Source organism: Carassius carassius, chromosome 18, assembly GCF_963082965.1.
Source record: "Carassius carassius chromosome 18, fCarCar2.1, whole genome shotgun sequence".
Lineage (NCBI taxonomy): Eukaryota > Metazoa > Chordata > Actinopteri > Cypriniformes > Cyprinidae > Carassius > Carassius carassius.
This window is the reverse complement of record NC_081772.1, coordinates 19,199,025-19,343,203: the sequence shown is the minus strand read 5'-3', so window position 1 is coordinate 19,343,203 and position 144,179 is coordinate 19,199,025. Positions and strand designations below refer to the sequence as shown.

General features: G+C 38.0%; 3 protein-coding genes, 1 long non-coding RNA gene and 1 pseudogene across 5 annotated transcripts; 2 read left to right on the top strand and 3 right to left on the bottom strand.

Annotated features, from left to right (window-relative positions):
• Positions 1-50,883: 50,883 nt before the first annotated feature.
• Positions 50,884-53,284, bottom strand: LOC132092625 (biogenesis of lysosome-related organelles complex-1 subunit 2-like). Its single transcript, XM_059498931.1, has 5 exons — positions 53,077-53,284; positions 52,612-52,728; positions 52,400-52,519; positions 52,089-52,193; positions 50,884-51,290 (listed from the first exon to the last, which is right to left on the bottom strand). Exons 1-5 carry the CDS (start codon positions 53,234-53,236, stop codon positions 51,259-51,261), a joined length of 534 nt encoding a protein of 177 aa, XP_059354914.1. The 5' UTR covers positions 53,237-53,284; the 3' UTR covers positions 50,884-51,258.
• A 781-nt stretch (positions 53,285-54,065) lies between these two features.
• usp24 (ubiquitin specific peptidase 24) lies at positions 54,066-116,079 on the top strand. The gene is made up of 66 exons (XM_059498930.1): positions 54,066-54,553; positions 69,746-69,914; positions 70,007-70,074; positions 70,186-70,329; positions 71,249-71,371; positions 71,793-71,828; positions 71,948-72,013; positions 76,849-76,914; positions 77,489-77,563; positions 77,912-78,070; positions 78,164-78,278; positions 80,587-80,690; positions 84,923-85,030; positions 85,104-85,199; positions 85,958-86,119; positions 88,107-88,214; positions 88,353-88,502; positions 89,027-89,158; positions 89,504-89,615; positions 89,835-89,911; positions 89,995-90,135; positions 90,233-90,286; positions 90,370-90,485; positions 91,008-91,074; positions 92,379-92,489; positions 92,731-92,829; positions 94,572-94,745; positions 95,315-95,400; positions 95,874-95,982; positions 97,248-97,406; positions 97,571-97,668; positions 97,797-97,892; positions 99,612-99,840; positions 99,917-100,079; positions 100,166-100,321; positions 100,416-100,486; positions 100,561-100,721; positions 100,923-100,984; positions 101,715-101,906; positions 102,000-102,114; positions 102,195-102,339; positions 103,231-103,350; positions 103,758-103,883; positions 104,212-104,310; positions 104,399-104,481; positions 104,573-104,714; positions 104,798-104,917; positions 106,890-107,110; positions 108,278-108,402; positions 108,742-108,883; positions 108,961-109,111; positions 109,299-109,394; positions 109,474-109,577; positions 109,782-109,895; positions 111,390-111,597; positions 111,760-111,849; positions 112,196-112,298; positions 113,527-113,648; positions 113,719-113,832; positions 114,113-114,178; positions 114,261-114,327; positions 114,417-114,495; positions 114,919-114,994; positions 115,119-115,205; positions 115,381-115,491; positions 115,630-116,079. The coding sequence occupies exons 1-66, from the start codon at positions 54,272-54,274 to the stop codon at positions 115,690-115,692; spliced, it is 7,785 nt and encodes a 2,594-aa protein (XP_059354913.1). The 5' UTR covers positions 54,066-54,271; the 3' UTR covers positions 115,693-116,079.
• Positions 116,080-119,240: 3,161 nt separating this feature from the next.
• Positions 119,241-132,781, bottom strand: pcsk9 (proprotein convertase subtilisin/kexin type 9). 2 transcript variants are annotated; one of them, XM_059498928.1, is made up of 12 exons: positions 132,388-132,780; positions 131,524-131,715; positions 131,238-131,361; positions 130,937-131,070; positions 130,707-130,848; positions 129,196-129,392; positions 128,932-129,115; positions 128,660-128,836; positions 124,070-124,218; positions 123,819-123,981; positions 119,750-119,922; positions 119,241-119,634 (listed from the first exon to the last, which is right to left on the bottom strand). In XM_059498928.1, exons 1-12 carry the CDS (start codon positions 132,562-132,564, stop codon positions 119,446-119,448), a joined length of 2,001 nt encoding a protein of 666 aa, XP_059354911.1. In that variant the 5' UTR covers positions 132,565-132,780; the 3' UTR covers positions 119,241-119,445. The 2 variants fall into 2 exon arrangements, with proteins under 2 accessions (XP_059354911.1, XP_059354912.1); XM_059498929.1 differs by having other exon boundaries at positions 119,497-119,634; positions 119,750-119,960; positions 132,388-132,781.
• LOC132092622 (uncharacterized) lies at positions 120,866-122,553 on the top strand. The gene is made up of 3 exons (XR_009422238.1): positions 120,866-121,377; positions 121,409-121,946; positions 122,053-122,553. It is a non-coding gene; the product is annotated as an uncharacterized LOC132092622 (long non-coding RNA).
• A 10,022-nt stretch (positions 132,782-142,803) lies between the features above and the next one.
• LOC132091914 (barttin-like) overlaps positions 142,804-144,179 on the bottom strand; it is a 3,082-nt pseudogene continuing 1,706 nt past the window's right edge.

The following is a 144,179-nucleotide window of genomic DNA, read 5'->3' as shown; positions in this document are numbered from 1 at the left end:
TTGTAACCTTTACATTTCCAATAATTATGCATCTTATGCCATGTGTCAGTTTGAATGGTCATGATCTTAAATTTGGTGGAATGTCATTTTGGTGAAAGAAAGAAAGAAAGAAAAATAAATGTAACAGTCTAACTAAAGGAGTTAAAGGTGTACTAAGTGAATTTTACCAAACAATGCTGATATTTGAAAGCACCTACACAAGGACAACCATACTCCAACAGGACCTCGCCCCTATTTTGATAACTCTGCACCACACATACATACACAACCCTGGCAGCGAAAAAAAAATGGCAAATTCTGCTATGCCTGTCGGCTGACCAATGTGTCTTACTATGGTAATTCAACATAAAAATAAGTGTAACACTCAGAGCCATTCTCAATGGCTCTGAACTCACCTATCAAGACGAAACAAAGCAACCTTGGTGTCTGATACCAGATCTTCCCGCTCCTTGAGTTCTCTCCACCGCTGGAAAGTTGCTGCAAAATTTTTGTCTGTTCATATCCCTTCATTTTAATATGTTTAATACATCTTTTAATGTGCCATACTTTGCTATGTAGTTGATCTGCTAATAATTGTCCTGTGCACTTGCTGAGTGCTCAAGCCCAGGGCTTCATTATCCTAATGGGCAACATGGGCTGCAGCCCAGGGCCCCAAACACTAGTGCCCCCCCCCCCCCCCCCCCCCGAGTCAATTCAGTTTTGCATTTTATATAGGGTTGCCAACCTTTCCATATAATATGGAATCATCCCATATTTAAGGCATCAGTTTGTCCCGTATTTGCAGGCATGTGCTGCATGACCACCTAGACCATACTAATAACAAACAAATTGTTATTTTTCCAAAGCATTGTTTGCATTGTGAATGCAACCGCTCAAGAAGGCTTTAAGACCAAGCGTAATCTACTATCTTTTCCTTAAAACAAGAACATTTCATCATATCCTTAGACAAACATAAGAATAGTGTTTTCCTTTGTTGAAACATCCCACAAAAGTCAATATAATCTTCAAAGGAAGAGGTTTCTGGGGAAGTGTGTGTGTGGTGCCATATTGACTGTGGCACTTTCCAAAACTGCTATCAGTGAACATTCCCAGCATCACTAACACACTCTCAGACATGCGCTTGCGCACTTCGGGTCATCTTTAAATAGTATGTGATAGACTCTGATGCCACTTTCTTTAGGAGCAGGGTGGAGGCTCTGGACGTCTGGAAAATAAACTTCCTGTTGTTCCCTGCTTTCTCCCTACCCGGATCTGCTTAAGAAACAGTCAGATCATGCCAGGGAGCGGATGGACTGGGAGTAAGCAGGAAATCTCTGGAAGCAAGGGGTTCGGATGGAGTGCCAATACTGGGACCACTCCTGAGAAAACTGGAAGTCAGGAAAACTGGAATTTGTTTAACAGTTTTCCAAACTTTTGTTCTTCCTCTTCACCCCTCCAGTCACTGCAGAGTCACTCTCCCTCTGTTCCACTGGGTCTACATGTACACGAGTGCTTCTGGAAAAAAGAATGTGTGCCTAAACATTTTTATTTTATTTTATTTTATACTTATTTAAGGGATATAAAGCCTTCCACCAAGATACACACTATGGGTCAAAAGTTATAATTGAGTTTTAAGTTTTTTCCTAACCAAGGCTTTAGTTATTCGATTAAAATACAGTAAAAACTATAATATTGCAAAATATCACTGCAATTTAAAATAAATGTTTTCTATTTTAATATATTTTAAAATGCAATTTTTCTGTATTGGAAAAGTAAAATTTTCAGCATCATTACTCCAGTCTTCCCATCTTCAATGTCACATAATCCTTAAGAAACCATTCTAATATATATTCAAATAGAATTTGAAATTGTAATAATATTTCACTATATTACTGTCACGCTGTCTAGTCTCTGTTTCCCTGGGTGTCCACTAGTGGGCTCACTTCCCCTTAGGCACTTCACCGTAGGCACTAGAATTCCTCTAGTCTGGTCCTGTCTTCACAGTACTTGCACTCCTTTTAATTGCACCATGTGCAGTCACTTGATTGTCATTAGCCTCCTTATAAATACCTGTCTTTCCCTGTTGTTCTTACCCATCGTGTATCCAGCCTTCTTGTCCCCCGAGATTCTTCCTTGCCTTCTCGTCCTCCGAGTTCCCGTTCTGTTCCCTTTCCTGTTCTCTCTTTTGTTTATTTATTTATTGGTTTTGGACTGATTCTTTGGTTTTGACCTTGGCTGTTTTGACCTCGATTTGGATTACCCTTTAATAAACATACTTGCGATTGGATCTCACTATCTCCCTGTGTCTCTCTGGTGCACGATCGTCACAGAAGGACTCCATCAATACAGAGATCCAGCGGTATGTCTTGTCATATTTCCTCCCCAGTCACCAAGCGGGTGAGGAACGGTTTCGAGGGTACTCGCCTGGTGGTGTTTCGTGGGACCAGGGGAGGTTGCTCAAGAGTGAGTGGTCGAGAGGAGGTGCGGCATCACTCTCCAATATGGCCCCCCGTTGACCCTGAGTTCGGATGGGAGCCGCCGTCTCACCATTGTGGACGGAGAGGGGAAAGGAGGCGCAAGTCTGCCGTGCCAGCGCCGCTGCACAAGATGGCCAACAGCCCAGCGCCGCTGCGCAGAATGACCACCGACCCAGCACCATTGCACAGGATGCCCGCCAACCCAGCACCACGAGGCAAGATGGAAGCCAGCCCAACACCACAGCACAAGATGGCCGCCAGCTCAGTGCCACGAGGCAAGATGGACGCTGGCCCAGCGCTACAGCACAGAAAGGCCGCCGGCCCAGCACCACTGCCCATGATGGCCGCATGTCCAGCGACACTGCACTAGATGGCCGTCAACCCAGCGCAACGAGGCAAGATGGATGCCAGCACAGCACCACAGCACAAAGTGGTCACCAGTCCAGTGCCAAGGTGCAAGATGGTCGCCAGCTCAGCGCCAATGCCCAAGATGGCCACTGAGACGTTTTTGGATTATTTCTCCATGCTGTCAAAGATCCTAGAGATTCCCAGGAGTGTTCACGTCGCGTCTGCCGATCCAGAGACTGTTCACGTAACATCTGCTGAGCCAGCACCACAGTACAAGATGCCCACTACAGTAGGCTTTCCTGAGTTGAGTCATGTTCCCGTTGTCTCTCCAGAGTTGAGTCAGGTTCCGGTTGACCTTCCAGAGTCGAGTCATATTCCCGTTGACCCTCCAGAGTTGAGTCATATTCCCGTTGACCCTCCAGAGTTGAGTCAGGTTCCAGTTGACCCTCCAGAGTCGAGTCGGGTTCCAGTTGACCCTCCAAAGTCGAGTCAGGTGCTCGTGGACCCTCCTGAGTCGAGTCAGGTGCTCATGGACCCTCCAGAGTCAGGGTTAGTCACCGTTGACCTTCCAGAGTCAGGGTTAATCACCGTCGACCTTCTGGAGTCAGGGTTAGACACCGTTGACCTTCCAGAGTCAGGGCTAGTTCCTTTTGACCTTCCAGAGTCGAGTCAGGTGCCCATTGACTTTCCAGAGTTGAGTCAGGTTCCGGTTGACCCTCCTAAGTCGAGTCAGGTGATCGTGGACCCTCCAGAGTCAGGGTTAGTCACCATCGACCTTCCAGAGTCAGGGCTAGTCACCATCGACTTTCCAGAGTCAGGGTCAGTCACTGTTGACCTTTCAGAGTCAGGGTTAGTTCCTGTTGACCTTCCTGAGTTGAGTCAGGAACTCGTGGACCCTCCAGAGTCGAGTCAGGTGCTCGTGGACCCTTCAGAGTCAGGGTTACTCACCGTCGACCTTCTGGAGTCAGGGTTAGTCACCGTTGACCTTCCAGAGTCAGGGCTAGTTCCTGTTGACCTTCCAGAGTCGAGTCAGGTGCCCATTGACTTTCCAGAGTTGACTCAGGTTCCGGTTGACCCTCCTAAGTCGAGTCAGGTGATCGTGGACCCTCCAGAGTCAGGGTTAGTCCCCATCGACCTTCCAGAGTCAGGGCTAGTCACCATCGACTTTCCAGAGTCAGGGTCAGTCACTGTTGACCTTTCAGAGTCAGGGTTAGTTCCTGTTGACCTTCCTGAGTTGAGTCAGGGACTCGTGGACCCTCCAGAGTCGAGTCAGGTGCTCGTGGACCCTTCAGAGTCAGGGTTACTCACCATTGACCTTCCAGAGTCAGGGTTAGTCACCTTTGATCTTTAAGGACAGAGTCAAGTCACTGGTGATCTTCAAGGACAGAGTCTAGTCACTGGTGATCTTCAAGGAAAGAGTCAAGTCACTGGTGATCTTCAAGGACCGAGCCAAGTCACTGGTGATCTTCAAGGACAGAGTCAAGTCACCGGGGTTCTTCATGGGAGAGTTCAAGTCACCAGTGATCTTCATGAACAAAGGCAAGTCACCACTGATCTTCATGAACAAAGGCAAGTCACCACTGATCTTCATGAACAAATACAAGTCACCAATGATCTTCATGAACAAAGGCAAGTCACCAATAATCTTCATGAGCAGAGTCAAGTCAGCACCGATCTACTGGAATCCAGTATAAACACCATGGGATTACCAGAGTCTCGCCACTTCTCTCTGGGACTACCAGAGATTCTCCTCGCCTCTGTGGAACTTCCAGAGACTTGACATGTCTCAGTCGAACTCTCTGAGCACCCGACTGTTCCTGTTGTGGCCACGGAGGCTACCCTTAACATGTTCATGTTCTATGTTTCAGACTTGCCCAACCAGACTTGTCCTCTTGTTGGTCCGGCAGCACGGATGTGGTGGTCTTCTGCTCCGCCCTGGGGGCCTTCTACCTCGACCACAAGTATGTGGTGGTCTTCTGCTCCGCCCTGACCACATGGTTGTGGTGGTCTTCTGCTCCGCCCTGGGGGGGCTTCCGCCCTGACCACATGGTTGTGGTGGTCTTCTGTTCCGCCCTGGGGGGCATCCGTCCCGACCACACGGTTGTGGTGGTCTTCTGCTCCGCCCCGGGGGGCGTCCGCCCTGACCACACGGTTTTGGTGGTCTTCTACTCCGCCCTGGGGGGCTTCCGCCCTGACCACACGGTTGTGGTGGTCTTCTGCTCCGCCCTGGTGGGCGTCACGTGATGTCCTTCTTGGACTTGTGTTTTTGTATTTATTTTTTGTTGTTCTTCTGTCTGTGTCTTTCTTTCTGTTTCCTCCTATGGACCTGGCCCTCCATCCATCCCCCTGATCCTCCGCCGGTCCACCTCCCTCCTGGGTTTCTTGTCTGTGTCTTTCATTATGTTTACCTCTAAGGACCTGGCCCTCCGTCCCTCCGTCCCTCCCCCTGATCCTCCGCCAGTCCACCACCCTCCTGGACTCCTTGTTTTGTGTTCCACTTCTCTTGTCTCTGTTTTCCCATTCTACCTGGTCGTCTTGTCTCTGTTTCCCCATTCTACATGGTCCTCTTGTCTCTGTTTTCCCCATTTTACCTGGCCCTCCGTCCCTCCCCCTGGTCCTCCGCCGCTCCACCTCCCTCCTGGTCTCTTTGTGTTTTGGTTTTTCCTTGGGTTCGGGTGGAGCATCTGGCAGCTGCTCCGTGGAGGAGGGGGTAATGTCACGCTGTCTAGTCTCTGTTTCCCTGGGTGTCCACTAGTGGGCTCACTTCCCCTTAGGCACTTTACCGTAGGCACTAGAATTCCTCTAGTCTGGTCCTGTCTTCACAGTAATTGCACTCCTATTAATTGCACCAGGTGCAGTCACTTGATTGTCATTAGCCTCCTTATAAATACCTGTCTTTCCCTGTTGTTTGTATGGAGTCCTTACCCTTCGTGTATCCAGCCTTCTCGTCCCCCGAGATTCTTCCATGCCTTCTCATCCTCCGAGTTCCCGTTCCGTTCCCTTTCCTGTTCTCTCTTTTGTTTATTTATTTATTGGTTTTGGGCTGATTTTTTGGTTTTGACCTTGGCTGTTTTGACCTCGATTTGGATTACCCTTTAATAAACATACTTGCAATTGGATCTCACTATTTCTCTGTGTCTCTCTGGTGCACGATCGTCACAATTACTACTTTTACTCTAATTTTAATCAAACAAATGCAGCCTTGGAGAGCATAAGAGACATATTTTAGCAACATTTAAAAATGTAAAAAATTATTTCAAAATTTGGACCATTATTTAACTCTATTAACTCAATTTGTTAATTAATTTATATTCACAGATGTGAATGTAATGTCAATATCATTTTAATATATATAGAATAATATCTATAATATTATAATATTTTTACTTTTGTAATTTTTCCTTTAAACATTTTAAAATAGCTGCTTATTCAAAATAACTATTAATATTATAAATTATTTATTAATTAAATAAACTATGGTTACCATGGTAAAATTTTGTAAGAGATTACACATTCTCACTTTACACTGTGTGGGATCTATTTACTTTGAGTGTGTCTCCATGTCTTCATGCCAGTAAAACTTGTATAACATCATCTTTTGTAAAAGACCTGAAACATGCTGGAGGCTTTATCCAACAAGCCATCAATTTACAGGACCTTGACTTTACTGAACAAGACCTTAAAAGACATGAGGAGAGATTTAAAATCAAAGATGATTTTTTTATTTTTTTCCCCACTACCCCCTTTCATCAAAGACCAAGCATAGAGGCTTGGAGTAGGTCTGGCCTGACACAAACCTGGATGTCAATGCTGCTCCAACTTCTAAGAGTCACCGCAAGTTGTGTTGTTCTGCTTTTACTTTCTGGAAACTTCTAATCCACCTGGAAATCACCAACATCATCGCAGCTAAGCTTAAATCCATCTGGCACCACCTCATTGCCAGATAAGAGTAACTGTAAAGCTGTTATTAAAAAAGAAATCAAAAACTTCAGCGAGTTCATTATGCATTATGCAAACATTACATAATGTTGCATATGAGGAGTCCGAGCGTGAGCATTTCCCAAGGGAGTCGTTAGAGGGTATTAAGTGCAAAGGTCATGTTACACAAGGAATAGGCCTACGTCGTCCATGATTTCCAAATTCCCAGATAACAACTTAAATATGAAACAGAATCCTTCACGGTGTAAAAATAAAGCAGAGGAGGAAGATCTCCACCCACTCCGAGCATCCCAATTTTCATCTGCACAGGTTCCTGTTTGGTTGACTAATTTTAAAGATGTTTCATTAAGTGTGGAATTGCACGGGCAATGAAAGGAAACCGTGCTGTTGAGTAAACTCTCAAACAAAAAGCCAATTTTAGAACGTTCCTCCTCAACAAAGATACAATGGCAGGAAAACTAAAAACGTCACACAAGGGGATTGACAGGGTCAGCTCAAGGCAAAGACCCACCCTCTGTCTGTATGTACATGGCCCTGAATCTCCTGTCTCCAAGGGCACGGAGTACATTCATTAGATGATGCTATAGTATCCAGTCCTGTGAATACAGCTGACTGAGCGTGTTTATGAATGAAATGGATTGTTTTTAAGATTTATTTATAGAGGCACATGTCTTGCAGCTGTGTAATCAGAATTGGATCTGTCTTGTGAAGTGAGGGGCTTCCGAAACTCACTTCTCAACAGAAACAGTCTATTATTTAAAGGGATAGTTCCATTAAAAAAATGAAAATTCTGTAATTATTTATTCATGCTAATTTCATTCCCCCCTCTTCTATACAAGAACAGTTCAACGTGATTATGGGCAGACAAGTCCAATAAAAAAGGCTATAAAATCACAATAAACGTGATTCAGACTAATTCATTCCAAGTCATTTTTTTAAGTTATGACAACTCTATATAAATTGAAATTAATTATAAATTAAGCTATTTACTCTCAGATCTCTATAATTATGCTGGTTTCTAATTAAATATGCCATATGTTGGATGTAATTACCAATACACATGACTGGTTCCTGTCTGTCTTGTGTCTGAAAAATAATACACAGATATTAAATAACATTAGTGTGAGTAAATTAATACAGAATTTAAATTTTTTTGGGTGAACTTTTCCTATAATTGTGCTTCTCTTGTGAAAAAGTACACTTTAGTGTTTACACGTTGTTAAAAACAAAATAGTACTAATTGGAGAAATAATACATTTTAAATAATAATAATAATAAACTTAAGTATTGTAAATGTAAATTGCAGGTAAATGATTGTGTATTATAGTTAACATTTAAATTAAATGCGAAAGCTGAACTTTAGAGTGCTTTTTTGTTTAAGTACAAATTATAATCAAGTACTTTACATGTGATTTAATATGTTAGTCATTAGATCATAATAAGTGTACTTCTTTAAAGCACAACAAAAGATTGATGTTGCTTTCATCAAAAACGTAAAGTACAAGTGCAAATTTAATAAAGTTAAGCATACTTCTTATTTCACAAGGATTTGCTACAGACATTATGTAATTCTAGACATTTGAAATACAGTCTTACTCACTGTTTGTGTGTCATAAAAGTGATTTGTGTGTGTGCGTGACCTCAGATTGCATGTTTTTCAAGTGTTTGACTGCAGGATGTACCTGATTTTTTTTTCTTTTCATGACTATACTTAACCTTGGGTCTAGTGGGGTCAAAGATCTCTATCTTTTGTTTTCTTTGGCACATCCTGATCTGATACCGTAGTGTTTACTATAAAATTACAATTTCATTGTTTGTTTTTTCCACAACAAAACTCACACACTGTCAAAATGTGCTATTATAAACAATGAATTCATCTGTAGAAAGTTCAGTTTGTGTGACTTCCTTTCTTGAACTTGAAAACACATGCCAATCACATGTCAGAAGTATGTTTACGTAGGCCTCATGGAGAGTTTTGTTTAATGGTTCCTGTGTCCAAGCCAAGCTGTGGTTTGTAACAATGTAAATGCAATTTAAGTTGCAATTTAATTTTCTGGAATCTGATATCTGGTATCTGATACATTTTGCAGGATTCTTTGATGAGTAAAAAGTTAAAAAGAAAAGCATTTATTTAAAATTGAAATCTTTTGAAACAATATACACTGTCGTTCAAAACTTTTTTGTTGTTGTTTTTCTTTCTTTTTTTGAAAGAAAATAGTCTTAATGAGCATAAGAGACTTCTTACTGATTTTACTGAAAATCTGTCTCAGGTTACGAATGTAACCATAGTTCCCTGAGTAGGGAATGAGACACTACGTCCTCTAGGGGTCGCTTTGGGGAACACCTCGTCGTGACCCGTGTCTGAAGCATACATTGAAAAAACACCAACTTGTTGGCCAGCAACAGCCTCCGACGTCACTACCGGCAAGACTATAAATAAGCACCGGGAGAGCACGTCATTATCTTCTTCGTCTGAAGCTTGCATCCGAAGCATGGCAGGGAGCTAGAGGATGCAGTGTCTCGATCCCTACTCAGGGAACTATGGTTACATTCATAACCTGAGACATTTCCCTTTCGAGGGAACTTCGAACTGCGTCCTCTAGGGGTCGCTTTGGGGAACAGTATACCTACGCCGCCATGCTGAGGGGAGTGCAAGCCAGAATCATGGCGAGCACTAAGTACCAACTCTACCATTTCCATGGGAGTTGCCCCTGGGATGTTTAGACGGCTGTCTATGACAGTACCCCTTACGGCCAAAAGGCCTAAGCTACATACCCAACTTGATTGTTAGGGCCTTGGCCCAGGGTAGAGCTGAAGGCTTGGAATCAGGAAAGATTCCTTTAAAGGGATACGGCTAAGAACCTAGCATTTCTACCAAGTCTTGCCTGTCACACAGGGGCTACCATTAGCTTATGCAAAAGCTTGCTAAAAGAGCTGTCTCAACGGTTCTCTAGTAGCAACACCCTGTTTAGATAGGTATCTGAGGATACATAGGTGGAGTGACGCCCAAGATGAACGGGGCTTTTACCAACTCAAGAAAGGGCACGAAGCAACCACGCGAAAGCCCTCACCATATAGGATTTTAGAAAGAACACCGAATACTAGCGTGCGAACTTACCACAGTGTGGATTTCAGAAAGTCTGCAAAGACTTCACGTGCACACTTACCATAGCATGGATTTTCAAATACTGTTCTAAGGAGGGGCTCTCATGGCACTCTGAGAGAGCAGCTCATAGATGGAATGTGGCATCTCAAAACAGTATGATTGAGAGTCATCAACTCAATCTATGGAAACAATACTGGAGTGCTCTGGGGAAAAAAACAGAGAACTCAGTCTCATATGAGAGGAGAACTCCGAGCTCAGAGTAGCGCACTCATAGGCGACCCTTTTTTTTTTGGAAAAAAGGGGAGCGCTGCTAAATTACCACGAGAATCACCCAAATAGCCCCTCATGTTGAGGGAAGTGATGCTTGAGGTGTATAAACAAATACACACTGGCTGAATGGAGCCCAAGGAACCAAGGTCTAATCATCTCAAGAAAGGGAACGAGGCGGAGCGCGTAACCCTGATCGTACAGGATTTCAGAAAGTTTGCAGAGTCTTGCGTGCAAACTTATCACTTGTGGATTTTAGAAAGTGCGCAAAGTGTTCACGTGCACACTGACCACCATGTGGTTTTGAGAAAGTACACAAAGCTTAGCGTGTGTACTTAAAGGTTCCTAAGCATCGCAGAGGCGTTGAATCTCACGGGAGAGGCAAGCTCAATTTTACAAACCTCGGGTGAGGGGAGCATCACCTGAGGCAACATATACAAGAAGACTTCTGTTACTGCCACCTCCACTTCCCGCTAGATGCGACAGCACTACTAATCGGCCAGGAGACCCCTCGGGGTGACCTAGCTGGAAATCCATGAAATGTAACTGAGCACTGCAAAGAAAAAAGGAAGAGTTTATTAGTAGACACGTAACCACCAACAATTTGATACACATAAGTATATACAGAGAGGGTTACATTTACTCACCCAGCCTCCTGCGCTGGAGCCCCGCTCAAGGGGCGCCTCCTTTTAGTCTAGACCATCAGTCAGGTGGTTGCTATGAACATAGAACCATAAAAACATTATAGGTCCAGCATAGGAGACTGTTATGCGAGACTATTCCACCTTACCTCGATCAGGTGGAGAGCTGGTGGTTACAGGGGAATTAGGGATGGGAGGATAAAAGCAGAAGTTAACCCTCTGAAGTCGATTAACGCATATACGCGTTATGAGGCTATTTTCTCCTGATAACCTCTTAGACTCCAGAGGGTTAAAAATCCCCAAAGGGAATGAGTCGATACCTCGGTATCACTCCGATTCGGACGAGAACGCTGCCTCGTCTAGATCACACCCCTTAGGTTCTGCTCAAAGTGAGCTGAGATGATTTTCTGAAGGGGCTTAGATGGCAAGGAGGGAGATTAAGAGAGGATGTTTCCCCTGCAGAAAGAAAAAATGTTCACAGATAAAAATTATTTATAAATTATTTATACAAATTTTAGCTTTTTCTACAGGGGGCATTCCCTCATAGCCGCTTTCGCGCATCACCTCGTTGTTGACAGATTACTTTCATGCCGAAACCGATGGATGTGAGAAGAAAATGGCATCTTTCATTTCTTTTTAATATCTGTATGGAGATCATGCAGAAATGAAAGGCTCATCTGAGATGGAGGGCTATGGTCAAAAGGTCATTTTCGCTCAATAACCTCCAACAGCTCTACATACGCAGGGCAGGAGAATTGAGAAGGCTCAGCCTCAGCTTCTTCACCATTCTCGAATAACTCCTGCTTTTCCTGGGTAAAAACCCAGAAGAGCACTAACTTCAGTATCAGAAAGTGTTAAAGATATAACATCATCCTCCCGAGGGTCTCTCTCTCGCCTATTTTTATTTATTTTTTTATTATTACGAGCGCCAAAGAGAAAGTCCCTCTTTAAACCATTCAGACAGATCCACCTGTATTCTCACGAGCTCATTCTCTTCTGTGCCTCGGCATGAACAGGTCCTGAAGCAGATGGCTGCCTTTTTTTCCCTTTTCTTTCAGAAGAGAGACGAACGAGAGTGGAGCATTTTCTATTGAAAAAACGCTCACAATGCACGCAGATTGCCTCCTCAAAGACATCGCGAACGTGCTCTTCACCCAAACAAATGACGCAAAGATTGCGTGTGTCATCAGGTGTCAAATAGTTGTCGCCATGATAAACAGAGAAAGATCGCCCTTACCGGTTCTTTCAGATGCACGCTTCAAACAAAACAGTCAGTGAAGATGAAGAAGATAATGACGTGCTCTCCCGGTGCTAATTAATAGTCGCGCTTATTTATAGTGACGTCGGAGGCTGTCGCCAGCCAACAAGTTGATGTTATTCCAATGTATGCTTCAGACATGGGTCACGACGAGGTGTTCCCCAAAGTGACCCCTAGAGGACGCAGTTCGAAGTTCCCTCGAAAGGGAACTTACTGATCCCAAACTTTAGAATTTTTTTTTTTTTTTCTTCTTCTTTTTTTGTACTGACCTGAGTAAGATATTTCACATAAAAGATGTTTACATATACAGTAGTCCACAAGAGAAAATAATAGTTGAATTTATAAAAAATAAATTCTTAATTGTGTGTGTATATATAAATATATATATATATATATATATATATATAGTATATATAATTTTTACTCAAACTAAGATAAATGTACACATCTTCATTTTGTTCAAAAGTTTGTACCCCTATTTATCTAATGTAGTAATGTTGCTGTTAAAATGAAAGTTTACATTTGTATACAGAATCACAGCTTAAAGTCCCCGTGAAACGGAAGTTGCAAACGACTTTTCTCCAGTGTTGTGACGTATTTCTGAGAGAAACGGAATAATAAATGAGGAAAATAGTGGGCGTGGCTTATTTTCTAACTAGCACCTTGATTGGATCTAGATAAGTAGGTGTTTAATTAAAAAAATGGAGGCAGATCTAAATGCAAGTTTACAATCGGTTGTTCACACGGCGCGTGAAGTGCTTCGAGCACATCCGTGACCACTCTGTTATCCCTCCTTCCTCGAAATGTAAAAAATCGAGCCATCTGGACCGTAACGAGGGAATTTTAGGGAAAGGGAAAAGTGTTCCATGAGTTCCACAACAAAAAATGCACCTCCTCGCCATCTCTCCTTTCACGCGCTGTCAATGCTCGCAAACACACAGGCAGCCTGTCTACTGTCAGTTGGAGGGGCGTGGTTACGGATTAAGCAGACACCTTATTCCTCAATCCTACGTCATCAGTGAAGGTCCTCCAATGCAGAGGGGAGGGGCATTTTCAGATTTTGATTAAAGATTATGAAGCCAAAAATTTTTTTTGTGTGGATTGACTCGCATGGATGAATTGTTCAGCACAAAACGATCAATTTAGGCGAACAAAGTAAATATAGTAAATTTTGATTTCATGTGGACTTTAATCTATGCTTCAAATGCAGGTGTGTTAACAAAATTTGACATTACAGCACATATTTAATGAATGAATTAGTGACTTTTACAGTTTTGGCCCACCAAATTATGATGTTTCTGAAGGTTAAAACTCCTTAGAAATTTTCTTCCCTGAATTTCTCAATGTTCAGACACTTTCTTATTAAGCAAAACTTTGATTTATATAGATTTCTTTCAAAATGACTTAAGTCGCTACCTCATATTACATCAGGGCTGACTTGGACCATGGCCTCTTTGTGTATCTCTGTTAAACAACTTCCTAAAAGCACCAGAGTCGAGTGGAAATCAGACCCAGCAGCTTTATGGGCCATGTATGGCATTTTTATGAGTGCATATTTCTGTGTATCTGTATGTTTCACTGTATTTCTACAGAATGAAAGCATACCTTACCAAAAAGAAGTTTTGAAAAAGCCATTGAACCAATAAGAAGTATTTTTGTCCATACAGTAAAAATCAATGTGGTCTAAAACAACACATTCACTTCGCAAATATAATTTTCAAAATATCTCCTTTTATATTGCACTGAAGAAATTAAGTCATTCAGGTCTGAAACAACATGAGGGTAAGTAATGACAGAATTTTCTTTTTTGGGTGATCTACTGTATCAAATAGAACTATGTCAATACAGATATAACATATTTTTTTCCTTTATATTCCTTGGAGTATTAAATAAATATTAGCATACATACATTAGAAACCCAATCCGTCAAGTGTTGACATAAAATAAAAACATACAGTTCCGCATCTTGTGCGGACCATTCATTTGCTTAATCTTATTTAAACTGTGGCCTAAATATGTCAAGTTCATCTTTAAACCCAAGAAGATATGTTCAGTGTCTCAAAATGATCCGTATTTCTCTCACTCCTCTTGTTTCTGAACTCCAGAAAGTCCCTAGACAAGCAGAGCAGTCAAAGACGTCTGTTTAGTGTTTTGAGCAGGATCTTCCACAATCAGGAAAGACAGTCAAAACAGCAGCCCAGACCAACACAAACAGGTCAATCCCAATGACGCAGTGTGAACGCAATGCCTCGCTCTCTGGGCTGACTGTCGTTATATAAGAAAATCCTGACCTTTTTTTGATTTTGATAGATTACAAATGTTTAAAGCAACTTGTGCAACATATGTCTACACTCTCAACTGAATGTAGAGTTAGATGTTTAGTGCATAGGTCATTTATAAAACAGGAAATTGCTGTAATGAAATTGGCCAATGACATGATGCTAGTCCCAAAGCATAAGAGACTTTTTCCAAAAATGAAATCTTAAATTATTACAAACTTCTGAGTAATCTTACACTAACATGACTGATATGAGTGATAGATGTTTAGTGCGTAAATAGTCCTTTATAAAACAGGAAATTACTGAAAGGAAATTGGCCAATGACATGATGCTTGTTGTTTTTTTCCCCCACTTGCATCTTTTACGTTATTTAAAATTTCTTTAAAAATGTAATCCATCAAAAAAGAGTAAGTTGTTCAGAGTAATAAAAAAACATTATTATTTTTCCAAGCTATCAACCAGTTCAAATTTATTGCAGAATGTGCAGTGAATCCGCTTTGTCTTTAAATGTTAATTATGTTTGATTATTATTAACATTTATTCATCTGTTCAAAGTGTCACGTGACCACCAAGCAAGAAGCCATTTTGTTGTCATTTGATGAAAAAATTAATAAATAAAAGAGGAACTTACTATGCATTTATGTCATGTTGGGATTACCACAATTACAGAATTTGTAAACAATGCTCAAAACCTCATAAACTTTGTTCTTACAACTTGCAAAATTGGAATTTTACAGAATTACAGTAATACTGGCATGTTGTGAACACACATTACCTTAGTTGTGTTTTTTTTTAACATTCCAGAGATCACCATCCTTATTTGTCATCCCATCAGTTATTAATTTTTCAACATTTCTGTTTGCATCTACTTCTGTTTGTGTGTGTGTGATCAAATCAATAATAATAATAAAAAAAGGTCGAGCTGGTCCCTGATTATGAGTGATAGTGTTTCATTTCTGCTTAATATCATGACTAATGATGGTTTCAGTTTATCTGGAGAAGGCTCTAGTATTATGTGCATCAACACAATCTGTTTGTATGGCCAGAAAAATTTTGAAACTGTATCTAATAGTATAAAAGTATAAACAGGAATGTTGCTAATGTTAGTTATGTTACTATTTAGGATTATTGAGATACTGTGATTCTGAAGATTTGTAAATTATTATATGTGTGGTAATTTTATCTGATTTTCCCCCTTCTCTAAGCATCCCTCAGCAGTTCACCTCAATCAAATATCAGTTACACTTCGTGCCATTGGGCTGGCATTTAGTCTCTAGATAGATCATCCCTTTGATTTCCGTGCCAAAGGTTTCAGGTCTCGTCTCAGGCATCACATTGGCTTCAGAAGACTTCACGTAACATTTCATTCCCCAGATGGAGAAATGTGCATGTGTTGAAATATTTGCTCCTCTCAGTAAGTCATGCAACTTATTTCTGTGGCTTTTCACTCAAAGTGCTTGCTTACACATATTTGTGGAGAGGCTTTATTCACCCCAAATTCATCCGGACTTTGCATGACCTTTGCTCATGTTCTCAAGTATTCAAACCGCTGCTCATAAAACTTTAATTGGATGTAATTTAGTTGTAGTACCCTGATGTTTTTCCTGAGGATTTGTTAGCATTTCAGAGAATTTTTCCTTCAAGGATTTAGTTTTCTGCTAGTTCAGTGTCAACATTGTGGTGAACTGAAGATGAGATGTAAACTTCAGTAATCCACTGTTCACTTTGTCATGTCTTAGTATTTAGTATGTCAAGAAAAACAATACAGCAATACAACAGTTTATGCAATAAAGGCATTGTCCTACATTTCAGTAAACATTAAGAGCTGTTGCAAAAACCTGGGACACTAAATCTGTGTATTTGTATACAAGCTCTTCATGATGTACAGCAGTGGTTCAACTGGTGGGTCATAACCCAAAAATGTCACACACGTCTGTTTTGATAGGGTCTCATACAACAGACGAAAGGTGTGGTCACATTAGCTTAATTAAATAAAATTCATATTGGAATGACTGGATTTTTTGCATTAATTTTTCTCAGAGCAACGGTAAATGTAACTGCACATTAAATCAATAATAAATGCAGGAATTAAAAAGCATATATCTGATTGCTACTATTTACAATAATATAACTTTTTATCATAAATATTTCCATATATTTTGTAATGTTAAAACATCTAGTGTCTATAGTGCTTTGGTGTAAATGAATCTGTTACTTAGTAAAAGCAAGTCAAAATAGAAAATTCCAAGATGGATATTTAGTTACGTGATACCCCACACCATGAAAACAATAATAATAATAATAATAATAATAATAATAATAATAATAATAATAATAATAATAATAATAATAATAATAATTTATTTCAGCTTTATTTAAATAAAGCTCAAATGAAATAAAATATAATTATTAAATGAAAAATGTAAACTTGAATGTAGAAATTTGAAATGTTGCATTAGTAACTGACTGAAAATAAGTTTATGTAAGGCAAGGCAAGGCAAGGCAAGTTTATTTATATAGCACATTTCGTATACAATGGTAATCCAAAGTGCTTTACATAAAAGAAAGTAAAAATCATGAAGAAAAATAATTTCAAAAATAAAACAAGCAATATAAAAACTTTGAAAATGATTTAAAAAAATACTTATTTAAAATGAATTTAAAACATTTCAAAATATAAAATGATTTGGCATAAAATACAGTGAATATGTAAAATACAGTGCAATCGTTTCGGACATTGCACAGTGCTCATTCAATAAATGCTAAACAGCTAAACAGATGGGTTTTGAGTCTAGATTTAAATGTGACTAGTGTTTTAGCACATCTGATCTCTTCTGGAAGCTGATTCCAGCTGCAGGCGGCATAGTAACTAAAGGCGGACTCCCCTTGTTTTGTGTGAACCCTTGGTTTTTCCAACTGACTCGATCCTAATGATCTGAGTGGTCTGTTAGGCTTATATTCAGTGAGCATGTGTGATATATCTATATGTACTAAAATTACTCAAACTAAAACTGAAAATGAAAAGTAGAAATAAAAATAAATATAGAAAAAAGCTAAATAAAAATCTAAAAATTTATAAAAATGACAAAAGCACATAATAAAAAATACTGAAAATATAAAAAGAAAGCTAATTCAAAATGTATAAATATGGGATCTCTTGCAGGTTTTTTATTTTTTCCTGTGTAATTTAAAATTAAATTAAATTATGGTATTATTAATAATTTCAGTGGTATTTAAATTAAATCATTAAATATCAGTTTACCAAAAAATGAAACTTTTTTTTGCCATTTTAAATATATATATATATATATATATATATATATATATATATATATATATATATATATATATATATATATATATATATATATATATATATATATATACAGATTTTATTTTACCATCACATTTTAAAAATAAGTCTTTCAAAGTAAGTCATGCATGATTGAAATGACATGATGGTGAGTAAATAACAGGATTAGCTTTTTTAGGTCAGCCTTTAATGCCTTTAAGGCATTGTAAAAAGATCTAAAGAGTAGAGCAAGAATATGCCTGAGATTTGTCCAATAACATACTCTTTCCTCCTCCTTGAAAAGAACGAGCTGAACATGAACTGATTTTTCCTTTGTTAACTTTCATTCTGCATGGGGCCTGCTCAGGGTTTTCAGCTAGCTCTGGGACAGCTCCAAGGGAAACACCGATCAAAAGTATAGGGGCATGAACATCACTTAAAAAAAAAACTGATTTTTAACTTTCTTAAAACAAAAGCAGCCTCACTTGGTTAGAAAGGTCTTCAGGAACAGCCTCTCCATTATAATGTCACTAGCACCGAACTTATTGGTGTCCTGCAAGAGACATGTGTTATCAGATGTATTCATTGTTCCCTTACAGATTCATTGTCTGAAAACACAACAACTAACATGTGCGTGACTACAAATGCCACTCACCCTACACATATATAATTAGTGAGATGTGGGTCCATTTACAAACAGGCTGCTTAAAAAACAATAGGGCAAGCAGTCTTACCTCAGGTCGGGGTTTTTTGGGGGTTTATGACTGGAAATGATGGCATGCATCTGGTTCAGGTTATTTTTGTTGTATTTATGACTGATATGACACCTGTAGGTAGAAAGAATTGGGTCGTCCATTAGGAGCAGGAGGCCTCACATTAAACCCGAATCCCTCTGTAACCTCACAGGTAGTTTGGACTGCATGTTAGCCAGGAAACCTTTTAATTGCATAAAGATGCCCTCATCTGTTTCATTTAGTTTGAGACTAGCTGGAGAACAAAATTGTTAAGGGAAAGGAGCTTGATCCTGTGACCTCTCTCCTGAAAACGAGTCTGACAAACTTAAATTGACTTCTTCAGAATCAAATACTAGTTTAGAACAAAATCTTAATTCTGATATTCTGACACAATTAATCCTGATTGCAGGACTGTTAAATTAATAAAGAATTGATGTTCATATGAAATGCTTAATTACTTTTTTAGTTATTAATGCATTAATGTGTTAACAAATTCAATTTCTTATAAAAAAAAAAAAAGATTATTGGCAAAAAAATAAATTAAAATAATAATAATAATAATAATAACAATAATAATAATAAAATAATAAATAATAATAATTAGGTCCTCATTGACTTCCATCGTTTTTTTTTTTTTCTATGGAAGTCAAAGGGCGCCTACAATTATTTGGTCACCTTGATAAAATGTGACAGTAAAGACATCTCTAATGTTACAATAAATTATATTTCAAGTAAATCAAGTTTCCACACAAACATGAAACTGTTTTCAACATGAATAATAAGAAATGTTTCTTGAGCATCAAATTATCATATTAGCATGATTTCTGAAGGATAATGTGACACTGAAGACTGGAGTAATGATGCTGAAAATCCAGCTTTACAGTCACAGGAATAAATGACATTTTTAAATATTTTCAAACAGAAAACAGTTCAGTTCATCACCAACAGACCCATCCATTATAATGTCTGATGTGTGACATCAGAAAACCGCAAGAGCTTAGAGAGCAGGCGACTCCTTGTGCTTTTGAATCGCTCTCGCGGTACTTTGATGTCATACACCGATCGGTCTGTGCAGCGCCACTTCAAAGCCAACGCGCATATGGCCAATGGTTCAACGCACCAAATCGTTCACCAAATTTGTTCAAAATGTGGATTAAGAAATGAAATGCAGCTGTGGGTTGCTCAGAACTGAACAGTTCTGCTTTGTCTTTATCTTCTGGTTGGCAAAATTGAGTAAAACAGACAACTTTGTTTAAAAAATAACACAATATTAACTTCTTAATGAACTATTGTATAAGATGAGTATCACATTTGCACTAGTGTGATATTGCACTTAGCCTACTTCTCGTGTGATATTTCTTAACTATGTGATGTAAATATGAGACAAAATTTCAAACGGGCATTTTGCCCTATATCTTGAATTTTAGGGAAATTCTCTAGGTGCCATCACGCAGTAAGTTGTCGCCCTGCCTCATTTTAGTCATCAATCGACTGTATGAAATGGCAGATGATCCACATAGGTCTGGGGCGGGTGTCACCGGGTGACTATTCCGAGCGGAATTTTTTTTCTGGGTGGAACTGGAGTGTGGGAAATATTTCCGCCCGGACTAATTTAAGTGAAACACGAGTTCTGTTCCGGTTGGCCAAGGCGGGGAAATTATCCCAGATACACGTCAGGTGTGGGAAGAGGACGTGTCGGATACCGATTGGAGGATCGGGAAGGAAGCAGAGATATAAAACGGGCAGGTTTATGAACAGGAAGGGTAGTTTTTAGTTCCGCTGTTGTTCCACACGATACGGAAGTGGCTGGTGTGGCGTGGATGTTGTGATTTACGTGCTGCAACGGAGAATCCAAGGAAAGTGGATATTGGAAGTGCGGAGGAAGATAAGTGATCAACCTTTTTGTATGTTGTGTTTACATCTTATTGTGGATTGGGTTGAAGGAGCGATCCTATGTTTGGAAGGCCCCTGGGTGAAGGAGATCATTGAATTCCTATTGGGAGAGGACAACACTGTGTACTGGCGGGTGAAAACTTTATGAGCATTCCTTGTATATTGTGGAGAGTGGATGACAGATGTGGAGGGAGACTAACTGCCTTTAAGAAAGAGTTCCGACTGCATATTTCCCCGTAGCAGTGGGTAATCCCCCCCCCTCTCTTGTGTTGATCTAATAATCCTCAGTGCTCGTGTGTTTGCTCAGGGTTGATAGTAGTGCCTTGTGTTGGAGATCGCTGGGAAAGACGGAGAGACTCCGGTGTACGATATATACGCCTGCCGTGGTCTGCCCCCTGCCTTCGTCCATCTGACACGCCCCGCCAGGACTCTGAGCCCGAAACGGGAATACACCACGGATCTTCTTTCACTGAGTGTGTGGAGTGCAGTGAGTGCTGCTATATTGAAGTGTACACACGAGAAGAATTGTAGTGCCTTTGTGGTGTGTGGTGTTTGTCCGTGGCTGTGTCCCCGGGCGTAGGAAGGGATCTGACGGAGAGGAGCAGTGTATTGGTGGCGACCACAGTCTTTACCTTAAGTAAGCTGGAGCTTGGACGTGTTGGAGGCGCCTCTGGAGGAGGTTGGATGACGTCGCCCACGCAGCGATCTCTGTAAGCTTTTAAATCAAAGCCTTACCTTGCATCCACGTGACGTTGTGTCATTTGCCTTGTCAGCAACCACCGGCCATGTGCGTGTCGTCTGTGCTGTCTCTTCGACGAGGGAAGCGAAGGACAACAGCCGATCCTCCCCCGTGTGCCCTCCTGCCAAGCTGGGCGGGAAGCCCAGTATTGTTTGCAGTCTCACATGTAAGGCCCACCAGCCGTCAGTCATCGACCAAACCCGTATCTGCTTGGAATATCGACCTCTGAATATCTTCAGTGGTGAGTAGCCAACTGGAACAGCCCAGCCCTGTGAATACTCACCTGTGTATTGAACTCTGTACTTACCTGAGAGCTAGAACCCCTGCACGCCAGCAGCTCAGCCCTGTGAATACCCACCTGTATTGAACTCTGTACTTACCTTGGAGCTAGAAACCCCTGCATGCTAACAGCTTAGCCCTGTGAATACCCACCTGTATTGAACTCTGTACTTACCTGAGAGCTAGAACCCCTGCACGCCAACAGCTCAGCCCTGTGAATACCCACCTGTATTGAACTCTGTACTTACCTGGGAGCTAGAACCCCTGCAGGCTAACAGCCCAGCCCTGTGAATACTCACCTGTGTATTGAACTCTGTACTTACCTGTGAGCTAGAACCCCTGCACGCTAACAGCCCAGCCCTGTGAATACTCACCTGTGTATTGAACTTTCAACTTACCTGGAGTGGAGTCAGCTGGAAATTAAGGGCTGAAGTGGAGTGTTGTCGAGGAAGGACTGAAGAATAGTGCTATCGAGGACTGGAATCCGTATCTGTGGACAAAAATAGTTTCGAGTCATCAGTAGTTTTAAAGTTTCCTCTCCCCTTTTCCCCAAACTTTTAAATAAATACAATTGTTAAATTTTAATCTTGGTTGTCTGTCCGTTCATTGGGGTGTTGTGGGACCTCCTCGAGGTGGAAGTTAGAGGGAGGAGCGAGACCCGTTAAATTGGTGGTCCGCTCTGACCTGCGACACGGGGCAAGTGCGTTAAATGCATTATAATGCAGTGTTATTTTTCTCCATAATTAATTAATGTAATTAACGCTTTAAATTACCAGCTCTACTTTAAACAGGTTTAAAAATATTGCCAAGCCCAGACTTTTAAAATAAATGTTAAACAAATAAGCTCTAGAAAAACATCATTGCACATATATTTGGCTTATTGTCACAACTAAAGTCAAGAGAGGTAAGAACAATGAAAAGTGGTAAACCAACATCTCCATTCACCCATTTATTGAGTAATAATTCGATCCCAGCTGAACATGCTTCAACACATACAGTACACAATAGAAGCAGTACGCCAAGTGTTTACACTGATTTCACCCCTTTCCCCATTAAACCTTGTACCTCTCATCACTCTCATAATTAAACCCCAGCCAACTGAATCTTATTCAACATAATGGCTTATTATTTTCCCAGCTGAATCATTTAAAGATCAATGTCAAACATTTTAACAAAACTTTTATTTGTTTGCTTTATTGTGTTAGAAATTAAATTTATGCTCGCTTTGGCATGCGATTCAGAATTCAGTTTCATGGTAGTTCTGCCAAAGCTTGGCCTCCAAAATGGATGCATTTGGCTTAGTCATCTCACAGATTTCCTAATCTTACCAAAACCTCCCCACTAACCTCTTGCAAAATCTTACATGTGTATCATGGCTCGGTTCCTTTAGCCTCACTGGCTGTTTGAAAGCCAAGAATTAGCATATCCCAGAGTTCCTGTGCCAGTGTGAAGCAAAAGGCTGTTGTGCAGAGAGACTAGATGCAGCTCTGTTCATTATGACAAATATTATTCCAGTCCGTCTTCCACGTCTCTTCTGCAACCTTCTCCAGCTGTCTCTCCAGGAAGAGAGCAAGAGTGTGTGTGTGTGTGTGTGTGTGTGTGTGTTACAGGGCACTCACAGGTAATTAAGTTAACTGTAGACCAGCAGGATGTACAGGTATCAGTCTTGTTATTGCTCAGAATGGGTCGAGAGTTTGAAAGATTGAGGCATATTAACTTATATGTAATTAAACTTTTATGCTTTGCTTATTGGGATAAAATAATTGATTGGTTGGTTTAGTTTAGTTTTATTTGCTTCATAATTGATCGCCTTTGCAATACTGGCACTGTTTTTGGACTTAACTGAATCAACTTCAAACTAAACTTGTCAGTGAATTTTATTAGGCTAACACTAAAGGTATTACTTTAAAGTGACACTTGGCTGTAGGTTTAAAGAAAAGAAATGAAAACCTTTCACCATGCTGGTACTGGAAGTACATGTCATTGTGGGCGTATATTTAATGCCTGTGAGGTGTTGAAATATTCTGGGCTTGGGTAACAGTATGAGTAATAGCGGCCCTGCCGTTTGACACTTTCATGCCAATATGTTGGCGTTTGGATTAGGGTTTGGGGGAGGAGACCCTCGGGCATCTGGATATTCATATATCCAATGGCGTTCTGAAGGGATATATTTATGCACTTGAGATTGGAGAATGGACAAGTAAAAGTTATTTAGATGAAGTGCATATGCAACTTGAAATAAACTCCCTTGGGTTGCGATAAGATGTCTATTGATGGAACACTATTGAATGAATAATTATAGCATAATTAGCATAGTTTTGTTTTGACGTGAATAGACCCCACAGGGAGTAGAACTGGAATTTGAGAGACCAGAATATAATTTACTGGGCTGTTATTTAGCTGTTATCTATCTATCTTTCTGTCTGTCTGCTTGTCTGTTTGTAGATCTGTCTGTCCATCTGTCTGTTATATCGTCTCTCTCTCTCTCTCTCTCTCTCTCTCTCTCTCTCTCTCTCTCTGTCTGTCTGTCTGTCTTTCAGTCGATTTGTCTGTCAGTCTTTTTGTCTGTTGCTCTGTCTCCCTCTGTCCATTTATCTGCCTGCCATTCTGTCTGTCTGTTGTTTTATCTGTCTTTTTTTCTGTCTGTCTTTCCATCTGCCTGTCTGTGATTCTATCTGTCTGTCTGTCTTTCCTTCTGTCTGTTGTTTTATCTGTCTCTCTTTTTATCTGTTGATCTGTCCATCTGCCTGTCTATCATTCTATCTGTCTGTCTGTCTTTCCATCTATCTGTCTGTGTCATTTTATCTGTCTGTTGTTCTGTCCATCTGTCTGTCATTCTATCTGCCTGTCTTTCCATACATATTTCTGTGTAATTGTCCATCTGATCTATCTGACCTATCTGATGTCTGTCTGTCTGTCTGTCTGTCCAGATCAAGGCAATTCTGCATCTTTTTTGCCACCTCAGTTTAAATTAAATAACTGATTTCTTTATATCAAACTTTGTCGGCACAGATATTTTTGTATATAAAAATAATAAAATTATTTTTTAAATCCATCTTACCCTTTTTCATTTATATAGATGCCCTGAGGACCATAACTATAAAGCTGTATTGAGTGTCTTTGGCTGAGAGAGCTGCATTGCGTAATTGGTTGTGTAACAATGGGTTTGATGTTGATTGATTGTTTGTGATTGATATGAGGTGGCTGTAAATGTGTTTTCACATGCAGAAAAGCTCTGATGCTGTTTTAAGAATGTCTGAACAGTTTCACTTTTTATTTGAACACATTGTTCCACACTAAACTTCCACACTATTTTATTTATTTATTTGCCTGTTCCATGCAGAATGAGTTTGCTTTTCATTATGTCTGAATATGAGCTAATGATCTAAATATTCCAAGGAAAATTACCTTAGTCTTTGTGCTTTAGCCAGTCTTTTTTTATTTTATTATCAATAATAAACTGCAGGTAACACATAATATTTGGCTTTCTATGGTTTCCTTTGGCAGTCTTTGTCCTGTAGTGCAGACATCCCTTGATGCTTAATTTTGTAGCCCATGGAGTGTATTTGTCTGTATGAGTTTGTCCCGGGGCATTTTGGATTCACCCAGTGGTTGGAGATTTGTGGACCTCTTTAAACAGGATGTGAAGACAACAGAGACAACATACATCAAAGATGATTTCTCAGTGTGTGTTTGAGTGTATATCATACCAAACATCCTCGGCTATCAGCAGCCTTGGGTCTGAACCAAGATGAATACTAACAATAAGCGGAGCCTTCACAAGAGATCATATGGATTTAGGCTTGTCAGGGCTGTGTGAAAGTGACCCTTCACTGCAGAGGTGTCAAGTAACGAAGTACAAATACTTCGTTACATTACTTAAGTATATATTTTGGGTATCTATACTTTACTTGAGTAATTATTTTTCAGCCGACTTTTTACTTCTACTCCTTACATTTTCACGCAAGTATCTGTACTTTCTACTCCTTACATTTTAAAAACAGGTTCATTACTGCTATTTCATTTCGGCTTGTTTTCATTCCGGCTTGTCATCATTCCAAAAAAATGTTTGATTGTGGTTGGTTGAGAAGTATAAACATATACCATTCCGACACCCTATTGGTTTGTACGTGATCCATCGCACCTCCACATGACACAAATCACATCACACTCCAACAAGGACATAGCCAGTTTTGGGTTCGTTTATCAAAAAATATATTTCTTAAAAAAGAAGGGTTAGGTATGGAACCGATATCCGATCGCCCCCTAAAATTTCATCTGAAACCGGCGTCAGACCGGTCTCTTCTCCGTCTTTCAGTGCGCTCTTCAACCCGCAGACCGCAAGCGGAGCAGCACACGCGCACTTAAACACAAACAGAGGACACAAGGTATGTGTTCATCGATAGATTGTTAGAATATCTGTATCTGTGCAGTTCTTTATCATAAATACAGTTTACAAAAGGTCACGGGACCAGTCGGTTTCTCATCTACTGTAGAGTTTTCGCTCATCACTAAACAGCTGTTTCCTCCAGCGAAAATCTAGCCCTTAACACATATGAACGAACACATACTTTAATTACACTTATTTAAATATACTTAATTTAATCATACGCACTTTATACATACACTACTGTGCAAAAGTCTTAGGCATGTTAGTACTTTCACTTAAAAGAATGGTGTTCGTCCAGTTATTTATATATTTTGCTGTAGTGTGTCAGTTTAAAATATCAGTTTACATTTCCAAACATGCATTTTGCCGTTGTCAAAATCTCACTAGATTATTATTCAAATTAATGGCAAACTGATATTTCCTACTGACACACTACAGCAAAAGATATAAATAACTGGCTTAAAACCCTTTTTGGGGGTGAAAATACTAATGTGCCTAAGACTTTTGCACAGTACTGTATTTTAAAAACGATATTGTTGCTACTTTATAAAGAATGAGCATACAGTAATTCACAGAACTTATTAAAGACAGTGACAGACAGCACTCATTTTAAATAAATATCAGAGAGATTGACAGAGATACAGTAGAAACATTATGTGTGGTTTTGTATTAAATAATGACCCAGATTGTGAAATACATTTATTAGCCTTAGATTAAGGGAAGCACAACTTGGGAAATGAGAGCATCCAAGGTGAAAGCTATGGATTTATTTTAAATATTTGTAATGTTTTTAATGTTATCCATAGTTTTTTTGTGGTTATTTTTTTTTTTTAAGTATCGGTTCAGGTACCGTTTAGGTGCCGGTACTGTTTTAAAAGTATCGAAAAGGCACTGGACCCTACTTAAAAGTTATTATTTCTCTCTGGCTCATTTACCAAATGGATGCTTTCTCTTCGTCCTCCACAAATTAAGCTGCTGTAGGTAGTTCGGTAACGAGACGTTTTGATAAATTATCGTTTGCAATTGACGACGCGATTGACAATGTTGTGATAAGTAGGCTATGCCAACTTTGTAACTCGTTCCCCCCGAACACTGGACATAGCAGACGTATGTACCGAATACAGGAAGCTATCAATCAAGAAGGTATCAGGATTATGAGTTATTTTTCATTTTTAGTTTTTGATTAATCACTTGGATTAATCATTCATTTTGACAGCACTATAATGTTTATTGTAAATAGACAACCATACAAGGGTAATTGTTACTAAGCCTGCACCAATGTTCTTGTCCATTGCCCTCGCAGATTCCTGCAGCTAAACTTGGATGTACATTTACATTCCATTAAATGTTATTGATGACATGCCTCTGAAGTTTGACTTTTTGCACCATAACAATACTTATAGGCAACTAGTCATCATATCTAGTTCTTCAATGTATCTGCATTGTACTAAATTTTCAATGGGCATATATGCAGCTGAAAGGGTAGCCTAGTGCATCCCAAATTTTTCAACATGAACATTTTAATATAACATTATAGTCATTATGGCCTATGGCCTTTAGAAAAAAATTTTTTTTGAGGAGGGGTAGTGCACAATAGGCCCCTGTGGTGCGGCCTAAGCTTTTGTTCTTAATGGCATTTTTTAATGTCAATATGTTGTGTATCGCAGATATAAATTAGTACATAAAGTGTCCACAAATAAACATGCTGCATAACATGCTTTTTTACAAATCTTATGATGTTTGTAAATATATTTTAACATCCAAAGTGATATATTTCAGCATTTTTATATTTTGTAAACTGCTTTAATGCAACGAGCTAGAGTTTTTGTAAATATAATTCATAGAAATCAATTGACAAGTTTTATTTTTGTTTCAACGAGATACATCTATAGCTTTTTATACATATTTTAATCAGTTTTTATTTTTAGTTTATGTTTGAGTTTAGTTTCAGTTTGAGTTTTAGTTAACTATAATAAACCTACAATTCATATAAAATATATCTGTAAATACTATCAAATTATTGTAGTTATTAAAATAAAATAGCTAAACTTTTAGCATTTTTTAACATTTAATAACTATGCATCACAAGTTGCTTTTGATGCAACAGTCAGATGAATTGAAGGAATTAATCTATTTAATTTATTTTTGTAATTTTTATCATTTTATTTTTCATTACATTTGAAAAGAATAAACGTATTTAATGAATGGATCATTTATGATTTAAACATCCACAATCATTTAATTCAGCATCTCTGATATCTCAAAATGCTTTTATGGAAATCAGTTTTGTTTTAGGAGAATAGTGAAAGTAGCTTGCGTTTGCAAATCTTCCAAGTTTTGAGAAAATGTTTAATCAATTTTATCAATTTAAAAAAGAAAAATATTTATAACATTTATATATATTTTTACATTAAACAATCTTTATGCCATCACAAGTTACTTTTGATGCAACTCTAAATTTTTATTTAAATACATTACCAATAAAATGTATAGCAATTAATCAGTTTACATAGAGTATTTGATTATTTTGAATCATTTTATTTTGGATTAACAGAAGGATTTGGTGCCTGAACGACTGATTGTTTAGTAGAGAATAAAAATTTATTGAATTCATACATTATACACCATGTGATGACTTAATTGCAAAAAGCTGGTTAATCAAATGACTACATCAGTTCTGAATACAAAGTGACCCATGACTGAAACACTGCTGATAAAACAGCAATGCAGAAAAATGTAATTAGTCCTCATTAACAGACAAACAGTGTTCCAGCAAAGTTTGTCGAACGTTATAAGGAATTAAACAATGTATGATGCATTTTAGTGAACTTAATTTTACTGTAGACCAGTGAATAGCTTCAGGAAGTTCTCCAAACATATAAGGCACTTTTATGTTTATTCTAAAAATGTTCATGCTGATTTTCTAAATGTCATATGTATGCAAACCATGCAAATCATTTTCAATACTGAACTTAAAACCATATGTTTGAATTTAAGTGTAACAACTGATGTAAAACATGAGGTTGTTATTTAAATGACTGATTATGGCAGAGGATGTGGGGAGGGGTGAGTTATGTGTTTAATCTATTAATTCAGTGGATATACATGGAGAAGACTGGCTGCTCAATGTTACAGCATGAAAATCTGACAAAAGCTGTTGTCTTTTCCTAGTCACACATGCATGTGCATTTTGCAGTTTCAGCGCGGATAGTAAAATGTGGTATGGCTTTGTGCCTTTGAAAATACAATAGAGATGATTGATGAGCTAGAAACTCTTTAAATTTAACTCTCAGTTAGAAGTGGAAGCAGAAGAGGTATTATTCACAATGTTTCCCTTTCTAAAAATCAGGCTATTGTTTCTATATATGAGCCCATCAAGCAAACAAGAGCTTTAAAAATTGTCATCCACAACAATTATTGGCAGGTTTACAAAGTCTTTAAAAATTGGCAATTGTGGCTTTGACAATACAGAAATCTCTGTGGCATTCATGGTCTACAGTGTGCCAATGTTGACTCCTGTGTGGTATTTTGTGATGGTTACAAAACATGCAATTGTATTGAGTTGCTGTTCTGTGTCCCAGCATCCCTGAGGCGTGAGTGTGGACAGCTCGTGGTCCATTGTCTCTGTGGGCTTGCTGAGGGGAACTTTTTGGCACAGTGATCCATGTAGGGTCGAAGCAGAGGAACCAAAATCAGACTTTCAGGTTGGCATTGTATCTCCCTGTACTACTCTCCGCTTACATATCTATAAAAGTTTCATCCCTGAACTTTTTGCTTTTCTGGGTCATTGCTAATGGGGTGAGAGGTGGGATTGAGTCTCAAGGCCCACAGCTCAAGGGAGGCCCACAACAATTCTAGTAGGATTGAAGTAGAAAAAAAAATCTTTAGAAAAACACTGGCACTGGTCATTTTCGGCCAGGACATGCAGCCATTTTCTTAAACCCCAAATCCAACACAGTCCAATTCATAATTCAAAGTACAAGTAAAAACACCTTTAAAAAATATATGGAAAGTTACTTTGAACACATTGGATCCTATTTTTACAGACCTATTTACTAGAGTATATAATTAATCCATTGTTTTTATGTCACAATAAAACATACAGTAAAAATAAAACTCATTTTATATTAATTTAATTGAACGTTTATTTTTATTTTAATATTAGAATATACTATTACTTCTACTACTATTTCTTCATTAATACCCATTTGTTGGTATCAATAAGAACAGTCAATGTAAAAACTGAATGAATACAGTATTGTAATGGCATTTGATTGAACCTGCTGTGATAGAAATGTGATGACTGAAAACTTTTGTTTTGTAATATTGTTGTCAGCAAACCGAAGGAGGCAACACATGTAAATGATGGTCTCACAGAGCTTTATTACAGGCCTCGGGAGAGGAACAAGCAATGATCACAGGTAATATAACATAGCTGATAATCTTGAGCAAAGTGCAGTCACTGAGGCTTCTTGCAAGGTGAGGGTGAGATAGAGCAGGCAAATAGCATCCAGTTATGTTGATGCACACTAGTGAACAATAAGACCAGGCACTGAGGTGGTGTTGGGAAGGTGGCTTCATGCTGTGACCTGATTAGTGTTGACAGGTGAAGTGCATCAGAATTCAGGTGTTTGTGATCAGTGGTGGAGCTGGAGGATCTGGTGCTGCTGGTGACTCCGTGACAATTGTTGTATTAATGGAGTTGTAAAATGACTTAAAGGGATCATTTACTTATATTCAATTTGTTCCAAAACTTGAGAACTATGAGTTTCTTTCTTCTGTTGAACATAAAAGAAGATATTTTGAAGAATATTATGAAGAATATCAAACAGTTGATGGTCCCTATTGACTTCCACAGTAAGACTATTTAGTTATAAACATTCTTCAAAATATCTTCTTTTGTGTTCAGCAGAATAAATAAGTTCATACAGTTTTGGGAAAACATTTAGAGTGATTAAATGATGAGAATATTTTCATGTTTGGGTGAACTATGCCTGTAAGGTTGATTCGAACTTGGGTTGCTGGCAGAAAAATGCAACTGTATATTATGTCATGTACTCGACCAGACCAGACTCCCATCTTGCTTTTTTTTTTTTAATTGTCTTAAAACAACATTTACTGACAAGCAGCTTCTGAGAATTTAATCAAAGAACAGTCAACCATTAAACCTCAAAATCTGTTGTGATATGATGTGCATTAACATCGGATATTGGAAATCTTTTATTCTTTTAGGAGACTTGACATACAGTTGAATAACAGTTTGATGTTAGCATGTTGATAAGATAACTACACCAAATTGAATAAGCATAAAACATATATAGCACAATTAAACATTGGGTATAAAAAGTACTAAATGAAAAATAAATGTGCTTATTTATAATAAGCAATTCTCTTTTCTCAATGGCCATTTTGAATGTATTTTTCAAAGCATGCTGGGATTGCTTTCTTCATGAAGGAAAGTTGACATGGAATCCTGCCTTATAATTATTATAAATCAAGGTATCTTAGGAAGCTGAATAATTGTTGAAAATGTACTGACCCTCGGGCCATCCAAGATGTAGATGAGTTTGTTTCATCAACAAAACAGATATGAAAAAAATGAAGCATTACATCAATTTTTCACAAGATGGAATGTTAAAGAATGCAACACATCTACCAGAAATCCTGTATAATTCAATCAATCTGATGACGACTTCGAAACTCCTGAAGTGTTTCCACCTTTGTGTCCCATATGCATCAGATGTTCAGCCAACGGTCCGTGGGCATGACGTCTGAGGCTGAGACTAGAGAGATATTTATGTGGTTACATTATAATTTGTCCATAGTAGGAAGCATTGGAGCAGCGGTTTATTTGATAAGCCAATACATCACCACCATCTGGTTCCAAATGAATAAATGTAACCATAAAAGAGCTTGTTTATTGTAATCTCCAGCTAAGCAATCTTCCAGTGAACTTATTGTGTGTTGTATAACAGAGCTTGATACTCTTGTGAGAGCAGCTCTGGGGATTGAGGTTTGTTCAGGTTTCACAGAATAGAAGAAAATGGCAAGAAGCCTGGAGATAAATGCAAAAAAAGAAAAGTATGACCTTAATTACATTCAAGTTTTCATTCAATTCATTCAAGTTTATTTGTATAGCGCTTTTTACAATACAAATCGTTAAAAAAGCAACTTTACAGAAAATTATGTTTCTACAATATTTAGTAGTAGCTAGTAGTTTGTGCACGTTTGACAGGATTTTAGAAAAAATAAAAAATAATAATAATAATACAAGACGTAGTCAGCTAGACGATGAACTATCAATATTATTAATTAATAGTAATTATAGGATGCAGTCACACATGTAGCAATAATTGTTAGTTCTGTTTGTTGATTCAAGGTTAGCATCATCTGGGGTCCTCTGAGGGTCAGCATCATCTCTTCTCAGGTGTTCTGGATCCAGACTGGAGCTTGTGTAAATCCTAGTTACATCCCGTGGCAAAACATAGAAACAAAATAGAGACATCATTAGCATAGCTGCTGATCCAACAAAGTAAAATTAGTTTAACCCAAGCTAAAGAATAAAAATGCAGATGCAACTACACTCACAATTTAAGAGATACATTATTCGAATGCTTGGCGAAAGAGATGCGTTTTTAATCTAGATTTAAACAGAGAGAGTGTGTCTGAACCCCGAACATTATCAGGAAGGCTATTCCAGAGTTTGGGAGCCAAATGTGAAAAAGCTCTACCTCCTTTAGTGGACTTTGCTACCAACTACCAAAACTACCAACTACCAAAAGTCCAGCGTTTTGTGACCATAGGGTGCGTGATGGGTTGTAGCGTGGTAGAAGGCTAGTTAGGTACGCAGGAGCTAAACCATTTAGGGCCTTATAGGTAAGTAATGATAATTTGTAACTGATACGGAACTTAATAGGTAGCCAGTGCAGAGACTGTAAAATTGGGGTAATATGATCATATTTTCTTGACCTCGTAAGGACTCTAGCTGCTGCATTTTGGACTACCTGTAGCTTGTTTATTGATGAAGCAGGACAACCACCTAGAAGTGCATTACAATAGTCCAGTCTAGAGGTCATAAATGCATGAACTAGCTTTTCTGCATCAGAAACAGATAACATGTTTCGTAGCTTGACAATGTTTCTAAGATGGAAGAATGCAGTTTTTGTAACATTGGAAATATGATTTTCAAAAGACAATTTGCTGTCCAATATAACACCCAGATTTCTGACTGTAGAGGAAGTAACAGTACATCCGTCTAGCTGCAGATTGTAATCTACAAGATTCTGTGTGGTGTTTTTTGGTCCAATAATTAATATCTCTGTCTTATCCGAATTTAATTGGAGAAAATTATTTGTCATCCAATCTTTTACATTTTTAACACACTCTGTTAGCTTAGATAATTGGGAAGTTTCATCTGGTCTCGTTGAGATATATAGCTGAGTATCATCAGCATAACAGTGGAAGCTAATTCCGTATTTTCTAATAATATTACCAAGGGGCAACATGTATATTGAAAATAGAAGGCGACCTAGGACGGATCCTTGTGGCACTCCATATTTTACTGATGATAAATGAGATGACACCCCATTTAAATAAACAAAATGGTAACGATCGGACAGGTAGGATCTAAACCATCTTAGAGCCTGCCCTTGAATACCTGTATAGTTTTGTAATCGATCTATGAGTATGTCATGATCTATGGTGTCGAACGCTGCACTAAGATCAAGTAAGACTAGAAATGAGATGCAGCCTTGATCTGACGCAAGGAGCAGGTCATTTGTAATTTTAACTCAAATTATCAATCAAATTACATATGATTAAAAAAAACAGACATTCATATTGGGAACACAAATACAATGTAGATGGTTGTAGTTTATGGTTGAGATACCGTTACACATGAACAGATTTTGGCTTTTTTTATTGAGAACTTTTTTTTGTGTTCAAATAAATTTTCACCATCTGTGTTAGTCTGGATCTGGATTAGTGTATTTCCAGTTTTGGTTAATAAAAAGCTATAAAATAGTTCATAAAATCCTAATATAAATGGATCAAGTAAACTAAGAATTGAACTTGGCTGCACACTAGGAAATCAATGCAGCAATACAAAATATTCAGGAATTGTGTTGCATTAGCTCATCTTTATTAAGCAAAGGGACCAAGCAGTTTCATTGTCTGTATCAAAAAAAAAAAAAATTAAATATATATATATATATATATATATTAAGAAATTTCTACTTTTATTAAGCAAAATGCATACATTTTACCAAAAGTGACAGTTAAAAGACTTTTACATTGTTTCAATAGATTTCTATTTCAAATAAATGCTGATCTTTTAAAACAGCACTGGACTGCTGTGTTTGCGTGGGAAAGCACAGCTGTGCAGGCAATACTAGGTCAGCTGGACCTCTCTGAGCCCTGTTTTGGGTTGTTTTTGGATGTATATTTTCTCTGGTGTTTTCCTGCTTTGATGCTTGATGGAAAACTCTTTATAACATCAATAATCTCACTGATCACCAATTCAGCTTCCCTGTTCTGTTGAACAAGACCGTGAATCCACAAAAATTTAATTTTCCTGCAACTGTTTCATGACATTTGCAGTTTCCACCAAAGGTCTGTTCCTGCACATGACTAAGTGTGCAGTCAACAAGGTTAAGAAGAAGAAACAGAATCTCTTGTGAGCACGGCCAACAATTTGTTTCTAATGGAAACCACATGTATGAAATTTCGATTTAAGTGGTAATAGATGAGAAAACTAAAGCTTCATCTTTTCCTGCAAGTCCTGTGAAACTCTACCTCTTCACAGCTGCTCTTCAGGCAGGAGGGGAGGAGATATGAGGGATGTGATGAGGTCAATCCCCTAGTGCCTGATAATGAAACTGAAAAATAATGGAGAAAACATAGACACATGGCATGTGCTATATTTCCTGTACAGAATCTGGACTGTGGAGGTAAATCTCAGTGATAAATATTACAAATTAAGGTTAATCTGCACATAATTGGTTTAAAACTAGCGTTTCAAATTCTTAAATGCCTGACGTTTATTTAAGGGGAGCGAAGAATCTCTGAAAATAACTGAATAAATAATTCTGCCTTTAAAGTGTAGTAAAAGGTATAATTTTATGCTAAATGAATAACAGTGTAAGATTGGAGTCTATAATACTGAATATGACAGAATGTTCTTAAAGGGGTCATGTGATGTTGCTAAAATGAAAATTATTTTGTGTATTTGGTGTAACGCAATGTGTTTATGCGGTTTAAGGTTAAAAAACACATTATTTTTCACTGTACATTATTGTTGCTCCTCTATGCCCTGCCTTTCTGAAACGAGTCGCACACAGTGACATAGATATGTGGGGTGTGTTTAAACAAGGCATTCAGTCTTTGCAACTTTAGGGATCTTATATTCACGAAAAGCTTGTAACACTCCAAAGAGAAAGGAAAACTTTAAATCACATCATATGACCCCTTTAAATGTTAATTTAAAAGTAATCCCATGACCTTTTGTCTTTTCCACAAAAGTACATAGTATTAGCATAGGATAGCACATATATAAGAGTGCTATTTCAATGCAATTATAAGTAATTGTTGCAAAACACTAATGTAATGATCCTAAGCGAGTATTTGTCATCATAACTCTATACCTTATAAAACATCTTGCCACAAGATAATTGTGTTTAGACACATTTGACTGTTGGTTTGTGGCCTCTGGCCTTGTACATAAACATTTGATCAGAACAGCTAGTTACTGCAGGCTTTTGATGGCTGCTTAATGCTCTGGGATGTGACTCTGAATATGAGGGCAGTATACTGGCTTTCTCTTTGGTTCACAGAGAGCGTATTTCAGCGGGAGCCAATAAACCTACACCACAGTCTATTACTCAACATTAGTATAATAATAATGTTGTAATTCTCAGAATACTCCCTGATGACATCTGTCTTAAGGCCGGGTGCTCTTTAGTCTGAACGAATCTAAACAGCTGCAGAGAATTTTATTTTTGAGAGAACCATCAAATCTGCCCCACAAAGGTGGCACAGACGTGCTTCTGAAGTGGTTTTTAGGTGTCTTTAATGCTGCTTGGAGGTGGCATGGATGCATTTACATACTAAATGCAACTCTATGATGAGTCAGAGCAGCTTTAATTTAGTTGGCCTTTTTATGCAGCATTTTGTCTTTAAACTTAAAGGGATACTCCAACCCAAAATGAAAATGTTGTTATTAATCACTTACACCCATGTCGTTCCGAACCTATAAAAGCTTTGTTCATCCTTAGAACACAATTTAAGATATTTTAGATGAAATGCGGAACCTTTCTGACTGCCTCATTGACTGGCAAGTAAATAACAGTGTCAAGGTCCATAAAAGGTACGAAAGTCATAGTCAGAACAGACTGCCATCAGACGTGCATTCTGGGTTATATGAAGTGACAGGAACACTTTTTGTTTGAAAGAAAAAAAACAACAAAATATTGACGTTATTCAACTTTTTTTCTTTGTCAACAGTCTCCTCTGTGTCTCTCCATATCACCATATGCTGTGTATGCTCTTCTGTATCAGCCGTGCCACAAGGATGCGCTGTTTTCTTTCAAATCAAAGCTAAATACAGGTAGAAACAGCACTTAATATTCTCTTCGCTTCATATCTTTACGGTTGAACCACTGATGGCAGATGACATTCTGATGATGTCTTTCATACTGACTTTGACAGTGTAACGTACTTGGCAGTCTATGGGACAGTCTCTAGCCACCCGTTTTTCATCCAAAATTAAATTGTGTTCCGAAGAAGAATGAAGCTTTTTGCGGGTTTGGAACGACATGAGGTAAGTGATCAATGACAAAATGTAAATTTTAGTTAATTTTAGCTTAACTTGGCTGTGTAAAGATAACTAAATGCTTAACTCCTGCAAATGAAGTTCAGTGTTTGTGTTTGGTACAACAGCTCTGTATAAAAGAGAGAAAGAGTTTTTACCCTAATAGGCCTCATTTCATTTGTCTGCATGGCCTATGATTACAGTGACGATTGAGGGACTGTTGTAATCCAGCACATATTGCAGTTTAATGATTGTTTGCGGAGCTGATACTATGGGTTGGAGGGGTACAGTATAATGCCAACATGTAGGCTTTGCTGTTCTTTTACATAGAAAATTGCTATTTAGGTCAAGAAGGTTGTGGGCAGGAGCCCATTTTCTTGGAAGAGAAAAGCATAAGCACAGCGCAACAGAATGCCATCCTTTGGGATTTTGGGAAACAGCACAACATAGCCATGTCTGGGAATGCTGTAAAAGTACCATAGATGGGTCTCATAAAGTATATGGAAATTTTGTGACTTTGAAAATCTCTTGAAAGTCCTTTTGGAATATATATGATTTTGTTTAAAGGTGATTTATATTTGCGTTTGGGTCAGTATGTGTTTATGCTGTGCGGGATATTACTTTTGTTTGTTGCAGCATTCCCCCTCATGAGAAACTGACTTTATTCAATCTTAAAGTCCATGATGCAGATTTTCACGGAGTCCCCAGCAACGCCAGATCCTTCAACCCCACTCGTTCACAATCACCAGAGTTCTGATAGTTCTCCCATGTCTGCAATAATCAACCACAGTATAAAGCCACCTTCCCATCACCACCTCCGAGTCTGCTCTTCTTCTTACTTCTTGCATCAGCTTACCTGACTAGTTACCTGATCTTCTCTATGATCCATTCATCTTCAGTCATCTGCACAGTATTCTGGATTCCCCATGAACCTGCAAATCAAGGACAGTGTTACTGCTCAGCTAAGTTTCAGCTAGAATTACTGAACTATTATGACTTACTCTTTCTCCTCTGAAACCTGTCTGTTGTGGATATTTACATGTATTGTCTCCTTCTGTGTGCTGACACCCTCCTCCTGTTTGCCCATGTTACTGGAGCCCTCTTTTCCAATATCGGTATGTATTTGGCACAGAAATTCTTAAGTATTTGATTCTTCTGCCATTGCATTACTTACACACATGCTTTAGTGAACACACACACTGCACCAGGGTGTGGACTGGCTGTGAGTGACATATTATTGTCTTTGATCTTAGGACTCTCATCACTTAATCAAGCGAAGAGCGAGCGAGAAAGAGAGATGGGAGGAGATGTGAAGAGAGAGAGAGACAGTCTGCTTAACATCAGGTTAGATCACCCCCATATGTGCACCCTACTTTACTTAAAACTGGTTGATCTTTCTAAACATCTTTCAAGGATTTGATTTAAGTATACAAATATATTTACTATTAGAAATAAACAATTCTTTATGTTTCTAAAGCAGTGTGTAAATTTTACATTTTGCTTGCTTGCTGTTGATGCAGACTTGTTTAGCATTCATACATCCAGATGTAGTTGTGGAGATGCGTTCCTGCATGTTGTTGTGAGGTCTGGGACACAGGCTTCTGGCGCCGCATGTACTTCATTAACATGTACATGATTAATACTCTAGGGCAAGTTGTATGTGTGTGTGTGTGCTTATGTGTGCCACTTTGCTCCTTACTGTTTCATGTTACCTAAATCAGCAAATAAAACCTTGTCTTGACAGAGGCACACAAATCATCAAATTGTAAGATAAAGTCATCCAATCCAGTTCTGGTGAGCGGCCCCTTCTAACACTGAGTTTTCCTCGGAAACCTTCATTCAGCCAGGCACAATAGAACTGAGCCGTGCGCTGGCACTGAGACAGAAACCAGATACTCTTCAAACCTCCTGAGCACCTCACGCTTTCTCACCACTCTCAGCTACATGCCTATAGTTACACAGTGTATTTTAACACGAACACATTTGACAGAATGTATATTGGCCCTTATATAAAATAGGGGGTATGAACATTATCAATTTATGTATAATGTATATTTGATTTTTAACTTTAAATGTTTTATATATTTATTTAAATTATAATTGTGTTTTTTTTTTCTTTCTTTTTTTTTGTGGAGCCAATGCTGTGGGTTGGAGGGGTACAGAATAATGCCAATATGTTAGTGTATAAATGTTTAAATGTGAATTTGAACATTTGAACAATTTTCCCATTAGGGAAAAAAATGGTCTGAGCATCAAATTATATACTTATTTATGAATTTATTGATAGAAAAGATGTCATAAATTAAAAAAAAAGCTTGTAAATATTTAATTCGTTGTTTAGTTATTAGGCTACATTTTTATAATTGTGAGCACATTAGAGGCAGAATGAATCAAGGCCCTTGTTGTCACATGGGGGATATTTAAATATCTTCAAATTATGTATTTATCCGTAGAAATGGTATCATAATTTGGATAAAGTGGAGCGGAGCTTGGACCAAGACAGATAATGTTCACATCAGGTTGCATTCAGTGGTAAATATTAATTTAAATAATATATTTTACATTTTTACTTAGAATGTGTATATTAATTTAAATTGTAAATATGTTTTTATTTATGCGAGCACATTAGAAACAAAATTCATTCCCCCTTGTCGTCAAAAGTAAAAAAAAAAAATGGTCTGAACATTATATATTATATTTATGTATTCATCTGTAGAAATAGTTTCATAAATTGAAAAAAGCTTAATTTAAACCATTTTTTTTTTATGTGTATATATATATCAGTGATGCGCGGGTTGATGCAAAATGAGCGGGTGCCTGCGGTCGCCCGCGGTTGCCCGCGGTTGCCCGCGGTTGCCCGCGGTTATGAGTCATTCAAAAATATTTTTAATAATATTCGGGTCGCGGTCGGTCGGGTCCTAGTAAGTTTAAGTTTAGTTTATTACAAGGACAATGCATATTAACATGACAAGTCAAAATATGCCAGAGTTAGCCAAGAGGCTAGTTTTCATCTGCAGTCCTAGGCCAGATGTACAACAGGCAACCTAAAAATACAATGCAAATACAACAATTTAATCAATTTATCAAACAATTAATCAATTTGAACAATTAATAAAAAACAATTTAATGTGTCCTAGACACATTTTTTAAATACATAGGCCTACTCTTTATTGGCTGAATAACTGGCATGAAGATGACGCACGAGCTCAGTCTGCACGTAGAGATGGAGGCGGCAAAGAATACTGCATGGGGAGCAACGTCGCTGTTTTTGGTAAAACATGATTTTGACGACTTCATTAAGTTTTGTTTTATAGAAATCTCTTTTTAAAAGATTTTCGTTTTGTATAAATTGTAGGCCTATCTTAATTTTTATCAATGTTTTATCAATCAGTTGCCCGTATTTAATAAATAAGAAGCAAATATATAGCCTAGCAGACAATGTAATAAGGCGCCGGCACGATCACTTGCATTGCATGTGAACAGTGTTGGGAAGGTTACTTTGGAAATGTAATAGGTTACAGATTACAAGTTACCCTATTTAAAATGTAATAGTAGTGTAACTTTTTTAATTACTTTATTAAAGTAATGTAACTAATTACTTTTGAGTACATTTTGATTACTTTTATAAATTTCTTTTATAAATTAACATTCATTAAATGAATGTTAATTTGCAACTGTAAATCATCTTCAACCATTTTACACCATGCAGGTTTAACCTTACAGCAGTGCTCAATACTGTCAGACTTTCACCATCCTTCATCACTTAAATTAAGATGATCACATTTGAACACATCCACCACACAATCAGACTTTACTTAGAGATTGATCTGAAGTTCAAAGCAGATTTAAAATCAAAAGAAATAGTTTATAGATACTGTTTTTGAAACCAAATCTTTGCATAACTACAGGCATCTAACTGCATCTAACAATGGTTTGGGGAAAAATAGTTAATAAAAAAATAAAAGCATATACATCAACTCAAATACGGTTATCTAATAAGCATGTGTCCTATTTTGTGTACTAAACTCCTGAAACATTGGTGTCTTTTTGAAACACTGCTGTCTCTTTGTATATGATATGATGATAGTTTCTCAAAATAAGTAAAAAATGCTCATGAAGTGACTGTTCTAGAGATTAATTTCCATGAGGGGCGGACTGGGGAAAAAATAGGCTGGGAAATCTCACACTCATACACCCACAACCCATTCTGAAACATGGACAACCCTATTTTTTTTTTGGACCTGACATGAAAAAGATTTGAATCCTTAGGTTGGGGGACTTGCAACGTAATTAAGAGTTCTCTCCTGAACTGCACCTTCACTTCCATTATCCACCCATCTCTCTCATGACTTTAATACTGAAGATTTTTATTTGACTTTTACCATGTTTTGTGACTTTTACCATGTTTGTAAGTGCAATTTTGTTTTTTTGGCAAATTAATTACCACTTGTATTTATTTTTACTACAAATTCCATAATTAAACCACGGTTAGTGCCATACCATAGGCTATATTAATTTTCCTAAGGGTTGTGTTTTTGTATCCACTAGCTCCCCCTAAACCTATGATAAAATATGATGATTTGTCTGCTAACTTACTACTGTAACATTACAAAAGATAATAATGACGTCGTTTATACAGTATTTTGAGTGATTGCGAGCAATGTGCTGCTGCTGCTTGACTAAGTAAACAAATTCCGCGTTATAGGCTGAATTCCATTTTTATGACTAGATTATACGAATGTGTTTTCCGCGTCTCGGAGATTATGGGCCATATGTCTTAGTGCAATTTGGGAAAGAAATAAGCTGTACGTGGATGTGTGTAAATATTCAAATGTAATCCTCTTTGTAATCGTTACAATTTTCATAAGTAACTGAAATTTAATTACTCATTTTTTCTTAGTACAACCCGAATTCCGGAAAAGTTGGGACGTTTTTTAAATTTTAATAAAATGAAAACTAAAGGAATTTCAGATCACATGAGCCAATATTTTATTCACAATAGAACATAGATAACGTAGCAAATGTTTAAACTGAGAAATTTTACACTTTTATCCACTTAATTAGCTCATTTAAAATTTAATGCCTGCTACAGGTCTCAAAAAAGCTGGCACGGGGGCAACAAATGGCTAAAAAAGCAAGCAGTTTTGAAAAGATTCAGCTGGGAGAACATCTAGTGATTAATTAAGTTAATTGATATCAGGTCTGTAACATGATTAGCTATAAAAGCTTTGTCTTAGAGAAGCAGAGTCTCTCAGAAGTAAAGATGGGCAGAGGCTCTCCAATCTGTGAAAGACTGCGTAAAAAAATTGTGGAAAACTTTAAAAACAATGTTCCTCAACGTCAAATTGCAAAGGCTTTGCAAATCTCATCATCTACAGTGCATAACATCATCAAAAGATTCAGAGAAACTGGAGAAATCTCTGTGCGTAAGGGACAAGGCCGGAGACCTTTATTGGATGCCCGTGGTCTTCGGGCTCTCAGACGACACTGCATCACTCATCGGCATGATTGTGTCAATGACATTACTAAATGGGCCCAGGAATACTTTCAGAAACCACTGTCGGTAAACACAATCCGCCGTGCCATCAGCAGATGCCAACTAAAGCTCTATCATGCAAAAAGGAAGCCATATGTGAACATGGTCCAGAAGCGCCGTCGTGTCCTGTGGGCCAAGGCTCATTTAAAATGGACTATTTCAAAGTGGAATAGTGTTTTATGGTCAGACGAGTCCAAATTTGACATTCTTGTTGGAAATCATGGACGCCGTGTCCTCCGGGCTAAAGAGGAGGGAGACCTTCCAGCATGTTATCAGCGTTCAGTTCAAAAGCCAGCATCTCTGATGGTATGGGGGTGCATAAGTGCATACGGTATGGGCAGCTTGCATGTTTTGGAAGGCTCTGTGAATGCTGAAAGGTATATAAAGGTTTTAGAGCAACATATGCTTCCCTCCGAACAACGTCTATTTCAGGGAAGGCCTTGTTTATTTCAGCAGGACAATGCAAAACCACATACTGCAGCTATAACAACAGCATGGCTTCGTCGTAGAAGAGTCCGGGTGCTAACCTGGCCTGCCTGCAGTCCAGATCGTTCACCTATAGAGAACATTTGGCGCATCATTAAACGAAAAATACGTGAAAGACGACCACGAACTCTTCAGCAGCTGGAAATCTATATAAGGCAAGAATGGGACCAAATTCCAACAGCACAACTCCAGCAACTCATAGCCTCAATGCCCAGACGTCTTCAAACTGTTTTGAAAAGAAAAGGAGATGCTACACCATGGTAAACATGCCCCGTCCCAACTATTTTGAGACCTGTAGCAGAAATAAAAATTGAAATGAGCTCATTTTGTGCATAAAATTGTAAACTTTCTCAGTTTAAACATTTGCTACGTTATCTATGTTCTATTGTGAATAAAATATTGGCTCATGTGATCTGAAAGTCTTTTAGTTTTAATTTTATTAAAATTTAAAAAACGTCCCAACTTTTCCGGAATTCGGGTTGTAACTCTAACTGATTACTGTTACATTTATTTTGTAATTAAATTACGTAACGCCGTTACATGTAACTAGTTACTCCCCAACACTGCATGTGAACTAAACTCAGCGTGTGCCTCACAGATTTGAGAAATATAGGATATATATTACAGAAAGCTTGAAATGTCTTCTTTTAAACTAAAATATTCAAACCAAAATAAACGAGCTACTCTCTGATGATGTAATCCATATGAAATGTGAATTCTTTCTGGCGTTCATGGCGAGTCTGCATCGTAAACTTCATCTTTGCAGCAACAAAGAAAACACCAGTTTATTACTAAACAATAAAATGACTCCTTGCATATTTTCGAACCAGCAGGCCATTCTGGGTTGAGCGAGACCCCACGGAATGAGCGAGCGGAGCAGGATATTCAGAACTGTGCTCTCCGCTCACGAGCTCTGATCGGAACAAACCCGAGCCATATGTCTGCTGACCTTGCAGAAACATACAAATAGACATAGCCAGACTAGACTATTTTAGTACAAATTATGAGCTTACTGACGATTTTTTATAATTCCTGACAAAATGATAATATATTAAGGTTTGTTGGATTTTTTACGTTCCTATGGCCCAATGACGCTACGATGAGCATTTACTGCTTTTTAAAAATGCGGGTCAGGAAGCGGGTTGGGTACAATATATATATTTTTTTTTTCGGTCCGAGTTGCGGGCGGGTTAGTTGAAAACGTCGGTCGGGTGCGGGTTATTATAATAAATTGACTTCACTGATATCACTGACATCACTGATATATATAAAATAAAGTTTATTGTAGGATCACGTTACGTATATCATATATGATTACACCCCATGCCCTGCATTATATCAACATAACAGTTTGCTTGACTTGCCAAGGTTTGCAGCAACAGGTTCTGTGTAAACCATCCGTTGCCTGGTTAGAGAAATGACTACCAGATGTCTTCACTGCAGAGATAAAGAACCTGCATGACAGTCAAATCAGACAGACGCTCAGGGCATTTCCAAGTATTCACCCCTCATATAGGCTCATATGCATAAGTAAACAACCTGGGAGGTTTGTTAATGTGGGAACAGAGCAGATGGCTTAATGGGTCATTGAACAGCCATGGCTTCATCTCTGAGGACCTGATTTACACCTCATGTAAAGAGCTGTTAATGGAGGGAAGGAATGAAATGTGCCCCAAGAGGGGAGCTTGCGTCTTCCCTCTGAGACACGTTTGTTGTGGTGTCCATTGTGTTTGGAGATTTACAGCTCTGTGTTTGTTAGCACCACAAAACCACATAAAACACAATGAGCTCTGAATCTCTGAAGATCAATGGAATGAACAACAGAAGCAGGCCAACCAACTGCTCAGTGGAGGTATCTGTAGTGATGGCCATTATCAGCAATGCACTGATTAACAGATTTGCTTTTGCTAACATCATATTGGCTGTTTGTAACATTCTGTGTTGATTAATTCCAGAGTGGTGGATATTTGACTTTTTCAGCAGGCATTATTATGATTCATTCAGTAACCAAATAAATACGTTTTCAATGATTAACTGAAAAAATCTATTATATATGTATATATGTATGTATGTATATATATATATATATACACACACACACACACATTCAATTTATGTAATTAAACTGATTAATAAAAAAAACATTGATTCATTCGTGTATTAATGTGGGCGGCAGTGGCTCAGTGGTTCATGTAGGTTGTCTACAAACCGGAAGGTTGGTGGTTCAATCCCCGGCTCCACCTGACCAAGTGTCGAGGTGTCCTTGAGCAAGACACCTAACCCCAGCTGCTCCCGACGAGCTGGATGGCGCCTTGAATGGCTGACATCGCAGTCGGTGTGTGAATGGGTGAATGTGAGGCAACTTGTAAAGCGCTTTGGATGGCCATGTGGTCTGTTGAAAGCGCTATATAAATGCAGTCCATGTACCATTTACCATTAAAAAGCTTAACATCTCTTGAATGTTCATACAGCTGATTGGATTAATAATGCTGATTTATTTAGGAACAAAACAATTCACTGTTTTTTGAGCCAGTCATTGAATCATTCATTTAACTGATTTGTTCAAAACAATAATACATTCATCAACATAACAAATTGAGAAAAATACTCTTTATGAGTAAGTCAATGAATCCATTCACCCACTTTTTCTTTTCAAAAACACTAATTCATTCAGGTATGAGACAAGTGACTGTCTATATGGCTGAGTCTCTTTATGGATCATTTACTCAGCCCATTCGTTCAAAATTAGATTTATTGAGGAATATAACAAATGACTGTTTATGAGTGATTCAACTCATCTTTTACTCAACCAATTTGTTCAAAAGAACTGATTTGTTGAGGAGTAAAACAAGTGATTGTCATTATGAGTGATTCATTGGATTGTTCATTCACCCGTTAATATAAAACATTTATTTATTCAGAAATGTAAAAAATGACTGTGTTTATTAGTGATTAACTGATTTGTTCTAAAGTACTCATTTATTTAGGAATAAAACAAGCGACAGTCATCAGAAGTAAAAACCAATAAATAAATAAAAAACAATGATTTACTGAGTGAATAAATGAATCCGTTTTTTTTAAAAACACTGATGTGTCCTCACTGTCAGGTAGCATTTTGTGTTGCTAAAACTAAAACTAAAAAAATTCAGTAAACTAAAATAATTTATGCCATAGACATTGTTAACGTTGAAATATCTCCAATCTGCAAACAGTTTGTTCTGCATAGTATCAAGTATGAGTAAGAGAATGTGCTACAGTATCAGACCTGACACTAGTTTGGGCATTCCAAAGTATTTAGGCCAATCAAAAGCAATTTAATCATTGTGTGATCCGTTTGTGTGATCTGTTTGTCTCCGTTTGTCTCCTTCAGGCACTATCATCTAGGAACGGGACTGTCTGCATATTTTGTTACTCTGCGGCTTAAAAAGCATGCTTACATATTTATCACTTATATGAGTGACAGGAAACTTTGAGTAATCCATATCATGCACAAGAGACAGATGGACAGGGATACTGAATGATATATTAAAAAAAAAAAAATAAATAAAGATTTAATAAGGCAAAAGCATAAATAATGGTTTTGCGCTCTTAGGGGTGTCCCAGTTAATCACAGCAGCTGTTTTTGATTTCTCTAGCTTGGTGGGAGGGATGCATTACGAAGCCCTTGCTGATGGTGTTTACTGCAGCAGAGTGTGGATACCATAGCCCTAACAATGTACGTCAAATGGACGAGCGTAGTGTAGTTTGCATGCTTGTGTATGACAAGGGAAGACGAGTAGTGACCGGGCTGCTGGAGAACTGCAGTCTGCTTCTCATTAGTGTGAAGAGCATTTGGGTTCTGGTCTAAAGTATCCCAATATCCTCTCATATAATCCACTCTCTCCTGCCGAAGGGATCCAGCTGTGGGTCAGCGCTAGGGGAAAGATCCGCTGAGGCCTTCAAAATTAACAGCAGCATTTACTGCAAGGTGATTCAATCTTGTATTATGAATAGGCTTATAAGTTTTAAATATAGTTGGATGTTTTACTGAGAATTAAACTTAGTAATACAAAGGAACTACATGCACTTAATGCGTATTGATTGGTGTTTGCACTATTCGGCTCGTAACTCATTTATGCAAAGGATAAAAATAATATATATGTCTCTAAGTGATCAAATTATAATTACAAATTATCACCTGGCAAATAATAAAATGGGTGAAAAAACCACAGGCTTCTGATCATTCGTAAAACTTCATTAAGACTCATTGATTGATCAATGGTTGCTGTTATTGTGTCAAAGCATCCAAGAATCATTAGCATGATCCCCAGTTTGGAGGAGTTTGTCTAAATAAAGTATCACAAATAACCATGACTCTGAAGCAGATACTGTATCAGCACCTGAGGATGTTTGTGAGTGGATTAAGCTTCCAGAACAATAAATTCCAGCCAATCTATCAAATTGTCTCTCACTGCAATTCAGAGAAAGATCTGAAAGGGATCCTTCCAGTAACTCAACTCTTAGACATTTCACGCTCTGTCTCGCTCACTCACTCACTCACAAACACAATTCCTGACAGGCTCCCAGGGGAAGGACTTAGATTTATGTATGTTTATTTACTTCAGCACAAGCAGTCTCCTGTGTCTCATAGGGTTCAGCATTCCCAGAGGAAAACCAGGAATTTCTTTCAACATAAATTCAAACACCCCACCAGACAATTCCAAGGAGCTCTTTATCACTTCTTCTCATCAAAGAAAGTCTATCTTGGATCTTAATTTCTGTACTTTGTCAAAAGCTGTGTGCTCTAGTGTGGCCTATTTTAATTTACATCTTTTACTCAGAATTGCATTTCTTTTCATATGTGTTTTGAGGGGTTTTATTTGTGCTTGTGTCCTGTTTGTAGTAGAAGAGATTGCTCAACTTGCTTTGAAAGATTCTTTTAAGATGCACACTTCTTTATCACAAGGGGGTTCAAGGCCATGGTCTATATTTGATGAAAGGAACACATACATGTCCTAAATTAAACACAACTGTCGGATGGTGAGTCATACGCTGGCACAGGGAACCAAATGTCTAAGTACACAACAACCAAAATATTTGGTTGCTTGTATTATATTGTATGCAGAAGCCATTGAGTGGTCACAGTTTGGTTGTCTTTAATGTAATAAACTTCTTCCGTTTTCACAACCCTGGTCAGTTTTTGAAACAACTGATACAAACATTATTTTGTGCATTATTAAATATAAGACATACACAACATTTTTTACTTTCACATTTTTGCAAATAGGTAAACTGATAAAAATGGCTGCCTAATGTGAAAAATGTTTACTCTTCGTCTTTCGCCACTTCTTCTATAAAGTGTCCCATAATAGGAATACTGATTCTGAATGATTTGTGAACTCCGCATGGCTTTACGAGCTCTGTGTTTGTTCTGAACCCAACAGTGAACAAATCTATTGAGGTTGAAGGAGTTCATGCATGTCACATTTGTGGTGCGCTAATGTGTTTTCTGTGGTGGAATCGGGCAATCAGTCATTTACTGTACAACAGAGATCCTCTTCTTTTAGACATATTGCCATTTTCTTTCACTGAAGATAGTTTAGACACAGAATTTAGGCTGGCCTCTGCAAATGTTTTGAGTGAAATAATCCTCTTTTCTTTCTTTTTTTCAGTGTTATGGTATATTTCATACAGATAGTAGAAAGCACATTAGGATTTGGCATTGAACTTGATCCTTCACATCTATTTACAACTAACTGCAATTTTTCATGCTTGAGATCTCCCTCTATCCAATCAGTAATTGATGAACAGAATCAAGTCCCCACCCTACTTTTTTCTCTCTTTTTGAAGAATCTGTCTCTACGTCTGTTACAATGTAACTTTAAGTTGCTCTTTTTGCAGGTTACGTTGTTATGACTGTAGGTGACAGCAAGTGACTGTCCTTAGAAGTGATTAATTTAATAACTCACTGAAAGGTTCTACCTGTCATAATATCGTATGTGTATAACATACAGGTTTTTTTTTTTCAATGTGCTGGTCCCGAATAATGCCAGAAACCCAGAGTTGGAAGTAATTCAATGTGCATAGGTTAGAACAGGTTAGTGGACTTAAAAGCCCTGGAGGCTTTACATTAACTAGAACATCAGTGCAACTCAACACTAATTACCTACTCGAACAGGGGCTCATAATCAGCCAAGTTTTAGTCAAAAACTGTCATTAAGCACTTTATCCACATGCATGCAAATGGATGTATCCACGACCTCTGCTGCTCTGACCGGCATTTGCCCCGCAATGTTAAAACTATTCAGGAGCGTGTAGCACCCAGTTCGGCCAACAAACAGAGCAACTCATGATAGAACGTGACTGTGAATCATAGATGTACGCCAGAAGTTTGTAAAAGACACGCTCTGTGTTTGAATCTTACTAATCTAAACTTGTTTTACATATTAACAGTGGAGAAACGTAGACCCTGGGGTTGAGGAACTAACCAATGAGCATCTCTCATCACTGAAGTCCACTTACAGCATAAATCTGTCAGAAAACCCTATGGACCATGGGGAAGAATTGAGTAATGAGTCATTGTGCTCAGTTACTTTTCCTTTGCTTTTAAGTGACAGTTACAAGCAGCATTCCAGGATGTAATTACTGTATACACAACATACACACAGCATAGCATTAGATGTCTGTGAGGCGATTACTTACACAAAAAATATTTCCATACACCCCTCTGCCAACGATATACACATTTCCAGTAAACTGATCTCTGAGGAATAGATGAGTAACTTCAGAACTGATAATATTCGAAAGAGGTGAACTTTAATCATTTTTTGATTATTAATATTTAGGTTTTTGATTACGAGAGGGCACAAAAAAAATCATGTCTTTATACTTCGATACATACTTTTATAATCTATAAGAAATATAAGAAATATTCTATAATTTATATGGAATTAATATATTAATATTCCATTATAATAAATGTTTCCACAATTATAATTAAATAATTATCTCAGAATTCTATCTTTTCCCTCAGAACTGATATCTCACAATTCAGAGGAAAAAAGCCACAAATGCAGACTCTTAGTTCTCAGAAAAAAAGTCTGAATTGTGAGAATTGTTTTTCTTCTTTTCCGTAGTGGAAACTACAGAACTACAGCTATCATAGGGTAACCACCTGCTATAGAAGAAACAGTAGTTCTTTGACAGATTTAAACCAGTTTCAGAGGTTAAAAAGACAAAGCACTAACAGTTTGTGGAAAAAGAAAAGACTTGGCCAAGGAAACATCAGGCCTAGCACCAAACAAGTGCATAATAAAAAAAAAAGTACTTCTGTTAGTTGCATAACAGTAACGTGAAGGATAGCTTATCATTCTTTAAAAGATAAAGAAAACCTGCTATCAGGGAGTAGAGACTTTAATACTTTATACTGGCTCAGTGTTGTGTTTATGTGTCAAGCGTGTTTAGGTTTAAAGAGCAAATATATCGAGGGAGAGTGTGAATATCATCGTGATGTATAAACAGCAAGTGTATGTGTGTGGTCAGAATTAAAGCCAGAAAGAGACATACATTTGGTTTGTTCTTTTAGACGATTTCAGATTATGAAAATTACAAATACGTCAATTAACTGATATCAAATTGCATGCGGTTACATGTTTCATATTGAATATGACACTATAGGACAGTATTTCAGTTATTAGATGTAAGTCAGTACAGTAATGGTTACGGACCATCATACTGTCTTTAAAGTGCATGAAACAGCCCCGTGCTGATTATTTCGGTATACTGACTTTGGAGCCTGAACATATGATACATTGGCCACTATGGATGAGCGCCTCACCATACATGGCTCTGATCTATCACTGTGGCTTATAGTCAAATTCAGGTTAAAGGTCGAGTCAGAACATGTTTGGGCTTCGTCTGCCCTCTGGTGGACGTGAAGAGAGGTATGAAACAGTATTTCATAGATATTGTAAAAATAAACACACACACACATATATATAAATCTTACTTTTGCATGACCATACCAGTAACATATCAGTAACATTTAACAGCAGCTGCAATTCATCATAATTGCACAAAAGCAGCAGTATAAAATGTTAAGGAAGAAAATGTGAGAAATGTTTGTTAACTGCACTATACTAAAATATGTAATAGGGTCAAAGACATTAAGATGTCCGACAAGATTGTTACACTGAATGACATTTTACTGGGTGTCTTCCATAAATCATGGGAAAATGTATGATATTTATTTTTTTGCTCAGAAAAACAAAATTGCAATTAAATAAAACAGAAAACTTTTTACATTTTTTTGGGGGGGGGGGGGGGGGGCTACAACAGTTTAAAGCAGTATTTCACTTTTTTATGCTTAAACACTTTTTCGTTTTTGACTCAATAACATTCACTTCACACTTTTTTTCTCCATTTTTATTTTTTATATTTTGGTTAAGATTTTGACTGCAAAAACATACAAAATAGTGGGTAAATCATCTTTAACAACATATACTGTAACAAGCCATTTTAAATACAGTGTACAGCTTTATCTATATTCATGCCTTTTTGAATCTTAAATGTGTATTTTGAATTCAGGAGTTGGTCTGCAAGCATGACACGCTCCTGCCCTGTGCAGCGTGTAGGGGTCAATAATTGAGCATTCATTATTATCTACCTTAGGTTACTTAAGGCACAATCCATAACCTAGAGAGACTATGATACTGCCATAGTGTGTGTGATATCGGTCTGAAGATTGTTTGGTGCATACAACAAACACAAACTCTGAGATTTCCAGATATATTTTGACGATGACTACTTTGAAGGAGTTCCTGGTCACTTTCACCGTTTCTCCAGTTTCTTAAACTTGGCCTCTGAGAGTAAACACACAAACAGAAGTAATTGCACAAGTGAAATACAAAATAACTGAGTGATTTAGTTACACATTTGCATGTTATATTAATCTAAAAAAAATGAGCTCACCGTTATAACAAAAGAGGAACGCTAGCATCAATTTTGCTCTAATAGCGCCACCTAACGTCAATTTAATCAACTGTTCAGTGATTGATTCGAGCGTATTTCATTTTCAAGAGGTCCAGTCTATGCATTTCTTGATATCTTACACATAATATGAGTATTGCTATAAATGTCTAAAGCTCTACATATAAACAAACAAATGATTTCATTAAATTATAAGCCCAAAACTTGAAATATCATAAGCTGGTTCTGAATGCCGGTCAATATATTTATAATTATTAAAAAAAATACAGGAAGTTCTTCGCAATTAAGATTTGTAAATCAGAAATTATTTGATTTCAATTAAACTGCAAAAGTAAAATGATAATTAAAGTAGTTGCATATTGTCTGCAATAATCCAAACACCAGTGGAAAAATCTTTCTGGGTTTTTGTCAAAGGAATCAGGATGATGCAAACATTGCGTTGGCCTACAAAAATACACCATCACTGTTACACACTATTGTCATAATCAACTCGCCTTTTGTTTTCTGTACAGTGGGTTTACGGTAGGTTCAATCAAAATAATTCATAGTCCAGGCAAACCTAATGGTGTCCTTCATCAATTTCAATCAAAGTAAATATAAAACATCTAAAAGCAAATAATAAAACAGTAAAAATAGCTCCCAGTATTTTTCACAGAGTTCTTTGAACTCACCTAGTTTCTTAGAATATGTGTCTAGTTTATAAGCAGCCTGTTCCAAAGCCGTAACCTGCTCTTCGATCTGGTTAATCTGATCCAGATAAGGCTGCAAACTGGCATCTAGAGCAAAAAAATAGCACATAATTAAAGCAATCCGTATATGCAAGTCACAAAAATAATATGCATATGCAATGATAACAGTAATGTTAATAAACACAAGTGTACTTTGAACACTGTGATAAGACAATCTGGCTGAAGAAAAAAGCTTAATGTCATTTTAACAACATACACTGGTTGATTTTATATATTACTGCCATGTTTCTCACATTTCTGATTGAGATCTTGTAGATTGCGGCTGATGTTGATGGATATGTCCTTCATTTCCATGTACTTCAGACTGGTGAGTTTGTTCATGCTCTCTAGAAGCTTGTAGTCCTCACAGGTTGCTGAGTAAACGGAAAAAATATTACACACAAAGTTGCATATAAATTGAAAGAGAGAGAGAGACATATATTCATGGTTCTTCTATTATCATTACCGGTGAGCTCTCCCTGTAAGAAAACTGCCATTTTGTCAAACATGTCTCTGCAGAGCTCATTGATATCAGGTTGAGCGGGTTCAGTGGCCTCCTCTGCCGTCTCCACTCCTCCGTCATCTGTTACAGACAGCAGACACTTTTACAAAACAAAAAAACTAGCGAGCTGCCTACCTAGGCAGAATTTTTAAGCTCTAAATGTATTTGATGCCCAGAGTGCAATCTAGGTAGACAGTTAACTGGGTTTTAAGACAGACACACAGTCTAGAAACAAATGTAGACAAAAGCATCATTCTCTTTGGAAACAGAACAAGTCAAACACCCAAAACCGGTTGCATTAGCTCAAAAATAAGCGACAAACACAACCTGACATTGCAACAGCTGCACTGGAAAGCTGAGAGAATCTCTACTACAGATGAAGTTGCAGTGACTTGCACACAGGCTGGTTTATTTACAAAAGCTGCTTACTGTTATTACTGGGTCTTTTGGCTTTTGGGTTCTCTGTCGCATCGTTTGCGGGCTCGTGTCTCCGGTGCTCGGGCTCGGCTGTGAGCTTGAGGTCGGTCGGAGGAGCGGGTGTTGTGCAGATGTTGTCCATCACTGCGGCCTCCTCCCCCGTAGCTGCCATCTTCAGCTTACATGATCACATGACCAGAACCAGTTTCACGTGACTCCTCGTTTCCGTTTTTTTCCATAGACTGTATAAAGTATGAAAACAGCAACAGCTTTTTTTCTTATGCAGTGAAATTAAACGGAATAGTTTTTTTTTAATCTGGTGAAGCGAAGCTAATATAAGACGACTTATTTATGAAGCGTTTACGAGAACATGTGAAAACAATTAAAAAGTAACCAAATTTGTTACTCTTACTTCTTTTGTATGTAATTTTATTTATGACATGCATATCAGATACAGTTCCTAAATACAGAATGTGAAACATAAAGGTGTATCATTAATTAATTATAGGTCAAAAACACATGTTTGATATGCAGATATGGGTGGGGCTGCGTGAAAACTCTGCCAATTTAAAAAGAGTGAAGCAAAGAACAATGAGCTTCTGTGATATGTATTTTCTGCCGAGTGCATTTCAAAATAATGATTCATTCGAAATTAGATTAGTACTCGGAATTATGCGCTTTTGTCTTTTTGTGTGGATTCTAAATTTGGTGATATATATAATTCTATCAAAAAAAAACTTTTTTTGTTTGTTTACATAATATGTGTGTGTGTGTGTGTTCGTGTATTTATACATAATAAATATACACAGTATTATGTAAACTAAAAATTTATTTTGGATGCAATTAATCATGACAGCACTTTTATTTTATAATTTTTATATATTTTATAATGGTGACAGACTATATATTGTACAGTCGAGATAATTAATTTCACATTACATTAAATTCACTACAATTCAAACCCACACAATATTGAGTTATTTTACCTTTATTTTGAAAAGTATTTCCGTCTACACCCACCTAGCGAGGCATTGGAGTCGCGTGCTTCACAGGCCTGGCGTGGCCCTCTCTCAGCCCGCTGCCCGTGACGGGAATCCATCGTGACAGGATACCAGCAGCACCTCCGACTGTAAACATGGCGGCGTGCACAGCCGGATGCCTGTGCTATGTGCCCCCTTACTGAAGCCCGGATCATCGACACACTTCCATGATGGAGACCGAGGAGGAACAGCACATGACCACGCTGTTATGCATGGGCTTCCCAGACCCGGTGGCCATCCGGAAAGCCCTGCGCCTGGCCAAAAACGACATCAACGAGGCTGTCGCGCTGCTCACCAACGAAAGCCCGGGACTCGGATACGGCTACGAGCCGATGGAAAGCGGCCCTTCCCCGGGCTCCGGCCTCAGCGGAGACGGCGAGAACAGCGGGCGCACGGGCACCGGAGGGTTCGATCCTCCGCCTGCGTATCACGATGTCGTTGAAAGTGAGGTATGATTATTAAAAGTATGCATCTGTGATCATTCGTTCGGTTGCTTGAGGCGGAACACCGGGGCTGTCAAAAACCGGAGGGAAAGGCGCGCGCACGCCTTTATCGCCCCTGCATAAACACGCATTACCTGTTGTGCATGCAACAACTGACAAGGATGTCAAGATATTTTCTCTTATCGTTGCATTCTTTATGCAAGCATTAGCAGGTTACGAACAAATTCAGCAGAGAGGCATTCATTCACATGGCAGCAGAAGTTGTAGGATCTTGGGGGATGGGTGTAGATTGCATTTAAAAGCGTGACTTTGTTAGATTATAACGTTACTATGTTATTATTTTGCGCGTTGAAAGGGAAGCATTCAGCCAATGGAGTGTTTTACCTCCTGATCAAATATAAACTGATGTCTTACTGTTGAGTAATAGAAGGAAACGTGTGGCTGATGATTTATATGTAAGGTTGTTGGACCATTAAGTGTCATTAGACTCCAGCATGTCATTTGTTATGTTACTTCTGCAGTGAAGCCAATATTGACCAGTCAGACTGATGAGAAGCTGAATAAGAATTCACTTTTGTGTATTTGGAGTCTGCATTCCCACAGCTTTTGAATTATTATTTGTCTGGATCTGGATGTGAGGTTTTTGCGGGTCTTGATTCATCCTTCCTCAAAGGTCTTGAATTGATCCAGGAATTTTTAAAATGCTACCATTAAATGTTGCATGTTCTGCAAATAATAAATATTTACCCTCAGTATGTTTTTCCTAATACAAATATCTAATGTAGCCGCACTGGGTTGTACATTATAATTAACTCAAATGATATATAGGGAATTTTAATAATTAATCAGGAATATGATTAATATATATATCTCATATGACAGTTACATTAAAATTATTGAAGATGAAAAATAGGTCAATTGTATATATCAATAACTCATTACAAGGCACTGTAATTTACTCATTAATATGTCAATATTCCATTCTTCATATCAATTATAGTGATATCTCTTACTGTAAATTACCGCAAATCAAACAGTGGTTTGCCCAGCAAACGGCCGTAAGATTAACTTATCAACTTTCAATAAAGTTATCACTTCTTATAATTCAAGGAAAAATATTCTCTGGCCATGAAAACATTATCCTATCATTATGAAATTTCGGTTACTAAAAAGTAAAGAGCTTGTAGCTAAAGATCAGACATTTCATTGACTCGTGATGTGAGCGTTTTAGACAGAGGCAATCATGAATATATATTGGTTTTTAATAATTGAACTAATAATATATCAAACTACAAATCACACAGAGTAAATACGCATACGACAATACAGACAGTAACTTTGTACAAGACATAACGGAATCCAAATGAGAGAGAGAGGTGAGAGAATTAGGCGCGATCACAGAATTACGCGCTCCGTTATGCAAACTCACAGACAGTAACCCTTGAAAGACAACAACGAATCAAATCACCTTGAAAAGGTAATAGACAAACTTTAAGCAGCATTTAAATCTCCATAGAGAATGATACTTGTATGTGGTCTCTTTGTGACTCGCCAGACCAGCGTGCGTGTGTGCGTGGTCCTTTGTAGCTAGGCGTGTTCTTTCGTGTCTTCCGGGGCTGCTGCGGAATCGCGCGATATTTGAAAGGTCCAACAAACGTAATGATTCAGAATTCGTCTTCCTCGTGTAGAGAGGAACTTAGTAAGTAAAAGAAATGAAAACAACGGAGATGAAAGCTCCCGAAGGAGCCATGAGAACGGCTGTTCTCTCAGCCGCCGTGCTGAGAGAGACCAGACAGGGACAAGAGAGCGAAGAAGAGCAAGAACAGGGAGGAACTTCCTGGTTTCAGTTCTTATGGCTTGACTGTTTCACGCCTCTGTTTGCGTGAACAACCAATGAACGTCCGCGATCTGAAGCGGGAAAAACGTTCCTTTGTCTCTGGGGAACCACCCACTCTAATAAGTTATGGCATATCAGATTTCAGCAGTGATATTCTAGCAAGTTCGTAATCCCAGATTAATACATTTTTCATTAATTTCCTTTATATAAGTGAGTCTGTCAAAGCATGACGATTAAACAGATACCAAAAAATAACATATATAACTGAAAGAAACACGACGTTACATTCATATGCAGAATTACACGCATTTAAAGTTTGATTAACACACGATAAACATTATACTCCAATGCCTCCAAAGGCAACACAGTCAATATGTTTAGAAATACGTTTTAAAAATGTACCAGTGATCTGGCTTTGCTGTTCTGTCAGTTAGGTCATAAAGTTTTACGACCTGGTCAGGGGGTTAGGGTTACAACTCATGATTCTATTTGAGAACATTAAAATTAGGAGAAACATTTCCAATTTACAAGTCAGCAATTTATAATCCTCGCATAACAGGATTAACCATTTTATGCAACACGCAAACCTATTCAAAATACATATTATTAAGTACTTACATAAAGAGCGTAAAGAAAGGTTTGTGTGTGTGTTTAGGAATGTGGGTGTTTTGTTTCTTCTTTGAGGCTCGCGCTGGTATCCCTGGACAGTCTCAATAGGTGTAATAACTGTCACCCACGCCAGGATGTTGCCGACATCGCGGCACCCCAAATGGTGAATTATGTTGGAAGATGTTGTAAAACGAAGGTCCTTGTTTACTCACATTCTGGTCTTTTGAGTGCAGAATGTGTTAGAGAGCCAGGATTCATTAATATGGAACAGATGGCTGAAATACCATCAGCTCATTAGTGTTACACTAAATATCTTTAAATTGAGATTTTTTTGGCGTTTTCTGACAAATATTAAACAGGGTTCGTATACGGTCGTGAAAAACATGGAAAAGTCATGGATTTTCAAAATGGCAATTTCCAGGCCTGGAAACGGTTTTGAAAAATGTATATGTTTTTGGAAAAGTCATGGAAGTTTATTTCACGAATCTCTGTGCAATAAAATATATTTTTTATTCAGGTCCTGAATTTCGGTGTGAGTTTCACTCATTCCCACAGGTTTCGAGTTTATAATGCGGGAAATTCCCACAAACGTTTTTTTTTATGTAGCATGTAGGTTAGATGTAAATAAACACATAGAATATCAGATCGAATTAGTCATATAGAAACAGCATGACTCTTATCACTCACAAAACGGCTTCATATCAGCGCATTTTCACAAGAGCCGCTGCACGTCGCGATACGAGATTTTCGCTCACGTTTCTAGACAGTTGATAGAATTGTCACTTGCCTGTATCATTTGTTCATCTTTTTAAGTTTTTTTAAACCATTTGGTAGTTGCGCGCTCCACAATGGTTTTCTGTGCGCACATATAAAGCAAAAATGTATTGGTAAAAATGTCTATGAACCATGAATTTAACAACATTTATGTTTAAAACGAGCAAATATTAAATTGATGAAAACTCGTTTTCCCTATGAAATAAGCAGATTTTTCTGAGCCCATTGGCATACATATTTGGGTAACACTTTACAGTAAGGTTTGTTAGTTAACATAAAAAAAAAAGTGACGTGACATTCAGCCAAGTATGGTGACCCATTCTCAGAATTTGTGCTCTGCATTTAACCCATCCAAAGTGCACACACACAGCAGTGAACACACACACTGTGAACACACACCCGGAGCAGTGGGCAGCCATTTATGCAGCGGCGCCCGGGGAGCAGTTGGGGGTTCAATGCCCTGCTCAAGGGCACCTGAGTCGTGGTATTGCCGGCCAGAGATTCAAAACCCACAACCCTAGGGTTAGGAATCAAACTCTCTAACCACTAGGCCACGACTTCCCTCAATTATCTTTACTTAGTTGAATCATTCCACGAAACCGGTACGGTAAAACCGGTAAATGTTTAGATTTTTTACCAAAAAATATTACTTTTCAGAAATCCCCACAGCATTAATAACATACTTAACTTCCTGAAAAACATATTTTTCCCACCTCAGGCATTGAATCCCTATTATTATTGGTCATTATTTTAAGATATGGGCACTATAAGTCTTCAACCCCGTTATGGACACTATAGGAGCTCTCTGATAGGGATGCACGATCATGATTTTTCATGGCCGATACTGATACCGATTTTTTTACAAGCAAACTGGCCGACTACGATACCGATTTCCGATTTTTTTTAAATCTTTAAGCAACAAATAAGAAAGAAGGAACGTGTGCATAAAAAAGATGTTTATTTGGTATTTAATTGGCCAAACTGGCTTTTGGCTATTGAAAACAATAACCCTAAGCATCTGAAATTAACAGCAGTAACTGCACAGTAAGTAGCCTACATTCAATACAAACATAGATGGCACAGATATCAGGTGAGACCAAATAAAAGTATGCTATATAAATACATTATTCCAAAATGTTAAAATCAAATAATGTTGGTGTGAATAAAACAAAGATGCAAAGTGTTTCATTCATCCTATTAAAAAAAAAAATTGTCTCAAGTAAAAAAATATAGATGTGAATCATTACCCTAAAATGTTTTAATTGGATGAATGAAACACATTGTTTGTGGAACATATACATTTTTGTGTTTCCAAACAAACATATTAAGTGGCGGAAGTCTCCGAGTTCAGCGCAAATCCCGCCCTGCAGCTGATTCTAAGGCCGGTGACACACTGGCTGCGTGGCGTGAACGTGGCGTTTCTGCTGAGTGTCAGTTGCGTGGCGGTTGCTTCGCGTTTTCTGTGTCTTTACACACCAGAATCAGTGCATCCCTACTCTCTGAATATGATAATAAAATGTACTTTTAATGAAATCAACATTTTCCTATTAATCAGATGTCCTTCACACTATTTCAGTATTTGCAAATGTAAAAGTTACATAAAATCTCACACTTTTGCTATACAAAAGCCTGAAATCACATTTTTTGTGATGGCAACCTCATAATTTTTGAACAAAGAAGTGGGCTAACTTCAGAATTTGAACTAAAATCAGTATTCTTGTGATTGCTCTGAACATTTCAGACTGAGTTCAACAAACAGTAAATTACTTTTTCATAAACTTACAAATTTAGGTGTGACATTGTTGAGACTAGGGTAACAGGGTTGAAGAGACAAATACAGCTTGACATATAAATAGATGTTTTTTTTTACAAAAACTTACCATAAGATTTTCTATAAACACTGTATTTTATTGTTTGACTAAGGAAGACGACATATATAAATTGCAATTGAACTGAGTTTTATTAACCTCACTGCAGGAAAAACAACAATAACATAGTATACATTAGAAGATTATAAACTGACCGAATAGGTCATCAAAATAAAACTTGTGTGGCATTCAATATCTGGCCCACACCTCTTTCAAGATCTCCACATGGAGAAGCACATGGTTTGCCACCAACATTCAACACCCCTGTACAATGCATCCAGAAATCATTCACAGTGTTTCATTTTTACCACATTTTGTTGTTACAACCTTGTTCCAAAATGGATTAAATGATTTTCTACAGAATTCTAAAAACAATACCCCATAATGACAATGTGAAAGAAGTTTGTTTGAAATCTTTGTTAATTTATTTAAAAAACAAAGAAAAATTTCATCTATAGATAAAATGTATGTCATGTTTTTAAACCTTATTAAAGGAAACATTTCAATTAATACAAAAAGATTTTTAAAATAGATTTTGGTGACCCGATAGATAAAATACACCTAAAAAGGTCAGAGGGACTCAAATTGTACCGGTTTCGTGGAATGACTCAGTTAACTACTTTAGTTAACATGAAATAAGAATGAACAATACAGCATTTATTAATCTTAGTTCGTTACTAATGCATTATTCAAATCAAAAGTTGTGCTTGTTAACATTAGTTAATGAACTATGAATTAACATGAACTAACAGTGAACGACTATATTTTCATTAGCATTAACAAAGATGAAAAAAAAACTGTAATACATGTATTGTTCATTGATAATTCATTTTAGTTAATACATGAACTAAAATTAATTGAACCTTATTGTAAAGTGTTATTTATATACCCATATTTGTTTTAGTTTTAATCAAACGCTCTTTTTTTCTTTTTTTTTTTTGCGGTGTGATCAGAAGGTACAGAAAAAGTTATTTTCATATTCTAGAGAATGGGAACAAACATAAGGTTTTATTTTTTTCTCCTATTTCCGCCTTGCTAATAAAAAGATTAAAAGTGCCCATATCTTAAAATAATGACCTATAGTAATTGGAATTAAAAAGTAATGGCGATCTTTTGGAAGTTGTGTTTTCAGATGCTGAAACTTTGCTAATAAAATACATTTACATTTAGAGACCATATTGACTCAGTTATCTTTACTTGGTCTTAAAAACTCATAAAACCTGCAGAAACCCTGGGATAATCAGTACTAGTTATGTGTAAAGTCTGATATGAATCTGATATACTGCCCAACTGTTGTAGTGTTTATTTCACTCTTCTTTGAGCTATTGGTCAACCACGGTCACAGCTGACATCTAAGTGCTGTGTTTTGAAGTGTCCATGAGGGTCAGTGCAGTTAGACTTGACCTCAGCATGTGTGCAAAAACTCTTTACAAATGTGTTAGTTACTTCAACCATTGTTTGTGTCAGTGATGAAAAGCTGTTTTAAAAATTGTATATACATCATAATTGTATATCATATATCGCTGTATTTTCTTGGAAACCTATTGAATGTTAAATTTGCCTTTCATGAGGCACAGCATGGACAAATGAAGCTGCTGCTTGCTTTGTTTCAGGGCAAAAGTCTTTGCAGTTTGTGATTGTGTTGCAGATGGTGGAAGAGATCAGAAGTGTTTCCCTTTTTGGATGCAACCTGTTTATGGCATAATAATCTGTTTGAAATTTCTTCAATTAATGAATTGGTTAGATAATAAAAAAAAAATCAATTATATTAGGGGTGTAACGGTACATGTATTCGTACCGGACCGTTTCGGTACAGGGGTTTCGGTACGGTGCTGAGTGTCAGTTGCATGGCGGCTGCTTCGCGTTTTCTGTGTCTTTACACACCAGAATCGTGCCTGACGCGGCGCTGACGCGGCGCTGACGCGCTGCTGCTACTGTAGGTGACAATAGGGAGACCGCCGACAAACCAGGATCTTGTCTTCACGACAACAATATCTATACTTCATGTTGAGCATAAATATAAAGCCTACTGATAAAGGACACCGTCAACAGTATTGACGGCAATTGAGCAGGCCTACAAGCTGGGATTGGTAATGGTGCACTGTAATCATAGTTATTTATTTATATTTTTCATTATATTTTATTATATGATATTGGTTTGAGACTGAGAGTATTTTATTTAGTGGAGAACTTTGCAGCAGTATTTTATTTCCTATTGTTTTTTTATTTTATATTTTATTAAAAAGTATTTAAAAAAAAAGTGTAAACAAATTGTTAAAAAAAAGTTTATAGTAATAAAAAAGAGATGGGAAGAACAGACTTACACTCATCTGAACTATGTAATTATATTACATTTCATATAAAGCATGTCTCATGTTCTGATAACTTGGATCTTAGTTTCTTGCAGCTGCTCAATCTGTGTTCTCTGCTGTTTTTGTCAGATGCGTTTACAATATCAGAGTATATTGATATAAACTGTATTTCCTCATTACATATTTTACTTAAATATATGAAATTTTCTTCCTTATTGTAACATATATATCTGAGTTAAGCAGCTTCTCAAACTAGAATATATTTAGGGCGGGCTTTATTTTGTCTGTTGGTAATTGATTGGATCATTGAATGTTTGGCTACGATGAATGGGTGGAAATATTATATAGGCTATAACCCTAGCCCTGTTTGTAATTGGTTCATGTCGAAATGCCATTGTTTCAAAAGAAATCCAGATGACATTTAACCTAGATCCTCTCCTGTCATCCACCCTACATGTCTTAGGCTTGCCTCTTCTGCCTAAAAAAACGTTGTTGGATGATGTGCATGTTTGACAAAACTGAATGGGGATTGTGTAACGCTTTTGGCAGACATGGTTTAGAAGGGTGGTGATACTACTGGGAAACCACTGACTAGTGATGATTAGGCGCGTTTAGAATCTGAGTGGCATATAGAAAGAGAAAGGAACAGTAGGACTGCACTTAAATCATATGGACTAGTGTCTGTTCATATTAAAGCACCAAAAGACTTCTGTTAAAAAGTCTGCCTGTTGTGTGTCTGTGTGTAAAAGAGTTTCAAACTCGCATTATGAGGACATAAACACATGAATTTAATCTCCAGAGCTGTTCTGAGTCATTTCACAAGCATTTTATAGTTTAATTAGATAAAAACTGTTTTCAAAGGTTTTCACAACAACCCGACAATTGATTGGTTTAGGAATATCACACAATTATTCATCCTTGTTTTAATTTAAATGGTAAACCACTTATTTGCCAAAATATGAAGTGAATTGTTCACATTTCATTTGATTGCATTTTTAAATGAATTAAATTGATGAGGCTTTATGGATTCGTTTGATTACCAACATTTTTGATAATAAATTTGCATTCAGTAATTAAACAGGATGCAGAAAAATTCGAACTGATAATAATTTTTGAAAACACAAATACAAATTGTGAATGTTTTATAAATTCAGTTGATTAGACATTGTGTTTTATTGCAATTTTATTCAACCATTTAAACAGAATTTAGAAAAAAATAAAACAGAAAACACAGCATTTGAGAGAAAATAAAACAGAATTTGGGAGGAAATAAAAATATCAAACCGATTTCATAGAGCCCTGTGTTTGTGATGCAATTATGAAGTACTTTTTTTGGAAAGATTGAGACATGCCTGGCTGCTTTGATTACCCCTGGTCTAACATGTCACAGGTTGTCAGCACCATGTATCAGGACTAGGGATATGCCAGTATCAAATTATCCTGTTGTGGTTAATTGATAATGCTTTTATCACGGTATACGGTATTATCACGGTATTGAAATTTTGTTTAAAAAAGTGGTCATAATACAGTATAACAGGTTAAATATCTTTTTTCCTTATAACAAAAATAACGAAACATTTAAAACAATAAAGCAATACAGAAAAATATATAAAGTTTAATGTTTTAAACATTAAAGTGCAAAAGAACTATAAAGACCAATAGGTATCACTTTACAATAAGACCTCATTAGTTAACCTTAGTTAATGCATTAACAGGCAAGGCAAGGCAAGTTTATTTATATAGCACATTTCGTACACAATGGTAATTCAAAGTGCTTTACATAAAAGAAAGTAAAAGAAAATCATGAAGAAAAATAATCACAAAAATAAAACAAGCAATTTAAGAACTTGAAAAATGAAAATTATTTAAAAATTGACTTAAAATGAATTTAAGACAGTTTAAAAATAGAAAATGATTTTACATAAAATACAGTGCAATACATAAAATATAGTGTAATCAGTTCGGACATCGCATAGTGCTTATTTAATAAATCCACAGCTAAACAATGAGCAATAGCTACATTTGCTATAGAATTTATTAATCTTTGTTAAAAAATACAAATCTTAGTTCATGTTAGCTCATTAAATAACACAGTTGCAACTTTAAATTTTAACAATGTGTTATTAAATATTGGAATTGGAATACCTAAGATTAACGAATGTTCAGAATAATTTTTCATTGGCAGTTTATGTTAACTAATGAAGCAATAATGTAAAGTGTGAATGAACAATAAAGTATCAAAACACTTTCAAACAATATCTAGGGCATTTGTAGTCCAGATAAAAAAAAAAAATGTTTGAAGATAAATAGCCTATTAAGTCTAAATATTTCAGTAGTTGGCTCTGTAATAAACACCATAGGGAATACACAAATCTGAATGGCTATTTAAAATTATTTAAATATGGTTTAGAAAGTAGCAGCTGCTGTATTTACGGGGTTTACAGGGTAAGGGCTGCATTTTAGCGCCATCTGCTGTCAGAAAGTTAATGTGCTTTCATTCAGCGTCTCTCACGTGTTCCTCCATGAGTCTTTCAAGTAGCATACAGCGGTGTTGTGCATTTTAAGCAGCTGATGGGAATACTATTCTTAAAATTCATTCCAAATTCTGAATAATTTGTAATGTATATTTATTCATGGTATTTAGAAGTACCCACGATAACAATATTGTGCATATTAATCACCGCAGTATATCGCATTACCGAATACCGGCACATGTCTAATCAGGACTATAAATAGAGCCAGCAGGCCTGGTCTGGAGGGTACTGGTACATACAGGGGGTCTCTAGTTACCCAGCCGCTCTGCCCAGCACTGCGCAGTGCAGTGGGGGAACAACTTGCAGAATCGCATGCACAGCTGCAGAGGTGCATTAGGAATAAAGATCAGCATTTTCGGTAATGGGCAGCAAACACCTCGGTCTGCCTAAACACTGATGCCATACAGGCATATGAGCAATTAGTACACACATGGGGGGGTTCGAACCCTCAGAGGCTGTGTGTTTAGCAGGCAATGGGGCTTGCACACACACCTCACCCCATTCGTACCATGACAACAGGTTTGGAATGTGCCATTTGAACCTACATCACCCCAAACGCCAGAGGCCTCCTGACAACACAAACTCTCTCTCGTCTCTTTAGATCATTGCACATGAACACCACCCCAGCCCTAGAGTCACACAGGCTTCTAAATGGGCATAGAATGTTTGCACAGCAAAATTATTAATATCTCCATCGATGCCAGTAAACTTTATCCTGCGTTGAAATGCAGACTAGGACATAACAAGTGTTTAGTTACATACTTGCATACTGTTTATTTCCAGAATAAGAGGCACTGTTATGCTAGACTAGATGGGATTCTTGACCTTTAAGAACAGTACACAAGCATGAAGATATAAATGCTTGCAGGGCTGCATTGCATTGTTACTGGTCTCAACTATTATATTATATTATATCATATTATATTATTATGAAAGTATAGTGTTCTATGCACGCCAAGGCTGTATTTAATGGATCGAAAACACAGTAAACTGTAATATTGTGGTCATGAGTTTAGTTGATAATACTGTAAAAAAAAAAATTGGTTAAATAACTTTCAGAAACCATTACTGCAGTCTTCAGTGTCATATGATCCTTTAGAAATTATCCTTCAAATATGCATGATCCTTCGTAAATTCTGATTTGGTGCTCAAGAAACATTTATTATTATTACCAATGTTAAAAATAGTTGAGCAATTTTTTTTTTTTTTTTTTTTTTTGAAACCATGATACTTTTTTTTAAGGAGTCCTTATTGAATAGAAAGTTCAAGAACAACATTTACTGGAAATAGAACTCTTCCGTAATATTATAAACTGTCACTTTTAATCAGTTGCATTATGGATGTATACAAATATACTTCCGTGGTCTCTATTTCTGTCTCTCTCTCTCTCTCTCTCTCTCTCTCTCTCTCTCTCTTCCGAGGTCCTCATAGTGCAGGTGGTGGTTTCCTCCACCAGAGAACAGAACGAGTGATTTGTTCCTGTTGCCTCTCTTCTGCTTTCCCAGCGCGGTCTCTACTCTCATGCCGCGACTTATTTCTCCATAACACAGCAGCTGTCAGACTCAGTCAACAGAAATGCACAGATCTTTCATAAATCAATCACTGAACTAGAGCTGTTTAATGTTTCTGTTGCAGAGAATCTGTTGTGGTGAGATCATGTAGATAACTCTCATAACAACTCCAACCTTAACAACCTTAATTACATCTGTCATTCATGATGGCTTATTTACACCTCATTTCCACTGCAAACAAACATTTATTTGTCAAATATGAACTTAATATAGCCTATTTATATACAGTGGCATGCAAAAGTTTGGGAACCCCTTGCAGAATCTGTGAAAGAGATGCATGTTATTTTTTTATTTAGTAGTCCTGAGTAAGATATTTTACTCAAAAGATGTTTACATTTATTCCACAAGAAAACAATAGCTGAAATGATTCAAATAACCCCATTCAAAAGTTTTGGAACCATTGGTTCTTAATACTGTGTGTGGCTAGCTGGATGATCCATGACTGTTTTTCTGTTTTGTGATGGTTGTTCATGAACTGAGCACTGTTCTTCAGAAAAATCCTTCAGATTCTTCAGTTTTCCAGCATCTTTTGCATATTTGAACCTTTTCCAGCAGTGACTGTATGATTTTGAGATCTATCTTTTCACACTGAGGACAATTGAGGGACACAAACACAACTATTAAAAAAGGTTCAAACATTCACTGATGCTCCAGAAGGAAACAAGATGCATTTAGAGCTGGAGGCGAAGACTTAGTTTTTACCAGGATGATGATGATGTCCAAATTTTTTTACATTTGTTTTCTTATATAATTTTTTTCCCTCATTTAGTCCTTCCCTTTGGAAGCAAAAGAAGATGCTTGCATGTTTTCTGGAAGACAAATTATCACGTTTAATCATCTGACTAATATATATATAGCTCTAATATATTTGCATACATATCTATTTAAACTATAAGTACACCATAATGCTTCAAACAAAAATAGATTTGCTTTTGTTGTTTTTATCCCCATGTAACCTTGTATTCACATAAATAAGGATGTTATGACAGCATGATTTTAGGCACCATTAAAATTTTACAATTCTCGATTGCAATTTTGATACCACGGCAAAAACTAATAGTAATCTATAAATAAGGAAGTTTTTCAGGTAGTTCTAACACTAGTATTCAGGTAAGAAATACTATAAAAGGTTGCTGTCACTTTAAGACCTAATGCATGGATCTAATATATTGACATGCATCTGATTTTCTCCAACTGACTGTGTAAGAGAACTTGGCAAGATAAGCATTCTTATATAATTTTTTACATTCATGCATGATAAGATGCAAAATAGAACTCAACTCCGTACTCAATTGCTGTCTGAGAAGCTATTGTTCTATGTGGACACTTGAAGTGAGAAGAAAACCGTCTCATGACAGTTTTTAAGTAACAAATTGGGTTTCGATTTTCCTTTAGCTTGAATGGTTTTAAAATTGCTTGAATACTAAAATGTTCATTTGAATTGCATTTAGTGTACCATTCATTTTACCTGGTATTTAGTCTAGAAGATGATTTGGAAATAAGCCTGGCTGATAAAGTTTGTCCTAACAACTAAATGGAAGGGAATAAATGTTGGGCAGATGGGCAGAAGTTTTAAGTTGGCCATGCGAATTTGCCAAGCTGACCAAAAGAAAGTTTAAAAAAGCTTGGTTTGAAAGTGCGGTGCTTCATATATCGCTATACTATCGATTGAAAATGGTCCTTTCTTGCCTGAAAGTTGAAGTGAATTTTTGCTAATGTAACCATATCTGGGCCTGCAGTTGGTGTTGTTTTGCTGCAGATGAGAGAAAGTGTGGTTACTGGGCTGAAATGTACAGTAGACAATACATAAACATCAAACATAAATGCAGAAAAATACAAAATGTCACTAAAAAGTGATTTAGATGTAGTAGAGCTCATTTAGCACAGATTTGTGATGTTTGAGGCACATTACTTGCTGAACAGTCTAATAGTTGTGAAGAGGCTGTTCTTGAAATATGAAATTGATCTGCAACATCGGCTTGTGTAAAGCAAGAGTGGCATGTAAAGTTGACTTTATAAGTAAGATTTGCCTTCGGGCTTGGTCAGATGGTTTAAGTTACTGTGTGAATGTGTTTTGTCATCATTCATAGTACACAATGAAGTCTAGTCAAAGCCTGAAGCTCAATGAAACATCTCTGTCACAGTCGCTCCTCTCAGTCTGAGCTCAGCTTAGAGTTAAACCTGCTTCATAATGGCTCTTTAATAAGTAAATAGGAACAGCTGAAGTTCAGTCAGGTCAAAAGAAGCTTAATTTAACCCTTGAACTCAGACCCTGCCCACAAAGAGGCATTCACTCCTAATCTCAGGTCTAAAACGGATCTGGCTTTTCCCTCTCTGACTTTGAAAATCACTGATTTCCGGACTTTGGGAATGGCATAGACATCTGACGTTCCCCTGAGCAACGGAAAGAGTGAAGGTGACTTTCACTGTGTGTTTGCGCTCAGTCTTTCCGGCCATACATTGACTTATTCCACTCACTCAAGGGCAAACATATGTCTTGTATACTAATATTCCTCTGGTAGAAGTGTTTCCTGTACACAAAGTCCTCAGTAGCACAGTAATCTACTGCAGCGTGTGCGCTGATTAATCACAAAACAACCTGGCCTTGAAAGTTGCGATATAACTGCAGCAAAGCTAAACATAAATAGCCTCAGAAATCAGAATTTCATTTTGCGCTCCACCCAACAACAACAAATCTGTGCTGCTAGCCTCTGCGCTAGTTTCCCGGGAAACCGCGCTCCAGATTGCAGCATTAATTATGAATGTGAAACAGATGATGTAGATAATACATTAAATTCGGTTTAAAATGAGACGCGTGGAAGCCGCACAAGACGCTAAAGGACATCTGCCAGTCTCGTTTTGAAATTAAGATTAAAAGGTCTTATAGATATTAGCCAAGCTAATTTATCAGATGTTTGTCTGATAGCCCTTCTTTATATTTTTGAATGGATTTCAAGTGGGTATTGTATAAAAGAAATGACATTTTGTGTTCACTGCTGTTTATGTGCACTAAGGATGGGATAAATACAGAGCACTAATTCCGAGTGTGGGTCACCGTATTTGGCCACATGTCACGTCACTTTCACTTTCCATTTTCACTATTGACCAATCCATCCTGTTCCCTTACGTGTCAGTCCTGTATAGGTGAACACATAACATAATGTAGCTGTTATGCATATATGTATGTATATGCATATGTGTGTGTGAAAAAAATATATATATGAAAAAAAATATGTCAAATAAATGTTCTTTTGAACTTTTTATTCATAAAAAAAAAACAAAAAAAAACAACCTTACAATATATCATGCTTTCCACAAAAATATTAAACAGCACAACTATTTAATAATAATCAGAAATCTTTCTTGGACACCAAATCAGCATATATTTCTGAAGGATCATGAGGCACTGAAGACTGAAGTAATGATGCTGAAAATTCAGCTTTGCATCACTGTAATAAAATACATTTTAAATCATATTTAAATAGAAATAGTTATTTAAATCGTAATAATGTTTGGCAATATTACTGTATTCTTTTACTATGTTTTTGATCATAAATAATGCATGCAGCCTTGCTGAGCCTGAGACCCTGGCCACAAACCGATGTAATAGCTTTAAGAGCCTGTGATACATGAAAAATGAGTAATGGCAAATCGTCATATTGTGACACATCTCTGTCTTTCTGTTTCTTATAGAGGAGTAATGATGAGAACGGAAACTGTTCTGGGATCAGTATGGAGTTTCCCACCACTAATCTATATGAGCTGGAGAGCAGAGTGTTCACTGATCACTGGTCCATCCCGTACAAGAGAGAGGAATCGCTCGGCAAGTGCCTCAGCGCCTCCACCTGCCTGGCCAGACTGGGTGAGTTCTAACGGCTTTTTATAACATGTCTGGATATTTGGGATCTGTAGAAAAAGAAAAGTCATATCTGAAATCTCTTTTCCTCACTGTAGGCCTGGCCGATGCAGATGAGAACTGTAAGAGATTTGTTGAGCGCTGCATGCCTGAAGCCTTCAAAAAGGTGTGTATTTGTTTGAATAAGCAGGCATGTAAACACAAAAGCTCTCAGGAGATTGTAATAAATTGTTAGAAATGGTGTGATTAAAAATGAAGGTGTTAAATGATGTTGTAGTTGCTGACGTCCAGTGCGGTGCACAAGTGGGGAACAGAGATTCACGAGGGCATCTACAACATGCTGATGCTGCTGGTGGATCTGGTCGCAGAGAGAGTCAAACAGGATCCGATACCCATCGGCCTCATGGGAGTTCTCACTATGGTACACACACCCTTTTTGCTATTACATACTAGTAACTGTGGTTCGCTTCTACAAAACATCAGACTAAGACTGGTTGATACAACAAAGAAGTATTTATTTTATTCCATATATATATATATATATATATATATATAAATAAATAAATATATATATAAATATATATATATATAAATATTTATATATATATAAATATATATATATATTATTTATTTATTTTATTTATTTTTTTATTTATTTTTTCCGGAAATTAATATTTTTAGCAAATTAACATTTTAACTAAACTGTTATTGTAGCCAAGTAGATTCATAAACTTTAATGTAAGAAGTAAAATACACCAAGAAAGGAATTTAAAAAAGTGTCTAAAATGTTGTTAAAAAAAGGTTGCTAAAATAGTTCTAGATAAATATTCTAGAAGTATTTTAGTAAAAATAAGTTTGTCACAAAATGTTCATCAAATAGTTATATTTAATGGATTTTTTGTTAAATTAAATAAATAATCAACTTATATGAAGCGAGTAATAAATATCACTTTTGTTGTATGCGTAAATGTTATTTTTAATACAATACACATAATACATAAATGTTTTATGTATACTATGCAATATTTACATATATGTGTATGTGTGTTTCTTTCTTTTGAGTATTGGTAAAAAAAAGAAGATATTTTGAAGGATGTTGGGAAGCAAACAGTGGTCAGTAGCTATCAAAAAAATAATAGCAACTGACCACAAACTGTTTTGTTTACCAGCATTCTTCAAAATATCTTCTTTTATGTTCAACAGAAGGAAGAAACTCAACTTGGGTTATCTGTTATAATCTTATGAGAGTTGTGTAATTTCCTGTCACCAAAAAATATATTGTAAGCATGGGCTTCAGACCATCTTGGGCTTAACTTGTTTCCCTGTACTTTTTTTGACAGGCTTTTAACCCTGATAATGAGTATCACTTTAAGAATCGGATGAAGGTCTGTCAGAGGAACTGGGCGGAAGTGTTTGGAGAGGACAGCATGTTCGCTGTTTCTCCCAGCTCCAGCTACCAGAAGGTACTGCAAATGTGTACAGTACATGTGTGTGGGTGTGTACGTGTGCTTTTGGCTTGACAGTCCTTGCTAAAGGAAAGAAAAAACTGGTTTTCAGCAAAATAGTGGCACAGTGTTTTTCTTTTTCCTTTAGAAGTCCCTTTTACAAAAGTGTCCATGTTTGAGGGGAGGATAGTGAATGAAAGAATCGGGAAGTTTATGTTTAAGAAATGGTAGTTTTTGATGGCAACAACTGCATCTGTTAGTGTATTTTTGCAACCAAGAAACTGCACAGCAATAAGGAGTCATTTATGTTTAAGTAATTGAGTTTTACACCATGAAGGATAGTATATCATCTTAAGATAAAATGCAAAGATAAAAACTTGCATAAATGATACTGTGTGGTTTTGCATGAAATTTATGTTTCGTGTTCTGATTGGACCAGGAACCTCACGGCTGGCTGGTGGACTTGGTGAATCGGGTAAGAACTTAAGTAACACACACTGGTAGAAGGAATTATATTATATTATATTAGCTGACATTAGACAGATCTATGTGGTGTTCGTTGACTGTGAATATGTCTCTGGCTTATATTTGCAGTTTGGAGAGATGGGAGGCTTCACAGCTATTCAGTGCAAGCTCAACCAGGAAGAGCTAGAGATTGGGGTAAATGTTACTGATGTAAAGCAAAATCATTATTTAATGCATATGTCCAGTTTGACATTAATTATTATAATCCTCGTCAGCCCAAATTTTGGTGCATCCCTTGTGAAGTGAATGCGACGTAATTATATTAAGTTGAGCTCAAGCAACAGAAATGGCTGAGCTTAAACGTTGTTTCCTGTAATTATGATTTCTGTGTAAACACAGATGCGGCTTCTTTCCTCAAAGCTTGTTTATTGTAGATCTGAATGTAAACTCTGCCAATGTTCTGTTATTTCCTCGTATGATTTCTTAGCAAACTCTACTGAAATGGAGTAAAACTAAATTGTGATGCAAAGAAAAAGGAACAAAAAAATGCAAAATAATATCCTTGTTCTACACCTTAAATGTGAAAGAGCTGCTGGTTGCACACTCGGTACAGGCTACAAGTTTAAATGTCCCAGATAAGAGCAGGACTGGCTATCTTTGGGTTGAGAGGCCTGTTAGCATAATAATGGAATTGCAAAGAAATGAATGGATAATTCATGGATAATCCATCAAAGTATGGGTGTCGGGATGAAAAGAGGCAGAATGACTGAGATGAAGAGAGAGAGTGAGCTGAACGAGGGCAGATTCTATTATAGCATGTGTGCTAAAGAGCTCAGGATGTTTATCACCATCACGGAGAGCATCCTCATCACAGCAGACAGTGAGAAAGAGACGAGAGCAGGGGGATGAGAGAGAACATGAGATTCCACTTTCATATGGCTGGGAAAAAAGCACATTCAGGCCAGTTATTAAGATATTCTTTTAAATGATATTTCTCATCAAGGTGGTGAATGCAGTGGTGCACTTGTCTGAAAAAACAAAGAAAAAACAAAAAGGAGTTTGTGGGATAATGGCAAAAAATTCTACCCGACAACTCTCAAACACCAACTAATGTTTTACAAGGACAGACGGATAGAAGGTAGAGATAGAAGTTGATTGTGAGTCAATAGCTTGTTTCTTATTACGTGATTCTAATGATGCGTGAAGTTCGGATGGAAGGCAGGAAGTGAAAAGCAGAATGGATGAGACCGAGGAAAGTCTGTACTGTACTGGTTTACAAAGGTATAAACAGAAAACCACAACATATGTTGGAGGTGAGCCTTCTGTTATAAAGAGGAGCAATTTTTCAACTAAATTGAAATACTTGTCTGTCAACGAGGTGGTAGATATAGGCTAAGCAACTAACCCTGATCGCTTTTAAGTGAATCCTGCATTTATTTTAATGATGCAGGATATATGTCACTCCTGAAACTTTGCTCAGGTACTGGGTATGTGGTCGTTGGTTCTGTTCGCAGCATGTAAAACAAAACTTAAGATCAATTCTGAATTGATTATAGCGTAGAAAGTGAGCAAATAGCGCTTCCATATAATCACTAAAAAAAGCTCTCTCACTTCAATTTATCGCAATCTCATGTTTCTTTATAATCAATGAAGCTTATGTCTTATTTCCATCGATTCAGCATTGTGTGAATTCTCATGCTGAATGTGTGAGAGTTGGCAGCCCTGTATCTATTTATATATTTCTTTATTAATATCTTAATACATTGTTAAATCTTATATAAACCATTTGCACACATGAGCATTATCCAACTCGGCTCTTCCTGACTGCAGACGCAGGTTTACCGGCCACTTTTTACCGTTCTTTTTTTATAGTCAGTTTTTTTGAACAGCAAATTTTCGATTATTCATAAGCAATGCAAATCACAGGAATTTTGAGTTTCTGCCAATGGTTCCTATATAGAAAAATCACTTTGTGCCCTCCAGCTGCATTTCTCAACACAGCATGCCACAGACGCCATGTGCAAACAACCTATTAGATAAACAAATAAATCTAGATTTATTTTGATTATCTAGATTTTTTTTTACTTTTTTCATCTAGATAAACTCGTAATTTATTTATTTGTTTATTTAACATTTTGATGAAGTAGTCGTGCTAATTAAAAACAATTATTTTATTTATTTTATTTTTTTGTCTGTTACTTAATGTTTTTGTTTGGTTTGGGTTTTGTGTTTCAACTTTGGTTTTGTGGTTTTCTTTTTGTTTTGTATTTTGTTTTTTGTTTGCTTGGCTTAGATGTTTTGTTTTGGTTTAAAGTAGGGCTTTCACGATAACCCCCATATATATATAAATACCCACAATAATGGGCTATTGACGTTCCAACCACAGATGAATGCAAGAACCGCAGCAACTGCAATATTTTTCCGTAATGTTACGCCCTTACCATTTTACACTTCGTGCATGTGTACTGAATATTAAATAAGTTAGTAATGATAACATAATGTGTACCATGCAGATTTATACAGAGGCTCCATAGATTTGCACTAAACAAGCCTAAACCGATCGATTGAGCATGTGCGATTACCTGTCTGTCTTTCATGTCAAGTCATATATATTTATATTTTGTCATGTCCAAGGAAAGCAAAATCTCTGTCTTATCATTGACGCATTGCTGGTCAGCTTAGCCTTCTAAAGTGGTGCTCAAAGTTCATATGACTTCAACAGCATGTTTCATTCCATCTCTCTTTGAATGAATCAGCGTTTTTGAACATATAATTAAATAAACGGTTTAAAGACTCACTCAAAGACAGTCCCTTGGCGCCACTCAGAATAACCGCAATGGGAAATTCCTTCACCACAGCCCTAATTTAAAGTTTACTACAATCAATGTTGATGTTTTTGTTTGTTTGTTAGTTAAAAAAAGTTCCTAATCTCATCTGATAGACGTGGTATTAAAAAACGAACAAAAAAAGGCAGACAGAAAGATAGATTCTCAGAATGTTTGACGGCTTCATTATTTTGAACAGACGATGTGTCCGCTCCCCCTTTAGTGCGAGCGTGTAAATGCTTCCTCTTGTCTTGGAGCTGTGAAGTCGCCTTGTTTTTGGTTCCGCATTAGCATGATCTGGGTGCCAGGGCTGAGAGATGGAGCTGGCGACAGGGAAAAGATGCTTTGATTTAGGATTTGCATATTAATGGCTTTAACACAGGAACAGGAAGGAATTCAGAAAGGATTTTTTTTCAGGGACACATACAACCTGCTGTGGCCACGTAAAGGAAGGATGTTTTCATCTCAAACATAAAGGGATGCCCTGCTACGGTAACCATTTAATTTGTAGTGAGGGTAAGAGTCAATAAAAGTGAGAAAACGAGAGATGGATGCTGTCTCCTCTCCACTGACTGGACTGATTTATTGACTCTCTCCAATGGATGAGAAGTCATTTGATGCTGAACAGAGGAGTGATTCATCTGTGCTGGTGTCTATCTTTAAACAGATGTATGCCGGTTGAGAGATGTTGTGTAAATGTTGTATAAAACCCTTGATTTTGTAGTTATGGTTTACTGTTTAATCAAGTGACTCTGTTTGGCCATTCAAGGAAAAGTTTACCTAAAAATGAAAATTCTGTCATCATTTGCTAATGCACAACCCTCAACGCACACCTTGGCAATATAATCGCCATTGGTTAGTAAATTTTTCAGTTTACTCGCCAGACACACATAATAAATGATTCCAATCAGCTTATCTTTGTAAAATGGCACAGCTTCTTAAATCTTAGCTTCTTAATCAGTCAAACAAGCATTATATTATGGTATTAAGCACTATTTAATGATAGAACTTTAGTGATTAGAACTAAATCTTGCAAACCATGTATGAATGCATATTTGTCATTTTAACTGAACTTAAGACTGGTGGTGATGCTTAAGATATTGTTGGTCATTCAGGGTTTCTGTAAAAAAAAAAAAAAATAGATCATATTAATTATTATTAAAAGATAATACTACAACTAATTATACTACCATACTAACAATATACAATGCACTACGGATTGATGATCTGCTGGGTTCATGAATATTAATCACATTGTCTGCATTCAGACAATCAGATTTGCTGAAATCCAAACAGGGACGGTAATAGATCAGCGCCAGCCAATGAAATTGGCAAATGTGCATTAGCTCCGCCCACTGCCGGAGAAACCGGCTTCTGCTTGTTCTAAAAAGCTAAATAATTCTAAATGAACTCCATTATTCTGACAAGAAAATACAACAAATAATATAGTTTACATGTAGCGCGTCTATTCAGCGTGATAAGACTTTCGCTCTCTCTCTTTGCATGTGTTAGAAACAGCGCTATCAGCAAAGTGATGGCGAGTCGTGCGCCTTCACAAAGAGTTTACAGTGCGTCAAATACAGGTGCACTGTGCGTCCATTGAGATGAACTAAAGTACAGATCGCTTGATGGAGAGCGAAACACTGAAGTGCTCAGTCAGTGTTCAGCGAGTTAAAATGTGCTAATCTTATAATAGTCCTGGCTTGAACACACACACTGGCGAATAAAATCTAAGAATTTATTAGCCAATGGCTAACGATAGACATCATTTAGTCACATTTAGTAAATGTAGTCGCATATGCGAGTGATTTACTCGCAATGTAGAGGGTTGATGCATTAACCCTTATGTCATTCCAAACGTGTATGCAGAAAATTTTTAAATAATCTTTTCATTGCACTTTGTCATACAGCAGCACTTGAGCCACAGAAACTGTTTTTATGCTACGGCCAAAAGTGAGTCATGCAGGTTTGAAGCAACACGCCGGTTAGTAATGATGACAGAATTTTCATTTCTTGTCAAGCTGTACTTTTAAGAGTTTGCTTACACTTTGAAGCTGTGTCATGTCTTCAGATTAGACCAACATTTTGCTTTTAGCAGGGAAAAATCATGTGTTTTAAAAATAAAAATCTTTTTTTTTTTTTTTTTATCACTGATTTGTTTCGGAGGTTCCATTCACAGTAGAGTTTATATGTGTGTTTCCTCAGTGTGTATCAGCTCTGGTTCAGCCGCTCGGTGTGTGTGCAGAATACCTCAACTCCAGCCTGGTGCAGGTGAGGGTCTCCACAGATCATCTTTGTTACACGGATCCCTGGAATACTTGATTCTAATTGGTCAGAAGTTCTGGAGACAAGTCAGTTAATTAGGCTGACAAGTTTATTTAAATCATCTTTTTATTTATCTAGGTAAAGACATTTTTTTTTTACATTTAGATAAGTTAGATATTCAAGACAACAATTTGAAATCTGAAAAAGAAGATCGATTACAAAACAGACCGATGGATTACATTATTTTCATATCATAAAACTATTTGTTTTAAATCAGCATTTCATGTCTGTTTATCTACTTATGTGAAAGGTAGCATGTTAACATCCTCTCAACTCTGGGCTCTTGATCACCCTCTTGCGTCAATAGTTACATTATTCCATATTTTCCTATCACGTTTTGTAGAACCTTAGATATCTTCTATGTATAATCAGATTTATCTGGTGTAAATGACATCGCTTTAAAGAATACATTTGAATCACATGTTTTTGAACTGAGGTTACAAGAGAAATTTAGAAATATCAAGGACGCTCTGTAAAGTGACCTTTTGCTTGAAGTGGTTGGTTTTGTTGTATTTTGTAGCCCATGTTGGACCCAGTCATCCATAAGATGATAACATATGTGCAGAACCTGGAGGAGAAAGACCTGAAAGACAAGGTGAGGCCCCAGCATGCATTTCTTCATTCATCGTGGTTTTGTAGTGTGAGAGTTTAGTGTAAGAAACCTGTTTCAAAACATTTTTGTCACTCAAATTACACACACTGCCCTTGTTTTATTTTTTTTTACCCTTATAAATGAAAGTGCATTTTGTTTTCATTAAGGGATTTTTTTTTTCTTCAGAGAGAGACAAAAATTTACATAATCGTCAGAGTGAAAATTATTCGCGGTTTTCATATGTTGAAGTACACTACCATGCTTTAAATTATCGAAAAGTCATCCTGTTTTAAATTTCTGCAATGTTTGAGAGACTTTGGCTCACACTTGTATGACTCTTTCTCTCTAAAGCGTTTGGTGAGTATTCCAGAGCTCTTGTCGGCCATTAAGCTCCTCTGCATGCGTTTCCAGCGGGAGTTGGTGAACGTCGTGGATGACCTTCGGCTGGACATCCTTCTCCGAATGCTCAAGACGCCCCACTTCAGTGCCAAAATGAACTCCCTCAAAGAGGTTCAAATTCCTTTCCACATATTAGTTCTCTGGAGCTTAAAGTTCACGCCTGAGTTCTTTCTTCAAGTTGACGCTCTCTTTGTGTTGTGATAGGTCACGAAACTCATTGAGGAAAGCACAGTTTCCAAGACTGTGAAGAACGCCATCGACACAGATCGACTCCTGGACTGGCTGGTAGAAAACTCAGTTCTGTCAATAGCTTTGGAAGGTAAGATACATTCCCTAAATCAGTTCAACATATGAACATTCGGTTTCATATCAAATTCGTACTGGACATGCTAATCGTCTACTTTAATATCGGTTTACCATACAGGCCATACTTGGGAAATAATACAGAAAACAGAGATTAGATTTTTTTTTTTTTTGATCAAATTTAGTTATCGTCGTTAACTAAATAAACCATAGAAAACATTTTTGTTACTTGAAATGTTAACTAGATAGATAGAATAGAAATGACAACTATAGAATAATTTGGAGTAGACATCACAGTTACGTCACTTGCAGCTGCGTACTCATTGTGGTGGCAGAAAAACTACATTTGGAACAAGTAAAGGGAAACGGGCAAAGTCCATGGAATAAGAGAAAAAATGTATTGTTGTGCTTTGGATGTCAGAATTGGAATGCAGTTAATTTTTATAAAGTACTGCCGTCTAAAAAGCCATTTGAAGCTAAACGCATACGTTCCAATGGACAGACTATAGATGAAACCTGCTATTATTACCCTACCTTTAAAGCATAAATTTTATTTGAACAATAGATCTATATAATATTCATATAGGGGACATATTGTATTAGCCCTACAGTTAAAGCATATAATACTATTTAAACCTATAACATTTTACAATACATTTACCAATTTTATCTTACAATTCTTTTTTCTTGCAAATGCAATTTTATACCCCCTAGTTTGGACTTTATAACTTGATTCAACTCAATTGCGAGTTTGTCAAATCTGAGGGAAAGAAAGAAAGCTAAAAGCTAAAAAACTAAAAAGAAAGAATGACGGGGTTGATTTTTCTCACTAGAATTGTGAGATATAATCTCAGAATTGAAAGAAAAAAGTCAGCGTTTTGAAATATAAACTCAAAATTAAATGTTTTTATTCTTTTCATTTTCTGCCACCAGATAGGCTCCGCCCACACACACAAAAAAGTAATCACTGTTTGAAAACACTGAAATTGGTCTATAATAGCATATGAATTATACTAAAAGAACACTAAAGAACTGATTAAAATGTGGACATAATTTAGCCTTAAAACAGTGCACATAAGCATTTACTGTATTTTCCGGACTATAAGTCGCACTTTTTTTCATAGTTTGGCTGGTCCTGCGACTTATAGTCAGGTGCGACTTATTTATCAAAATTAATTTGACATGAACCAGGAGAAATGAACCAAGAGAAAACATTACCGTCTACAGCCGCGAGAGTGCGCTCTATGCTGCTCAGTGCTCCTGTAGCATACCACTGAAAACATAGAGCGCCCTCTCGTGGCTGAAGACGGTAATGTTTTCTCTTGGTTCTTGGTTCTAAACAAATGCGTTTTTTTCCTCGTCATGACATATTTTTGGACTGATGCGACTTATACTTAGGTGCGACTTATAGTCCGAAAAATACGGTAATGCAGCCGACGATAAAACAACAGCATGTATTTAGAATCAATGTTACTTTTTTGGGCAAATAATTTGGATCATAATTTTCATCAAACTTTTTTCACTGACGTAAACGAGATAACTAAATAAAAACCAGTTTTGAATGAAAAAGCAATGATAAATCTATTGGTATTTTTCAGACTGGAAACTGAAGGCTGTATATAAATGTGTCTGGAGTATGTGGACGCTCACACTTTCACACTGAGCGAATCATCTATGTGTTAAAGTGTTCAGAAGCCAGAATCTCACACTGTTGCTTTGTGCTTGAAGCCTTTTCACCTCACCCACTCATTTGTGTCATCTCTTTATTCTGTTGTCTCTATTGGACAACGCCTCCTTTCTCTCTTTGTTCTGTTTGCATTTCTCTTGACACTTTCTCTTTTCCCCCTTCACTTTCTCTTTTGCTCCTCTCTTTCACTTTAATGCCTTTGTATGGTTTAACTTTCTCTTTGCTCTCTTCCTTTCACTTTCTTTTTGTTTTACTTTCATTTTTTGAGCCTTTCTCTTTCACTTGTGCTCTGTTTCTTTCTCTCATTTTTATAAATGGACTTTGTTCTTTTTTTAAGAGAAACCATCTGTTTTTTAAACTATAATGAAAGTATGATGTTATTTGATGTATTTAATGTTCATAAGGATTTATTATTATTACTTTTTAATGCTTTTGTGGGGGGGGGGTTATTATAAGGTTGCTGAGATTTTAAAGAGTAAAAAAACAATCAAGCTATACTTTTGGGTTTATAAAAGTATTCAATTCTATGAATACTGTTTATTAATTAATGTCTGTAAAATGATGGTAAACATGATGGTAAGAGATTAAATTTCTGTGTGCGTGCGTGCGTGCGTGTGTGTGTGTGTGTGTGCTGTAGGAAACATTGACCAGGCCCAGTACTGTGACAGAATAAAGGGAATCATTGAGCTGTTGGGCAGTAAGCTCTCATTGGATGAACTCTCCAAAATATGGAAAATACAGGTGAGCTGTGTTTTCAAATCAGTACTCCCTCAAAGCTGCATGCATTTCTGACATCGTTTCTGAGAAATTTACTGCACAGAAGGCTCTCAAACGTCTTGAGACATTTGAATAAGAACTAAATTAATAGACAGCATTTCAACTGGCGTCCATCCACATGGCCATTGATTTTGAGAATGGAAATGAAGCTGTGAACAATCTTGAGATTAATTCTCAAGACAAGGACTACATCCTATAAAAGTACAAGGATTTTGAGTTCAAAGCGGCACCAACCTGATTTTAGCAAGAACAATAACAGTTCCTAAATATTTGGAAGCCCATTGAGGTTGTGCGTTGTTGATTTTTTTGTTTGTTTTAAGATCACTTATTTATTTTCGTGATCTCAGCTGACCGTATTAAAAGTTATCAAAACAAATCCATTTATTTATTTTTTTTACGAAAAATAGCAGTAATGCAATAACTGGTATGGTTAGTATGACAGCGTTTTAGTGCTGAGATTATGAGATTAAGATCGTAATATTTTGAGAATAAAGTCTAAATTACAAGAATAAAGCCGAAATACGTTAAATAAAGTAAAAATATCACGAGAATAAATTCAAAATGTTTCGGGAATAAATTCAAAATGTTTCGGGAATAAACTCGAAATGTTCTGAGAATAAAGATTAAAGGTAAAATATTTTATAGTAGAGTATAGAGTATATTTTGGCCTTTTACACATGCAAATGACATGGATTGGGAGCACCAGGAGATATTCCAAAATCTCAGTTTTCAAAATGTGTCAGTTTTATAGCGAAATACAAACAATATATGTTAAGATAAAAAGTTTTTCCTGTTCAGACTTTTAATAAATATCATATTCTTGATATTAAGATGTTTCCACGAGTCCTTAAAACAGACTCTTACTCATCCCAGTAAGATGATGCTGCCGCTCGCATGCAACAATATTCAAATCAATCCCTGTGGCCTGCACGTTCTTCCGGTGCTCTTAATCCGGGGTATTTGCATGCGCAATAAAGGCCTACTGTCAAAATAATATAACTTTAATTTCTACGATTTAAATTATCGAAACATTTCAACTTTATACTCTTAATATTTTGACTTTATTCACGAAATATTTCGACTTTATTCTTGTAATATTTTGACTTTATTCTCGTAGTATTACGACTTTATTCTCGTAATATTTTGACTTTATTCTCGTAGTATTATGACTTTATTCGTAAAACATTCCGACTTTATTCTCGTAATATTTCAACTTTATTCTCGTAGTATTACGACTTTATTCTTGAAACATTCCGACTTTATTCTCATAATATTTCGACTTTATTCTCATAGTATTACGACTTTATTCTTGAAACATTCCGACTTTATTCTCGTAATAATTCAACTTTATTCTCGTAGTATTACGACTTTATTCTTGAAACATTCCGACTTTATTCTCGTAATATTTTGACTTTATTCTCGTAGTATTACGACTTTATTCTCGTAGTATTACGACTTTATTCTCGTAGTATTACGAATTTATTCTCGAAACATTCCGACTTTATTCTCGTAATATTTCGGCTTTATTCTCTTAGTATTACGACTTTATTCTCGTAGTATTACGACTTTATTCTCGAAACATTCCGACTTTATTCTCGTAATATTTAGACTTTATTCTCGTAGTATTACGACTTTATTCTAATAATATTTCGACTTTATTCTCGTAGTATTACGACTTTATTCTCATAATATTTCGACTTTATTCTCGAAGTATTTTGACTTTATTCTCGAAATATTTTGACTTTATTCTCGAAACATTCCGACTTTATTCTCGTAGTATTATGACTTTATTCTCGAAACATTCCGACTTTATTCACGTAATATTTCGACATTATTCTCGAAACATTTCGACTTTATTCTCATAATATTTCGACTTTATTCTCGAAACATTTAGACTTTATTCTCATAATATATCCACTTTATTCTCAAAGTATTACGACTTTATTCTCATAATATATCCACTTTATTCTCAAAGTATTACGACTTTATTCTCGTAATATTTTGACTTTATTCTCGTAGTATTACGACTTTATTCTTGAAACATTCCGACTTTATTCTCATAATATTTCGACTTTATTCTCATAGTATTACGACTTTATTCTTGAAACATTCCGCCTTTATTCTCGTAATAATTCAACTTTATTCTCGTAGTATTACGACTTTATTCTTGAAACATTCCGACTTTATTCTCGTAATATTTTGACTTTATTCTCGTAGTATTACAACTTTATTCTCGTAGTATTACGACTTTATTCTTGAAACATTCCGACTTTATTCTCGTAATATTTCGACTTTATTCTCTTAGTATTACGACTTTATTCTCGTAGTATTACGACTTTATTCTTGAAACATTTCGACTTTATTCTCGTAATATTTCGACTTTATTCTCGTAGTATTACGACTTTATTCTCATAATATTTCGACTTTATTCTCGTAGTATTACGACTTTATTCTTGAAACATTCCGACTTTATTCTCGTAATATTTTGACTTTATTCTCGTAGTATTACGACTTTTCTCGTAGTATTACGACCTTATTCTTGAAACATTCCGACTTTATTCTCGTAATATTTCGACATTATTCTCTTAGTATTACGACTTTATTCTCGTAGTTTTACGACTTTATTCTCGTAATATTTTGACTTTATTCTCTTAGTATTACAACTTTATTCTTGAAACATTCCGACTTTATTCTCGTAATATTTCGACTTTATTCTCGAAGTATTTCGACTTTATTCTGCAAGTATTTTGACTTTATTCTCGAAATATTTTGACTTTATTCTCGAAATATTTTTACTTTATTCTCGACACATTTAGACTTTATTCTCGTAATATTTCGACATTATTCTCTTAGTATTCACCTTTATTCTCGTAGTATTACGACTTTATTCTCGTAATATTTTGACTATTCTCTTAGTATTACGACTTTATTCTCGTAGTATTACGACTTTTTTCTTGAAAAATTCAGACTTTATTCTCGTAATATTTCGACTTTATTCTCTTAGTATTACGACTTTATTCTCGTAGTATTACGACTTTATTCTTGAAACATTCCGACTTTATTCTCATAATATTTCATCTTTATTCACGTAGTATTACGACTTTATTCTCGAAACATTTTGACTTTATTCTCATAATATTTCGACTTTATTCTCATAGTATTACGACTTTATTCTCGAAACATTTCGACTTTATTCTCATAATATTTCGACTTTATTCTCGAAGTATTTCGACTTTACTCTGCAAGTATTTTGACTTTATTCTCGAAATATTTTGACTTTATTCTCGAAATATTTTGACTTTATTCTCGACACGTTTAGACTTTATTCTCGTAATATTTTGACTTTATTCTCGTAGTAATGACTTTATTTGAAAAATCTTCCGACTTTTCTCATAATATTTCAACTTTATTCTCGTAGTATTATGACTTTATCCTCATAATATTTTGACTTTATTCTCGTAGTATTACGACTTTATTCTTGAAACATTACGACTTTATTCTCATAATATTTTGACTTTATTCTTGTAGTATTACTACTTTATTCTTGAAACATTCCGACTTAATTCTCGTAATAGTTCGACTTTATTCTCGGAGTATTACGACTTTATTCTCGAAACATTACGACTTTATTCTCAAAACATTCCGACTTTATTCTCATAATATTTTGACTTTATTCTCGTAGTATTACGACTTTATTCTTGAAACATTACGACTTTATTCTCGTAATAGTTCGACTTTATTCTCGGAGTATTACGACTTTATTCTCGAAACATTCCGACTCTATTCTCGTAATATTTCGACATTATTCTCGAAACATTTCGACTTTATTCTCATAATATTTCGACTTTATTCTCGAAACATTTAGACTTTATTCTCATAATATATCCACTTTATTCTCAAAGTATTACGACTTTATTCTCATAATATTTCGACTTTATTTTCCAAGTATTTCGACTTTATTCTCTTTTTTCTTTTTTCACGACTTTAATTTCATAATCTAAGATTTATTTCTTTTTTTAACGTGGCACTAAAACGCTGTCATAGGTAAGCCTGCCTTATTTTTATATTATGATGAAATTATATCAAATTATATATATATACTAAAAGTTTATAATTCTAAAATTGCATAAAAAATGAAGTTTCTCTAGTTTGTTTATACATGTGCAACATGTTGACGAATGATGTTTTGTGTGCAGGCTGGTCAGTCCTCGACTGTGATTGAGAACATCCACACCATCATCGCCGCTGCTGCCGTCAAGTTCAACTTTGACCAGCTCAGCCACCTCTTCGTTCTCATACAGAAGGTCTTGTCCACCACCCATCAGACTCTTTCATCTTCATGAGCTATTTTTCTGACTGTGCCTTGTGTTTTTTCAGAGCTGGGAGGTTGAGAGTGATCGTGTGAGACAGAAGCTTCTGAGTCTGATTGGACGGATCGGCAGAGAGGCTCGCTCTGAGGCGACCACAGGAAAGGTATGTGCCGTCACACTCAAACTGTATATTCATTTCTGTAACTTAAAGTTGGACTTTGATCCTGTCTAGCTGCTAATAAACTACAGTGCTGAAATGTGACAGCCAGTGATTCACTTAGAATTGTTAAACCTGGTGAAAGTTTAAACTGTAATGATTATTTTTATGATTATTTTGTTACTGAAATAATTGGATGGCTGTCAAATATTCATTGTCAAATAACTGGTGGAAAAATTATTGCAATTAACTATTTAACAATAAGTGGTCGTCATGTTACATTAAATAATAAAATGCATGAGGAATATAAATGTAAAATGTATTGTTAAACAATACTGCACAGGGTATAAATACATGAATGTAATATTTAGAATATAAAAATACTTCACAATGTCTAAATATTTGACTCACACTATTTTTTGAAACCCAAACCACCTAATTATTAAATTAGAAAATATTAAAACACGGAGTAATTATATAATAATATTGTTGTTGTTATTGAAGGTAGTCTGTATAAATTCATTTAGGTTATTTTCTATATTTGACAGCAGATTGATGTGCTATTTATCAATTAATATGCTAACAACTACCATTCCTTTATGTTTTTTATATATGATTTTTTGAATATTATTTTTTTCTCCATAAATTAATTATTTTAATCAGTAATAATTTAAATTGTAATAATATTGAACAAAATATTGCAGTTTTTACTGTATTTTTTTAATCAAATAAATGCAGCCTTGTGATTGTGGTGTGTGATTCAGGTGTTGGAGGTGTTGTGGGAGTTGGCGCATCTCCCCACCCTTCCTACCACTCTAGTACAGCAGGCCCTGGAAGAACATCTCACCATCCTCAGCGACGCATACGCTGTCAAAGAAACCATCAAGAGGAACTACATCATCAAATGCATCGAAGATATCAAGAAGGTGAGCTCATATGTCTTAAGTGTCAATTTTTTTAAATTGAGATTAATTCATCACATGAAATCTGAATAAATAAGCTTTCCATTGATGTATGGTTTGTTAGGGTCATACAATATTTGACGGAGAGGGAACTATTTGAAAATCTGGAATCTGAGGGTGCAAAAAAATCTAAATACTGAGAAAATCACCTTTAAAGTTGTCCAAATGAAGTTCTAAGCAATGCATATTACTAATCAAGTAGGAAATTTACTAAATATCTTCATGGAACATGATCTTTACTCAATATCCTAATGATTTTTGGCATAAAAGAAAAATCCATAATTTTGACCCATACCATGTTTTTTTGGATCTTGCTAAAAATATACCCCAGTGACTTAAGACTGGTTTTGTAGTCCAGGGTCACATATCATAATTCCCATAATACCACAAACTCCAAAGACTATTGCACTCTTCACCTATAGTTTATGAACGGATTTAGATCAATAACTAATATGAATATGTTTCTTTTCTTATGATCACACTGTTATTTGATGTTCTGTCATCATGGAAAGTCACTGTCTGGCTTGCTTCTGGTGGTCTGAGTTGGAGTGAGGGTCCCTCACTCTCACACACATCTCCTGTGCTACTCCATCTGCTTTGTGCTCCTTCCTGAAGATCAATATTCAGATGATTAAGGACCATAAACACAAAATATGCATACATACTCACACGGCTTTTCTTTCAGGCTAGAGTCTGTGCAGTGGGCTATTTTAAGAGCTGGTCTGGGAGTATAAAGGTGTTGTTCTGTCTCTGGCTCTAGATGTATATTTTTAGCAGTCTAGTTTCAGCTTGCCTCATCCCTCACACACACACACACACACACACACACACAGACATCCACTTCGCTCAGTCTTTGCACTTCAGCTGCATCTGGTGTGATTTGGGTGCAGCTTCTGCCGCATAAACTTATAGTGGCGCTCACTGAATACAACTCAAGTTTATGTCTTTAGATGCAAATACAGGAGGATTCAAAGTCTCGTATCGAGACACAGGTCTCTTTTCTTACTGGCACCTGGGGCAAGAAGAAACCGAGCTCATTGGCTAAAGTAAGAGAAGACCCACCCCTTTAGTTTAACACTGACCAATCATAAATCAGCCTGAATCTCTCATGAACAGAGTTTGATTTGCAAACTGATGATTGCCACTTGATTCATGGGGAGGGACTGATAAGATGTGTGTGATTTACAGGGATTTTCTGAGGGTCCAATTATCAACCAATGGCTTTTTGACTATTGACTTTAATCTGTTGTTGGACTATTTGAAACTTTTGGAAATCAAGACTCTAACCAAAACCTGGGTTGTTTGATGGGTCAATGGCGAGAATTTCTTTGACCTGTTCATTAACGAAAAACAAATAAATACAAATGTGGGTCACACATATAATCCTCTTTCTGAATTCCTCTTTCTGAATTCAAATTCATTGTGACATTTTTTGGGGGGGCATATAAAGTAAAAAATGTTAGGGAGATACAACTGTCCTGATATCACAATAAAGAAAAAAAGCCTAATTAAAAGAAGAAAGTCATGTGGTGCAACCAACATACAGAGAAAAAAAATTTTTCAAAATGAAATGATATCATAGAGAGGACCCCAGACCCTCATGACTTAAGGTCAATAATTTTATGACAAGACAAGGATAGTTCAGATTGTAAAATGTCATGTGGTGCGACTCCTCAAAAAAACATGCATTTATAATTCAGTAATTTTTTTATATTGGAACATTTGAATTGAACATTTACTTTTAATTAATTATCTTATTATTAGTAGTAGTAGTATTTATTACTATTTTTATACTTGATGGTTATACCACATTACTTTTTTTAGAGTCATTACATTGAATGAACGTTGTGGCCATACTTCTACGTCATTGACCCAGATGGAGATTGCCGTATTCCATGAATGTGCTTGATGTCACTGTGTTTATATATGTGTTTTTGTGCTTATATTGTAGTCGTCTCAGCAGACTAACCCTCAGACTGTGTGGGTGGTTCCAGCATTGCGGCAGCTTCACGAGATCACGCGGTCTTTTATCAAACAGACGTACCAGAAACAGGACAAGGTAGGTGCAGACGGTGTCCAGACGGACCATCTGGCCTGTTAATTTTTTTCCTGCAAGTGTTGCTACTTTAACTATAAGCCTAATTTTTCATGCTTTTAAATGACTTTAGATTTTACTTGATGTTGTGTCCTCTATCAGAGTATAATCCAGGACCTGAAGAAGAACTTTGAGATAGTGAAGCTGATCACAGGCTCTCTGGTGTCATGTCATCGCTTGGCCGTGTCTGTCGCTGGATCCAATGGTCTTTCTGGGTCCACACTGGTTGATGGGCGGTACTCCTATCAGGAGGTGTGCTGTCACAAGTTCATTATCTCTTTGTGACATAAAAAAATTAAAGCGCAGTTGAAAATATATTTCGTAATAACAGATATTAATGTGTGAAAAAAGCTGAATGTGTAACAGTGCAAATCTAAGTTTTATTAGATAAAATATCTGATTATATATTTTTTTTAACTACTATGAACCTTGACATTATAATGATATTCAAATTTTTTCCCAGTGGTTCACAAACATGTAGCAAATAAAATTCGATTTTATTTTTGTTGTTGTCTACAACATATTACATGGGTTTTGTTGTTAATTTTGCCATTGTGTTATCATTCCAAAAGGCAAGTTTCTAGTTGCATAAGACTTAGTCTAGTCATTTCCTCTGGTTTTAATATGAATCAAATTGCTGTTTGACCCAAAAACAGGACAGAAATTTATTTGTAGACTACAGAAGGGACTCATGTTATGCCTCACAACTTGTAAGAATTAAAACAGACCGTTGTTTTTATTTATCTAATGTTGTTGTTGTTTTCACGTTTTTCCAGTATTTGGAGGGTCACTTGAAGTTCCTTGCATTCTTCCTGCAAGAGGCCAGTCTGTACCTGGTCTGGAGTAGAGCCAAAGAGATCTGGGAATGCTTGGTGTCTGGCATGGATGTGTGCGAGCTGGATCGAGAGGTGTCGTGTTGTTTTTTGTTTTGATTTTGTTTGTTTTTTGCTTTAATTTGCATGTTTTATTTTATTTTTTGCTTATTTTTTTATTTTGTTTTGGTGTTTTGTTTGTTTGTTTCAGTTTTAATCATGCTGTTTAATCATGGTGCTTGAAAAGAAAAGCATCAGATTAAAGACTACATTGCATTGTGTTGTTTGTTATATTAACTAACTTGTCAAATATTGTATGTTAAGTGACTTTTCAGTCCTCTGGTGTAGAAATTGGTGTTGCAAATATTAAAAAAATGCTGAAATTTTGCAATTGTGACAAACTATGTAATAGTTTTGATGGTGTTCAACTCTCTGTTCTAGATGTGTTTCGAATGGTTCACTAAGGGACAGCATGATCTAGAGAGTGATGTTCAGCAGCAGCTCTTTAAAGAGAAGATTCTCAAGCTGGAACCTTATGAGATCACTATGAACGGTAAAAGAACTCTCAACCACAGAGTTCGCTCACTGCTTCCACAGTATTTCCACATTATAACACCCTGAGGTGTTACATGTATTCTGTACATCTGCAGGAAACCACAGCGCTTACTGTGCTAAATTTACTCTCGCAGAAAGAAATGGCCTCATTAGCAGCATGTGGTGAAGTTGCATGAGTGTGTGAGTCATTTTGTGGTTTTTCATCAATGTTTTACAGGGTTTAACCTCTTCAAGACCTTCTTTGAGAATGTGAACCTCAGTGACCACCGTCTCAAACGGCAGGGAACACAACTGGTATGAGATTCCAGCTTTCCCTCAGTGAAATTGGTGGGGAAATCCCAACTTGACAGGTGAAAAAATATGATTGTCTCTCTCAGTGCGTGGAGCGATTGGATCTGGCTGGGATGGACTTCATCTGGAGGATCGCAATGGAATCTCCAGACGAGGACATCGCTAATGAAGCCATACAGCTCATCATTACCTACAGCTACATTAACCTCAACCCCAAAATGAAGAAGGTCAGCATTTAAAGTATTGTGTTTTTTGTGTGAGACTTGTCATTCCAGTTTCCCTGTTAATTAACATTTTCTTTGTCTCTTTGTGTATTTTTTGCAGGACTCAGTATCTCTACATAAAAAATTCATAGCTGACTGCTATAAGAGATTGGAGGTAAGTGTTACAGTGTGAAATTACACTTTTTTTTTTCTTTGTGATGATGATTGTGATAAAGCTCATCCCTGCATCACACACAGGCTGCTAGCTCTGCGTTGGGCGGCCCGACCCTCACACACGCTGTTACCCGAGCAACCAAGATGCTGACAGCCACTGCTATGCCAACGGTCGCCACATCAGTGCAATCTCCATCCAGGTATGAGGACAGGTTTTGAGGCTAGTTGAGCAGCTTTCAGATCAGTTGATGAAGCCGGCTGATGATGTTGGCTGCATGTCTTAAAATAAGTAAAGCACTTCTATACTACTTTTATTAGGCTTACAAAATTAGACCGAACAAGCAGAAAAGTACCAAAGCTTGAGCAAAAGTTCTGTTCCAGTCCAGTGTTTTTTGTTTTGTTTTCTTTGCAGTGCTTTTTGTTTTGATTTTGTCTTGTTTTTGTTTTGATTTGTTGTATTGTTTTTTGTTTTTGTATTCTGTTTTGCATTTATTTGTTGTGTTGTGTTTTTTTCTTTTTCGTTTTTTTTGTGTGTGTGCTCTGTTCTGTTTTTTGTTTTGTTTTATTTTGAACAACTCGTATCCCGTACAATACCTTGTCATTTAATTGCATCAGACTTGGTGTTATGCAACATTAAAGTCTTAATTGATCTGAAGGTTGTTCAGAAGGATTTTGACGCCTAAATTTAACCCACTGTAGTTCATTATCATCTCTGTCCTCAGGTCCAGTAAACTAGTTATCATTGAGAGACTTCTGTTACTGGCAGAGCGTTATGTCATCACTATAGAGGTAAGAGCTGATACACACACACACACAGATATTTGCTTTGCATATCTGAGCACATAACTTTATTTTGTCAAGTTCATCTTGTATTCAACCTCTTTTGACTATTGAACTAATATTCATCTTAAATGACTTACAGTGTATCTCTGTTTGAAAGCGTCAGTCAGTCTCGGCAAAGAAACCAGCAAGCTGTAAAAGTCAAATGTAGCAACATCACTGAACGACAGATTCACTAATTATTTCTCCTAATGTGTCAGTGTTCGATAGCTGTCAGACTCACAGCTGTGGAATGATGAAATCTGATCATTGGTTGACTGCCACATTCACCGTCTCCCCGTTTCTCCAGCTGTTCAGTTCCATGCTGAAATCTGCCATAGATTCTGTCATGAAATTTAGTGCATTTAGGAGTAATCATGCCAGAACACAGCCAAAGGGATCCGATACGGTGTTGATTCCTGTGTGTATTCAGAAAGACATATTCATACCCGTTCCCTCCAACAGAAACTAATTGGTCGGTTACTGAAAGACATTTGGTGCAGGAAGTGCTTTTGGACTGTAGCACTTTTGTCTAATTTATGAATTTGAGTAAATCATGTAATATGAAGCTCAATAGCTTATTGCTGGCAATTATTACCCTATTCATTGAAATGCTTGTTCATGGAAAACTTATTTGAAAGGGCAGGTTTATTTCTGAAAGATATGCAGGAGCTCATCTAATGTTACAGTTACATCAGGAAAGTGGTTCAATATCTTGTTAGTATGGATTCTAGAGATTCATATATTATTGAATACATTATTGAATTAATTTAAAATTGTATATATATATATATATATATATATATATATATATGTGTGTGTGTGTGTGTGTGTGTGTTTATATGTATATAAAATGGGCTTGGTGAGATTTTTAAATTGTTCTGAAAGAAGTCTCATGCTCACCATAAGGCTACATTAATTTGATGGGGGGGAAAAAACAGCAATATTGTAAAATATTACTACAAATTAAAATAACTGCTTTCTATTCTTATATATTTTAAAATGTAATTTATTTGTGTGATGCAAAGCTGAATTTTCAGCATAATTTCTCCAGTCTTCAGTGACACATGATCCTTCAGAAATCACTACCTGTATTGTATACAGTAACTGAATAACTCTTATAATATCTAAAGTCAGAATTTTTTATTACCGCCATAATTTAAGTGATTGTATCTCCTCCACATTGTTTTGAAATGGAAAACGAGTTTCCAGGTCAAAGCAGCTAAACAGCAGGTCACATGGTACTGACTGTTGTACCTCTGGATCTGTTTCAGGACCTGTATTCTGTTCCTCGAACTATTCTACCTCATGGAGCGTCTTTCCACGGCCATCCTGTCACACTTCACATCACATACGAATCTACCAAAGACACATTCACCTTGGAGGTAACGTCACACACTTCTTGGAGACAAAACCCATTTAGTTCTGGCACTCATGACACAAGTGCACACACTTATGACAGACTGTAAGCAGGGTTGATTTAAATGGAATTTGATAAACATTTCCCCTCATTGGAGATTGATGGTCTGTTGGGTGATCGTTCATTCTGTAGACTCAACTGACTGCCTGGTATTTGCTTTGCCTAAAACAGCCCTTATGTGTTTGTGTTCATGTGAATGTGAGCAGGGCCACAGCAACGAGACCATAGGCAGCATCAGATGGAAGATAGCCGAGCAGCTCAGCTGTCCGGTGGACAATGTGCAGATATTTGCAAATGACAGCATGGTGAGTCAAACATTTAATGTGATGTGTTGCAGTCATATCTGAGCGGTGCACAGGTGCCTCACATCTTTGTTTTATTCGCAACAACATTATTTGATTTTAACATTTTGGAATAATCTATTTACCGTATTTTTCGGACTATAAGTCGCACCTAAGTTTAAGTCGCATCAGTCCAAAAATACGTCATGATGAGGAAAAAAACATATATAAGTCGCACTGGACTATAAGTCGCATTTATTTAGAACCAAGAACCAAGAGAAAACATTACCGTCTACAGCTGACAGAGGGCGCTCTATGCTGCTCAGTGTAAACTACAGGAGAACTGAGCAGCATGGAGCGCCCTCTCGCGGCTGTAGACGGTAATGTTTTCTCTTGCTTCATTTCTCTCAGGTTCATTTCTCTTGGTTCATGTCAAAGTAATTTTGATAAATAAGTCGCACCTGACTATAAGTCGCAGGACCAGCCAAACTATGAAAAAAAGTGCGACTTATAGTCCGGAAAATACGGTTTAGAGCATACTTTTATTTAGTCTCACTGGTAAAGACCTTTTTTTTTAATTTAAAACCAAATTTAAAAACTAAAATACTGAATGCTGATTAAGAAACCTCTTATTGAATGTGTGTTGATTGTGTTGTTTGGACTGTAGATCCATGCAGTTATTGCCTTTAATTTCACATGGTTACAGTTAATCTTTAAATTTAAGGCCAGTTCTATGTAGTTTCAATCCAATTCAAAAACAAAAGCTAAATGCTGATGTCTGTATCATCTATGTTTGTACTGAATGTAGGCTACTTACTGTGCAGTTACTGCTGTTAATTTCAGATGGTTGCAGTTATTGTTTTCAATAGCCAAAAGCCAGTTTGGCCTATTAAATACCAAATAAACATCTTGTTTATGCAGACTTTCCTTCTTTCTTGTTTGTTGTTAAAGATAAAAAAAATAAAATCAGAAATCGGTATCGGAATCGGCCAGTTTGCTTGTAAAAAAATCGGTATCGGAATCGGCCATGAAAAATCATGATCAGTGCATCCCTAGTTTTTATTTCAATTTTAGTCGTATTACAGTTAGTCATTTTAGTGCTTCAACTTAAACTTATTTCAGATAGTTGCAAGGGCAAGATGTCTAATTTTCATAATTTTCCATCTAATATTTATATTTCATCAAAGAAAAACAGTTTTAATAGTTAAACTTTGGTTTTGGGTATTGATAACAACATTGCCATTTTGCATTTTGCCAGAGCAAAATTTCTAATTTTTGTTTAGTTTATGTATTTAATCCAATGTTTGTATTTTATTATCTTTATTTCTGCTAACAAAAAATGTTTTTAAATAGTTTGTTTTGGTTTGTTTTAGTTAACAACAGATTTTTGTTTACTAAACTGGCCAATAATTTGGCATTTTGAAATGATCAACATCCAGTAACTGCCTACAGAAGTCTGAACTTCAGAACTTTCAAGTTTTTTTTTTTTTACACTGTTACACTATGTATAAAAATGTTTTATTTAATATCTTATTAAAATGCATTGTTATGTAATTGTGCATTGTATATAATGTACAATTTATGTTAAAAATAAAAAATATATAATTTTTAATTTTATGTTTTTTGTTTTATTAAAACAATAATAAAATGCTGAATCTAAAAGGGCAGTGTTTTAACTATTTTAATGAAAGTTCATATCAAACAAGCTAACCATATTGACCTTTACTTTATACATTCATCCTAACAATCCTCTTTTTAAAATCCAGCTGACAATGAATCGTGACCAGAAGCTGTTGAATCAGCTGGGTTTCTCTGATGAGCAGAGTCTGACGGTAAAGAGCTCAGGAACAGGCACTCCATCAGGCAGTTCAGCGGACAGCTCTGCCTCCGCCAGCTCCAGCAGCAGCGGGGTCTTTAACTCGGCGTATGCTTTGGAGCAGGTACATACATATACTTATTGAACTGACAACTTACAATTTCTTGATACTTATTGGATCAAGTACACATTGAACTGACAACTTACAATTTCTTGATACTTATTGGATCAAGTACACACTAACTGAGCAAGTACACACTTGTGTACAGAATACATACACTACCTTTCAAAGGGTTAGGGTCTTTAAGATTTTTTAATGTTGTTGAAAGAAGTCTCTTATGCTCACCAAATCTGCATTTATTTGATCAAACATACATGAAAAACAGTAATATTTTGAAATAATAAAAAAAAATGTAATATGATCCTCCAGAAAACATTCTAATATGCTGATTTGGTGCTCAAGAAACCTTTTTTGTATGCCAAAAACAGTTGTGCTGCTTAACATTTTTTTCTTACGATATTACGAAGGATTACCACATTTGATCAATTTAAAATGTAAATAAAATTGATTTTATTCAGAAAAAAAAACAATAAAAACTTAGAGACCTCATCTGAAAAGTATTGTCTTAAACTTACTTTTTTTACTTTGCTAACCCCATCAATACTTTATTAAACTCAAGTGTGTGATTGCAGGAGAAATCTCTTCCTGGTGTGGTCATGGCATTGGTGTGTAATGTCTTTGAGATGCTTTATCAGCTCGCCAATTTGGAGGAACCCAGGTAAAATCCCACAACCCCTGCAAGTTTTATTAAGTTATTTAAAAGTATAGTTCACTCCAAAATTGGAATTCTGTCATTATTTATTCACCCTCGTTATTCTAAACCTGTATGATGTTTCTTTTTCTTTATTCTTTGAATTTATTTGTTACCCCTCCATCCTAGAACATTCCTGCATCTCACTCAATCCTATTCCATTATCATTTATAGAACAATTGTTTATACACTTATTTATTTGCCAATTTGTAATTCTCCTGTAATTTTTTTTTTTTTGTCTGTGTGTTGTTGTCTCTGTTTACTGGAAGCTTATGTCACTAAAACAAATTCCGTGTATGCGCAAGCATACTTGGCAATAAAGCTCTTTCTGATTTCTGATTCTGAATGGTCAGTTTTTCCTTTCTGTTTGTGGACATACTGTGCTTTTAGTGATTTCAGTTGACTTGTATTAACTGTGTGGTCTTCTTGTTCCTGTCCAGAATAACTTTGCGTGTCAGGAAGTTGTTGCTGCTTATCCCGACTGACCCAGAGGTACAAGACGCCCTTGATAACTTTGTGCCAAAAGAGTCCAGCGTCTGGAGTCACCAGGTACCTGAAAGACACTCTTTGACTTGCATAAAAGTGCATAAATGTGTCAGTTCAAGCTTAGAAAGCAGTTTCCATATTGATAATATGAAATTAATTATGGGAATTATTTAATAGTTTAGATGAGTTTACTATTTGGAAAATTGTAATGGTAAATAAAAAGTAGGTATTAGGGCTGTGCAATTAATTTTGGCCTCCAACGATCATGAAAATACAATAATCGAGATAAAAGATTATTGCGGCCCATTCTGCCCCCTTTTTGCAGCGCTGCACTTTTATTCCTCCATAAAAGCCCAATTTCCCGTGCAAATCAGTAAAATCATGTAACATGACATTTGCATAATGTGACACGCTTTGGTCAAGGTGCGTGCCTAAACGCTCAAATACACGCAAAAATTTGTCAAAATGCTGCGATTATTCATGTATACCTTCGTCGATCATGTAATAAATGAACATAAAGAGTTAAGAAAGAAAATACGTGCCTTACAGTAATTTGGATCCGTGTGGCTCTTAAAGTAACAGCGGGCTATTTTCCTGCTGCGACTGTGTGCTTATTAATCAAACAACAAAAGACAAATTTATAAATCGCACACTGCTCTTGAGTGAAGGACTTCTGTAGCTTTAAGAAACAAAAAAAGTGTAATTCTTACAGTTAAGACTGCAGTTTATTTTTAAATTAGATTTCTTAATTAATTTCTGTAGTAGGCTGTAAACTGCTTGAGACTTGCATAAAATAAACATTAAAGCACAGTTTGTTTCATTTATATCTTTTTTAGTCTATTGCATTCGTTAGTTTAATAATTTTCAATAATTTTGTGGACTTTTTGTTTGTTTGTTTGAAATTCCGCTGGTCTCTACAATGTAGATGTCATGGCAACCTTATTTACAGAAAATACATATTTGATATCGATCACTCTCTTTAAATAAATCACTCATATAAAGTTTTGGTCATATGGCCCCCTCATAATTGTGTTAAATAATCGTGATTACAATATTGACCAAAATAATCGTAATTATGGTTTTTGTCATAATCGAGCAGTCCTAGTAGGTATGACTGGTAGTTAGGTGAAATAGTGTCAGATGTGAACACAGGCTGAATGACTCAGCATGTTGAGCACTGTAACAGTCATGTGACAGTATTTTAAGTAGGGTTCACACAGAGGCCTGTGTCAGACAGTAAATAACACACTCTCTCTCTCTCTCTCTCTCTCTCTCTCTCTCTCTCTCTCTCTCTCTCTCTCTCTCTCTCTGTCTCTCTCTCTCGTCAGAAAACTCTGTTTACGCTGGGGTCTGGTTCTCAGGCTTCAAAGTCTCCATCTCTGTCCAGTAAACAGCAGCACCAGCAGAGTGCAGCGTCCATCCTGGAGTCTCTGTTTCGTTCCTCTGCCCCTGGCATGTCCACGTTCAGAGTGCTTTATAACCTTGAGGTACATGAAGAATTTTTGATTCAGTAGTGTATTAAGTATATTAATTACCACATTTTTGTAACAGTGTTACAATGGTTGTAATAATGAATTTTCAAATAATTAAAAAACCTTAAATTTTTTAGGCTTTTTCTATATTCACACACTCACCACTATCTTCCTTACAGGTGCTGAGCTCCAAGTTGATGCCCACATCTGATGATGAAATGGCAAAGACCAGTGTTAAATCTTTCTGTGAGAACTTCCTCAAAGCGGGAGGTCTCAGGTAGCCGTCTGCTTTCTTCCCACTCTTACACTACTCCTTATGTTGATAATTCTGCAGTCTTAATATGGCTGTATATTTTGATTATTAATTCTCTCAGTGGTGCCTTGTCTCTCTCTCTCTTGTCTCAGTCTGGTGGTTAACGTCATGCAGAGAGACTCCATCCCCTCTGAGGTGGACTATGAGACCAGACAAGGAGTCTACTCCATCTGCCTGCAGCTGGCCAGGTGCAGTCTCATTTATCAGTCTGGCTGTCTTCTCTTTCCCTGTTTCTCTATTTTGTTATTTTGTTCACATCTTTTCTTTGAATTCGGCACTCCAAGTGATGGGCATAGTATATTTAAAAAAAGAAAACATTGTGTTTTTATCCAGTCTTTTTTAAACCAAATGCAAATTATAAACACTGTGTGTTTGAGAACATCCCCCTAGAATCTTTGCAATATTTTTATGGTTCCTAAGAAAAATATTAATAATGTTTCAGAATATAAAAATGATTTCAAATGATACAGTTTATATGTTTCTACTACTCAAGTGCAGTACCTCCACTGACATTTAGGTGGCCAGTTAAAATATGTCTATGTAAGCCTAAAGGCTTGTTCACGAATATCGTGCACGATTATTGCCACCGTTTAACGCCTTGTGACTAAACAAATGGCGTCGATGTGAATGTGCACACCGCAAGTCAAAACGCATGCACAAAATGCGAGGCGTAAAAATGCCTTTTTTTAAATAACGCCTCAGATTTGGTTTTTTTTGTTTTTTGACGCGCTGCATTAAAAACTGGCCTACCAATGAGATTGGCGCATTTGTACACGTGCCTGGAGCTGCTGAAGTTATAGTATAACATGACTTGGTTGTGCTCGAGCACAAAACGTTCTTGCTGAGCACACTTGATACCTAACGATAAACAGGAAGTATGTAGATCAAGAAAATGCATCGGGCAAGATGAATGTAGAGCTGCTGGTCTCATTGGTGTCTGAATGCAAAGGGCTTTATGACAAACGTGATAGCAACTACAAAAATCTCGATAAGAGGGAGTTGTTATGGAGAGGAATTTCAGACCAAATAGGACTCTGTGTACTGTGGTATTTCTGTTTTTCATTAAGCGCCATCTTATGTCAAGGAGTGAATTTGCACGTTCACTCTGCTCATCGCCAGCAAAAATCGCTTGAATATGAACACAAAAGATTCGTCGAAAAACATCAGCAATAAGCGCATGCGATAATTGCCCCAGTGTGTACGAGGCTTGAGACTATAGTGGAAACTTCTAGATGAAACATATACAACTATTACAAAATTAATAAGAGAGTGCTGTAAACTTTCTGAAGTTACACTGAAGTCTATACGGGTTAACAGGTGTATTTTTTATAGCTAGCTTAGCCATTTAATTTAGTTCTGAAATGTATCAGCAAAGTAGTTCCATCTAATTAAATATGCACTGCCGAACCCAGGCATGTGTGCTTGTAATTCATTGTAAGTATGAATTTATGTGAAATATTTATATGTAATATGTATTTTGTTTGTGATTTACTAGAGTATTGGGTCCATTAGCTTAGCAGCGAGCTAATGTCAAAGTTGTGAGTTTAGCTTAAAGTATACTTCAGTTTTTACATGAATTTCATCATATAGTATGCGTATACTGTACGCATGCTACCAGGTCCACAAAGTTGCAACACTGGCTGCCTGTTTTTCTTAGACAGTTAGTTTACCTGTACAAAAATAGCCAGTTATACTGCTTTATTGCAAACGAGTATTTGTAATAATATTATTTTAACTTTAATTATTATCATGATCAAAAACACTCTGGTTTGTAGTGTAAATAGTTACACTGCTAGTTCTTTCTTCTAGTTAAGTGTCAATAGCAGCTAATGCTAATAACTTCTTAGCTTAGCTTGTTTTAGGCTTTAGCATTTGTTAAAGGACTTGCTCTTTGTCTCCTCCTGTAGGTTCCTGTTGGTAGGACAGGCTATGCCTAGTATGCTGGATGAGGAGTTGAGCAAGGAAGGTCTGGACACTCTGTCCTCTCGGCCGTTTCGTAACGCCGGGCGGCAGAGCGGCCGACAGCTCTCCGTCTGCGGGACTCCAGAGAAGTCCTCCTACAGGCAGGTGTCCATGTCTGACAGATCCTCCATCAGAGTGGAAGAAATCATCCCGGCCGCCCGCGTCGCCATACAGGTGTGAGAGAGCATCCGATGCTTCACTAAACGATTTATTTCTGACCTTCTTTGACTTCTCTGGTTTGTCATTTCAGACAATGGAGGTGGGAGACTTCACTTCCACAGTGGCATGTTTCATGAGGCTCACCTGGGCGGCAGCTGCAGGCCGACTGGATCTGGTTGGAAGCAGCCAGCCAATCAGAGAGACCACTAACTCGCTTCTCCCGCTGGGTGTTCGTAGCAGGGTCAGCAGCACAGGTGAGACTCTAATCGGTACTGTATATCTGTCTTTTAGTTGGACTTATGCATCACTCTAAATTGTTGTGCTCGTGTGTGTGTTGCAGGAAGTAACTGCAGCTCGAGCAGTGAGGGAGAAGTCACCACGTTGCAGGCTGGGATATGCGTCAAACAGCTGTTTGTGTCCATCAAAGACACTATTATTGCAAGAGAAGCACTCTCTTTACTCGTCACATGCCTTCAGCTACGCTGCCAACAGCTATGTAAGGAAAAAATAAAGAAAAAAAAACTGACACATGCTAAATAAGGTTATGCATAACACTTATGGAGTCGATTTGTTTCCTGTTCTCTTTCAAGCTTCATTTTACTCTCTGCCTTCTGTGAATGATTTCATCATTGATATTCTGTTGGGGTCGCCCAGTGGAGAGGTCAGTGTTTGCTGACAAAATTAAACTTGTCTCTTATTAGAGTCTAGACGTCTAAACTCCTCCTTTGTTCACAGATCCGACATGTAGCGTGCGATCAGCTGTACACTCTCAGTCAGTCAGACACATCTGCATACCCTGACCTCCAAAAGCCCAACCTCTTCCTGCTAAAGGTGGTTCTGACAGCCCAACTTCCTCTCTGGTCCCCCACCAGTATCATGAGGGGCGTTAACCAAAGGTCAGACACACTAAACACACTTTATTTCTTTTTTTTTTTTTAGGAGACGAGTTAGTAATCTTACTTCTCTAAGTGTATAATGAAAGACAAATGAAATTCTTACTATAACAGGCCCACAAAGTAATAAACACTGTTGTAGACATTAGAAAAGCTCTGAAATAATATATATCTGCTGAGCTAAATTGATGATCGTGTTTTTAGGTTGCTTTCACAGTGCGCAGAGTATTTTGATCTGAGGTGCCAGCTACTAGATGACCTGACCAGTGAGTGTTCTGCCTTATTTTCAGAATATAAATGTCAGTTTTCACTAACAACGTGCACTTTGGTCTCCCATTATTTATTTTCTGATTATTCAGTCATTCCATGATTTTTATTATAATAAATATAGGCAATTGTAGTAAAAATTATTTGTAATTATTAACCAATTTAATTACGAAACCATATTTGAACCACATATAGAATATACATATAGAACCACTTTTTTTTTTCTTGCAGTCCTGTTTTTTTCCGTATTAAAAATAATAGTAATAACATTCATTAAAATTGTGATACTGTACATCATGTGGAGTGTTTCTACAGCATGCCGAAAAAAAACAATCTTGAGTTTTCTAGTGTAGTGTTGACTGCATTTATCAGTCTTCAACCCTGTTACCCAAGTTATTATTAGAAAATGAATATGTATATAAAATCATTTGTTTTTATGTCATTTAAGTTTATTGCTAGAAAATAACAGTGACAAACTTATATTTATGATTTCGGCACCAGGGTTGTAAATATTGAAAATTGATGGATAAAAAGCTTGATGATTGATATTTATAAGAGATTATTAATATTTTATGAACGTCAACTGAACAGTTCACTGAGCCACTTTTTCGTTCCCTCTGTATAAGTTCCAAATGTATCTTTTAGGTAGTGCCACTTGCTTTAGTCCTGCGGAATTTAAGAACAATTTTTGGATTCCTTCAGAAAAGCTCATGTGTGTCGTGTTCTCAGCATCAGAAATGGAGCAGCTTCAGATCAGCCCTGCGGTCATGCTGGAGGACGAGATCAGCTGGCTTGATAATTTTGAGCCCACTTGGACCAACGAGCTGGAGACCAGCGAGGCAGACAACATCCTGCTGGCCGGACACCTGCGCCTCATTAAAACCCTGCTGTCCCTCTGCGGCAGTGAGACAGAGCAGTTCGGTCAGCCACTTTTCAGATAAATATGACCGCATGATATACATACATGAAGAGCCGGATGTGGAGTTAACGTGTCTCCTTGTTAATGTTCTGCAGGTCCTTCTCTGATCCAGCAACTGTTGGATGACTTCTTGTTCAGAGCGTCACGAATCATCCTGAACAGTGACAGCTCATCTAGCACGACAGCATCTATCCACGACTTTCACCCAAAGTAAGTGGAAAAGCATACATTTAAACACATTGATACGCAAGTTGCTACAACTGCCTTTAGTAATTGTGTCTGTGTCTCAGGTGCAGTACGGTCAGCAGTCGTCTGGCGGCGTACGAGGTGCTGGTCATGTTAGCCGACAGCTCTCTTACTAACCTGCAGCTCATCACTAAAGAACTGCTGTCCATGCACCACCAATCCGACCCATCTCTCACCAAAGAGTTCGACGTGAGTCCTTATGGGCCCCATTTTAACGATCTAAACGCAAAGGTGCACTCAAGGCCTGTCCAAATCCACGTTTGCTATTTTAACGACGGAAAAACGATTGGCGCGACCGGGCGCATGGTCTAAACGGGTTGTCCCTATTCTCCTAATGAGTAATGGGTGTTTTTTGGGCGTAAAGTAATAAACCAATCAGAGTCTCATCTTCCATTCTCTTTAAGAGCCAGTTGCGCTCGTGCCATGACAGATTTTGTTATTTACACGGCGGAATTTGGCAAGCGCAAAGACAGAACGCGTCTCTGAGATGAAACGGAGCTGTTAGTGTGCGAGCAAATAGCCTAATTCTGATACATGTGATGACTATCCATTATGACATGTAGGCATTTATATATATATATTTATATTTATTTATTTAGCCTTCAAAAAAAATTGTATGCATTGCAATCCTTTAATTTTTTATATTTGGCATGTTTGTGTGCTGCTGTGCGTTCCTGTGTTTAATAAGCAGCGTGTACGCTCTTTAAATAACAAAGGACAAACATTGCGCCAGACTTTAGACCAGGTTTGAGCTGGTCTATGGCGCAGTCTATTTTCAGCTCATTAAAATAGCAATGCGCCAGAAGACACCTCTTTTTTTTTTAGACCAGCGCAAAAATGAGCGCAAATGCATTTGCTAATTAAATGACGTTTCGCTGGACGGGAAAATGTGAACGGCGCCCGACTGAAACTAGCAAACACACTTGCGCTGCGCCTTGCGTCACATTGCACTGGGTGTATTATAGGGCCATATATCTCTTGGAGGAAATAGAAATTATTTTTAATTGCCCTGTTCTGCTGTAAGAACTTTCAACAGATACTTGCATTCATTTCTGTGTCATTGTGTGTGTGTGTTGGCAGTATCTTCCTCCTGTAGACAGTCGCTCTGTGTCTGGGTTTGTGGGACTGAAAAACGGAGGTGCAACCTGCTACATGAATGCAGTGTTCCAGCAGCTCTACATGCAGCCTGGTTTGCCTGAGGTAGATGTTGCTCTCTTATCACTAGTGTAAGGTGAGCACACTCTCTCACCACTAGGTGACGTCCTAACCTAGAAGTAGTAGGAGTGAACTGGATAGAGGAAGGATCATGTGACACTGAAGACTGGCATTTTAGAAAACACTTATTTTAAATTGTACTAATATTTCACAATATTACAGTTTTTAATATATTTTTCATTAAATAAATGCAGTCTTGGTGAGTATAAGAGACTTTCAAAAACAATCTTACTGGCCCAAAAACATTTGACTGTTATTACTTACTACAATACTAATATTTTAGCTCAATTATTATTTTTATTTTTTTTGTGTACTAGTTTTTTTTTTTTTTTGGAGATTGTTGGTTGTTTGTCTATAATAGGTTAACATTATCAACGTTGTGTATGTTATAGGCTGTCTTGTCAATTGAAGATGACACTGAAAACCCAGAGGAGAGTGTGTTCTGTCAGGTGCAGTCTCTGTTCGGTCACCTGATGGAGAGCAAACTACAGTACTACATACCTGAGAACTTCTGGAAGGTGAGATCTACCTTTATGATTTGTCTGGAAACATTCGACAGTCACACAATCAGCTGAATTTGGAAAAAATTCTGGCACATGGCTAAAATACTCTAGAGAAATTTCTAATGTCAGATGAGAAAATTGATTTAAAATCTACTTTTATTTGATCTGTAGTTTATTAGACACTCCACAGCATTTGAGGAAAAAGATACCAATTTGAGAGGCTTACGTGAAAGCCATGCATATTTAGAATGCACTGTATTGTTATAATGTTTTTGTTGTTTTTATTTTTAAAGTAATGACAATGTACTTCATTGCTCTCATCATTTGGTCGATCTTGATGCAGATATTTAAGATGTGGAATAAAGAGTTATATGTACGAGAACAGCAGGACGCCTATGAGTTCTTCACCAGTCTGGTGGATCAGCTTGATGAACATCTAAAGGTACAGCTCACCTGAAGTCCCCTGCAAACTCAAATGCTCGTACACAGTCTGAAGTGGGTTTGTAATTCTCCTAATATCTTCCTCATAGAAAATCGGTCGTGAGCAGATCTTCAAAAACACATTCCAGGGCATTTTCTCTGATCAGAAGATATGTAAAGACTGTCCACACAGGTAAGCCTTAAAGGAACATATCACATATCGCTCCAAACCCAGTTTCCCAAGAAGACGTCTTAATAACATTGACTTGGGTGTGGTTTTTTAGGTATGAGCGCGAGGAGACGTTCATGGCTCTGAACTTGGGGGTGACATCCTGTCAGAGTCTGGAGATCTCTCTCGATCAGTTTGTCAGAGGAGAGGTCCTGGATGGCAGCAATGCTTATTACTGCGAGAAATGTAAAGAGAAGGTACAGTCTGATGTGTTTTCTCATTCATAAAGACCTGCAGGGAAATACAGGTGTACTTTGTGCTCACACGTTCTGTGTTGCAGCGGACCACTGTGAAGCGGACCTGTATAAAGTCTCTGCCCAGCGTGCTGGTCATCCACCTCATGCGATTCGGCTTTGACTGGGAAAGCGGTCGGTCCATCAAATACGATGAGCAGATCCGAGTAAGACGATACACAGCAGCAGCTCTGCTTCAGTTCACATGTTATGTAGTGTTGGCCTGCAACTAAAACTTATCAAAAAACTGTAAACAAAAACAATTTCCTTATACATTTGGGGTTGGTAAGATTTTTTCGTAAAGTGTTTTTGAAAGAAGTCTGTTATTTAATAATTTAGTAATATTGTGAAATATTGCAATTTAAAATAACTCTTTTCTTTTTGAATATATATTTAAAAAAAATTGTGATTTATAGGTTTTCTGCATTTATACTAAATGTATTTAGACTACTGCCATTCAGTTACTGAATAAACCATATAGTTATATTTTTACCATGCTGTATGTGTGGATTTAACTGTGATTATCATAATCTAAATCTGTTCTACTAAGGAAGACAAATTATTAATTTGTATAAAACTCAAACAGTCATAATAATTACATTTCTCCATTTATAAAAATGAGGTTGTGACAATTTGTACAGGCTTTACTGTTTTTGAGAATGAGCATTAATTTACATCTGCATCCTAACTCCTGCTACTACTACTGTCAGCTCAAGCTACTGTCAAATTTGCATTTCTAAGAGACAGAAATATTATTCATATTGGAGCCTGCACTGTAAACTGTGCTGCAGATGCTCAACATCAAAGTCAGGCAACACAAACCTGTTTCTTGATTTGATCCAATATCACTCGTTAGAACATGCAGAAACTATTAAATACATTTTTCTATTAAGATAATTATTAATTAAAGAGACGTTTAAAACCCCAGTTTATACTGAGCAGCAAAAATCTGCCTTGAAACTTTTTGACATTTATCATGATAATTACAGACATCGACTGATCTAAAAAATTGTATTGTGATGATTTTTTTGGCCATATCGCCCAGCCCTTTCTACTACTACCTATCCGTCCATCTGTCTGTCTGTCTGTCAATCAATCAATCAGGCTTACTGCAGTAGTCAGTGTTACTGGTAGTACCCGGTGTTTGGTCGTACACCAAATACATTACTTGCTGAATGCAGCACTGCTCCCACTGTCAGTGTGCTTTTTTTTTTTTTATAAATAAAAACCATTTAGTTCAGTTGGACAAAAGCATCTGCTCTGCTCCATACAGCGCACACTGCAGAGTCACAGCAGGAGTCAGATTTCACTGAGCACGTGTGAGAGGTGCTTTCAGTGCGAGCATATCAGGTGTACATGAGCATGAAGGTGAGCGCGGCAAAAATGATGAGGAAACAATAGCGGATGGCATGTGGTGTATACCATGCCTCGATTATTCGTTTTTGTTCAGAAATTCAGAAATAGCCTTCTCACCTGGAGTTGTTTATGAAGAACAGAAAGTCCATGCTTTTCTCAGCTCTTCACCCCTTCTCTTTAACATGTCTTTGGTTATTTATTTGGACGTCACAAGCCATAGCTGCATCAAAGAAAACTATTTTGTCCTCAGAATCCATATTTTATTGAATGTCTTGAAATGTAATGCTTACGTCAGAGCTAGTAAATTCGTGTCATGTGTCACTACCTCCGTACGATTTTTGGATAAACTCAATTGTGACATGCGAAGGCTCACGACATTCCGACCTTCAGAATCGCACCGTGTACACCCTCCTTAAGAGCCTAATTATATTCCTGTATGACAATGACAAAGCTATAATTTCAGCATCATTACTCCAGTTTTCAGTGTCACATGATCCTCCAGAAATCATTCTTACATGTGTTCAAGAAACATATTATTAGTGTTGAAAACATTTGTGCTGCTCATACTTTTTTTTTTTTTTTTTTTTGATGAACTGAAAGCATTTCCTTGATAGAGAATTTTATTTTGCAACAATGTAAAAATATTTACTGTTGCCTCTTATCAATTTAATGCATCCTTGCTAAATAGAAGTATCCATAAAAAAAATCTTACTGACCCCAGATATTTGAATGTTAGTATATAAAGGATTTGCATCTCTTTCAATAATTTGTGTTAATTTTTAGTTCCCCTGGGTGCTGAACATGGAGCCGTACACAGTGTCAGGAATGGCCCGTCAAGATTCAAGTGCAGATCATGGAGAAAACGGGAGAGGGGGCGAGGCTGGATCCGGGGGATCGCCTCGGAAGAAGGTCACCATCTCAGAGAACTACGAACTGGTGGGAGTGGTGGTCCACAGCGGACAGGCCCATGCAGGACACTATTACTCATTCATCAAAGACCGCCGGTGAGATTACAAGAGAGAGTGTCTATTAAGAGTTTTTGGGGTTTGTCTGGGTGGATGCTCTGTGTTTACTTGGTGGCCCAAGTTAAAGTAGAAAGTTTGATGACTTGGTTTGAGAGTTGGATGAAGATGGTAATACACCTCTTCTTATCAGGCCTTACAATTTACACCAAGATTTTCCAAGCTGGGATTTGTGAGTTGATAAATATCTAGTTCAGTTATGAAGCTCTAGGCTGATAGATCCCCTTTACATGCAGTCTGCTAGGAATGACATAATTTACTGCATGGCACAAGTTGATTGGACTCGTCTGCTTCACAGCAAGCTGCCCTTGGTGTTCTTCTGAAACCCTCCACCTCCCCAGCTCCACCTGTCCATGTTTGCTCTATAGCAGTTGTAGCATGTGTAGCAGATCTAATCCACCAAGACCAAACACTAACATTTTCATATCCATTAACATGCTAATACTATTTAGTTTGAAATCACTTTAAAATAAAAAACATTTTAAAATAAAACCCTTTTAAAAAAAAAAGATTAAACATTTTATTTGTTTTCCTCCATGTCATGTGACTGTTAACCTACATCAGAGGACTGTAAACATGTTAAAATGTTGTTCACTTATTGACATGCTAACTTCTTTGGGGGAACATCAACAAATATTTTAGGTTTTATTACAGGGGTTTGGCTTAAGTTTAGAAATCACTGATCTACACAAACAATATGAGTTTAATGCTCGAGTTTATTTCTAGGGAACAAATTCCCAAAAGTATAAAAAGTAATCGTATTGTTGCGTAAAGCTTGTGTTGAAAAAATCTCATAGGTCTTGTGTTTGAACAATACATAAATGAAGTTCTGCGTTATCTGTTTCAATAATACACAATCTATATATAGGGCATACTTCTGCAACTGTAATATCTGAAACATGTTTCTGGGAGGTCTTTTGCCTCTCTGTGTTGTGTGTATGTATGTGTATTTATGGGTCTCTGGGGGGCCATGCTTCTGTTTTTGGCAAGAGTGTTTTTATGAGAGCCTTAAACTGTCCCAGATGCTTGGCAGTGTGATGGAGCTTTAAACGGGCTATTTTTTTGAGGGAATGAAGGAATGTTTGGGTGACCAAGTAGAATTGAGCAATGTTTTTAATGTGCGTTTTTCAATGCTTTATTCTCTTTAAGGGGTAGTTCACGAGGACGCTGGTATAAGTTTAACGACAATGTTGTTGAAGAGTTTGACATGAACGATGAGACTCTGGAGTACGAGTGTTTTGGAGGAGAGTACAGACCCAAAGTTTATGACCAGTGTAAGTTATTAATATTTCTTTAAATCAATGTCAAAAATACTGGTACTTCAGCACCAAGTCGATAAAATAAACTGTGCACAAAATGAGGCCTAAAAATCGGTTTATTTTTACTGTGGTAATCACGAACCGATGACAAAATGTTATTGACTGGTTACTTTTTTCATTTATTTTGTGTGTGTGTGTGTGTATATATATATATATATATATATATATATATATATAAAAAATATTGATATAACCCAACTTAGATGGATTAATTGTCACATTATCATCGTCATTATCACTCATGGTGTTCATATTATTATATTAACATTATGCCACTGTGTTCACATGCTGTAGCTAACCCCTACCCGGATGTGCGGCGGCGCTACTGGAACGCCTACATGCTGTTCTACCAGCGCATCAGTGACCAGAACTCCCCCGTCCTGCCCAAAAAGAGTCGAGTCAGCATTGTGAGGCAGGAGGCAGAGGATCTCTCACTGTGAGTTAGCGTTTTACTTCCTCCATGAACATTGAAACATGGACTCTCTCATTAATGTTCATAATCCTTCACCTCAGGTCAGCCCCATCCTCTCCAGAGATCTCACCCCAATCCTCCCCACGGCCCCCCCGAGCCAACAATGACCGCCTCACCCTGCTCACACGCTTGGTCAAGAAAGGAGAGAAGAAGGGTCTGTTTGTGGAAAAGATGCCTGCTAGGATCTATCAGGTAGAGATTGTAAAGTCTTTTCATGCATTGCAATGCCAATGTGACTAAATATTCCGGGTTGAGTGGATGTTAAGGTCTGTCAACATCATTCCATACTATAACTATAATTATGTTATTCATATAGTGTTTCAGACACGTTGTTGTTTTCTCGAAACGTTTGCAAAAATTGACTTTTGGATCTGTATAGATGGTGAGAGATGAAAATCTGAAGTTCATGAAGAACCGAGACGTTTACAACAGTGATTATTTCAACTTCACACTGTCTCTAGCGTCTGTCAACGCGGTAAGCTCTGAGCATTCAGTCTCTTTTATAAGCTTTTATATTTCCTGCACACAAATTTGAGCTTTATACTGTTTTTCAGACGAAGTTAAAGCATCTATCGTATCAGGCCATGGCCAAAACCAGCCTGCAGCTGGCCGTCCAGTTCCTCTTCCACACTTATCTGCGCACTAAAAAGAAACTCAGGTTGGGATGATGCTTTAATTTATAGTACTTTAAACTCAAGACCTGTTTATACAGGGTTATTATTGGTAAACTATTACAAAGACAAGAACTAGTGGTCAAAAAAATATATATATTACATTTAATAGAAATAAAACAAAATATATTCATTGTATATATACATGACTTTATTTTTTCAATGTGGGAACCTGACGTCTTCTCTTTCAGGGTGGACACAGAGGAGTGGATCGCTATCATGGAGGTTTTGTTGTCCAAGAGCAGTGAGGCATGTCAGTGGATGGTCCAGTACCTGGTGGCACCTGAAGGACGGGAGATCATCAAGTGAGTAACATTATAACTCTATCCCCACTGGCTAGCAAAAAGTAAAACCAGATTGTTGACACACAATATAAAAATATCTAGAAAAACTAAATTTGAATTTTCTACTTAAATATTATCAAAATTTTAATTATATTTTAATTTAAAAGACAATTTCAGGTAGGGGGAAAAGCTTTTTGCTTCTCTCCTGAGGCCACAAGAGGGCGCATCGCGCAAAATATTATGCACGTTTCTTAAAAGCGTAATAAAACAACATGACTATCTTTGAAAAAAAGTTCTTAATGTTTATAAACCGTATATTATTAATAATGTTGCTTAAACAATTAGAAAAAAAACAGCACCATGCATATATGTATAGTTTAATCCAAAAGACCGAAATCCAGTCTTCATTTAAAAACATGAGATAAAGTGGGATGAGGAAAACCCGGCATGTTTTTTTTTAAGTTGAACTTGCATTGATTTCACATGGCTTTCTAAACTTGCTCTCTTGTGCGAGACGCGAGTGCAGCGCTGATAGATGTCCCTCTAGAAAATGCTCTCCGTGTGAACGGCTTGGTTTCAGTTTTAACGTAAACGACATCATCCCCACACTGATGCTCTCGTTTTCCGCAACACATTGAACGAACATCATAGCAGCGGCGCATCTAGTGGGTAGGCTAACAGAAGAATTAAAATGCAATGACACTTAACATCGTCGCTGCATTTCGTGCGCCACTGATAAGGCTGCCTGAAAAATTTGAATGCAAAAATGTGGATTTTTATTTTTTATTTGACGAATATTCGAAATTCGCATTTTCTTTCGTCCATATATCTATAGAGATTTCCACTTGGTAGTTCCACCAGCAGCTCTTAAAGGCTTCATTTTACATGATAGGCTACAATTATTAATAATTCCAAAAAAATTCCTTCATTTTGACAAGAAAAAACAAGGGAAGTATCTCTTGCTATTGTATCTCTCTCTCTTGCTAATATAAATCCATCCATCCATAAATCCACAGCTGCATTCTGTCAACCAAAAATGTGGGCCAGTCAAGGGATGTTAATGTTTAAAGCATTTAAGCATGATCTGAAGATGCCTGCCACGTCAAAAGGTGCTTCGGATTAGGAGTAAGGGGGTGTAGTGTCCTGCTACATGATTGGCTGCTTCGTATCGGATGTTAGGCCTGCCCCAATTATCACGCAACAGCTCAGCAGAAGCCAGGGAATGTTCCCGAACGTTTTATGATTGAGCTCTGACACACTTCCAACAAAAAAAAGCAAACGTTTCCCTTATCAATGGAGACCTGGAATTTCACAAAAAATTTCGCCCTGGAGGGAACCATAGATCTGGCTCTACAGGGAAAGTTTCCATAGACCTCCCAACCAGCTCAGATATGCCAGCATCCAGCGTCTCTTACCACATGTTCATGCAAAAAGTGGAAAACTGGTTCAGAATCAGCTGAATTAACATTGTTAATGAGTGAAGCTCATGAAGGACGTGTTGTTCTCTTTCTGTAGGATCTGTCTGTTGGAATGCAGTGTGCGGGAGGTCCGTGTTGTGGTGGCTACCATCCTAGAGAAGACCCTGGAGAGCGCTTTGTACTTCCAGGACGCTGGGTTGGACTGTCTTTTGGACATGCTGCTCTCTCTATTGGATAAGGACGTCCCGGATAACTGCAAGAACTGCTCTCAGTACTTCAGCCTCTTCAGTAACTTTGCCCAGAGGGTGAGAACGATGATGTCACTCTTATTGTCACTCTTGCTTTTCTTTTCCATAAAGAAAATATATAGAAAGCTCCAAAAAAAAAGCACCATGAAAGTGGCCCATACTGACAACTGATATTCTGTCTTCTAAAGCCACTCTTATTCACTGATGATGTGTTTTTAGGGATTTGGGCCATGTCAGCTGCTGCTGAAACATTCTGCTTATCGTCGGATGCTTGTCTTCCTCCTGGGACCCAACCGGCAAAACAACCAGGTATTTCTGACACCTTCTGTTAACACCTGACAAAGTGTTATTTGGCTTGAGAATATTGAGGTTTACTGCTTGCTTAAAGAGACAGTCCTCCCAAAAATGAAAATGTTGTAATCATTTGCTCCCCCTCATGGCATTCCAAACCTGTGTGAGCTTCTATTGTTCTGCGGAACACAAAAGAAGATATTTTGAAGATTGTTTCTAACCAAATCTTCGAAAGTGTTCTTTTTTGTTACACAGAATAAAACTAAGTCAGACAGGTTTGGAATGACATGAGAGTGCGTTAATGGTAACAGAGCTTTCGTTTTTGGGTGAACTGTCCCTTTAAGTGTTAATCTCTGTGTTTCAGCACCGGCGCTGGAGTTCAGCTCAGGCTCGAGAGTTCCTGCATCTTCACAACACTCTGGCCCTGATCGTGCTGCACACAGACCTCGTGCCTCAGAGGACGGAGTGTAAGAACACACCATTCCTGGACACACACCAGAGTTATTAATGAAAACAATTAGAAGGGTGTAAAAAAACCCTTGGGGGGAAGTCGTGGCCTGGTGGTTAGAGAATCGGACTCCCAATCGAAGGGTTGTGGGTTCGAGTCCCGGGCCAGCAGGAATTGTGGGTGGGGGGAGTGCATGTACAGTTCTCTCACCACCCTCAATACCACGACTGAGGTGCCCTTGAGCAAGGCACCGAACCCCCAACTGCTCCCCGGGCGCCGCAGCATAAATGGCTGCCCACTGCTCCGGGTGTGTGTTCACAGTGTGTGTGTGTGTTCACTGCTCTGTGTGTGTGCACTTCGGATGGGTTAAATGCAGAGCACAAATTCTGAGTATGGGTCACCATACTTGGCCGAATGTCACTTCACTCACTCACTCACTTAAAATGGGGGAAAATATAATCAAAAAATCGAAGTGGTAGTTTGCAAAAGAAATAAAATATTAATATGCAATAAATAGAAAATACTTTTTTTTTTAAAATACATTTAAAAAATAAATTAATGCTTAATATCCAGAAAGGATGCATTAAATTGATCAAAAGTGACAGTAAAGACATTTATAATGTTAAAAAAAAAGAACTTTCCATACATAAAAGACTCCTGAAATAAAAATGGATCATGGTTTCCACAAAAATATTAAGCAGCACAATTGTTTTCAAAGTTGATAATAATCAGAAATGTTTCTCGAGCAGGAAATCAGCATATTGGAATGATTTCTGAAGAATCATGTGACACTGAACAGTAATTTTAAATTGTAATAATATCTCTTAGCATAACTGTTTCTAATAAATGCAGCCTTGGGGATTTTAGAAAATCATACTGATCCCAAACCTTTGAATGGAAGTACATCTCTTCATTATATTTCTCTCTAAAAAATGCCTTTTTAAGTAACCAAACTCAGCTCCATTGTTTGTTGAGAGACACAGAAGCAGGTAATTCACACGCAACATCTATCTCTCTCACGCTCTCTAAGAATGGCCATATTTGAGAGAAAAAAGAAAAGTTTCAGTTTGGCCTTTTTGAATTATTGGGGGGCACTTATCAGTATGCAGTGTTCCCTATTGCTCACATGCCAGTGATTATTTTGTTGGTTCGAATCAGATGCCGAGCCCTTGTTTAGATGTTTATGGTTCTTTATGTGTGTGATGAGGTAACGCTGGTGTGTTAATGCACTTCTCATGTGTGTTCAGCTCAAGGAGTGTTCAAGCTCGCTTCATCAGGACTGGTGGCTCCATCTTCACCCCTCATGTCTCTACATCCAGACGTCAACACGTCGCTCTTTAAAACAGAAGGACAGGTGTATCTCATGGAGGTAATGCTGTCTCTTATTCTCTATCCTGTCTGTCTGTATTGCACAATACTGACTGAGACATGTCTTTCAGGTGATGTTTGCCATGCGTGAGCTGTCCGGCCCATTGTCGTTTCTCATAGAGATGATCACATATTGCTCGTTCTGTAACGAACCTTTCTCACTGGGAGTCCTTCACTTACTCAAGGTCGGTACTCTGACTAGTTTAAACCTTTTAAATGACAATAAATAAATAATTTATAGGTGCAATTTATATTTATAATTAATCATTTATTATTTTTAGAATTATATAAAAATATATTGGTGTATGTACATTGTGTAATGTGAAGAAAAACCATATACAGATATACAAACCTGAAGAAATCTCTGCAGGAAAATAGATGTTGAGCTGAGCCCTGCCTGTTTTTACACAAAAAAAAAGCAAGCCTACAATAATCTTTCTTATGACATGTTCCTGTGACTTGTAGAACCATCTGGAAACGGCTCCTCCTCATGAACTGAAGAACGTCTTTCAGATGCTCCTAGAGATCCTGGTGAGTGATGTCCGTGTGCTGTCTTGAAAACTGTTTTTCGGGTAGGATGGAAAGATGTGATTTTCTGATTTTCTCCTCTCAGATGCTAGAGGACCCACTGCAGTCTCAGAGGCTCAAATATGCATTTGAATCTGATAAGGGCCTTCTGGGTAATAACTATATCATATGGCTCTATCAGTGTGAGTAGGTGTAAGATTAAATTAATTTGTACTATTATGTGATTCTCGTTCTTTCAAAGCTTTAATGCATCAGAGCAACAATGTGGACAGCAGTCGCTGCTATCAGTGTGTGAAGTTCCTGGTCACGCTGGCTCAGAAGTGAGTGTAGAACACGGGGATCCAATTAGGGATACACAATATGAATATTGACATAATTGAATGTAATTATATATAATACAATTGTGTGTTAGGCATATATGATATAAAGCTGCCATTTTGGTTATTGGCCAATATTGGATGGATGGATGGATGGATGGATGGATGGATAGATGTACAGTAGAAAAGATAACTATTAGTAAATTACTATGTGAATTTGTAAGTCACTTTGGATAAAATCATCTGTTAAATGACTAAATGTAATGAATCTGAATAAATAACATCTAATATTGCCTGCTTCCATTATCTGCATAATAATTATGGCTGATACTATTATGGTCAGTGATAAATTATGCATTCTAACATGATTTAATGAACTGTCAGTGTTTCTGGCAGCATTGTTAAATGTCTTTGTGTTTCTGTTAGATGTTCTCCAGCTAAGGACTATTTTAAAGAGCTCTCAGGACATTGGAGTTGGGCAGTGCAGTGGCTTCAGAAGAAGGCAAAAGACCACAGACACACACACACACACACACACACACACACACACACACACACACACAATCCATTACTTCTCTGTTGTGAAAGAGCATTCATTATTGAATCCCTCTTCTGTCCTCTTTCAGATGTCTGAGCACTACTGGACGCCTCAGAGTAACGTATCGAACGAGACGTCCACAGCTAAAACCTTCCAGCGCACCATCTCGGCACAGGTACGGCACTCGCACTTTTTTTACATTATGCATAACCAGAATAAACTCATGGATTTGTCAAACTTGAAATTCTAACTTGATGGTTTATAGCTGAAAACATTTTTCTTCTGAAAGGATTGTTTAGATGTCCTGTAAAATTCATTCAAGTTCAGTGAGCGCTGGTTTTTGTGTTTAGGACACTCTAGCTTATGCCACCGCTTTACTGAATGAAAAGGAGCAGTCTGGCAGCAGTAATGGTTCAGATGGCAGCCCAGCCAATGAGAACTCAGACAGAAGCCTCAGACAGGTAGAGCTCTTTCTGTCATTAATTCAGCAGTCCGTTATCAGTTATAAAGCAGTGTCAACAGCGATATGATAAAATACACCAGTGTTTAATAAATAATTACATTTCCTCTTTCACCATTTCTCCCTCTCTTTTTCTCAGGGATCCGAATCCCCAATGATGTTGGGTGATTCTCGAAGTGATCTAGAAGATGTGGATCCATAACGCTTCTTATTGTTTTTGCGCATCAAAACAACACAAAAAAGTTACCCTCCGATGGCAAAATGTGGCTTTAAACAGACAATCAGAAAACCGCAGTTGAACTTCTAGGGATTGGAAATGGAGCGACCAGAAGACGCCAAAGGGCCCGTCGGAGCGCTCGCTCTTCAGGCATCCTCGCACGAGAAGTAAACAGAGGCGAATAAATCTCTTTTTTTTTTTTTTTTTGGTGGTTAAAGACTGGCTGGATGAAATACGAGTTCAGGTCATGCAAGTGATTTAAATGTTTCGTCTGACTTGAGTTCTTTCAGACGAGCAAGACTAAATAAAAACGGAGGCGTTCGTTTCCTTGACGTTTTTACGCCGAACTACTATGGTGCCAGACGGTGTGTTTTAAAAGAAGTCAGCGTATATTTGCCAATGTAATTAAGTAGATACTATTCATGAGAAATGTAAAGATGTGTTCCATATGTGTAATTTCAAATGTAAAATAATATTTTTAAGAATTCTTTACTGATTCCTTTTTTTGGTTCTGTTTGAGAGGTGCCTCAAATGTATTCGAGAACAAAAAAAGGAACCTGCCAAGTCTCTGAGAGTCAAATAATCACACCGGTTTTTCCCTTCTCTTTCCTGCTGGTATTTTTTAAATGCACTTTATATTTGAATTCAATTTGAGACAAATTCATCACGTGAAGACAGTTGGACGGATGTCCTTCGCTGCTCTCTGTCCATCAATTTTCTCGGATTGGAACCGCATGCAGCAAAAGACACAAGCTGTTTACACCAGTGCTAGACAGAAATATGATGGCGGACATTGAGGACTAACCTTACAGCGCAAGACATATTGGATCAGCAGATGAGTCCGAAGACACATATGCAACACATAGAGACGCTACTGTCCAACGAGCTTTTCTTCTTCCTGAAAGACAATGAGTGCTACTATTAGCAGAGTTTGTTATTGAGAAACTGTTTCACTCTTTCTGTTCGTATGTTTTGATGTTGTCTTGTGCCTGCTCTGGTTGGAAGGTCTAGGGACGTGAAGACACTTTTCAGGGGTAATTTACCAAATTTGTCACTTCTTTTTTTTTTTTTGCCTGCATCTTTTCTGTTCAGCCTGCCTTACGCAATGCAAATCGGATGACAAGGCGAGGATGGGGTGGAAAGGGGGTGAAGGAGGAGAGAAAGACGGAGGTTGTTGGAGGGACAGGAAGTTCTCACAGAGCAGTACAGTGCCTTTACTCGACTCCTCCCCTACGCTGCTCACGTCCTCGCCTTGAGACAAACCAGTGGACACGTTGTGCTACACATATGCCTGAACCCACTTAACATTACGCTAACAACGCACACACGCATACTCGGATGGCTAGGCCGAGCTCATCTCAGAGCGCCATATGAGGACACAGACGGCGCCTTGTGCGTCACAGCCCCTTGATTGAGCCGGGCATGTGATGTCCCTCTTTCAGGTAGTCTGCGGAGTGTTTCAGCTGCCATTTGCTGCTCATTTTGTATTTAGACTAGAACACTTAGTGACATTGCTTCAATGTTTACATTGGAAAGACCTTAATGCCACCTCACACAAACGTTAGTGCTGCTTTTTACCTCAGTCATCTGCTCTTCGCAACTTTAACATACTTTTTTTTTTTTTTTGCCATGCTTCTGTGCATGTTTGTGTGTGTGTGTGAGTCTTTGTTGCTGGAAAAGAACTGCATAAACTGGCCAAAGCAGCTGAAAGAAGCTGGTTTATAAAATAAGTCTTAAACCAGACTTGGTGCATTTGCTGGGTTTTGCTGGTCTCTCAGCCTGGCTAAGTTGTGTTTAGGTGATTAAGTGTCCAAAAACCATTTAATACCAGCTGACAGACCAAGCATGATCAGGCTCGAAGAGCAACTGTAAGAAGCAAACCAGCCTAGACTGGTTTTAAGATGACAGAGCCAGCCAACTTAGCTGGTTTTGGGCACATATACTCTAGATTGGTCAGGCTGGGAGAACAGGTGAAACCAGCACACCATCTTGAATGTTTTTTTTTTAATAGGTCAGCCTGGTTTGCTGGTTTTAGAGTGATTTTGGTACTTAAACTCAAAATTGTTCAGGCTCGGAGACCAGGTAAAACCAGCACACCATCTGTTTTTTGTAAACATGGCCAGCCTGGTTTGCTGGTTGGGGTACTTAAAATCAAGATCGGTCAGGCTGGAAGACCTCATAAAACCAGCAGACCATCTTAAACTGGTTCAACATGTTTTAGTTTTTTTTTAATTATTATTATTATTATTAATTTTTTTTTTTTTTTTTTTTTTTTAACATGGCCAGCCTGGTTTGCTGGTATTAGAGTAGCTTGAGGCACTTAAACTCAAGATTTATCATGCTGATGGCCTTGTAAAACCAGCAAACCCGTTAAGGCTGGTTTAAGCAGGTTTTTTTTCAGTAGGGACTTTCTGACTTTCTCTTGGTTTTTTGCCTCTAATAGTCAGCAAAACACTGCAGTACTCACAACTGCCGTTATGCTTTGAACCAATAAATGGTTCAATGCTAATTCACAGCAGAAGATGTTGGTTAGCGTTCTGGGACGATAAGTTAGACAGGTTTTAGGATGACCGGAGGATAGTTTTAAAATGTTTCAGAGCTGAAGGCACAGTGTTAAATTACAATTGAGGGGAGAATTCATCAGATCAAGGCCTAAACACAAGGCATCTTTAATATTTTGCTGAAATATGCACATTTGCAAAGATATCACACTAATTTCAGCTCAACTGCCTGCTTAGGTTTTCACTAAAGGAGCCCGTAAGATACGGTGGGATTACAGTACATATTTAGTGCTGTAGAGTTTTCTTTGAAATATGGTGTACTTGAGTGAACAGGGTATGTTAAAACGATCAACAAACCTGATCCTCCTTCCTCCAATCAATCTTTTTTAACCTTTCCTACACCTGTAGATGCTGAACCAACCACTCGGTAGATCTGTGATTTCATTCCTGCTGCGAGTGTGTATGATGTGTAAAGGAATCGGTTAATGCATGTCAAAACCACATTTTAATTTGTACATCAGAGTTTGACAATGAAAACATTTGATATAAAAAAGGAAAAACTGGAATGCACAACTCTTCAGATTGTGTGATTTTTGTATGTGTCAAGTCTGAAGTTAATTTTAGACCATTACATGAAGTTGTCAAAGTTTGTAATATAAAGATATATATTTAGAAAAAGAAGTACACTATTATACACAGTGCACATGCATAATAGTAGATAACGCTCTTGCAAAAAATAGATCTCTTTCAATTTAGAATGTGTAAATATGTTAATGAAAAGTGCTGGTCAAAATACAAAAGTATTTTAAAATTTTTAATATATTTACTTGTATATTTCATACACAGCTGTCGTTAGCTGTCATCAAATGCTGGCTTTACCAGTGTTAAATGTAATTTTTAGCAAATCTCAAAATGAAATTTATTTATTATTTTTTTATTATTGTTGTTTAAACAAAAGTATAGATTTTTCATTGCCATAACATGAAAATAATTATCGATCAGAATTCTAATATTAATGCACTTTCAAAGTGTTTTAAGTGTTATAGTGCCACTTGTTGAGTGTCTAGATTATATATCGTTATATTCAGAACCAGTTACAATGCACTTCTCTATAATGTAATATCGCATTGTGACAGAACTGAGCTCACTTGTGTAACACCTCCTACTATAATGTGTTATAGAAGTCATGTCCATGGTTACATATTTAGAGAAGTGACAAAAGAGGAATGCATATCCCTCAGTGTTCAGACGGCTGGTGGGTTGTGCGGTGCCTGCAGCAGGTGGCAATGGCGGCAGCCCCTTTATCTCCTCCAGCTGTATGAACTACACAGGTGTTTCCCAAAGCAAATGCCCCGCGAACACCAGACCCAGACGACAGACCCTGACAGCCTGTCAGTGTCCACGAGTCCTCACATGAAACCTTCACCTGAAAGAAATGATCAGATCCACCAAGTTTAAACTGCAACTGTTATAAACGTTAAAAGCTGTGCATTAGTTCTTATTTTTGAGTCGATGGAAATTTTTTTTTGAGAGAAAGTCACCTGCTCGCTGACACCTGTGGGGTCGTGTTCTTTCAGCCGGCACTCCAGAGAGGATGTGTGGCAGCAGGATGCGTATGACATTTCACCCCTTTTAGCAGGACATGCCCTGCGGCTGCCATGTAGAGGTCGATCAGAGTATGATACATCTCCAGATGAAGAGGAATAACTGCAGCCTGAAGGGAAAGATGACAGTTGTGTACATAAATGTACACTGAAACAAATAAGTTCTCATGAAGTTAAGCATATTGAACTCGATTCAAATTCATTTTCAGCTGCAGTGACAACAGGAACTTTACTCATTAAGTGAATTAAAGGAATGGTTCACCCAAAAATGAAAATTTACTCACCCTCAGGCCATCTAAGATCTAGCTGAATTTGTTTCTTCCAGATGGAGAAATTTAGCATTACATCAATTGCTCACCAATGGGTTCTCTGCAGTAAATGGGTGCCGTCAGAATAAGTCCAAACAGCTGACAACAACCTCATAATAATCCACAAGTAATCCACACAACTCCAGACCATCAATTAACGTATTGTGAAGCGGAAAGCTGTGTGATTGTAAGAAACAAGTATGTCACGTGTCTCTATTGATAATTCTCCAGTGAAAAGTCATCTCACCTGAATCAGGAGAGAAATATGTTGTGAAAACAGTCCAAAACCGATGGACTTCTTCACTGAATGAAGCATTATTACACACTATAGACTTCTAGGCTATTTTGGCCAGAAGCGATGGTTTAAAGTTAAAACATCCTAATGATAGGTTTGTCTCTTAAAAATATACAACTATTCGCTTCACGAGATGTTAAATGATGGACTTGTAGATTATTCTGATGTTTATATCAGCTGTTTGGACTCATTTTGACGGCACCCATTCACTGCAGAGGATCCATTGTTGTGCAAATTTTGTAATGCTACATTTCTCTAAATCTGTTTGGATGAAGAAATGTACTCGGTTACTAAACATAACCTCGGTTCCCTGAGATATGAGAACGAGTACTGCGTCTGCTAGACGCATATGGGGAAAAAGCCTTGTACAGCTTATTAAAAACGAACCAATGGCTAGGCAGCGGAGATGCACTATGGAGATAGCCTATGGCGACGAAGCCCGCCAAACGTTGACTAAGCCCTCCAAAATGGGCAGGGCATCTGGCTATATAAGCAGGCATTTGCCACAGGATTCTCAGGTTACTTCGACTGAGTCGTGCAGCTACACAGCACAGCTAGCAACGCAGTACTCATTTCCGTATCTCAGTGAACCGAGGTTATATCTAGTAACAGAAAACATTACCTTTCGATACTACACGCGTACTGCATTTGCTAGACGCATATGGGAACAGTACAATCAAGCGATAGTGACCAAATGTTTGCAGACTGAAGCGGTTTGAAGGCAGTGCCCTTTAGGGCCTTCAGCACAGTGGGCAGATCCCATGAAGGGACAGTAAGGGGTTGAGGCAGGTTCAGCCTCCTGGCACCCCTTAAGAAACGAATAACCGAGCTATTTCTGCCCACTGACTGGCTCAAGAGGCTGCTATAGCTGCCACATAGACTTTGAGCGTGGATGGGGAGCATCTTTAATTCCTCAACTCTTGCAGAAATGACAGCACCTCTGTCAAATCGGAAGTATGATGGTCTTTGCCGCAGCTTAGACACCAAGTGGAGAAAAAAAAAGACACCTTCAAGGCGTACAGGCATTTCGTAGATGGGGTTCTAGCCTCTGAAATTGTGATTAAGACTTGCTCTGGGAGGCTCAAAGGCTCCCGTCGATTGGCCAGAGGTGCAAGGCACATCGGTCGGGCCGAGGATGCCATATTGTCCCATTCGTTTGAGAGACGAGATCCCATTTCAGTGGAATGGGCCAAGGGGCCGCCATCAACAGATGAGTTAGCCAAGGCTAGTTCATCCAAAAGGGGGCCACCAGGAGAACCATGTGATTTTGTTCCCTTACTTGCCTGATTACCTGTGGGATCAGGGGAAAAGCATAGAGGAGGAGGTTGGGCCAATCGTGGGCCAACACATCCTTGATCTTTACTAAATAAATTGGGCAATGAGACTTGTCTTCTGAGGCAAAGAGGTCTACCTCGGCCTCGCGGAAGATCTCCCAGCTCCTCCTAACCATCTGTGGATGGAATGTCCACTCCCCTGAGGGGACATTGCTCCTTGATAACATGTAAGCTTCTTGGTTCAGTTTGCCTGGTATGTGCGCTGCTTTCAGCGAGCGCAGGTTTAGTTGAGCCCATTCCAGGGGGTTCTTTACCAGTGTGAAGAGACGCTTTGAGGAGAAGCCTCCCTGGATATTTATGTAGGATACCACAGACATGTTGTCTGATCGGATCAGCACATGGTGTCCTTTTAGGTCTGGCAGGAAGAACTGACAGGCCTGACATTCTGCTAGTATTTCCAGGCAGTTGATGTGAAAGCCTTCTTCCGCTTTCGACCAGTGGTTGGTATGTCCTCGCATAGTGCCCCCCAACTTGAGTTGGAGGCATCTGTCGTGACAACTGTTCTTCTGCAAATCATCCCCATGTCCATGCTGGTTCCATTCAACATTCTTTCAGGGGGCTAGGGCTGTTATATAAGCCTGACTCAACCTGATCTGCAGGCGTCCATGACACCACGCTTAGATGGAACTCGTGGTTTCAACCAGCGCTGATGGGGATGCATACGAATCTGACCCAAATGTAGCACTGGTGAATATCATCATTTTATTATCCTCATAACCCATCTTGACAACTCTGGGGATGGCCTGCCAGACCTCGGCCTGCGTGGTGAGGGGTTGAATTAACTAGAGTGACTAGCCAAAGGGATGGAAGAGGAAGTTTGCTCTCTTTTTGAAAATGTTTGTGTTTTATTTTTCCCACTATAACAGCGGCTGGGTGCTTGGGCGCATAGTTGCACTCTTCAGCTCCCTGAGGGTCACAGGGTTTTTGGCCTGGAAGACCTGAAGGACCACCGCTGAGTCAAGAGCCGAAGCCACCTATCCCGCTGAGGTGTAGGTACATCCAGCGAGAGCTGAAGTAATCCTACATGGCTTAGAAGGGTAAATGGCCTTTGCTCTCCAACTGATAGACGTGGGCAGGCAGAGGTGCACTGCTGTTGACTCATCCAGGGGAGGCAGCTTATCATAGCTCTTCCGTCAATGGAAGTGAGGGCAGATGAATCAGAGGCAACAATGCGGGCGGAGTAGGGAGCCCGATACGATCTGGTTAGCTTGTCATGGACCTCCAGGAAGAACGGAGAGAGACGCTGATGAAGGGCTTGACGGTGCACCGGCAGGAACCACTTATCCAGACAGCTGCAAGAGGGCTCCTCTGACGGAGACCACTGTAAGCCCAGCTCTTCAATCACTTTAACCAAGAGGATACAGAGAAGCTCTGCATCCATCCTGTCTTTGATGGCACTGGATGCGAATGATGGTGAGGGGGTGGGGTCAGTTACAGAGCCCAACAGCTCCTTTGCATCCGACACTGATCAGAATAAGAGAATAGGAAGGGAGAGCACTCTCTCATTTGCAGCAGTGAAGGCGTAATTCAACAGCAAGCGGCTTCGGATCAGCGTAGCGACATAGTCGTCGCTGAAGATGCCCTGCCCATTTTGGTGGGCTTCGGCAACGCTTGGCAGGCTTCGTTGCCATAGGCTTGTGCAGCTCTGCTGCCTAGCCATTGGTTCATTTTTAATACACTGCACGAACCAATGGCAGTGCAGTTTTCCCCCGCGTGACTAAAAAAAGCATTTAGTTCAGGAGAAAAAAGGCTTTTTCCCATATGCGTCTAGCAGACACAGTACGAGTGTAGTATCGAAAGGGAACAAATTCATCTTGGATGGCCTGAGGGCGAGTACATTTTTTAAAAATATTTGTGTAACCTATTCCAAAATAAAAGCTCAATAAAAAGTTCACAAGAAATAAAAAGTTATTAAAATGTCCAAATAAAATGTTTTATTAATATATAAAAATGTTTTTATGGACATTTTCATATTATCGTATGGTAATTGACCAAAAGTCAACAGACTTTAGCTTCCACTGAACCCAGAAAATTCCATTAATTAATGATAATTTCCCGCTTTCTGTCACCTGTCAGCTGGTGGTCTGGAGGACAATCTGCATCCTCGCCTCTCTCGGGACTCTCTAACATCTGGCACTGAGCTTTATGGCCTGTGCAGCAGCGCGCAATAGCGAACACACCATGCCCTCCATTCCCATTGACAGCAACACACTCTTTCTGCCCATCTCTCTCCTGTCAGAAAGGAAATTACTTTGGTGAGCAAAAGCTTAAAACATTTATATTTTTTGAGCATTTAAAACAAACTTTCTCTGCTAATCACCTCCACTCTTTCTCCAGCTCTTACTCCATTTTGTGAGAAACTGGAGCAGCTCAGCACCTCTTCACTGTGGCGACAGCGGGCTGTAGTTGTGGCCAAACCTTTAACAGCTGACCTCTCAGACCAAACAGATCTACAGAGCAGGTCCTCCCCTGTAAGAAAACACAGACATGAAGAGTGAAAATTACCTTACTGGTTACCAGTCTGTTTTGGACATCAAAATACCCATTCACCGATCAGACTGCTCATCGCTGCTTTACTTTGAACACAGCTTTTGTTTGGAGTATTCTGAGAATTCCGTCTGGAAATATAAGTCACTTTTTAGCAACCCTAGATTTGCTTGTTTGGTGTGCACCAGGGTTACTAAAATGAACTGCACTAACAGAGCAATCGCACAAGGGTTTGTTTTAATCGAACCAAACAGAACTCCTGAACAGAGTAATAACAGAACTCCTCCAACCATTTCACCGTTTTAATCGGTAGTCATCCTGGCAGACACCCAAAACCCCTACAATTTTTATTGTCACAGAATGTAGTTTTAAGAGTTTTTTTTAGATGAGAATGTACTTGTTCAGACTTCAAAATGCGGTTTGTTAATAAATATAACATCTATTAGAAAATTTGCTTTCCAGAGATGTTAGCTCCAGGGCATCAGCAGCCACTCAGTACTCATGAACCCGCCAAGAGCAGCCTCACCTCGGCCAGATCTTCTGTAATTTGCCACTGGCTCTGATGTCTAATGCCTTGGATAAAAGTGTCTGCTAAATGATTAAATGTAAAAATGTAAATGTAAATTTACTCACTGTCACGTTATCCCAAACCTGTATTCATTTCTTTCTTGTGAACAAACACAAAAGAAGATATTTTGAAGAATGTGGGTAACCAAACAGACAAATGATCAAATGGTCCACATTTCATTTGATAGTAGCAACCAGCAACTGTTTGATTTTCCATGTTCCTCAAAATAGCATTTATGTTCAGAATTTGAAAGAAACTCATTCAGGTTTATAACCACTTTTAGGTGAGTAACTGGTGATATAAGAATAAAACACCATGCGGTATTGATAGACAGCTGAAATAATTTTTATTTTTGGGTTAACTATGTAACATTAATAAAACAACAAAAAGGGAAAAGAAGAAATTTAACACAGTTGCTTTAGGAATCAGTTTACATAGGGTTTTATTTTTATATTTGTTCATTCAATTTCTTGAATGCTCCTGCTAAATACACCTATTGTACCTGAAAAATAGCACTGTTTGTTTTATTTGTATATTATATGTAGTTGCAATGTGCATCTTTTTCGTTCTTTTATCTTTGTTATTAAAAAAATAAATATTTGTATTTAGCAGTGTTGCGGCCAGTCTCTGTTATGCTTATATTACTGTGCTTAGTCCCCTGGAGGGCATTCTTTTCCCCTGAGTAACCTGTGGACAGGTCAACGTGCTCGGCTCTATCAAAGTCTGGTTCAATAGACTATTCTCACCAGGTGTGGGGAATACAACATAGTTGGATTATACGCATCCCCAAGAGTAAGCTACGCAGTGTCGAGAGACCGAACTTGATAGGGAACGTCTCTTGTAACATACGAAACCTGGGTTCCCTGAAAGGAGGGAATGAAAAACTGCTGATGCTGCTGTGTTGTAATCCTCAGAGTCTAGTACCTGTTGGAACAGTCGAAAGATTCTAATGTAATGACGCTGAGCACCGGCCTATATAGTGAGTGCCTCCACCCCTAGTTCGAGCGCTTGAGCGTCATCGGCCGGTAAAATTTGCAGGCACGATGCAATCAAGCTCAGTATTTGAGAGGAGGGGGATAACCCCCAAGTGTAAGCTACGCATTGTTTTGTTCCCTCCTTTCAGGGAACCGAGGTTAGGCATGTAACCGGAGAGGTTATATTACTGTATATGTTACTTTGCTGTATATCAGTGCGCTGCCTTTGTACTTTTGACTGAATTGTCTAGTAACTTTTATGATGGCTGTTGTTGTTTATTATTCAGTAAATAATACACAACAACAACATTTTCTACTCATAGTAGTATTTATTGGGAAACCGTGTGTGTGTGTGTTTGTGATGGTGATCTTAGTGACATTGTTCCACCATTAGATGGCGACAAGAGTCAGCAGTAAAGACTTTTATATTGAAAGAGACTGAAGTGGAAGCTATTTTTACTTTTAATTACAGCTTGTAAGAAGCAGTTAACAAATGCAGTGAACAGCGTGTCATCGAAAATCACCCTTAACAGATGAAAGGACAGTACGACAAAGATATCACTTTCCTCAGCGGACATTCAAACTAATGTTTGATATATGAGATTGAGCTGATGAATGAATGCTGTATCAGATGCAGGTCATCACACTTGCTCAGTCAATCTCTCTCATAATACTCGGCTCTACATAATACACTGTTTTTAATACAGTGACACAATAAGCGTTCAATGAAGCAACTCAATGGCTACGTTTACATGCACACTTTTTGATTCAATCAGACTGAATTCATTACGATTGATGAATCTGATTGTAGTGTTTACATGAATGCTAAATAAAGTGATCCGGTTGATGTGCGCGTTTATATGTCACAAGCTTCAAATAGTGAAAATAAAAGTGACATATAGATAATATTGAGTTTCACACTGTTTGCACATAATAACCACTCTCTTCTTTATTTGTTTTTAACAGCAGAATTATTATATACACGTTTATGGATAAATAAATATATAAACCGCTGTGCTGCTCATATTTATCACATGAAAATAAAGCCCCTCCCCGTGCCCAAAACGTGTTGCCTGTGGATGAGTATCCAAAACAAGGCTGTCCTGCTCCACTTCACAGTTGCCAAGTGAAATTAGATTTTTATAATGACAGGACACACGTTTATACCATAGACAGTAAAAGAAATGGACACAGCGACCCCATTGGATTCAACGGAGACAAGTGAAGTCAATTAGAAGCATGCACATCCTGGGGGTCGAGCGTACTGCGCAGACTCAAACTGAGCTTGATGACATAGATGTGACATGAGCAACCTGTCTGACAATTGTAAGCCTTCTAATCACTCTGCCAGGAGAAATCTGAATCACCCACCGAATCTTGCAGACGTTGTTGAATAAATTTGTCCCTCTCTATGGGCTTCTCCCTTGACTTCATGCCTCCACGTCCCCCCGAAATCCTCATAGACGGTAAAAGATTGCCTGCGAGCTTCTCCTCCTGTCCATACGGTAATTTCTCTACTGTGCGACAGAGAGTCGCAGGTTATGACGCAATCGTTAGCCTATTTTTTACAAAAACTGCTTCTACGGGGCCACAACGTAAGATACAAGGTAATGGGGCCTTTTACACATTTTCGTGTTTCTTTAGAAATAATGAATGGACAAATGGAGTCTTTAAACGCCTCAGATGTGAAGTTATTCGCTGTCAAAGTGATGCCAAAATGAATGGGAGTCAATGGAATGCTAACAACAGATGGGGGTCCGCTAACCAATGGCGGCGCCCAGGGGTGCTTCAATAAAATATGAAACCCTGCCCCCTGATTTATACAATACTTTATTCAAAAGGAAGAGCCGCTTGTTCCGCGCGTCATACGTCATTACATTATTTCTGCGTCATACATCATTACGTTATTTCTGTATCACTGCACATGCGCAGTCCTTTCAGTTTCATGGTTCAATCCGATCAAGTGTTTACATGCAAGCTCAATCGTATTAGAAGAGGAATAAACCACCCCCTTCAATCCGATCGAAATTTCATTCATTGAGCCGGCAATTCGATTACCAACGGATTATTTGGGTGCGTGTAAACGTAGCCAATGTTCCTTCGTTACTAGTTCTAGAGTAACATTTTTGATTTATTAAAAAGGCTTGAGCTCAGCTGTTGAACAGTCAAACTGAGATTTTAATCTGTGGTGGAGGAAGTAGTATTGCACAAAAGAGGGTTTTTAAAGACACTGCTGTTGTTTTTCTTATGCATTTACACTTGTGCCGTCGAACTGAAGAATAAACGCAATATCTCATGTCTAAGAGCATGATATTGCTCATTTATCTATATTGGAGCAGTATCTATATATTATATTATTAATTCAGGGTTATCATTGTTAACTTGAAACAAAATAAATGTTGACTGAAATTAAATATATTTTACAAGTTGGCAAGTTGACAAGGCAACATTTCTAATTTTTGTATAGTTTAACATGAAGTACTAAAATAAACTAGATCAACTAAAACTAATGAATAAAAAAAATTAGACATTTTTTAAAAACTACTACATTTACTAAAAAAAAAAAAAATTACTAAAATTGTAAGATTTTATTTAAAAAAAAAAATTACTAAAACTTTAATAGTATATCAAAAGTGCTAATTTTTTTTATTATTATTATTGTACATTATATTATATTATAAAAAAAAATAATCTGCTAACCCGTGTTGAATTAAAGATTGATATTATTATTAAATAAGGTGGTTATATTGCATTTTTATAAATTACTGATTACAGTGTTAAAAATCATCATCACACTGTATTTTCAGTCCAGACTATTACTGACGTTGCTCATTACGCCACAATGTTGAGTCATTTAAATGAATTCCTTGTGAACTCTGACCTATGAGTGTGGAGGTCGAGTCCGGCAGGGCGGCCACCATGTTGGGTGTAGAGAGACGGTGGTTTAGTGGCAGAGACTCTGGGTTAATGACATGTCTGACTGAATGATGGAGGAGCTGCTGCAGAAGCTCAGCAGAGCTGGAGTTTGGACTCCGATTCAGGAGCACCGCTGCTATGCCTAAAAATACAACAACAAAAAAAACAACACGGACCACAGCTGTTTTATGGACAGAGTGATAAAATAAAATGTCAGTTTGGCATGTATGTGCTAACCAGCAACATGTGCCGCTGCCTGTGATGTTCCGCTCTTGGTGGTGAAGCAGGTGGAGCAATCGCTGGAAGCACTGATGATGTCATCACCAGGTGCGAACACATCCACGCAGCGGCCCACATTGGTGCCTGTCGTCCCAGTGCTCAAGGGCTGGTCAGCAAAATTAACGGCCCCTACTGTTATCACCTGCAGCGGAGAACCAAATGATGTCAAAAGCGAATATATCTACAAGCAATTGCTTATCTGAAGGATTCAATCCATTGTACCTCTGGCTCTGAGGCTGGTGAGTACAGACAAGCATCATCGTTGTAGTTACCAGCTGCAGCAATAAGCACTGTGCCAGATTCCACCATCTTCCTGCAGGCAGCGTTGAGTGTACGACTAAATCCCCCTACAAATGGCAGCAGTACAATCACAGGTCTGATAGGCTGAGACATCAGAGATGACTGGATATACTCCAGACCTGCAACAGAGTTGGGTCAATTAATGCAAATTTTGCAGAGGTATTCTAAAGGATGGGTCATATAAAATGTAAAATGTCAGTATTATATGCCTTCTTCATTAGGTACACCTGTTCAGTGCTTTTTAATGGAAATATCTAATCAGCCAATCAAATGGCAGCAACTCGATGTATTTAGGTATGTAGACATGGTCAAGATGATCTGCTGAAGTTCAATCCAAGCAACAATATGGGGAAGGGTGTTTTAAGTCTCTTTGAACATTGCATGGTTGTTGGTGCATGTAATATTTAAACTTTAAGATAAAGTAATCAGACATATACACACACACACACAGTATATACATGTATACATGACCTACTTTATCTTTAAAGTTTTATTTTATCTAAAAATATTTTAAAAAGTTTAATTGAATATAATAGTTAGATATTATCAGTGTTGGGGGTAATGCATTACAAGTAACGCGAGTTACGTAATCAGATTACTTTTTTCAAGTAACTAGTAAAGTAACGCATTACTTTTTAATTTACAAGAAAATATCCAAGTTACTTTTTCAAAAAAGTAACGCCAGTTACTCTGTATTCCCATTTTTTGACTGACAAGCCTCCTGTTCCCATATTGGGAGAAATCGGAAGTATGGAGGCGTTGTGTGCGCTGTGTGAACATGTTACTGTAGTTCTAGACTAAATGTGAATCTGCATTGATTCATCCCACTCACAAAAAAACAAAACAGATTTAGTATTCATCAAAATTAATCAAAACAGTGAAATGCAAACTCAGAATATGACGCAAACCTGCAATAACTAAATATATTAAATAAGACAAATGTATCTATTCCCATTTTATTAACAGTGTCTTTGCTGCTGACCTTTAATGATCTAGTTCAACCATACTAATAATTAAAAAATGATTTAGATAAACTAACAATTGTGCTTCACTGTTTTTTTTTTATTGCTGAAGAGTGTTGAACCTTCTTCTCCTGTGTTCTACTGTACAGACATGAATTTACTTTTCCTTCAGCCTGAGGTTTATTCATTACACTTTTTGGTGTGAAAGGGCTTTTACATTTGCTATAAATAGAACTTCTTATATTAAAAACAATCAAGCCCTGCTCATATTTAAAAAGTAACACATTACTTTCCATAAAAAGTAACTAAGTAACGTATTTAGTTACTTTTTTAGGGAGTAACGCAATATTGTAAGGCATTACTTTTAAAAGTAACTTTCCCCAACACTGGATATTATACAATGATAAATATATAGGTTAATAATATTTGTATGTATATTAGTTAAATACAATTACTTATGATGTAGTTTACCTGCCAAAGCTCCTGACACCGTACCCTTGCCTTGGCAGTTTAACACTCGGACGCTGTTTAAACTGGCACCTCGAGCTACACCCGAGTCCCGTCCACTGACCACACCTGCTATGTGTGTGCCATGACTGTCACACTGACTAGCCTGTGGGCAGAAGACCGCAGGGAGTGATGGACATACGCTTCTCATTAGCTATAAAAACTGTTCAGTTGTTTTTTTTACATTCAACTACCTGTCTGTGAACTCTGACCCCATCCTCCTCTGGCACACTGTTGAAGTCCGTTACCATCACCCTGTCCTCAATCTCACGATGAGTCACTTGAACGCTTGTGTCCAAAAGATACACTCCCACCTTTGCTCCGTCATCTGCATAAACAAGTAATACAGCTCAATAGGTCAAGTACTTTAATACCAGTAAAGAAAAAAAAAGTACTGTGCAAAAGAAAAGGCTGCGGGATCTCAGACCATAATTTTATAAGTAACAAAGTGTTACAAAAAAAAAAAAGTGAGAAAGGGGAAAAGCTTTAGCTCACTGGGTGGTGAATATTTTCCACTCTCATGTTTGTTTTGAAGGATGCGCTGCAGGTTCCATGGGATGCTTTGGGCAAAAATGGAGGAATCCTCTTCAATGAATTCCACATGGGGCAGCTTTACTGCCTGCCAAAAACAAAGGCAATGGAATGAAGAAGACAGGCAATGTGTATTTTTTAAGAATTATTGTAATTCCAGTACTTGTTTTCTTTTTTAAGTCCATCAGACAGTTCAAACATTATTAAATATCAAATATTAAAACTTTATGTAATAATGTTTGCAAATTACCATGTGAAGAACATCGCTGCTCATTTTCACCAGAAACCCGTGGAAAGCTCCCGAATAAGTCTGCAGTATTTCGATCAGATATCCGCGTTTGGCGGCTTTCGCGCGGAGTCTGCGCGCGGTGCGCTCCACCTGGTTCACGTGCGTTCCGTTCCGCATCACCACTATATACTGACCCGGCATGCGCCATGCGTCCTGTGCGTAAAACACGTAGGACATTTGATCAGCACTGATTTTAATAACCTCCTTATTCCAGACGTTCCACGGGAACAGCACGTTTATTTTAGACTTGCATATGGCAACACTGTTTTTCTCAGGCTTACATCCGAGTGGTCCTACACAACCAATAAAACATTTCAAAGTTTATTGGCTGTTACATAAAATTTAGCAAATGAAAATGACGCACTTCGTCTCCGGCACCAGGTGAAAAGTATGTTTTTGTTGTCTTTTAGACATCTTTTATTTTTATACTGTTATTTATCGCAATATATATCAATGTGCAAGTAGATTTTTTTATACTTCATTTGATACACATTAATTAAACAATCTGCATGCTTAGTAAATTTCCATGATTAACAGAAAACAAACATTTCATATCAAAATCGTTCATTTTAAAAAGTACAATTTCATGTGATTAAGTCCAAATGTCCAGAATACTAAATCACTATTTCATTTTGAATATAGCCTACAGCAATTTGCCCTACAACATTTGTATTTTCCCCCTATTTCTCTATTTTCCCCCCAATGTGTTTTCTTTAACTAGACATTTTTATTCATTTATTTATTTTAAAGTTAATATCAGGTAATGTGACAAGTCCCACAAATAGCCCAAATAATTAGTTCATTTATTAGGTATAGTGATCTTACCTTAGTGCACCTGTAAAACTGGGCGGATGGCCTGCTCTCTGCTTCAGGCTGGGTGTCATCCTGCAGAATCAGAGACAGGATCATCTCTTCATCTTCAGTGTAGTCTTCATCAGTCTCAACTAAAGCCACAAGCCCCAGCAGAAAACTCAGACAGCACACCGTCACGACGCTTTTCATTCTGTGCACACTAATCTAAACAATTTCAAATAAATAGTTTCAGGTGATATTGCTCAAAGTTCTCGCTTTTGCACTATTGTTCGTCATATAATAAGGCAGGCGTATGAAGCAGAGAGATCTGGAGCAGAAGTGTGTCCTCATGTCATTTAACATGTCATTTGAATCTCTCTGACTGACTGAAGCAGAGGTGGGGCGTGCTGACGTCTCTCTGTCCTTGTATCGAACGATGTCTCGTTAATAAATACAGCAGAAGAGGAGTCATATTACAGTCCACCCACACACATTTTATACGTTAAGCCTACTATTCCTGCACAGACATGTAACATTTCCTAAAATGAAACCTATAAAATGAAAGTGTCAGTTAGGTAGAATTGTGAAATATAGATCTAACAAAATAAATATCAATAAACTAAATTACAATGGATATGTAGTAAAACTGTAAATATATTTGTTTATCATTTTATTTATTAAAAAAAAAAAAACTAAAGGAAGACTTGAGCTCACGTGTCACCTGCGCGCATCCGCGAGAGCCAAATAGTTGCGCGTGCACATCGGATGCTGATGTTATCACTTTGGCCAAAAACAGATTCACGTCGTCCTCTGTTGGCCAAATAGTGGTATTGGTAAGCGTCTACAAGAGTCGCAGTTGAATTAAACGTGTAAAACACAATACAGTCCATTTGGTCAAAGCAGTAGGCTATTATATCTGTCATATTTGACGCATACTGAAGGGAAAAAAAACGCATTTTGTGGAAAAAGAAAGAATAAAACCTGACATGCGCTCAAAACCATGATAAATGCTGATCGAAAATAATGAATACTTAACTTTTTCAGTTATGTAACCTGATTGTATTCAAGAATTATTGAGATTGGTGTGAAAAATGCAAGAATCAAGGGCTGTCAAAAGTATAGGTAAGCTTTTGCTGAAGAAGCAGCGATGATGTAATTCCTTGTTCAGTATGATGTGCTACACCTGTTTGTAAACGACCTGATAATGCAAATCACATGACAGAGGCTTGGGCATAATGCTTGATTAATAATCTAACTGGTGAATGTTTTCACCTGTGTCTGTGTGTGTGCCAGGATTTGCATATTGTAGGAATCAAATTACCCCAGAAACGAAAAGAACCTACAATGCAAGGCAAGTATAGTGTGGCAGACTGGATAAGTTCCCTCCCCTGTAATTAGAACGACAGCCTATCAGAACATGGTACTGCTGATATAAAGGCTGCAATTAGGCTACCTGGGATGCGTCATTTGCTAGCTCTGCCCTTGGTGTGTGTGGGTTCTGCTTAAAGCTGGAATTTTATCTGCTTTGCGGTGGTGTGTAAGGCTGCCATTATTCCCGGCTGGGTTTGAGTTCATTCATCTTCAAATAAACTGTTGAGAGTTGTGCTGTGAGCAACTGTATAACTTGTGTCTCCTGATGACCAAAATCTGCAGGACTATCTTTGGGAGCATTCCGTCCTGTTGGGGGTTTGGGCAATCACTTCCTTCATAAAACAGGATTACGACGACGTTGCTGTTTTGCTGTGTGTTTGTTTATTTGTCCTTCCCATTCTTGGCTGTAGCTGCTCCAACTAACTCCACATTGTATGTGTTGGGCTGGGTGCTTCGGCCTGCCCTCCCATTGTTTATTGTATTGGTTTCTTTATTGATTTGTTTCTTGCTTCATTTGATTTGGCTTATTTTGTAATTTACTTTTATAAACCCTCTGTTTGTGTATCTTTTTATTAAGTGACAATTGATTTTCAGCTGAATCTTGTTCATTTGTAATTTAAGAATGCCATATGTCTCCAATCAGGTTCTGGTATAACTTTGTTTGCATTTTGATTTAATTGTTTTCTCTTGTGTTTTAGGCTTCTGAGCAGGGAGGCTAGTTCTAGTACCCTGGTGGAGGCGTTTGGAGCACAAAGTGTGGATTGCCGTGTGTGTGATCACTTATCTCACTGTGTGTGTGTGTGCGTGGGTCAAGAATAATCACTCTACGGCTGGGCTACCCTGCTACAGTTAAGCCTTAGTCATTTGAGTTATGTATGTGGTGTACTGAGTTGTAGTTGTTTAACCCATAGAGTTATATCTTAGTCTGGTCGTTTTAAAGTGTCTTATCTGATTATTGTGAACTTAATAATAAACATTTTGTATTATGATGCCCATGTCTCTGCCCTCCATGGTAACGAACCTGTGTGTCCGTGTTTAGTTCCCCTTACTTGAAAGGGGTGGCGTAGTCAGCATTAAATTAATTCTTGTTTATTATTCATTGTGCCATTTACTCCTCTGTGGCCACGCTACATTCTGGCGTAGTCGGCAGGAGTCTGTGTTCGGCAGGGGCGCGGGTATCGGTGGTGGTTTGTCGTTATTCATATTTTTTGGTAGTCCAGCAAAACAGCAGCGTACGTCTGGTGGATTCTGATTTTTGTTGTGGGTCTACTTAATCTTGTTATTGCAAAAGAATTGCAGGAATTGAGGGAAGTAGTAGCTCAGTTGCGGACAGAGAATGAGCGGTTGCGTCAGGAACGTCTACCTGCACTACCTGGCCCTAGTGACTCCCCTATTGTTCCTGGTCCTTCTGTTGCCCCCCCACCTCAATCAAGTAATGCACCGGCGGTCCTGCCAGAAAGATTTGTCTTTGTTCCTCGAGACAGGAAATGTCCAAAATTTAATGGCAGGGTTGGTCTGAGTATTGACGAGTGGGTTGAAGAAGCCCGAGCTTGTATGCAGGCTCTCCACCTGTCTGTTTCTGATAGGGCTTTCTTTTTGGTTGACCATTTGGAGGGGGAGGCAAGGGAAGAGATTAGGTATCGTTCAGAGATTGAGCGGAATGATCCAGATAAAATAATTGCTGTGTTGCGGGAGTTGTATGGTTGCTCACAGTCATATGTGTCATTGCAGGAGGCATTTTTTTTCTAGGAAGCAACAGGAGGGTGAGACTTTGCTGGAGTTTTCGCTCGCCCTGATGGGCCTCCTGGAACGGGTGAAGCAGCAATCACCTTATGCTATGCCAAATTCTCAAGTCTTGTTACGTGATCAGTTTATTGAACATGTTTGTGACCTTGCCCTTCGCCGAGAGTTAAAACCGTTAATACGTCATCAGCCCACATTAACGTTGTTAGAGGTTCGGAGTGAAGCTCTTAGATGGGAAAGGGAGGGTATGTTGGGGAGTACGAGGGGACGAAGTCATTCAGTTCCATCTGCCTATGGGATTCAGTATGGTGTGCAAGGCGAGTCATGTGTTGATAGATTTTCCCATCAATCTGAATTGGGTGAGCTGAGGGAAATGATGAGATCACAGCAAGAGCAGTGAAATAAGTTGACTCAAAACTTTGCTCGCTTGCAGGTCTCTCAGCCACGTAGTCAGTCCCCTCATCGTGGCCCTGTTATATGTAGGAGGTGCCAAAGACCTGGCCATTTTGCTAGAGAGTGTAATGGGGAACGTGTACTCCCTCGCCCTCAATTCCCTATGCCCGCTTAGTTGGGCCAGGCTTTCTACCTCCAGTTGACGGAGTTATCGGGAAACTAGTTCCCACCGTGTCGCAGGGCCAAGGCGCAGTTGGGGCAGTGACCGGCTCAAGTTTAAGTAGGTCTCATTTAATGTCTTCATGCCCACATCTTGCGGTTCAAATTGGAGGAGTTCAGGTTCCATGTTTGGTTGATACTGGCTCCATGGTGTCTACAATTACTGTGAGTTTTCGTGACCATTTTGAACCATGGGGTCAGGATCAACTCAAGTCGTGCCAGTGGTTGCAGCTTCGGGCTGCTGATGGTCTTTCAATTCCATATCTTGGTTATATGGAATTGGACGTTGAATTGTGTGGACAAGTCATTTCAAAGTGTGGAGTGCTTGTCGTCCGGGATCCTCCTGGTGGCATCTGTACCCAAGTCCCAGGGGTACTGGGGATGAATGTACTAAGTCGTTGCTACCGGGAGCTATTTGGAAGACATGGCCCTGCTCTTTTTGATTTGGCAGTAACCGTTGATGCCCCTAGTTTTGTCATGCAGGCATTTCAACATCGTCACCGAATGGAAGATAGGGGTTCAGTAAGGCATTCTGATCTTGTTAGGTTGCGAGGTTGTAAGTCATGTCGCATCCCAGGTGGCATGATGAAGTTTGTAGCAGCAACCTGTTCTGAGAAGTATGCAGAGGGGGTGGTGCTGTTTGAGCCCCCAGAGTCTGGGTTACCCGCTGGCTTGTTGGCTTCTCCGGCGCTGGTGCAGGTTATAAGAGGCACTGCCTATGTACCGGTGGTAAATGTGGGAACTGCTGATGTTATGATGCATTCTAACACTGTCTTGGGAATGCTAAATAGTGTCTGTGTAGTTAGTCTGCCTGCTGGGATAACCGAAGTTAAGCCTGTTGCAGCTACAGTGAGTTCCCAAGCCATGACGGTGGCCCCTGGTGTACAGGAACAGATTGATGCAATAGATTTGTCTGTTTTGCCAGAACTGGAACAGGGCCAGGTGAGAGCCCTTTTATACAAGTTCCAGTCTGTATTTTCATCCCATGAGACTGATTTCGGATCTACCCATTTGATTTCACATGACATCCCTCTGCTGGATTCTGTTCCTGTTCGGCAGCGCTACCGGCGGATTCCACCATCGGAATATGAGATGGTAAAGTCTCATATTAATCAGTTGTTGGAAGCCAGCATTATAAGGGAAAGTTGTAGCCCCTATGCTTCCCCTATTGTTGTTGTTAAAAAGAAAGACGGTGGTTTGCGTATGTGCGTGGACTACCGTCAGTTAAATGCAAAGACAAGGAAAGATGCCTTCCCTTTGCCACGCATTGAGGAATCATTGGACTCCTTGACGGGGGCCTGTTGGTTTTCTACTATGGACTTGGCTAGTGGATACAATCAGGTCCCCGTCACTGAGAAAGATAGGCTAAAGACTGCTTTTTGCACCCCTTTTGGGTTGTTCGAGTGGAATCGAATGCCCTTTGGGCTTTGTAATGCCCCGAGTACCTTCCAGCGTTTAATGGAACCGGTGTTTGGGGATCAGAAGTGCAGATCATTACTACTTTATCTTGACGATATCATAGTGTTTTCTTCCTCAGTGGCACAGCATCTAGAGCAATTAGAAGTTGTCTTAAGCCGACTGGAACGTGAGGGGCTGAAAGCCAAATTGGGAAAGTGTGCATTCTTTCAACGTGAAGTGAGATATTTGGGACATGTGATCTCTGCACAGGGAGTTTCTACTGATCCTCGGAAGATTGAGGCTGTAGCTGAATGGCAACGCCCAACAAGTGTGTCAGAATTACGCTCATTCTTGGGTTTTGCCAGCTACTACCGCCGCTTTGTGGAGGGGTTTGCAAAGCTGGCAGCCCCCCTGCATAAGTTGGTGGCAGAATGGACGGCTGTTAAGCCCAGGACTCAACCAAGTCAGACTTTCTCTAATGCCTGGTCTGAGCAGTGCCAGCAGAGTTTTGTTGAGTTGAAGGGTAGACTTACTACCGCTCCAGTGCTTGCTTATGCCAATTTCTCACAGCCTTTTATCTTGGAGGTAGACACTAGCCACAGGGGTTTAGGGGCAGTTTTGTCTCAGGAGCAAGATGGTAAAGTGCGACCGATTGCGTACGCTAGCCGTAGTATACGGCCCACTGAGCGCAACATGTCCAACTACAGCTCCATGAAGTTGGAGTTTTTGGCGCTCAAGTGGGCCATGACCGAGAAATTTAGGGAATATCTGTTAGGGCAAAAGTGTATTGTTTTTACAGACAATAACCCCCTCAGCCATTTGACTACGGCTAAGCTTGGAGCTACGGAGCAACGTTGGGCTGCCGAGCTTGCAGTCTTCGACTTTGACCTCAGGTATCGGTCAGGTAAAAATAACAAAAATGCTGATGCATTGTCGAGACGAGATCCCCCTGGCTTGCTGGAGGTAAGGGAATTGTTGCCTGGGACTGAGGTCCCAGCTGATGTAAAGCAAGCACTGGGGGCAGATAAATTTGCATCAGCGACTCAAACTGTGATTTCGGCCTTGCCTAGTTTTTCAGGTGACATGAGGGCCTTGCAGGAGGCTGACCCGGTGATTGGGGAAATTTTGGGTTTTTGGAGGCGGGGAATACGCCCTACGTTTGAGGACCGTAAACTGCTGTCTAAGACTGCTTTGGTCCTACTTCGTCAGTGGGGTCGGTTGTTGGAAAGGGAAGGGATTTTGCATCGTCGAATATTCCGTCCAGATGGGGGTGAAGAGATCTTCCAGTTGGTTCTTCCATCTGTCCTGCGGGGAGAGGTCCTGACACAAATGCATCAGGGACATGGGCACCAAGGTATTGACCGTACCACTGAGTTGGTGCAGCAACGTTGTTACTGGCCAGGCCTGACATCAGATGTAGTTCAGTGGTGTCGAGACTGCGAGAGATGTCAGGCTGCCAAGGACTCTCAGCCAGTATATCAGAGCTTTATGGGCCATTTGTTAGCATCTAGACCGAATGAAATCTTGGCCATTGATTTCACCCTTCTTGAGCCTTCCCGTTTGGGGCTGGAGAATGTCTTGGTGATGACTGATGTCTTCACCAAGTACACAGTTGCAGTTCCCACTCGGGATCAAAGAGCAGAGACGGTGGCACAGGTTTTAGTGATCGAGTGGTTCTATAAGTTTGGTGTCCCTGCTCGTATTCACTCCGATCAGGGACGCAATTTTGAGTCCTCCCTCATCCAACAGCTTTGCAGTCTCTATCAAATTGAAAAGTCCCATACTACCCCTTATCATCCGGCGGGTAACGGGCAGTTTGAGCGATTTAACAGAACCCTGCATAGTCTTTTGCGTACCCTACCAAATTCCCGAAAGGTAGATTGGCCTTCTGCGCTCCCTCAATTACTCTTCTGTTACAACACTACCCCTCATCAAACTACTAGCGAATCTCTTTATTTCTTAATGTTTGGCCAAGAGCCTCGGCTCCCTGTTGATTTTTTGTTAGGTAGGGGGCAGGAGCGTGGGTCCAGTAGTATAAATGAGTGGGTTTTAGAGCATCAAACAAGATTGCAAGTGGCATTTGAGGGAGCTCGAGAGCATTTGAAGGCAGCTGCAAATCGTCGTAAGGAGAAGCATGACTTGCATGTTCGGGATGCACCACTGGGAGAGGGCCAGCTAGTTTATCTCCGCAACTATGGCATGAGAGGGCGCCGTAAGATCCAGGACATCTGGAGCCCAGTGGTGTATCAGGTGATGAGGGCACCTAAAACAGGAGGTTCTGTTTATACTATAGCACCGGTAGATGACTTGAGGAGGGTAAAGCATGTCCATCGCTCTCTGTTAAAGACCAGAGTACAAAAGGATTCCCCTGTTCCTGGCCCTACAGATGTGTCTGAAGTAGTTGAGGCACCACCACTGGAGGAGTCCCCATCGTTGGATGAAGTGGATTTGTGGGTATTGGTATCTGAAACTCCCCACTTGGGTGGTAGGCCAGTAATGCAGGACCCTGCATCTTTGGGTCCCGCTGCACCACAGGATGCAGCCGAGGCTATTGGACTAGTCGCCCGAGGGGATCTGGGACCACCTGGGGAAAGGCTAGCCACTCCACTGGTGGTAGAGCCTTTGTCAGTGGATCAGTCCACTTCTAGTGAAGTTTCTGCGCGACGTACAGGGAGAGTTAATGCCGGTCAGCATTCTAACCGTTACCATCTTCCACGGGCAGCAGGTGAAGTAGTGGGATTAAGGACAGAGACTTCTGTACTGAATTCTGTTTCAGCCCTGTTTAGGCCCTGGAATTGAGTTGTATGGTCTGGTTGGCATTACTCTATCGTCGGGACGACGATTCAATAGCTAGGGGCAGATTGTGGCAGACTGGATAAGTTCCCTCCCCTGTAATTAGAACGACAGCCTATCAGAACATGGTACTGCTGATATATAAAGGCTGCAATTAGGCTACCTGGGATGCGTCATTTGCTAGCTCTGCCCTTGGTGTGTGTGGGTTCTGCTTAAAGCTGGAATTTCATCTGCTTTGCGGTGGTGTGTAAGGCTGCCATTATTCCCGGCTGGGTTTGAGTTCATTCATCTTCAAATAAACTGTTGAGAGTTGTGCTGTGAGCAACTGTATAACTTGTGTCTCCTGATGACCAAAATCTGCAGGACTATCTTTGGGAGCATTCCGTCCTGTTGGGGGTTGGGGCAATCACTTCCTTCATAAAACAGGATTACGACGACGTTGCTGTTTTGCTGTGTGTTTGTTTATTTGTCCTTCCCATTCTTGGCTGTAGCTGCTCCAACTAACTCCACATTGTATGTGTTGGGCTGGGTGCTTCGGCCTGCCCTCCCATTGTTTATTGTATTGGTTTCTTTATTGATTTGTTTCTTGCTTCATTTGATTTGGCTTATTTTGTAATTTACTTTTATAAACCCTCTGTTTGTGTATCTTTTTATTAAGTGACAATTGATTTTCAGCTGAATCTTGTTCATTTGTAATTTAAGAATGCCATATGCCTCCAATCAGGTTCTGGTATAACTTTGTTTGCATTTTGATTAATTGTTTTCTCTTGTGTTTTAGGCTTCTGAGCAGGGAGGCTAGTTCTAGTACCCTGGTGGTGGCGTTTGGAGCACAAAGTGTGGATTGCCGTGTGTGTGATCACTTATCTCACTGTGTGTGTGTGTGTGTGTGTGTGTGTGCGTGGGTCAAGAATAATCACTCTACGGCTGGGCTACCCTGCTACAGTTAAGCCTTAGTCATTTGAGTTATGTATGTGGTGTACTGAGTTGTAGTTGTTTAACCCATAGAGTTATATCTTAGTCTGGTCGTTTTAAAGTGTCTTATCTGATTATTGTGAACTTAATAAACATTTTGTATTATGATGCCCATGTCTCTGCCCTCCATGGTAACGAACCTGTGTGTCCGTGTTTAGTTCCCCTTACTTGAAAGGGGTGGCGTAGTCAGCATTAAATTAATTCTTGTTTATTATTCATTGTGCCATTTACTCCTCTGTGGCCACGCTACAATAGCATATAAGTAAAACATATTTACCAAATATGCCTGAATGAGCATGTAAAATGCAGAAATGTTTGTGAGGTTCATTGAGGATAAAAAAAATAAAAAAGCAGAAGTCAAGGGATATGGCACCTCCCCAAAAAAAAGAAAACCTATCTATCGATGTATACTGTTATTTCCTGTTGTCTACCGTCATGTGTTCATCTTTCTATCAAGTGTTCAGGTGTTTTATGCTTTACGAGTTACTGCTCTCAGTGAATGCTCTGCAGCCCATTTTGGAGATATCCGTGTAGACAAACAGAACCTATAAATATGTTCAATGATGAGTTTTCTAAAAACATTTAGATGAATTTATATTTCTAAACTTGCGCAAATCTATAGTTATAGTCCTTTTATCTTAGTGCTTTGTCATAATATTCAGAGTTTAAGAAAGATTTTGAAAGGTCATTTGTGGGGGGGTAATAACAATAGCCACAAACAAATGTATAGTACATAGTCTACACTTTTTGGCATAATTGGAACGACATTTTTGGAAATAACCTTCTATGAAGGACATAACAAGCCTAGCAAGAAGGATGATAGAACAAGGGGACATACATTTATGAATGTTGAGGAGTATGTTCTTTGTTTATCTCAACACATAGGCACTGACTGAAGACATTGACAAATGTATAGCATAAAGCAGTTCTTTTTGGCACAAATGGAACCTTGTAAATGGAAAGTCCCCACCGTGACAGAAAATACTATTGCATGCCTTTATTTGTGGCAGAGATGATTCACTGTTCAGTATTGCGTAATGCATTTTTTACATGACTAAAAATATCTAACTGGCTCAACAATTATCAGTTTTACACACTGAAGTACTATAATTTCAAATACTATAATCTAAAGCATATAAATTAATTATAATCATTGTGCTGTCTCAAATGTAAAAGATCTCTTTTGAAAGAGCATCACAGACCAATATAAAAACTTCACACCAGGCAGTTCCTCTTTCAGTGTCCTTTGGTCTTCGTGGAGACATGAGTCAGGTCACAAGTATTTCATCACCTACAGTAATGTTTAAACTTTTTCCAGCCTTATTTCCCTGAGAGTGAAACGATTCTATTATCATATGCTTTTGACAAATTCATGGCCAGACCTTGTGACATCAACATACTAAACAGTCTAATGTGATGACATAAATTACATGCATAAATGTTTTGTTATTGTACAAGTTATAAAAAACAAAAAAACAAAAGTATGACTAAATAGGTGTCTGGCAAATCTTGTTGTAAGTCATATGTAGATGATGATTTGGACATTAGGATCAGCAGGAACTATTCACTCTCCAGCTCAGATGTGTAGTAACTCGAGTCCTCCACTTTCCCATAGTGCATCTCTCTGATGGGGTCTGGTCGTGGAGTTCTTAAAGTGACGTGACATACAGTCAAGATACTTGGAATTCGTGCTCTGCTTTTAACCCATTCAAAGTGCACACACACACACACTGTGAACACACACACACACACACTGTGAACACACACACACACACTGTGAACACACACACACAGCAGTGAACACACACCGAGAGAAGTGGGCAGCCATTTATGCTGCAGCACCCAGGTAGCAGTCGGGGGTTCGGTGCCTTGCTCAAGGGCACCTCAGTCGTGGTATTGAAGGTGGAGAGAGCACTGTACATGCACTCCCCCCACCTACAATTCCTGCCAGCCCGAGACTCAAACTCAACCCTTCGATTGCAAGTCTGACTCTCTAACCATTAGGCCACCCTCTTCTGTCCATCAAAGGAGTTCTAGAGCAGGCCAGAACACTGGAAAAACTTTGACATGTGTAGAGGACTATGACATGCTCCCTTTGTTTGTTCTCTGTGTGGAGTTTTGGATCTGTCGCTATTTCTACTACTTCATCATCACAGAAGCCAGCCAAAGGAGCTGTTATTGGTTTTGTTGGATTGTGACAGGAAAATAAATGCAAGTTTTATGCTACAGTATTTCAATGTGCATATATATGCTCATTTTAAACGTTTTACACATGAAAGGGATAAAAATTAACCCAGACATAAGAGTTCTCTCATCAATCTCATGATAACTATCCAACCTGGGTTCACGAGTACACGCTTGATGTAAATGTTGGCACGTGACAACACACTTGCAAGTTTTACAACATGCTGACATTTAAGTCAAATAAATGCACGTATGTTTTAAAAAGTTTAAATTATTATTTAGGGTTGTATTGGTCACCATTGTGTTCGTTTTGCATGTTTTTTTTTACGTTGTAAATAATGTTCAGTTTCCGGCTGAATGTTAAGACTTCAATATATCGCCAAGAGCTAATTTTATGTTGCCTGGTTTGTTTTTGGACTCTCAATTGACTCTAGTAGTTGACTTGCATTTTATGAATCACCAAGGACCACAGTTTCCGCTAAAAATCTTCTTTACTGTTGTACTGAAGAAAAAGTCAACTACATGTTTAATAAACTGAGAGGGAGTAAATTAAAAGCAAATTTGCATTCTTGGGTGAACTATCCCTTTGACATGACCTGAAATCCTTTTGAAATGACATAACACCTGGGCCCAGTTGTTCAAAAGTAATCCAAAATCCGATCAGATTACTTTAGAAAATTACTTTTGAAGATTTACTTTTTTGATAGCTGATTGGATGAAAATTAAAAATGGGTTGTTCAAAGAAAAAAGAA

Bases quoted from the DNA above. Each gene is read 5' to 3' on its own strand.
- pcsk9 (XM_059498928.1), bottom strand. From the start codon at position 132,564: ATGAAAAGCGTCGTGACGGTGTGCTGTCTGAGTTTTCTGCTGGGGCTT. The intron at 129,116-129,195 runs GTACAATGGATT...TCTCCGCTGCAG, and splicing joins CACCAGCCTCAGAGCCAGAG to GTGATAACAGTAGGGGCCGT. The intron at 119,635-119,749 runs GTGACTTTCTCT...CATTTCTTTCAG, and splicing joins CCACAGGTGTCAGCGAGCAG to GTGAAGGTTTCATGTGAGGA.
- LOC132092625 (XM_059498931.1), bottom strand. From the start codon at position 53,236: ATGGCAGCTACGGGGGAGGAGGCCGCAGTGATGGACAACATCTGCACA. The intron at 52,729-53,076 runs GTAAGCAGCTTT...TGTCTGTAACAG, and splicing joins CAAAAGACCCAGTAATAACA to ATGACGGAGGAGTGGAGACG. The intron at 52,194-52,399 runs GTGAGAAACATG...TTTTTGCTCTAG, and splicing joins ACAAGATCTCAATCAGAAAT to ATGCCAGTTTGCAGCCTTAT.
- usp24 (XM_059498930.1), top strand. From the start codon at position 54,272: ATGATGGAGACCGAGGAGGAACAGCACATGACCACGCTGTTATGCATG. The intron at 86,120-88,106 runs GTGAGCTCATAT...CTTATATTGTAG, and splicing joins GCATCGAAGATATCAAGAAG to TCGTCTCAGCAGACTAACCC. The intron at 94,746-95,314 runs GTACATACATAT...GTGTGATTGCAG, and splicing joins CGGCGTATGCTTTGGAGCAG to GAGAAATCTCTTCCTGGTGT.